This window comes from Zophobas morio, unplaced genomic scaffold (genome assembly GCF_036711695.1).
Source record: "Zophobas morio isolate AGI-343-1 ecotype UQ-CSIRO unplaced genomic scaffold, CSIRO_AGI_Zmor_V1 ptg000021l, whole genome shotgun sequence".
Taxonomy (NCBI): Eukaryota; Metazoa; Arthropoda; class Insecta; order Coleoptera; family Tenebrionidae; genus Zophobas; species Zophobas morio.
The window spans coordinates 27,347,807-27,485,285 of NW_026972126.1; the positions used below are offsets into that span (position 1 = coordinate 27,347,807).

The 137,479-nt window shown below is 33.8% G+C and overlaps 16 protein-coding genes and 2 long non-coding RNA genes across 41 annotated transcripts; 6 read left to right on the top strand and 12 right to left on the bottom strand.

The window, feature by feature from the left end:
• The first annotated feature begins 9,693 nt into the window (after positions 1-9,693).
• LOC135131999 (uncharacterized) lies at positions 9,694-33,843 on the top strand. 10 transcript variants are annotated; one of them, XM_064059900.1, is made up of 8 exons: positions 28,727-28,793; positions 30,002-30,074; positions 30,686-30,762; positions 30,871-32,672; positions 32,723-33,297; positions 33,345-33,389; positions 33,446-33,538; positions 33,594-33,843. In XM_064059900.1, the coding sequence occupies exons 2-8, from the start codon at positions 30,003-30,005 to the stop codon at positions 33,642-33,644; spliced, it is 2,715 nt and encodes a 904-aa protein (XP_063915970.1). In that variant the 5' UTR covers positions 28,727-28,793; position 30,002; the 3' UTR covers positions 33,645-33,843. The 10 variants fall into 10 exon arrangements, with proteins under 10 accessions (XP_063915974.1, XP_063915975.1, XP_063915977.1 ...); XM_064059903.1 differs by lacking the exon at positions 28,727-28,793 and adding an exon at positions 30,330-30,458 and having other exon boundaries at positions 29,169-30,294; XM_064059904.1 differs by lacking the exons at positions 28,727-28,793; positions 30,002-30,074 and adding an exon at positions 9,694-9,774.
• A 3,746-nt stretch (positions 33,844-37,589) lies between these two features.
• On the bottom strand, positions 37,590-39,801 carry LOC135133126 (uncharacterized). Of its 2 annotated transcripts, none has more exons than XM_064061396.1 (7): positions 39,594-39,801; positions 39,233-39,548; positions 38,972-39,180; positions 38,646-38,899; positions 38,210-38,598; positions 37,752-38,162; positions 37,590-37,703 (listed from the first exon to the last, which is right to left on the bottom strand). In XM_064061396.1, the coding sequence occupies exons 1-7, from the start codon at positions 39,715-39,717 to the stop codon at positions 37,655-37,657; spliced, it is 1,752 nt and encodes a 583-aa protein (XP_063917466.1). In that variant the 5' UTR covers positions 39,718-39,801; the 3' UTR covers positions 37,590-37,654. The 2 variants fall into 2 exon arrangements, with proteins under 2 accessions (XP_063917466.1, XP_063917467.1); XM_064061397.1 differs by having other exon boundaries at positions 39,233-39,537; positions 39,594-39,682.
• An 8-nt stretch (positions 39,802-39,809) lies between these two features.
• Positions 39,810-46,077, bottom strand: LOC135133128 (uncharacterized). Its single transcript, XM_064061399.1, has 7 exons — positions 45,959-46,077; positions 45,750-45,908; positions 45,553-45,706; positions 41,062-41,270; positions 40,767-41,020; positions 40,330-40,718; positions 39,810-40,281 (listed from the first exon to the last, which is right to left on the bottom strand). The coding sequence occupies exons 1-7, from the start codon at positions 46,071-46,073 to the stop codon at positions 39,864-39,866; spliced, it is 1,698 nt and encodes a 565-aa protein (XP_063917469.1). The 5' UTR covers positions 46,074-46,077; the 3' UTR covers positions 39,810-39,863.
• A 72-nt stretch (positions 46,078-46,149) lies between these two features.
• On the bottom strand, positions 46,150-56,779 carry LOC135133127 (uncharacterized). The gene is made up of 6 exons (XM_064061398.1): positions 56,470-56,779; positions 47,677-47,830; positions 47,418-47,626; positions 47,126-47,376; positions 46,690-47,078; positions 46,150-46,638 (listed from the first exon to the last, which is right to left on the bottom strand). The coding sequence occupies exons 1-6, from the start codon at positions 56,732-56,734 to the stop codon at positions 46,176-46,178; spliced, it is 1,731 nt and encodes a 576-aa protein (XP_063917468.1). The 5' UTR covers positions 56,735-56,779; the 3' UTR covers positions 46,150-46,175.
• Positions 56,780-56,822: 43 nt separating this feature from the next.
• LOC135133129 (uncharacterized) lies at positions 56,823-60,621 on the bottom strand. Of its 8 annotated transcripts, XM_064061406.1 has the most exons (5): positions 60,549-60,621; positions 60,399-60,419; positions 57,217-58,337; positions 57,072-57,171; positions 56,823-57,023 (listed from the first exon to the last, which is right to left on the bottom strand). In XM_064061406.1, the coding sequence occupies exons 1-5, from the start codon at positions 60,599-60,601 to the stop codon at positions 56,915-56,917; spliced, it is 1,404 nt and encodes a 467-aa protein (XP_063917476.1). In that variant the 5' UTR covers positions 60,602-60,621; the 3' UTR covers positions 56,823-56,914. The 8 variants fall into 8 exon arrangements, with proteins under 8 accessions (XP_063917476.1, XP_063917470.1, XP_063917472.1 ...); XM_064061400.1 differs by having other exon boundaries at positions 57,072-58,337; XM_064061402.1 differs by lacking the exon at positions 60,549-60,621 and adding an exon at positions 60,233-60,327 and having other exon boundaries at positions 57,072-58,337; positions 60,399-60,542.
• An 8-nt stretch (positions 60,622-60,629) lies between these two features.
• LOC135133131 (lipid droplet-associated hydrolase) lies at positions 60,630-62,164 on the top strand. Of its 3 annotated transcripts, XM_064061410.1 has the most exons (4): positions 60,630-60,714; positions 60,803-61,065; positions 61,123-61,440; positions 61,495-62,164. In XM_064061410.1, exons 3-4 carry the CDS (start codon positions 61,141-61,143, stop codon positions 62,098-62,100), a joined length of 906 nt encoding a protein of 301 aa, XP_063917480.1. In that variant the 5' UTR covers positions 60,630-60,714; positions 60,803-61,065; positions 61,123-61,140; the 3' UTR covers positions 62,101-62,164. The 3 variants fall into 3 exon arrangements, with proteins under 3 accessions (XP_063917480.1, XP_063917481.1, XP_063917482.1); XM_064061411.1 differs by lacking the exon at positions 60,630-60,714 and having other exon boundaries at positions 60,864-61,065; positions 61,116-61,440; XM_064061412.1 differs by lacking the exon at positions 60,630-60,714 and having other exon boundaries at positions 60,864-61,065; positions 61,129-61,440.
• Positions 62,165-62,198: 34 nt separating this feature from the next.
• Positions 62,199-62,846, top strand: LOC135133133 (large ribosomal subunit protein eL38). The gene is made up of 5 exons (XM_064061415.1): positions 62,199-62,260; positions 62,424-62,449; positions 62,503-62,563; positions 62,610-62,732; positions 62,780-62,846. The coding sequence occupies exons 2-5, from the start codon at positions 62,447-62,449 to the stop codon at positions 62,803-62,805; spliced, it is 213 nt and encodes a 70-aa protein (XP_063917485.1). The 5' UTR covers positions 62,199-62,260; positions 62,424-62,446; the 3' UTR covers positions 62,806-62,846.
• LOC135133132 (uncharacterized) lies at positions 62,832-63,701 on the bottom strand. Of its 2 annotated transcripts, none has more exons than XM_064061414.1 (4): positions 63,521-63,701; positions 63,245-63,473; positions 63,019-63,204; positions 62,832-62,964 (listed from the first exon to the last, which is right to left on the bottom strand). In XM_064061414.1, exons 1-4 carry the CDS (start codon positions 63,696-63,698, stop codon positions 62,901-62,903), a joined length of 657 nt encoding a protein of 218 aa, XP_063917484.1. In that variant the 5' UTR covers positions 63,699-63,701; the 3' UTR covers positions 62,832-62,900. The 2 variants fall into 2 exon arrangements, with proteins under 2 accessions (XP_063917484.1, XP_063917483.1); XM_064061413.1 differs by having other exon boundaries at positions 62,832-62,972.
• A 9,764-nt stretch (positions 63,702-73,465) lies between these two features.
• On the bottom strand, positions 73,466-74,464 carry LOC135132095 (L-xylulose reductase-like). Its single transcript, XM_064060026.1, has 4 exons — positions 74,342-74,464; positions 74,206-74,286; positions 73,988-74,159; positions 73,466-73,934 (listed from the first exon to the last, which is right to left on the bottom strand). The coding sequence occupies exons 1-4, from the start codon at positions 74,391-74,393 to the stop codon at positions 73,505-73,507; spliced, it is 735 nt and encodes a 244-aa protein (XP_063916096.1). The 5' UTR covers positions 74,394-74,464; the 3' UTR covers positions 73,466-73,504.
• A 46-nt stretch (positions 74,465-74,510) lies between these two features.
• On the bottom strand, positions 74,511-75,430 carry LOC135132094 (L-xylulose reductase-like). The gene is made up of 3 exons (XM_064060025.1): positions 75,320-75,430; positions 75,189-75,269; positions 74,511-75,134 (listed from the first exon to the last, which is right to left on the bottom strand). The coding sequence occupies exons 1-3, from the start codon at positions 75,369-75,371 to the stop codon at positions 74,533-74,535; spliced, it is 735 nt and encodes a 244-aa protein (XP_063916095.1). The 5' UTR covers positions 75,372-75,430; the 3' UTR covers positions 74,511-74,532.
• Positions 75,419-76,479, bottom strand: LOC135132097 (L-xylulose reductase-like). 2 transcript variants are annotated; one of them, XM_064060028.1, is made up of 4 exons: positions 76,421-76,479; positions 76,208-76,367; positions 75,990-76,161; positions 75,419-75,943 (listed from the first exon to the last, which is right to left on the bottom strand). In XM_064060028.1, exons 2-4 carry the CDS (start codon positions 76,338-76,340, stop codon positions 75,514-75,516), a joined length of 735 nt encoding a protein of 244 aa, XP_063916098.1. In that variant the 5' UTR covers positions 76,341-76,367; positions 76,421-76,479; the 3' UTR covers positions 75,419-75,513. The 2 variants fall into 2 exon arrangements, with proteins under 2 accessions (XP_063916098.1, XP_063916099.1); XM_064060029.1 differs by lacking the exon at positions 76,421-76,479 and having other exon boundaries at positions 76,208-76,387.
• LOC135132096 (L-xylulose reductase-like) lies at positions 76,421-77,302 on the bottom strand. The gene is made up of 2 exons (XM_064060027.1): positions 77,167-77,302; positions 76,421-77,120 (listed from the first exon to the last, which is right to left on the bottom strand). The coding sequence occupies exons 1-2, from the start codon at positions 77,216-77,218 to the stop codon at positions 76,438-76,440; spliced, it is 735 nt and encodes a 244-aa protein (XP_063916097.1). The 5' UTR covers positions 77,219-77,302; the 3' UTR covers positions 76,421-76,437.
• LOC135132093 (L-xylulose reductase-like) lies at positions 77,303-78,235 on the bottom strand. Its single transcript, XM_064060024.1, has 3 exons — positions 78,119-78,235; positions 77,992-78,072; positions 77,303-77,945 (listed from the first exon to the last, which is right to left on the bottom strand). The coding sequence occupies exons 1-3, from the start codon at positions 78,168-78,170 to the stop codon at positions 77,344-77,346; spliced, it is 735 nt and encodes a 244-aa protein (XP_063916094.1). The 5' UTR covers positions 78,171-78,235; the 3' UTR covers positions 77,303-77,343.
• Positions 78,236-80,315: 2,080 nt separating this feature from the next.
• On the bottom strand, positions 80,316-81,541 carry LOC135132685 (uncharacterized). 2 transcript variants are annotated; one of them, XR_010281077.1, is made up of 4 exons: positions 81,352-81,541; positions 81,104-81,294; positions 81,019-81,039; positions 80,316-80,955 (listed from the first exon to the last, which is right to left on the bottom strand). It is a non-coding gene; the product is annotated as an uncharacterized LOC135132685 (long non-coding RNA). The 2 variants fall into 2 exon arrangements; XR_010281076.1 differs by having other exon boundaries at positions 81,019-81,294.
• Positions 81,542-82,973: 1,432 nt separating this feature from the next.
• Positions 82,974-85,686, bottom strand: LOC135132686 (uncharacterized). Its single transcript, XR_010281078.1, has 6 exons — positions 84,664-85,686; positions 84,413-84,550; positions 84,224-84,340; positions 83,919-84,074; positions 83,116-83,862; positions 82,974-83,052 (listed from the first exon to the last, which is right to left on the bottom strand). It is a non-coding gene; the product is annotated as an uncharacterized LOC135132686 (long non-coding RNA).
• A 1,641-nt stretch (positions 85,687-87,327) lies between these two features.
• On the top strand, positions 87,328-97,701 carry LOC135132356 (UPF0764 protein C16orf89 homolog). Its single transcript, XM_064060429.1, has 4 exons — positions 87,328-87,571; positions 87,618-87,746; positions 96,909-97,185; positions 97,238-97,701. Exons 1-4 carry the CDS (start codon positions 87,394-87,396, stop codon positions 97,647-97,649), a joined length of 996 nt encoding a protein of 331 aa, XP_063916499.1. The 5' UTR covers positions 87,328-87,393; the 3' UTR covers positions 97,650-97,701.
• Positions 97,692-105,383, top strand: LOC135132357 (UPF0764 protein C16orf89 homolog). Of its 2 annotated transcripts, XR_010281011.1 has the most exons (6): positions 97,692-97,892; positions 103,154-103,288; positions 103,336-103,585; positions 103,643-103,797; positions 103,848-105,073; positions 105,123-105,383. XR_010281011.1 is itself a non-coding variant. In XM_064060430.1 (5 exons), exons 1-5 carry the CDS (start codon positions 97,733-97,735, stop codon positions 104,075-104,077), a joined length of 930 nt encoding a protein of 309 aa, XP_063916500.1. In that variant the 5' UTR covers positions 97,692-97,732; the 3' UTR covers positions 104,078-105,383. The 2 variants fall into 2 exon arrangements, 1 of the variants encoding a protein (XP_063916500.1); XM_064060430.1 differs by having other exon boundaries at positions 103,848-105,383.
• On the top strand, positions 104,838-136,923 carry LOC135132358 (phospholipase A1-like). The gene is made up of 5 exons (XM_064060431.1): positions 104,838-104,988; positions 135,615-135,701; positions 135,749-136,126; positions 136,176-136,553; positions 136,602-136,923. Exons 2-5 carry the CDS (start codon positions 135,650-135,652, stop codon positions 136,844-136,846), a joined length of 1,053 nt encoding a protein of 350 aa, XP_063916501.1. The 5' UTR covers positions 104,838-104,988; positions 135,615-135,649; the 3' UTR covers positions 136,847-136,923.
• Positions 136,924-137,479: the final 556 nt, after the last annotated feature.

Here is a 137,479-nt window from a genome sequence, read left to right on the forward strand (position 1 = left end):
TAAAAAGAAAATGCCTAAAATAATAGAATTTTAAGCATTTTCATTTTTTTTGTAACTCTTCATGGACCTGGAGAAGGCGTATAGTAACATTCTTATTAATAAGCGTTTGGAAGTACTTAGTAAAAGCAAATAAAGAGCACTTACGTAAGCATTAGTAGTAGCTATATAGATAAATCATTCAATTTAAGCCCGAAAAATGTTTCAGAAGAGCTAAACCCATCAAAGCACTAGAGTAAGGTTGTTGTCTTTTACCAACCCTTTTAGTAATCTTAGAAAAGTGGAAAAAGAAGTTGGAAGATATGGAAATAGGCTGTTCACAAAGGTCGAAATTTCCATATCTAAGAAGAGTGGGCGAGCAGAACGAACTGATGATTGAGAATTAAAGATGAGATGCTAAATGTGGCATGCGACAATAGTCGTATGCTGAACCCCCATCCATATAAAAACAATGTTTAAGTTAAATTTTAGCGTTTATTCCTTACATATGAAATAACACTTACAAAAACCCGAACAACTGTTTTAAATAGCGTAAAGTTTTATATCTACCATTAACTTGGTCATTGCTACTGAAAACTGAAAGTATCGGCAACAATGTTTATATTTCTCGTAAATTTTTTAACCTTTAATTTAATAAAACATAACCTAACGAAAAAAGTTCAGGGAATTTTTATTCTTCCAACAAACTCACTAGATTTTCATGGCCAACCCTACTATATAAAAATCGTGAACGGATAATACCCACCCGCCACATTTCCAATTCACTTGAATGAATAATTCTTGACCCCGTCTTATTAAATTTCCAAACGTGGCAAATAATTACTATCGGAAACAGTAACATTTTTCATGGAATTTTTTTGATAGATAAAATCTGAAGGTGCTCGCTGTGCTCGCATTAAATTTTTTTTAAGTTTAGTGTCAAACGATAAATACATTTTTTTGTTAATAATTTGGCTTCTCACGGACAGGACTGACTTTACAAAAAAAGTCGTCTTTGCATATTCTTTATTTGTCGCATTCTCTTCAGAAGAACTGATTTATTTTCTCCGAATTTTGCATTTTTTCAGATTGTTTTGGTTCATTTTTAGATTCGGTGTTTTTATGTTTTTGGGTTGTTTGAATTTTTTGTATTTATAAGTTTTTACAAATTTAATAGGGGCAAAATTAGTCGTATCCGTGCAAATACTAGCCCCGCCCACCCGCCCTCTATTTTTTCAAAAGGTATGACGTTTGCCGAAATCAGTCTTATCTGAGCAAGTATTAAGCCCCGCCCGCCCACCCCTATTTCCTCAGAGGGTATGTGATTTACCAAATTGAGACTTATGTGAGCAAGTACCAGCAAGTACTACTCTCTGAGAAAAAGAGGGGTGGGCGGGGTTAGTACTTGCTCAGACAAGACTGATTTTGGCAGTTGACATATCATTTGAGAAAATAGGGGGCGGGTGGGCGGGCCTAGTACTTGTTACGATAAAACGGATTTTGCCCGTATTAATCTTGTAAAAACTTGTGAAATTTAAAGGTGTTAAATTGCAAATTTCCGTAGTAACGAGTTACCAAGAAATTCAAAAAAATGCAAAAAGAAAATTTAAAAAACAAATGCAAATTTTCAAAAAAAATCGAATTTTTTATAAATCCAAAAAAATCCAAACGAAAAACGAAAACATCTAAAAAAATCCAAACAATCCAAATTATCATAAAAAAGGAAGAAATCTAAATAACGTAAGAAACTCAAGAAATCCAATAAAATAATTCCATAAATCCAAAAAATCGAATATATCCAAAAAATTCAAAAAATGAAAAAAATCTAATCACGGGTATTATTTGAAGTTTATTTTTTTAAAGTACCGCCCTATTTATTATTACATACAACAAAACCTAAACAGCTTCGTTGAAATTTTAGCGTTTATTCCTTACATATGAAATAAACACTTACAAAAAGCCGAATAACTGTTTTAATTAGCGTAAAGTTGTATGCTTTCTAAGAAATGGATACCGTTAACTTGGTCATTGCTACTGAAAACTGAAAGTATCGGCAACAATGTTTATATTTCTGGCATATTTTTTAACCTTTAATTTAATCAAACATAACCCAACGAAAAAAGTTCAGGGAATTTTTATTCTTCCAACAAACTCACTAGATTTTCATGGCCAACCCTACTATATAAAAATCGTGAACGGATAATACCCACCCCCCATTTCCAATTCACTTGAATGAATAATTCTTGACTCCGTCTTATTAAATTTGCAAACGCGGCAAATAATTACTATCGGAAACCGTAACATTTTTCACGGAATTTTTTTGATAGATAAAATCTGAAGGCGCTCGCTGTGCTCGCATTAAATTTTTTTTTAAGTTTAGTGTCAGACGATAAATACATTTTTTTGTTAATAATTTGGCTTCTCAGGGACAGGACTGAATTTACAAAAAAAGTCGTCTTTGCATATTCTTTATTGGTTGCATTCTCTTCAGAAGAACTGATTTATTTTCTCCGAATTTTGCATTTTTTCAGATTTTTTTGGTTCATTTTTAGATTCGGTGTTTTTATGTTTTTGGGTTGTTTGAATTTTTTGTATTTATAAGTTTTTACAAATTTAATAGGGGCAAAATTAGTCTTATCCGTGCAAATACTAGCCCCGCCCACCCGCCCTCTATTTTTTCAAAAGGTATGACGTTTACCAAAATCAGTCTTATCTGAGCAAGTATTAAGCCCCGCCCGCCCACCCCTATTTCCTCAGAGGATATGTGATTTGCCAAATTGAAACTTATCTGAGCAAGTACCAGCAAGTACTACTCTCTGAGAAAAAGAGGGGTGGGCGGGGTTAGTACTTGCTCAGACAAGACTGATTTTGGCAGTTGACATATCATTTGAGAAAATAGGGGGCGGGTGGGCGGGCCTAGTACTTGTTACGATAAAACGGATTTTGCCCGTATTAATCTTGTAAAAATTTGTGAAATTTAAAGGTGTTAAATTGCAAATTTCCGTAGTAACGAGTTACCAAGAAATTCAAAAAAATGCAAAAAGAAAATTTAAAAAACAAATGCAAATTTTCAAAAAAATCGAATTTTTTATAAATCCAAAAAAATCTAAACGAAAAACGAAAACATCTAAAAAATCCAAACAATCCAAATTATCATAAAAAAGGAAAAAATCTAAACAACGTAAGAAACTCAAGAAATCCAATAAAATAATTCCATAAATCCAAAAAATCGAATATATCCAAAAAATTCAAAAAATGAAAAAAATCTAATCACGGATATTATTTGAAGTTTATTTTTTTAAAGTACCGCCCTAGAGATTTATTATTACATACAACAAAACCTAAACAGCTTCGTTGAAATTTTAGCGTTTATTACTTACATATGAAATAAACACTTACAAAAAGCCGAATAACTGTTTTAAATAGCCTAAAGTTTTATATGGATACCGTTAACTTGGTCATTGCTACTGAAAACTGAAAGTATCGGCAACAATGTTTATATTTCTGGCATATTTTTTAACCTTTAATTTAATCAAACATAACCTAACGAAAAAAGTTCAGGGAATTTTTATTCTTCCAACAAACTCACTAGATTTTCACGGCCAACCCTACTATATAAAAATCGTGAACGGATAATACCCACCCCCCACATTTCCAATTCACTTGAATGAATAATTCTTGACTCCGTCTTATTAAATTTCCAAACACGGCAAATAATTACTATCGGAAACAGTAATATTTTTCATGGAATTTTTTTGATAGATAAAATCTGAAGGCGCTCGCTGTGCTCGCATTAAAATTTTTTTTAAGTTTAGTGTCAGACGATAAATACATTTTTTTGTTAATAATTTGGCTTCTCAGGGACAGGACTGAATTTACAAAAAAAGTCGTCTTTGCATATTCTTTATTGGTTGCATTCTCTTCAGAAGAACTGATTTATTTTCTCCGAATTTTGCATTTTTTCAGATTTTTTTGGTTCATTTTTAGATTCGGTGTTTTTATGTTTTTGGGTTGTTTGGATTTTTTGTATTTATAAGTTTTTACTAATTTAATAGGGGCAAAATTAGTCTTATCCGTGCAAATACTAACCCCGCCCACCCGCCCTCTATTTTTTCAGAAGGTATGACGTTTGCCGAAATCAGTCTTATCTGAACAAGTATTAAACCCCGCCCGCCCACCCCTATTTCCTCAGAGGATATGTGATTTGCCAAATTGAGACTTATCTGAGCAAGTACCAGCAAGTACTACTCTCTGAGAAAAAGAGGGGTGGGCGGGGTTAGTACTTGCTCAGACAAGACTGATTTTGGCAGTTGACATATCATTTGAGAAAATAGAGGGCGGGTGGGCGGGGCTAGTACTTGGTAAGATAAGACTTATTTCGGCAGATGACATATCCTCTGAGAAAATAAGGGGCGGGTGGGCGGGCCTAGTACTTGTTACGATAAAACGGATTTTGCCCGTATTAATCTTGCAAAAACTTGTGAAATTTAAAGGTGTTAAATTGCAAATTTTCGTAGTAACGAGTTACCAAGAAATTAAAAAAAAATGCAAATTTTCAAAAAAAATCGAATTTTTTATAAATCCAAAAAAATCCAAACAAAAAACGAAAACATCTAAAAAAATCCAAACAATCCAAATTATCATAAAAAAAGGAAGAAATCTAAACAACGTAAGAAACTCAAGAAATCCAATAAAATAATTCCATAAATCCAAAAAATCGAATATATCCAAAAAATTAAAAAAATGAAAAAAATCTAATCACGGGTATTATTTGAAGTTTATTTTTTTAAAGTACCGCCCTATAGATTTATTATTACATACAACAAAACCTAAACAGCTTCGTTGAAATTTTAGTGTTTATTCCTTGCATATGAAATAAACACTTACAAAAAGCCGAATAATAGAATTTTGCATTTTTTCAGAATTTTTTGGTTCCTTTTTAGATTCGGTGTTTTTATGTTTTTGGGTTGTTTGAATTTTTTGTATTTATAAGTTTTTACAAATTTAATAGGGGCAAAATTAGTCTTATCCGTGCAAATACTAGCCCCGCCCACCCGCCCTCTATTTTTTCAGATTTTTTTGTTTCATTTTTAGATTCGATGTTTTTATGTTTTTGGGTTGTTTGAATTTTTTGTATTTATAAGTTTTTACAAATTTAATAGGGGCAAAATTAGTCTTATCCGTGCAAATACTAGCCCCGCCCACCCGCCCTCTATTTTTTCGGAAGGTATGACGTTTGCCAAAATCAGTCTTATCTGAGCAAGTATTAAGCCCCGCCCGCCCACCCCTATTTCCTCAGAGGATATGTGATTTGCCAAATTAAGACTTATCTGAGCAAGTGCCAGCAAGTACTACTCTCTGAGAAAAAGAGGGGTGGGCGGGGCTAGTACTTGCCCAGACAAGACTAATTTTGGCAGTTGATATATCATTTGAGAAAACAGAGGGCGGGTGGGCGGGGCTAGTATTTGTTCAGATAAGACTTATTTCGGCAGATGACATATCCTCTGGGAAAATAGGGGGCGGGTGGGCGGGCCTAGTACTTGTTACGATAAAACGGATTTTGCCCGTATTAATCTTGTAAAAACTTGTGAAATTTAAAGGTGTTAAATTGAAAATTTCCGTAGTAACGAGTTACGAAGAAATTCAAAAAAATGCAAAAAGAAAATTTAAAAAACAGATGCAAATTTTCAAAAAAAATCCAATTTTTTATAAATCCAAAAAAATCCAAACAAAAAACGAAAACATCTAAAAAAATCCAAACAATCCAAATTATCATAAAAAAGGAAGAAATCTAAACAACGTAAGAAACTCAAGAAATCCAATAAAATAATTCCATAAATCCAAAAAATCGAATATATCCAAAAAATTCAAAAAATGAAAAACTCTAATCACGGGTATTATTTATTTGAAGTTTATTTTTTTAAAGTACCGCCCTAGAGCTTTATTATTACATACAACAAAACCTAAACAGCTTCGTTGAAATTTTAGCGTCTATTCCTTACATATGAAATAGACACTTACAAAAAGCCGAATAACTGTTTTAAATAGCGTAAAGTTTCATATCTACCGTTAACTTGGTCATTGCTACTGAAAACTGAAAGTATCGGCAACAATGTTTATATTTCTGGCATATTTTTTAACCTTTAATTTAATCAAACATAACCTAACGAAAAAAGTTCAGGGAATTTTTATTCTTCCAACAAACTCACTAGATTTTCATGGCCAACCCTACTATATAAAAATCGTGAACGGATAATACCCACCCCCCATTTCCAATTCACTTGAATGAATAATTCTTGACTCCGTCTTATTAAATTTCCAAACACGGCAAATAATTACTATCGGAAACAGTAACATTTTTCGTGGAATTTTTTTGATAGATCAAATCTGAAGGCGCTCGCTGTGCTCGCATTAAAAATTTTTTTAAGTTTAGTGTCAGACGATAAATACATTTTTTTGTTAATAATTTGGCTTCTCAGGGACAGGTCTGAATTTACAAAAAAAGTCGTCTTTGCATATTCTTTATTTGTTGCATTCTCTTCAGAAGAACTGATTTATTTTCTCCGAATTTTGCATTTTTTCAGATTTTTTTGGTTCATTTTTAGATTCGGTGTTTTTATGTTTTTGGGTTGTTTGGATTTTTTGTATTTATAAGTTTTTACTAATTTAATAGGGGCAAAATTAGTCTTATCCGTGCAAATACTAGCCCCGCCCACCCGCCCTCTATTTTTTCAGAAGGTATGACGTTTGCCGAAATCAGTCTTATCTGAGCAAGTATTAAGCCCCGCCCGCCCACCCCTATTTCCTCAGAGGATATGTGACTTGCCAAATTGAGACTTATCTGAGCAAGTACCAGCAAGTACTACTCTCTGAGAAAAAGAGGAGTGGGCGGGGTTAGTACTTGCTCAGACAAGACTGATTTTGGCAGTTGACATATCATTTGAGAAAATAGAGGGCGGGTGGGCGGGGCTAGTACTTGGTAAGATAAGACTTATTTCGGCAGATGACATATCCTCTGAGAAAACAGGGGGCGGGTGGGCGGGCCTAGTACTTGTTACGATAAAACGGATTTTGCCCGTATTAATCTTGTAAAAACGAGTTACCAAGAAATTCAAAAAATGCAAAAAGAAAATTTAAAAAACAAATGCAAATTTTCAAAAAAAATCGAATTTTTATAAATCCAAAAAAATCCAAACGAAAAACGTAATTATCTAAAAAAATCCAAACAATCCGAATTATCATAAAAAAGGAAGAAATCTAAACAACGTAAGAAACTCAAGAAATCCAATAAAATAATTCCATAAATCCAAAAAATCGAATATATCCAAAAAATGAAAAAAATCTAATCACGGGTATTATTTGAAGTTTATTTTTTTAAAGTACCGCCCTACAGATTTATTATTACATACAACAAAACCTAAACAGCTTCCTTGAAATTTTAGCGTTTATTCCTTACATATGAAAGAAACACTTACAAAAAGCCGAATAACTGTTTTAAATAGCGTCAAGTTTTTTATATACCGTTAACTTGGTCATTGCTACTGAAAACTGAAAGTATCGGCAACAATATTTATATTTCTGGCATATTTTTTAACCTTTAATTTAATCAAACATAACCTAACGAAAAAAGTTCAGGGAATTTTTATTCTTCCAACAAACTCACTAGATTTTCACGGCCAACCCTACTATACAAAAATCGTGAACGGATAATACCCACCCCCCATTTCCAATTCACTTGAATGAATAATTCTTGAATCCGTCTTATTAAATTTCCAAACACGGCAAATAATTACAGTAACATTTTTCATGGAATAAAAACCGCACGCATCGTATCCTCCACGTCCGACTTCTTCATTCGATATTCAACCACAGTTGGATTACCTTCACTAAGTGAATTATTAAATCGCCCCGACAAGCAATGCATAAATCGTTTATGACGCCGGCGTCCACAAACGGAGCGCTGCAACCCGCAATACAGATCCGGTCTGACTGAGGATTTAGGAAGGGACGGAACAGCCCCGGGTCTCGGAACTGTAAAATAGGCCCTCGAACTCCATTGTTGTCGGTCCTTTTGACCCGAAACCCGCATTCCGAGAAAGCCAGGTAGATTTTCCAAACAGCTTTGCAGTGCATGAGTGCAACATTCTTTTTTTGAGAACCTTCCCCAGAGACGGTCCACTCAAAAATCACGTCGTGCCGAGACTCGTCGCCATAGTTACCATGTCAATAAAAATCAGTCATTTTGTTTCAATTTGAAAAAAAAGTTTTGTGTGAAGTGGTGAAATAAACCTGTTTTCACAGGTAAGTAATTTTTGTACCACCAACAAAATGTCGCGACGATGCCAACAGTGTATATAACCGTCACTCTGCTATCACGTGAAACTTTGATTCTTAAAGCAAACACCGAAAACTATTTATTGTTATCACGACAAACATATTTAAACTATTGAACAAATAGTAAGTGTGATAACACTTCCGGGTCTCTGTTCGTTTCGACTAAAGATGAACTAGTGTATCGAACGAACGTCTCACTATAGTGCTAACCACAATTTTTAACCCTCATGGTACGTACTAATTTAAACCGACAAATTTCCTGTGATAACAGTTATTTTTAAATTAAAATATCGACCTCGGGACGATTTGTTTTTATAGGAAACCGCAACGTCGCACTAACTAGCACACACGTGACCACCTAACCTCAAACCCGCAGCGCCCTCTCGCACTCAACTAGGCGCCAAATTTGAAATTGCGGCACGAAAGCGGGTTTTGTCGGCCTCGTAGTGTGCACACGACTGGAATAAATCGCGCGCAGAGTTTAAATAGTCCAGCGAGACGTGTTATCACGTAATGACGAGGTTATCGACATCTTAATTTCTTTAAATAATATAATTGCTGCTTATCACGTCGTTTCCTTGAAACCAAGATGATAGTGGCGGTTTTCTTTCTTCTCGTTGCACATATGCATATGAAAGTGATACGTATTGAATTTTTCTTTCCTTTGAACTTTGCTCTAGTTATCGGAGGATTTGTTAACGTCATGAGAATAAATGCTGCTTTCGGATTTTTGTGTTATCGTGATCTAATGTTATTGTTAGTTAGTAGTGTAAGTTGCGCCACAATAAATCGTTTAATTTATGTGTTTGTTGAAGTTATTTTTTAAGTGTTGGGGTCAGATTTGAGACGAGGATTCGTCATGATGATGCTCCACCGCACAGTGATTCTGTAGGACTTCATTTGATATTTACGTGACGCTGAAATTCAATTCATACACGTGTTTAAGACAGTCCAGGCAAAGATCTCTATCTTTGTACCTGTCGCCTGTCTGAAAATGTGGCCTGGTCAGCCTCACTTAGCTCCACTTAAATCCCCTGCGGGGTGAATTATGGTCTGCCACTCAAAATAAGCCCCTCCGAGTGGAGTGTTCCAGGAAAAGGCCAACTGTGTTCACATTTATGTATTTTTTGTTTGTCGAGTTGGTGACTGTAAAACTTAAAAACGTTATAATTGGCGGTTGACTCCAGTCGAGGCGATACGGTCGAAAATTTACGACTCTAAATTTAAAGCTGTTAAATTTTAATCGTCCACGGAAATAAGGTCGTTACAATGCAGTACAACAATAACAAAAACATAAAACATGAATTCGGCTGTGAGTGAATTTTAGACTTTAAAGTTTAAAAATAATCCGGGTAATATTGACAATTTATACATTTTTTGCTTCAGGTCTAGAGAAGAATGAAGAAACCGCAATGGCTCTATGAAACACTGAAAGCAGGAGGGCGCCACGTGCGGCTCGCCAGGGTAATACATTTTTTTTTTATACACTAAGTATATTATATAGGGCGTGTCAGATTTATGTGAGAGAAACACGGATTTTGTGCTGGTTACCTTACGTAAATATATTTGTACACCCTGTACTGATCGTTGGTTGCTGAGTGGTTAGAAGTAGGTCTCCCGTTTCTGGGAGATTTTTGGAAAAAAATCAAAATTGATGACGTCATCTCAAAATGTTGCCTAATTAATCCTATGTAAAATAACATTTAATAATAAGATAATCTGTTTTACTGTTCAAATCAAGAACGGCTCGCCCCATTTTCCTGAAAATTTTATAACTTTGGTAATTTTTTTTGATGGATAAAACCTGAACGCGCTCGCTGTGCTCGCATTCTAAATGTTTTTTTTAAGATTAGTGTCAAAAGATAAATACATAAGAACTTATTTATTTTCTCCGAATTTTGTATTTTTTCAGATTTTTTTTTGGTTCATTTTTTGGATTTTTTGGATTTATGGAATTGAATTTCTTGGGTTTCTTGAGTTTTTAGATTTCTTCGGTTTTTTGTTTTTGGGTTGTTTGGATTTTTAGTTTTTTTTTTGGTTTTTTGTTTGTTTGAATTTTTTGTATTTATAAGTTTATACAAATTTAATAGGGACAAAATTAGTCTTATCTTAGCAAATGCTAGCCCCACCCACCCGCCCGCTATTTTCTCAGAGGATAAGACGTTTGCCAAAATTAGTCTTATCTGAGCAAGTATTAGCCCCGCCCACCCACCCCTATTTCCTCAGAGGATATGTGATTTGCCAAATTAAGACTTATGTTAGCAAGTACTAGCAAGTACTACCCTCTGAGAAGAAAGGGCGGGTGGGCGGGTTTAGTACTTGCTCAGATAAGACTGATTTTGGCAGATGACATATCATTTGAGAAAATAGGGGGCGGGTGGGCGGGGCTAGTGCTTGGTAAGATAAAACGGATTTTGGCAAATGACATACCCTCTAAGAAAGTGAAGGGTGGGTGGGCGGGGTAAGTACTTGGTAAGATAAGACTGATTTTGGCAAATGACTATTCTCTGAGAAAAGAGGGGGCGGGTGGGCGGGCCTAGTACTTGTAAAATAAAACTGATTTTACCCCTATTAACTTTGTGAAAACTTGTGAAATTTAAAGGTGTTAAATTGCAAATTTTCATAATAACGAGTTACCAAGAAATTAATAAAATGCAAAAAGAAAATTTAAAAAACAAATTCAAATTATCAAAAAAAATCGATTTTTTTTGTAAATCCCAATAAATTCAAACAAAAAACAAAATCAATTATGAGACCCTCGAATTTTTCGATATTTCGATTTTTCAATTTTTTGAGTTTGCAATTTTCCCACTTTTCGATCTTTTGATGTTTCGATTTCACCGTTTTTCAATTTTTCGATTTCGATTTCTCGATTTCTTGGTTTTTCGATTATTCGAATTTCCAGTTTTTTGACGTTTCAGTTTTGGGATTTATGTATTTAGATTTTTTGATTTTTCAATTTTTCGCCTCTCTAAATTTCTCGATTAATCAGATTTTTTAATTATCTGATTTTTCGATTTGTCAAATTTTCGACTCCTCTAAAGTTGTAGAATTTTTCAATTTTGGGTTTTTTCAAGATTTCGATTTTTAAATTTTTAGATTTTTCGACGTTCTGATTGAAAATTTACAAAATCGAGAAATCAACGAAGCGAAAAGTCAAAAATTTGAAAAATCGAAAAATGTAAGATTTAAAAAATCGCAAAATTCAAAAAATAGAAAGTCGGACAATCTAAAGATTTAAAAATCTAAACACAATTGAAAAATCCCAATACTGAAAATTCTCTATACTTAAACATTGAATAATTGGAAAACCGAAAAGATGAATTATCGAAAAATCGAAACATCAAAAGATCGGGAAGTCGAAAAATAGAAAAATGTGAAAATTCAAAATAGAAAAATTTTAACTTAAAAAACCAATAAACCAAAAAGTGAAAAATCCAAACATCGAAAAACTGAAAAATTAATTCCGAATAATTGAAAAACCGGAAAATCTAAAAACGAGAAGGCAAAAAATCGAAAGATTGAGAAATCGAAAAAACAAAAAAGTGAAAAATCTAAAATTTAAAAATTCAAAAAATTGAAAATTTAAAAAATCGAGCAAACAAAACATCAACAAATCGAAAAATCAAAAAACTGAAAAATCGAAAAATGCAAGAACTAAAAATTCATAAATACAGAAAGTCGAAAAATCTAAAAATTTAAAAATCGAAATACATATTGAAAAATCCCAAAACTTAAACATTGAAAATATGAAAGTCGAAAAATTCAGAAATCGAGAAATCGGAAGGACGACAATTCGAAAAGTCGAAAAACTAAATAACCCATTAATCGAAAAATTGAGAAATCAAAAAATCTAAAAATTTAGAAACGCAAAAATTGAGAAATTGAAAAATCGAAAAATTTAAACACATAAATCCCAAAACTGAAACGTTGAAAAATTGGAAAATCGAAAAGTCGAAAAGATGAATTATCGAAAAACTGAGAAATCGAAATCGAAAAATTGAAAAACGCGAACTCGAAACATCCAAAAAGTGAAAAATCTAAAATTTAAAAATTCAAAAAATTGAAAATTTAAAAATCCGAGCAAACAAAACATCAACAAATCGAAAAATCAAAAAACTGAAAAATCGAAAAATGTAAGACTTAAGAAGTCGCAATATATTGAAAAATCGAATAAGTGAAAAATCAAAAACACGAAAAGCCGAAAAATCGAAAAATTGAGATATCGGAAAATTAAAAAATCGATTAACCGTGAAATTGAGAAATCAAAAAATCAAAAAAGTGAAAAATCGAAAAATGTAAGATTTAAAAAGTCACAATATTTTGAAAAATCGAATAAGTGAAAAATCAAAAACACGAAAAGTCGAAAAATCGAAAAATTGAGATATCGAAAAATCGGAAAATTAAAAAATCGATTAATCGAGAAATTGAGAAATCGAAAAATCCAAAAATTTAGTAACGCCAAAAATTGAGAAATTGAAAAATCCAAAAATTTAGAAACGCTAAAACTTGAGAAATTGAAAAATCGAAAAATTGAGAAATTGAAAAATCGAAAAATTGGAACACAAATCCCAAAACTGAAACGTTGAAAAATTGGAAAATCGAAAAATAGAAAAGATGAATTATCGAAAAACTGAGAAATCGAGAAATCAAAATCGAAAAATTGAAAAAACGAGAAATCGAAACATCAAAAGATCGAAAAGTCGAAAATCGAAAAATTGAGAAATGAAGTGGTTAAAAATCGAAAAACGTGTCAAATTTTCGACTCCTGTTTAAGTTTTAGGATTTTTCAATTTCGGGATTTTTCAAGATTTCGATTTTTAAATCTTTAGATCTCTCGACGTTCTGATTGAAAATTTACAAAATCGAGAAATCAACACATCAACGAAGCGAAAATTAAAAAAATTGAAAAATCGAAAAATGTAAGACTTAAAAAATCACAAAATTCAAAAAAAGAAAGTCGAACAATCTAAAAATTTAAAAATCCAAATACAATTGTAAAATTCCAAAACTGAAAAATCTCTAAACTTAAACAGTGAAAAATTGGAAAACCGAAAAGATGAATTATCGAAAACTGAGAAATCGAAAAATCGAAACATCATAAGATCGAAAAGTCGAAAAATCGAAAAATTTAAAAAAGGAAGTGGCTAAAAATGGAAAAATGTGAAAATTCAAAATTGAAAAATTTCAACTTAAAAAACTAATAAACCAAAAAGTGAAAAATCGAAACATCGAAAAAATAATTCCGAAGAATTGAAAAACCGGAAAGTCTAAAAAATCGGAAGATTGAGAAATCGAAAAAACAAAAAAGTGAAAAGTCTAAAATTTAAAAATTCAAAAATCGAAAATTTAAAGAATCGAACAATCAAAACATCAACAAATCGAAAAATCAAAAAACTGAAAAATCGAAAAATGTAACACTTAAAAAGAAGTCGCAATATTTTGAAAAATCGAATAAGTAAAAAATCAAAAACACGAAAAGTCGAAAAATCTAGAAATTGAGATATCGAAAAATCGGAAAATTAAAAAATCGATTAACCGTGAAATTGAGAAATCAAAAAATCAAAAAAGTGAAAAATCGAAAAATGTAAGATTTAAAAAGTCACAATATTTTGAAAAATCGAATAAGTGAAAAATCAAAAACACGAAAAGTCGAAAAATCGAAAAATTGATATATCGAAATAGCTAAAGATCGAAAAATGGGAAAATTCAAAATTGAAAAATGTAAACTTAAAAAATTGCAAAATTGAAATATGTATCGAAAAACTGGAAAATTATTCCGAAAAACTGAAAAATCGAAAAATCTAAAAATGAGACGGTAAAAAATCCAAAGATGAGAAATCGAAACAAAAAAATGAAAAATCTAAAATTTATAAATTCGAAAAATTTGAAAATTTACAAAATCGACAAATCAACATATCAACAAAGCGAAAAGTACAAACATTGGAAAATCGAAAAACGTAAGATTTAAAAAATCGCAAAATTTTGAAAACTCGAATAACTAAAAATTCAAAAATACAGAAAGTCGAAAAATCTAAAAAGTTAAAAATCGAAATACATATTGAAAAATCTCAAAACTTAAAACATTGAAAATATGAAAAATTCAGAAATCGAGAAATCAATTTACATTAAAAATTTAGTAACGCAAAAATTGAGAAATTGAAAAATCGAAAAATTTAAACACATAACTCCCAAAACTGAAACGTTGAAAAACTGAAAAATCGAAAAGTCGAAAAGATGAATTATCGAAAAACTGATAAATCGAAATCGAAAAATTGAAAAACGCGAACTCGAAACATCGAAAAACTGAAAAATTAATTCAAAAAATTGAAAAAACCGGAAAATCTAAAAACAAGAAGGCGAAAAATCGAAAGAACCGTTAAATCGAAAATTGAAAAATCGAAATATCGAAAAACTGAAACATGGAAAAACGAGAAGGCAAAAAATCGAAAGACGGAAATGGAAACAACAAAAAAGTGAAAAATCCAGAATTTAAAAATTCGTAAAGTTGAAAATTTAAAAAATCAAAACATGACAAAATCAAAAAAGTGAAAAATCGAAAAATGTAAGATTTAAAAGGTCCCAATATTTTGAAAAATCGAATAAGTGAAAAATCAAAAACACGAAAAGTCGAAAAATCGAAAAATTGAGATATCGAAAAATCGGAAAATTATTAAAAAATCCATTAATCGAGAAATTGAGAAATCGAAAAATCGAAAAATGCAAGTTTTAGAAAATCGCAATATTTTGAAAAATCGAATTAAGTGAAAAATCAAAAACACGAAAAGTCGAAAAATCGAAAAATTGAGGTATCGAAAAATCGGAAAATTAAAAAATCGATTAATCGAGAAATTGAGAAATCGAAAAATCCAAAAATTTGGAGACGCCAAAAATCGAAAAATCAAAAAATTTAAATACATAAATCCCAAAACTGAAAGTCAAAAAATTGGAAACTCGAAAAATTGAAAATAAGCGAAATCGAAACATCAAAAGATCAATAAGTCGAGAAGTCGAAAAATCGAAAAATTGATATATCGAAATAGCTAAAGATCGAAAAATGGGAAACTTCAAAACTGAAAAATGTAAACTTAAAAAATTGCAAAATTGAAATATGTATCGAAAAACTGAAAAATTATTCCGAAAAACTGAAAAATCGAAAAATGAGACGGTAAAAAATCTAAAGATTGAGAAATCGAAACAAAAAAATTAAAAATCTAAAATTTACAAATTCGAAAAATTTGAAAATTTACAAAATCGACAAATCAACATATCAACAAAGCGAAAAGTACAACAATTGGAAAATCGAAAAACGTAAGATTTAAAAAATCGCAAAATTTTGAAAACTCGAATAACTAAAAATTCAAAAATACAGAAAGTCGAAAAATCTAAAAATTTAAAAATCGAAATACATATTGAAAAATCCCAAAACTTAAAACATTGAAAATATGAAACTCGAAAAATTCAGAAATCGAAAAATCGGAAGTACGACAATTCGAAAAGTCGAAAAATTAAATAACCCATTAATCGAAAAATTGAGAAATCGAAAAATCTAAAAATTTAGAAACGCAAAAATTGAGAAATTGAAAAATCGAAAAATTTAAACACAAATCCCAAAACTGAAACGTTGAAAAACTGGAAAATCGAAAAGTCGAAAAGATGAATTATCGAAAAACTGATAAATCGAAATCGAAAAATTGAAAAACGCGAACTCGAAACATCGAAAAAGTGAAAAATCTAAAATTTAAAAATTCAAAAAATTGAAAATTTAAAAAACCGAGCAAACAAACATCAACAAATCGAAAAATCAAAAAACTGAAAAATCGAAAAATGTAAGACTTAAGAAGTCGCAATATATTGAAAAATCGAATAAGTGAAAAATCAAAAACACGAAAAATCGGAAAATTAAAAAATCCGTTAATCGAGCAATTGAGAATTCGAAAAATCAAAATACTGAAAAATCGAAAAATGCAAGATTTAAAAAATCGCAATATTTTGAAAAATCGAATAAGTGAAAAATCAAAAACACGAAAAGTCGAAAAAGCGAAAAATTGAGGTATCGAAAAATTGGAAAATTAAAAAATCGATTAATCGAGAAATTGAGAAATCGAAAAATCCAAAAATTTAGAAACGCCAAAAATTGAGAAATTAAAAAATCCAAAAATTTAGAAACGCTAAAAATTGAGAAATTGAAAAATCGAAAAACTGAGAAATTGAAAAATCGAAAAATTGGAACACAAATCCCAAAACTGAAACGTTGAAAAATTGGAAAATCGAAAAATCGAAAAGATGAATTTTCGAAAAACTGAGAAATCGGGAAATAAAAATCGAAAAATTGAAAAAACGAGAAATCGAAACATCAAAAGGTCGAAAATCGAAAAATTGAGAAATGGAAGTCGTTAAAAATCGAAAAACGTGTCAAATTTTCGACTCCTCTGTTTAAGTTTTAGGATTTTTCAATTTCGGGATTTTTCAAGATTTCGATTTTTAAATCTTTAGATCTTTCGACGTTCTGATTGAAAATTTACAAAATCGAGAAATCAACACATCAACGAAGCGAAAAGTAAAAAAATTCAAAAAAACAGATAGTCGAACAATCTAAAAATTTTAAAATCTAAATACAATTGTGAAATCCCAAAACTGAAAAATCTCTAAACTTCAACATTGAAAAATTGGAAAATCGACAAGATAAATTATCGAAAAACGGAGAAATCGAAAAATCGAAACATCATAAGATCGAAAAGTCGAAAAATCGAAAAATTGAAAAATGGAAGTGATTAAAAATAGAAAAATGTGAAAATTCAAAATTGAAAAATTTCAACTTAAAAAACTCATAAACCAAAAAGTGAAAAATCGAAATATCGAAAAAGTGAAAAAATAATTCCGAAGAATTGAAAAACCGGAAAATCTAAAAAATCGAAAGATTGAGAAATCGAAAAATCAAAAAAATGAAAAATCGAAAAAAGTAAGATCTAAAAAGTCGCAATATTTTGAAAAATCGATTAAGTGAAAAATCAAAAACTCGAAAAATCGAAAAATTGGGATATCGAAAAATCGGAAAATCGATTAATCGAGAATTTGGGAAATCAAAAATTCAAAAAACTGAAAAATCCAAAAATGCAAGATTTAAAAAATCGCAATATTTTGAAGAATCGAATAAGTGAAAAATAAAAAACACGAAAAGTCGAAAAATCGAAAAATTGAGGTATCGAAAAATCGGAAAATTAAAAAATCGATTAATCGAGGAATTGAGAAACCGAAAAATCGAAAAATTTAGAAACGTAAAAAATTGAGAAATTGAAAAATCGAAAAATTGGAACACAAATCCCAAAACTGAAACGTTGAAAAATTGAAAAAACGCGAAATCGAGAAGTCGAAAATCGAAAAATTGAGACTTGGAAGTGGTTAAAAATCGAAAAATAGCAAAATTCAAAATTGACAAATTTCAAGTAACTTAAAAAGTGAAAAATCGAAACATCGAAAAACTGAAAAATTTATTCCAAAAAATCGAAAAACCGGTCAATTTATAAACAAGGCGAAAAATCGAAAAAAAACCGTTAAATCGAAAATCGAGAAATCGAAAAATCTAAAAACGAGGAAGCAAAAAATCGAAAGATTGAGAAATCCAGACAACAAAAAAGTGAAAAACCCAAAATTTAAAAATTCGAAAAGTTGAAAATTTAAAAAATCAAAACAAATCCAAAAATCAAAAAAATTAAAAATCGAAAAATGTAAGATTTAAAAAGTTGCAATATTTTGAAAAATCGAATAAGTAAAAAAACAAAAACACGAAATTTAGCTTCCAAATTAAATTACACCTAAACATGCTCATTGCGCTCGCATTTTTAATAGTCGTTTAATTTTTCTCTCACCGTTCTGAGTGTGAGGGAGGTACGGTGTAGATTATTTATGTCGATTTTTTTGTTGGTGTGGCGACATTGACATATGTTGTATCCTTTTCAAAGCGTGAAATGACAACTGACCGACAAAAGAGGGAGAATTCGACTCGATATATGCGTGTCATTCTTGGGACCCGAAAATCTTAGAACAACACATAGCCATTAAAATAATCATTTAAATTGTTTAAAATAATATACACCTGTACTTGTAGTTTATGAATCCACCCCGACTTTGATAATGTAATTCAAACTGGCGCCAAATTTGAGCAACTTGAAAGCATTTTTTCGGTAAAAAACTGGTAATTATAGAACTGGAAGACAGGACGTGATCAGGACAATCGCCATCGTTTCAAATTGCAAATGTTGTCCTTGTCAATCTTGTAACTAAATTTATGTCTTCCCACCACGATATTAAAAATTATGACTTTCCAGTTTAATTATCGCGCTTGATGTCTAACAACGTTTCATTTTTACACTTCAACAGTGTAATTCGAACAACTGCAACAAAAGCACATTTTACCAATAAAAACGTCAAAACTTAAATGCGAAATAAACAATTTTACAACCTGAATTGGCACAATTTACGAGGCTCAAAACTTAGGTTAGGTTTCGAATCGTATTGCAAAACCCTTACGTCACCTATGAATATCAAACAATATCACTAATACCAACCCGAACCACTTCCAGCCTCAACAATTGCCGAATCGTACAACACAAATTTTTCAACCTGGAGGGTGGCACCCCTTCCGTTTGACACCTTGCCGCTTTAAACCCATTATCACCTTCTTTGCCGCCCCTTTCTTTCCGCCTAATCCGCTCTCCCATTCTCCGCCGCCAAAGCGTGCCGACCTTGAAGCCGCCAACACCACGTGCGTTTGTTTTTGCCACCTCGGCAAATCTCGGCTACCGGTCGTGTGAAAGCTCAGCGCCCGATTGGACCACGTGTCGTCTCTCTTCTTCTAATTCTCGCAACGATGTGTAGTCTGAGTCTGGCGCGTCGTGCGGAGGAGGAAGAACTCGTAAAAGAAAGCGAGGGAAGGTGGAAGAAAAATGAAAACCGACGAGGCGCAGACGATCCTAATTGAGGTAATTTGGGTGCGATTTTGGCACCACTGTGTGCTAAGTCCGGAGCGAAGTTAGCGCTCCGACTGGACGAGGGACGATTCGGGCGTGAGCGTGCTTGATAAGAGTGATAAAGGGTGTCCGGTGCGGAAGTGTGTTTTATTTTATAAGTGAATAAACGATTGCGAATGTTGATCGAGAAGTTTCCGGCGTCAGTGTTGGCCGTGGAAAGGGTTACCATAACAGCGGCATGGTCTTGATGGGTGTTCGCGTGGAGAGTAAGTGCGGCTTTAGCAAAGTTTGATTATGAAAAAGGGTGACATCTGCAGTGAAGATGTGACAATTTTTCGGTAAATGACATACGTCACTTGTCATTCGTTTTCGTTGCGTATTTTTGGCGGTAATTTTTCCGAATTCAAAAAAATTGCACAAAATTGAATTTATTTACTCATTTAATGCAGATTTAGATACTCGTGAGTGGCAAATTGGTGCTTGTTTTTCGATAAGGTGACGTTCGATTTACAGATTTTGCTATTTTAAGATAAGATAACTAAACAAACCACTTGAGAAGCCATGAAGATGTTCAGGAACGTTAAAATCGGCGCCAGGCGGCACCTTGACACTCTTTTCTCGTTTATCTGTCTGTTGCATTCGGATATTGTCGCCAAAGCTTCAAATAAAGCTAGTACATCGCACAAGTTACTAAACTCCTCAGGTTGTTAAATCAAAATTAACCAAAAGTTTCGATGTCTCTGCCGCGTAGTAAATTCGTTTTTCGTACAAAAACCGATAAGATATGTTGACGATAAAAACATGTTTTTGTACACGTGTCAATTTTTTTAATTTGAAGGAAAATAAATTGTAAAATATCAGTATTAAATTATGTATATATATATTTCTAATTGTAATTTAAGCTTACGTTATCTCGTTATCTTGAGTAGTAAGCTCATCCTAAGTTATTATTGTACTACAAAACAAAATTTTGAGGTGACATCTTCACGATATGCAAAAACTTTTCGGTATTTATGACCTCAGTCTGACACAAATTCTGTGTAATCCTGGGTTAGTTTTATCTCATTCACCCTTGTAAAATCCTTTTAACTATTTCGTCATTTCAAATTTGTATAGCGTCAGCTTTCAACAAATAAATTTTAGCCCATCCCAACTTATCTCGATAGGAGTTATTAATGTAAAGAAAATAGGGTGTGTTCGATTACCGTGTTGTTCAAATTTGTTTATAGTTTTGAATAAACAAAAAAGCGTATTTTGAGTAATCTTGCGAAAGGTGACATCACTTTTTTATTTTTAAGAAAAAATGTATAAGGAAAATATTCATTTGGATGGGGGAAAGACTTAAAAACGCAATTCTATGAATCGCATTTTATTTCGATAAGAAAATTCTAAATCAGTTTATCTGAAACCTCAAATATTGTAACAGGTGCGAAAACCCATGGGCGAAGGTTATGGAAGTACTGTCTAAACTCTTTAGACCAATTTTTTAAAACCATGTGGAGGCACTGAACCGTTAAGTAATGCATTTGTCGACTTCAAAGCCGGTGTCAAATTCTCATGGTGCCAGCGATCGTAAATTTCGCCCTTCGGGTCAGGCTTATCACGGTCTCCCCAATTCGACTGACGCTAAAATTCCAAACAGATGTTTCGAGCTTTTTACTTGGAAGTGAAACTCGTGTTTGTTTTGAGTTTCCATTTTTGGCCTAAAAATAAACTGACTTGTTGCAATAAACAATAAATGTTGCGATGTTATGTTTCTTTAGATTTATGAATGGGGAAAAAAAGCCTAATTTGTTTTTACGAACGGTTTCAAGTCTAAACTTTGAAAAAGCTGGTCGGTAAAAATCTTGACATGAAACTTTTTTTTCGTTTATCTGTAGTAGTAGTAGTATTGGGTTTTTTTGTTCTAGAGTTTTTAATTTACGCAAGTATGATAATATTGATAATCGCTTAGATAATCTAGATTAAATTCAATTACATTGAAATTCTTTCAGAGAAATTTTAACAAAAGCCGGATTTAATAACATGTTAATGTTTTTTTTTTTAATATATAGAATTCTCTTTCAACAACAGGTTAGTTAAACATGTTTTCAGTTTCTTGTTAGGAAAAGTAGACTTCATATGTTAAGAAAATATGGATAAAATATAAGCCCCGCCCACCCACCCCTTCTCAATTGTAATGAATATTTCATGCATCGTGAGTTGAAGTGAAGGGCGGAGTTTAGTTGCAAAATTCCCATTTTTTTACAAGAAATTACCATATTATGAAATATGTTTTTACAAGGGTAGAATTTTTTAGGGAAATATTGATGTTACAATTAAAATCGCCCTTCGGTCTTATTAGGAATGAAAAACTCATCACAATTGAGATCGGGGCGGCTGGGTAGGGCTGAATTTTTATTTTTATTATTATTTTTTAATATATAGTTTTCTTTTAACAGGATAGTTGAACATATTGTCAGTTTCTTGTTGGGAAAAGAAGACTTCGTATATTAAGAAATAATGGGCAAAATATAAGCCCCGCCCACCCACCCCTTTCTCAATTGTAATGAATATTTCATTCATCGCGAGCTGAAGGGCGGAGTTTAGTTGCAAAATCCTCATTTTTGGACAAGAAATTATATGAAATATATTTTTAAAAGGATAGAATTTTCTAGGGAAATAATATGTCACAATTAAACTGACCCCCCCCCCCCCCGTCTATTTAGGAATGAAAACTCATCACAATTGAGATCGGGGCGGGTGGGTGGGGCTTAATTTTCTTTTTTTATTTAATATACAGAGTTTTCTTTCAACAACAGGAAAGTTAAACATATTGTCAATTTCTTGTTGAGAAAAGAAGACTTCGTATATTAAGAAATAATGGACAAAATATAAGCCCCGCCCACCCACCCCCTCTCAATTGTAATGAATATTTCATTCATCGTGAGCTGAAGGGCGGAGTTTAGCTGCAAAATCCTCATTTCTCTACAAGAAATTCCCATATGAAATATGTTTTTAAAAGGGTAGAGTTTTTCAAAGAAATATTGATGTTACGATTAAACTCCGCCCTTCGTCTGATATGGAATGAAAAACTCAGTACAATTGAGATTCAGGCGGGTGGGTGGGGCTGAATTTTTACTTTTTTTTATTATTTTTTAATATACTATATAGTTTTCTTTTAACAGGATAGTTAAACCTATTGTCAGTTTTTTGTTGGAAAAAGAAGACTTCGTATATTAAGAAAAAATGGACCAAGTATAAGACCCGCCCACCCACCCCTTCTCAATTGTAATGAATATTTCATTCATCGTGGGCTGAAGGGCGGAGTTTAGTTGCTTAATTTTTGTTTTTTTTTTAATATATATAATTTTCTTTCAACAACAGGGATAGTTAAACATATTGTCAGTTTCTTGTTGGGAAAAGAAGAATTCGTATATTAAGAAATAATGGGCAAAATATAAGCCCCGCCCACACACCCGTTCTCAATTGTGATGAATGTTTTATTCATCGTCAGCTGAAGGAGGCGGAGTTTAGTTGGAAAATCGTCATTTCTGGACAAGAAATTATCATGAAATATATTTTTAAAAGAATAGAATTTTCTAGGGAAATAATATGTCACAATTAAACTGGAACCCCCCCCCGTCTATTTAGGAATGAAAAGCTCATCACAATTGAGATCGGGGCGGGTGGGCGGGGCTTAATTTTCTTTTTTTTTTAATATACAGAGTTTTCTTTCAACAACAGGATAGTTAAACATTGTTGGTTTCTTGTTGGGAAAGGAAGACTTCGTATATTAAGAAATAATGGACAAAATATAAGCCCCGCCCACCCACCCCTTCTCAATTGTGATGAATGTTTTATTCATCGTGAGCTGAAGGGGCGGAGTTTATTTGCAAAATCCTCATTTCTGGACAAGAAATTAATATGAAATATATTTTTAAAAGAATAGAATTTTCTAAGGAAATAATGTCACAATTAAATTAACCACCACCCACCCGCCCTGGAGATCGGGGCGGGTGGGTGTGGCTTAGTCTTTGTTTTTTTTTTTTTCTTTATATACATTGGTTTTTTTTTCAACAATTTTCAATAATTTTGGACTGTACTCCTAATGTAAATCACGTAGAATAACTTGTACTTTTTCGTTTTTCTCGAGAAAATGAAAAACTGAAAAATCTAAAATTGAAAAATTAAAAATTGAAAACTCGTGAAATTTCAAGTCGAAAAACCGCAAAATCTAAACATGGAAACTGCCAAAAGTTTGAAAATCGGAAAACTGAAAAATTGGAAAATTAAAACTCGAAGAGATATCGTAGAGTTAAAGAAAAAAAAATTGATAAATTGCAAATTGAAAAACTGACGAAACGGAAAATTGAAAAAAAACAAAAAATTATAAAATGGGAACATTAAAAAATTATAAAAATAAAGAAAATAAGAAACTGAAGCGAAAAATTGCAAATGAAAAATGCAAGATCCTCATTTCTCTACAAGAAATTACCACATGAAATATGTTTTTAAAAGGGTAGAGTTTTTTAGAGAAATATTTATGTTACGATTAAACTCCGCCCTTCGTCTGATGTAAGCCCCGCCCACCCACCTGTTCTCAATTGTGATGAATGTTTTATTCATCGTCAGCTGAAGGAGGCGGAGTTTAGTTGCAAAATCCTCATTTCTGGACAAGAAATTATCATGAAATATATTTTTAAAAGGATAGAATTTTCTAGGGAAATAATATGTCACAATTAAACTGGACCCCCCCCCCCCCCCCCGTCTATTTAGGAATGAAAAAATCATCACAATTGAGATCGGGGCGGGTGGGTGGGGCTTAATTTTGTTTTTTTTAATATACAGAGTTTCCTTTCAACAACAGGATAGTTAAACATTGTCGGTTTCTTGTTGGGAAAAGAAGACTTCATATATTAAGAAAATATGGACAAAATATAAGCCCCGCCCACCCACCCGTTCTCAATTGTGATGAATGTTTTATTCATCGTCAGCTGAAGGAGGCGGAGTTTAGCTGCAAAATCCTCATTTCTGGACAAGAAATTATCATATGAAATATATTTTTAAAAGGACAGAATTTTCTAGGGAAATAATATGTCACAATTAAACTGGACCCCCCCCCCCTCTATTTAGGAATGAAACACTCCTCACAATCTAGATCGGGGCGGGTGGGTGGGGCTTAATTTTCTTTTTTTTTTATAATATACAGAGTTTTCTTTCAACAACAGGATAGTTAAACATTGTCGGTTTCTTGTTGGGAAAAGAAGACTTCGTATATTAAGAAATAGTGGACAAAATATAAGCCCCGCCCACCCACCCCTTCTCAATTGTGATGAATGTTTTATTCATCGTGAGCTGAAGGAGGCGGAGTTTAGTTGGAAAATCCTCATTTCTGGCCAAGAAATTATCATGAAATATATTTTTAAAAGAATAGAATTTTCTAGGGAAATAATATGTCACAATTAAACTGGAACCCCCCCCGTCTATTTAGGAATGAAAAACTCATCACAATTGAGATCGGGGCGGGTGGGTGGGGCTTAATTTTTTAGTTTTTTTTTAATATATAGAGTTTTCTTTTAACAACAGGATAGTTAAACATATTGTCAGTTTTTTGTTGGGAAAAGACTTCGTATATTAAGAAATAATGGACCAAATATAAGCCCCGCCCACCCACCCGTTCTCAATTGTGATGAATGTTTTATTCATCGTGAGCTGAAGGGGGCGGAGTTTAGTTGCAAAATCCTCATTTCTGGACAAGAAATTAATATGAAATATATTTTTAAAAGAATAGAATTTTCTAGGGAAATAATATGTCACAATTAAACTGGACCCCCCCCCTCCGTCTATTTAGGAATGAAAAACTCATCACAATTGAGATCGGGGCGGGTGGGTGGGGCTTAATTTTAGTTTTTTTTTTAATATATAAAGTTTTCTTTTAACAACAGGATAGTTAAACATATTGTCAGTTTTTTGTTGGGAAAAGACTTCGTATATTAAGAAATAATGGACAAAATATAAGCCCCGCCCACCCACCCGTTTTCAATTGTGATGAATGTTTTATTCATCGTCAGCTGAAGGAGGCGGAGTTTAGTTGCTAAATCCTCATTTCTGGACAAGAAATTAATATGAAATATATTTTTAAAAGAATAGAATTTTCTAGGGAAATAATATGTCACAATTAAACTGGACCCCCCCCCCTCCGTCTATTTAGGAATGAAAAACTCATCACAATTGAGATCGGGGCGGGTGGGTGGGGCTTAATTTTAGTTTTTTTTTTAATATATAAAGTTTTCTTTTAACAACAGGATAGTTAAACATATTGTCAGTTTTTTGTTGGGAAAAGACTTCGTATATTAAGAAATAATGGACAAAATATAAGCCCCGCCCACCCACCCGTTTTCAATTGTGATGAATGTTTTATTCATCGTCAGCTGAAGGAGGCGGAGTTTAGTTGCTAAATCCTCATTTCTGGACAAGAAATTATCATGAAATATATTTTTAAAAGGATAGAATTTTCTAGGGAAATAATGTCACAATTAAACTGGACCCCCCCCCCCCCCCCTCCGTCTATTTAGGAATGAAAAACTCATCACAATTGAAATCGGGGCGGGTGGGTGGGGCTTAATTTTGTTTTTTTTTTTTAATGTACAGAATTTTCTTTCAACAACAGGATAGTTTAAACATATTGTCAGTTTCTTGTTGGGAAAAGAAGACTTCGTATATTAAGAAATAATGGGCAAAATATAAGCCCCGCCCACCCACCCGTTCTCAATTGCGATGAATGTTTTATTCATCGTGAGCTGAAGGGGGCGGAGTTTAGTTGCAAAATCCTCATTTCTCGACAAGAAATTAATATGAAATATATTTTTAAAAGGATAGAATTTTCTAGGGAAATAATATGTCACAATTAAACTGCCCCCTCCCCCTCTGGTTAGGAATGAAAAACTCATCACAAGGGAGATCGGGGCGAGTGGGTGGGGCTTAATCTTTGTTTTTTTTGGTTTATATACATGTTTTTTTTCCAACAATTTTCAGTAATTTTGGACTGAAAAATGAAAAACCGAAAAATCTAAAATTGAAAAATAAATGGAAACGGCCAAAAGTTTAAAAATCGGAAAACTGAAAAATTGAAAAATTAAAACTCGAAGAGATCGTAGAGTTAAAAAAAAATTGATAAATTGCAAATTGAAAACCTGACGAAACGAAGAATTGAAATTGAAATTAAAGAAACAAACAATTACAAAATCGGAGCATTGAAAAATTGAAAAATAAAGAATATAAAAAACTGAAACTAAAAAATAAAAAATTGAAAACTCGAGAAACTCAAATCGAAAAATTGCAAAATCTAGGAATTGAATTGAAAAGTTGAAAAATTGAAAAATTAAATTTAAATTTCAAAACTCGAAAAAATGAAGCAAACAAAAAAAGAAAAATTGAAGAAAAAATGTAAGTCAAGTTTGAATTGACTGCACTTCGGGGGCGAGGGAAGTTCTGTTGAAATAACCATCGACCAATTTTTTTTATTAAACAAAGAAACCTTCGTAGAATTCCGAAATTTTGATTATGTTACCATAAATGATAGAAAGTTCTTTAAAATTTTCAAAATAAATAAACAAGCAAGCTATGAACCTTTATTAGTTTATGCATTTGTTTCAAGGGTAAAGAGTACTGAAGAGGGTTTAGTTCTACATCTGCAAATTGAAAGCCTAAGAAAAAATCTTGTTAAATCGTAAATTAAAAAAAACACAAATGTTTTTGATATTTTAGGCAAAGTTCTGGATTTTTAAAAACAGTAGTTACCACAAATAAATTGGCGCTGCAATTTACACGAGTGGGAAACGGACATTCTATGCGACTTGCACGTAATTTTTTCTACGATTGCATTTAATAATCAAATGTGTCTCTAATTAGCCGTAATTAAGTGGAGTTAACTAATAATTCGTAATTATGCGAAAAACCAATTCTATGCGAGTTACACAAATTTTTTTCTACGATTTCCGTTTCATTTAGTTATTTTGAACCAACTCCCTGAATAAATCAATTAAATGTGTCTCTAATTAACCGTAATTAAGTGCAATTAACTGTAAATAAGAGTGATAATAATACCAATAAATATTAAAAACAGAACGGAGCCGTCCAAACATCCACAAAATTCCGCCGTCCTAAAATTAAGTTGGAACAACACTATTTTTAAATCCATGTTTAGAATGCCTTCGTTCCACTTCGTTTCCTTTTTCGTGGTCCGTTTAGCGCTAATTGGTTCGGACCCTAATGGGTATTTAATTTTTATTTTTTAGTGTAATTTAATGTATATCGATTGATAAACTAATTTTAGTGTTAATAACAGCCAGTGGCGCACCCAGCAAAAATTGATTGGGGGCATAGTACATAATTAGGTATGATAATTACAACATTAAACTAATACATATTTAATAGATATAATTTATTAGTATGTAGTTAGTTAATAATTATTTTGTTTTTAATTCATCTTGAAATTTAGAGAGCGGCGTCGCAGTAGACGTAAAAGTGTCCGGATTAGTTCATTTTTGAAGGGGAAGAAACTACTGGTCGTACCTTCAGCGGCGTTCGTCATTCCTTTGCAATTTTTTGTAATTTAATCCAACAAAACACACAATCTTCAAGTTTGTGGTTTTTAAGCCACATCCGGTGCTGTTACACCATGAAAAAATATAAATATGATAAGTTTTTCGAATAATTCGAACTTAAAAAAGTGAAACTAGAATACCAGATGTCGAAGTTGTTTGAATTTTGAATATTACTTCATAATGTGGCCTCAGAAATGAATGAGCGATAATACCTCTTATTTCCACTTTTCCTTTTATTATTCATGTTACCACAACAATGCTACTATTATCGTTTTTGTTATTTATTATTCTCAAAGGCATTCAACACACCACGGTCACCCGAACCAGAATGAACCAACGTCTCGTCAAAACCCTTCTTATACCCAAGGAAAATCACCAGCTTTCACAAAAATCCATTAAAAACCAACTAAAAACCATCAAAACCCAATCAACAACCAACTAGTTCCAAATCGTTTCCCAAAGCACCCATCAACATTCGAATAATGCAAACTATTTTCCGACGAGTCGACACATTTTCCATTTGTTTCGTAACCAGAAGCGACAAAACCATCGACGCCTGCTCATTCCTGCAGGTTTTTCAACTCGTCGGTGCCCCAAGGACATCCGCTCCTTCCGAAACAATACCGATCAACGGATAAATAATAACACTAATAACGATAATGCGCTGGAAGCACTCTAATTAATCCGTTCCCACGATTTTCGCGTCGTAAAAAACCAGTTTCAGTAACTGAAGCGCATCAAAGTCTGAAACATGCGTCGACCTCTATATGAGCTTAAAATAACGTCGGCCATAAATCGTGATTCTTTTCCGCCGCCCCCCCTTCGAAGCGAGGTTATAAAGCCGGCCGGAGAGCGGCGGCGGAGGCACTTTGTGGTGGTTCTTCGACTTTGGTGGCTGTGCTTTGTGGTCAGCGGACGCCGATTGGTGAATATTGATGTTTTTTTTGCTTGTGGAGTGTGGGATTGTGCGTTGCGCCGGTTTCAGCTGAGAGAGAAGGGGGCGCGCAGTTGTGACTTAAGTCGGCAGTGGCTTTGTTGCGAAAGCTCGAGACTAAACAATGGAATAAAATTTATTGCCTTTTGGGATTGTATTTTTTTATTGTTTGGAATTTTATTTTGTCGTGGCCTTGTGAGCTGTGTTGTAAGAGGAAGTTTTAACACGTGTTCGAGCATAAATAAAGTTTTATTTATTGAACAGTTTTCGAAACGGTCGTAAATTGTAATTTGTCATGTAACTTGTAATTTATTTTTGAGTTTGAATTTTATTTTTTTATGTGGATATAAACGCTTTTTTTGATTCAAGGTAATATTTGAAAACCAAGTTCACATCTTAAAAAATAACCCCCAAGCGAGTTTTATTTGTATAATATTACAATAATTAAAAAAAAATGTCTCAAGTGTTTAAAGATGAACAATTACTTCGGTTTTTCCTAGTGACAGTTTTAAAATTAAAAAAAAATCCGTAAAAATTACAAAAATTTAAAAAATGGACACACTCGAAAAAAATGGAGAATATCTAATTTTTTTTCAATGGCAGGACACTAAAATCCAAGTCGGGCTTTTTTTCTGATACAGGGCCGTCACAAATAACAAGGAAAATTTTTGGTTAATTTTTTCAAATGATTTTCTTCAGTTATCAATTTTCGAAAGCGTTTAGTTGTTAAAAGTGAACATTTTTTGCAAATTTTCTGAATAACTGAATTTAAAAAAAATAATTAAACAACTTAAAAAATATACCAGTGACAGTGGCGCAATTAAAATAATATTTGATAATAATAATAAAATAATAATTATAAGTTAAGCATGTACTGATAATTTTTCCCATTAAATTAATTACGTAAATGAAACACGCTGAAGCTGAAGACATAATAAATCCGTTTTTGTTTATATATGCGAAGAAACAAAACTTCCATCTTAACCTAGTTGTTTTTCTAAATAAATCAACAAATAAAAAAATCTCGATAACCTTAGCCATTCCGTCACTTCATGTCGTATTTGCATACCAGATAAGCGAATTATATTTGTTCAAAGCGGCTGAAGATCCTTATTTTAGAGTAAACTTCCGCTCGCTATCTCTCTCACGCTCGTTACATTACCGGTATGTTTGGTTTTAACTGGATGCAGAAATTATAGAATGCCTATGACTCGAGTGGACATCGACGAAACCATAATTCGCCGCTGGAAAGGCACTAATTTATCAAACCCGGTAAGGACGGAGAAGAACCAATAAAGAACCGTAGAGATTTACAAAAATAACTTGTCTTAATCGAAGAGGAGAACATAGACGATCTTCTCGCTTAAGTATGTTTAGTTAAGTTTACGGAAAGCTAAGACTAGGAGAGGATAAGGATAGGACTACGCTACCTTTAACTTGTAATATTGTCACAATCCAGCCCGAGGAAGGACTTTTGTGATTAATTTCTGTAGTGAGTCCAAATTCTCGCTCGACTACACTTTCGAGAAAACGAAAGCTTGATTTTTCTATTTGATTTGATAGATCGAGTGTCCTTTTTTTGTTATCAAAATGTCTTCTTGGACTCATTCCTTCATACAGTTTCAATTTAGAACAGCAGCAGCACGTAAGGCTAAGGTAAGAACATCAGGGTGAAAAGGTTTCGTGGCACTGTGTTTAATAAATTTTTGGCCGTGTTCGAAATTTCGTACGTTTGCACACTTTCGGAATTTTGTACCTAGACTGGCGCCGGATTACCCTTCTTTGATTCGTTTACTTGGAAATTTTCTTTGGTCGTTTTTATTTGTTTTCGATCCAAATTCAAAATTACTTTTTTTTCTAAATTTATTTTTAATTATTTTCAGTGGCAAACTGAGCCGTTTACCGAAAAAGTGCTCCGACAGTTACACGAGATACCACAGGTGGTCATTAACAGGGAAAGGTAACTAACTACAACACTCGAAAATTTCGTTCAGACTCCATCGATTTTCTTTACTCATCGCACCCTGTACCGCCCCCAATGACAACCAAGGTTTTTCTTTTGTTTTAGCGTGATCCGCCACACCCGCGCTGACCACAACGTCCCCGACATCTCGAACATCGCGAGCTACGTCGAGTGCACCAGCGAATCGACCCGGGAGTTGCACGCCAGCGCCTACGAGGATGACAATATCGAGAATGAATTGACTAGAATGTTCAGCAATGAACACGACAAACCAATAGACACCAAAGAACCCCAAGTGACCGCCCCTATTTCGAAAAAACACAAAAGACGGGCAGCTCTTAAGAAACTCGTCGAGCTCTTCGGTTCGGCACTCGATGACTTGGAGGAGCCCACGCCTCGAAAGAGGATTCGAAAGCGACGGCGGCACACTCTACCGGTGTCCCTGCCCATAAACCCCGAGATTCTCACCCCTTTGAGGGTTAAAGAGAAGAGGAGGAGCGAACCCGACCCGGGTACTTGTAAGAAAGTGGTTAGGACGAACGTAGCTCGGACGGTCGAAGTGACTTACAGTCGTGTGACGCACCTGGTGCTCCCGCCGGTGTACCACGAGACGGCGCGAGTGACTTACAGTGACCACGAGATGGAGACGGCGTTCGTGGTGGGTCAACCCCAGACGGGACACAGCGAAACCGCGAAAGCCACTCAGAAGATGACGACGTTCATCGATTTGACGACGGAAGAGGAGAACACGGTGATGGAGTTCAGCGGGATCAAGGTGGCGGTGAAGGGCGAGTACTTCAAAGGCGAGAACAAAGCGCCGTCGATGCCGTCGCTGTCTCCGAACAAACCGCCGGATGCCACGAAAGGGGAGCAGGTGATCCTCACGCAGAGGCCGCCGCCTCCTGGGAAGCAGCCGGAGCTGGAGATATTTCCCGTCGAGACCGGCGGGAGTGCGCCTATTGTGTTCACTCAGAACATTGTCGTGGCTAGAGCGACGAACGCGGGTGCGGGGCACCAGCAACCAACCGTCGGGAACAAAGCGGTTGCCCAGGTGGTTCCGTTGAAAGAGAAAATCCACGGACAAAAGCGACCCAGCGTCGAGTCGTCTAAGACCATGGAAGCCCCTTTGGTTCCGTCGCGTCGGAAATGCAGTACGGACAAAACGGGGCTTCCAGACCACTTCAACGTACCTTTGAGCGGAATCCAGCAACAGCCGACTCTTAACCAAGCTCCGGATCTTCGGCAGGTGAACGCGTCGGTCCTGGACGAGTTAGTTCAGTGGGAAGCCGCCAAAAAACGCGCCTTAATCCAATCTCAAGCACCGACGGGGTACCCCGTCTGTCGACCTAACTTCCAAGTTCCTCCGCAGTGGCAGTGGTCCACCGTGAACAACCCACAAATCGTGCAAAGACCTAACGCGGAACCCACGTACAGTCAGCTGCCGCCGCGTCTAGTGCGTCTGCTGAGTGTCCCTACCGACTTCACCCTCATATCTAACTCCATGTGTGCGGAACGACTTTACCCTCACGTTAATAAATTCGTGCAGTGGCGATGCAACGCCAGCCAGTTTCACGAAAAAAGCAGACTTTACGTAACCCCAGCCGATTTCAAAGAACACAGCAACAAATTCATGGCGTACTTTAACAGTCTCCGGGTTGTCTTCAGCCGTAACATGGTGAAGGAGTTATCCGGAGTAGAAGTCCGCGACTTCAACATCCACCAAATCCTCACCTACCTCTCGGTCAAAATCGTCGAAGGCAATCGCACCGTCACCGTCTTTCGCATCTGCAGCACCCTCTACTCGATGCTCGGACCAGTGGAAGCCGAACTGAACACCCCTTTTTTACGCAAACTCTTCACCACCATCAAGACTTCCGTCCAAAAGATGGAAGAAAAATCCAAGAAAGGTAAGTCAAGTCGGAAACGAGAACCCCGAGGATAATAGTGAGTTTCTTAGCGCTCTTCACGGCAGCGCAGCTGCAAGTTTTACAAACGCAAATCCGTCAGTACAACCATATACAGAATTGGCTTAGCGCGAATATCGGGTCCGTGCCGCTGCGCGTTCGGATCCCGCCGCAGAAGAAGCAGCAGCCTCCTCAGCAGAACGCGCAGAGGTGGCAGAGGAGCGCTGTCACCGAGACCACGAGGAATGTACCACTAGACACCAACGCCAGTACTGGTGAAAGTACGACAGCGCAGGCGCCGGAAAGCGTCACCGACAAGAATGCGCCTGCGCAGAATCGCGAAAGTGTGGCCGAACCTAACACGCAGACTCCTGTAGTACCTGAAAATCCGCAAACCAAGAAAAACGTGCAAGAATCTCAAGAGTGCAATAAAGAGCAAACGGCAGTTCCGACGAACGAAGTTAATAGTGTTAAGAATGAATCGAAGGACGGGAAAGATGAGGAGGTTATAGATTTAACGTGGATAGAAGATGGAGACCAGGAGGAAATCCTCGAGGAGATAATAGAGTGCAAATACTTTCCGTTCAAGGCCGAAAACTACGAAGAGAGCGAAGTCGTTGCGCGAGAGGTAAATAGGTGTTTTGGGTGTCATGGGTGTTAATAGTTGGGTTTTAGGTGGTTTCGCCCACGGATAGCGGTCTCGGGAGTCCGGTGGCTCAGGTTAGTGTCCCGTCTGCGATTTTTCGTTTCAAATTGGTGTGTTTGTCTTTTTACAGAGTGATAGCGATGGATTTAAGTGTCTCTGTGGCAACAAAGCAATATACGTGTGTGCTTGTAATTCGTCGATGTATTGCAGCAGCGACTGTCAAGTAAGTCTGGACTAGGGTGGAAATTTTTGATTTTTGGGGTGTTCGTGCTTTTTAGGGCCGGGATTGGGTCTATCACCAGAAGTTGTGCCATAAGATGAAGTCTTGACAAGGAATGAGGCAACGAAACGTCATTCCAACTAAAGACTGAAATACACACAGTATTACTAAGGTTATGTTTGCGTTAATCGAAGTTACTTTTTGTTATTATTTTGCAAGATTTTAGGTCTTGTTGAGTATTTTTCTATTTTTGTATATTCTACCAAAGCTTCAAATTTAAATTATAATAAAGATTACTTTTTTTTTTAGTTTCGTTATTTATGAACGACTGACGAGTGTTTGTGTTTGTGTTGACCTTTTCTTCATATGGACGCTCGTAAAAATTTAATGACATCGTAAAAACAAGTTAGTCGATTCGATTAAAACTAAATAAGTTTAAATAGCGTGTCGATCTGAGGCTAGAACCACTCGAAATGTTGTGGAATGAAACTGGCTTCCTATGTCAAAAAGTGGGGTTAGAATAATTGCATGAGAAGCCACATTCACACACACACATTAGGGGGCTTCAGTCGCTACTTTTACGTTTTCTCGACCTTTGATGACCCCTTGAATACGAAAAAATAGGTCTCCCGTTTCCGTCTGTCTGTCCGTCTGCCGTCCCGAATTTTTATTAGACGGATAATCTTCGAAAGTACTGGGTCGATTTTTGTCAAATTTTGTATTTATATTAGGAATATCATGTAGATGTCAAAATGTGATGACGTCAATTCAGAATTGTACACAGTAAATGGGTTTTAAATTTCTATGACTCCGTGTTGAGTTTTTACCCGAAACGTCCAGATTTTTGGAAAAAAATCAAAATTATAAAACATTTTGCAACTTAATTTTGAATTTGACAAGTTGAATACTTTGAAATTTTGCGGATGTTTTAAATTTATAGTGAACATATTTTTTAATCAAAATATATTCGCTTATCCCCTCCAAAAAATTGATAAATACTATCAAAAATATGCAAAATATGATAAGTCTATATTTGTGATTTATGACTGCATCCATATTTTTTAGGTTTTGCTTATAGAGGCTGACTCAAAAAAATTAACCACTGAGTTAAAAAATAAACATCCAATCAGATTTAGGAATTTAACTCGTTACTATGGAAATTTGCAATTTAACACCTTTAAATTTAACAAGTTTTTACAAATTTAATAGGGGCAAAATTAATATTATGTTAGCAAGTGCTAGCCCCGCCCACCCGCCCCCTAGTTTCTCAGAGGATATGACGTTTGCCAAAATCAGTCTTATCTGCGCAAGTATTAGCCCCCCCCCCGCCCACCCCTATTTCCTCAGAGGATATATTGTCTGCCAAAATCAATCTTATCTGAGCAAGTACTAGCCCCGCCCACCCACCCTCTATTTTCTCAGAGGATATGTCATCTGCCAAAATTAGTCTTATCTGAGCAAGTTCTAGCCCCGCCCACCCGCCCTCTATTTTCTCAGAGGATATCACGTTTACCAAAATCAGTCTTATCTGCGCAAGTATTAGCCCCACCCACCCACCCCTATTTCCTCAGAGAATATGTTGTCTGCCAAAATCAATCTTATCTGAGCAAGTACTAGCCCCGCCCACCCACCCTCTATTTTCTCAGAGGATATGTCATCTGCCAAAATCAGTCTTATCTGAGCAAGTACTAGCCCCGCCCACCCGCCCTCTATTTTCTCACAGGATATGTCATCTGCCAAAATCAGTCTTATCTGCGCAAGTATTAGCCCCACCCGCCCACCCCTATTTCCTCAGAGGATATGTCATCTGCCAAAATCAGTCTTACCTGAGCAAGTACTAGCCCCGCCCACCCACCCTCTATTTTCTCAGAGGGTATGACGTTTGACAAAATCAGTCTTATTTGAGCAAGTACTAGCCCCGCCCACCCGCCCTCTATTTTCTCAGAGGATATCACGTTTACCAAAATCAGTCTTATCTGCGCAAGTATTAGTCCCGCCCACCCGCCCTCTATTTTCTCAGAGGATATGTCATCTGCTAAAATCAGTCTTATCTGCGCAAGTATTAGCCCCACCCGCCCACCCCTGTTTCCTCAGAGGATATGTTGTCTGCCAAAATCAATCTTATCTGAACAAGTACTAGCCCCGCCCACCCGCCCTCTATTTTCTCAGAGGATGTGTCATCTGCCAAAATCAGTCTTATCTGAGCAAGTACTAGCCCCGCCCACCCACCCTCTATTTTCTCAGAGGGTATGACGTTTGACAAAATCAGTCTTATCTTACCAAGTACTAGCCCCGCCCGCCCACCCCTCAGAGGATGTCATTTGCCAAAATAAGACTTATCCTAGCAAGTACTACCCTCTGAGAAAATAAAGGGCGAGTCGGCGGGGTTAGTACTTGGTAAGATAAGACTCATTTTGGCAGATGACATATCCTCTAAGAAAGTAAAGGGTGGGTGGGGAGGGCTAGTACTTGCTCAGATAAGACTGATTTTGGCAGATGACATATCTTCTGAGAAAATAGGGGGCGGGTGGGCAGGGCTAGTACTTGGCAAGATAAGACTGATTTTGGCAAATGACATATCCTCTAAGTAAAGGGGGTGAGTGGGGGGGGGGGGGTAGTACTTGGTAAGATAAGACTCATTTTGGCAGATGACATATCCTCTAAGAAAGTAAAGGGTGGGTGGGCGGGGCGAGTACTTGCTCTGATAAGACTGACTTTCTCAGATGACATATCTTCTGAAAAAATAGGGGGCGGGTGGGCGGGGCTAGTTACTTGGTAAGATACGACTGATTTTGGCAATGACATATCCTCTAAGTAAAGGGTGGGTGGGCGGGCGAGTACTTGCTCTGATAAGACTGACTTTGGCAGATGACATATCTTCTGAAAAAATAGGGGGCGGGTGGGCGGGGCTAGTTACTTGGTAAGATATGACTGATTTTGGCAAATGACATATCCTCTAACTAAGTAAAGGGTGGGTGGGGGGGCTAGTACTTGGTCAGATAAGACTGACTTTGGCAGATGACATATCTTCTGAAAAAACAGGGGGCGGTTGGGCGGGGCTAGTTACTTGGTAAGATACGACTGATTTTGGCAAATGAAACATACCCTGTAAGAAAATAAAGGGTGGGTGGGCGGGTCGAGTACTTGCTAAGATAAGACTTATTTGGGCAATGTTGATGACGTCATCACAAAATTCTGTAAAGTAAAAACTCAACTCAAAAATGCTGGATATGTTTCACCGTGCTGTATATTGAAACAGCTTTCGACCAATTTTTCAAATTTAATTAAGATTTTTCGGTATTAAATTCCATAATTTTACACCAAGTCAGTAGCACTAAAAATTATTTTGGTCGACCCACACAAAAATAAGCCGCTGCGAGCACAAAAACGATGCCGCCGCATGACAAAGAAGCCATAATTCAGTCCGACTCGGACGTTAAGCACCTTTTCCACAAAATTTACGATGAGTGCTATGGGAACGACCGCACAAATTCACCTCATTAACTCCAACCAACAGTTGAATCATTTGAGAATGCAGAATTATAAACAAATTTGATTTATCAACATTGCGCTTCCGTCGTCATATAAATAAATTAAACTGATACGAGAAAGTCTCAATTTCGATATCTTTGACACAGTATTTTTATCCGAGTGTGTACGTGACTGCATGTTCGTTAACCCCTCAGGAACATAAATATGTCAAGACTAGACATGTTTATGCGTTCTCAGCTGGTTCAAATATTTGGACGAGACGGCGAAGACAAAGAGACCTAGCCTGAGCGAGAAGGTAAGTGGCAGCAGGATGCAGACGGTCGTAAAAACGACAATGAAGTCGTGTGGGAAAACAGACGAAGGTAAGGGCAGGAGGTCGCGGGACGAAAATAACTCCAGCTCCCCTCCGGGTATAAATCTGTCTGTGGGAATGCGATGAGATCATTCGGAAGTGCATACTGCGCAGAGAACGTTCGTCGGGAAATAATGTTGGTACAAAGGCTGCTTCACACTACTAAATTAATTTTGGTAATACTATTGAATATGGAAAAATCACACTACCAACAATCTAAACCTTTATTACCACACGTGAGCTAGTACACAACAATACAGTCGCCACTTCTACACTTACTTCTCTATTCCAGAGGTACTTGGGGCCGGTAGATTTGTCGGTGCTCTACAAAAAAAAAAGTAACTTTTTGTTGACACCCCAAACTTAACTTACGTTTGCACCACCACGATATTCTCCTGATTCTTGAAACACCGCCATAAACCATACCTCGTCTCCCAGTCCTCAAAGAACAACTCAGGCTTATTCCAAAGCACGTGGTGTTGGGCGTACTTATACTTGAGCATCAAGGGCGGGTTTAAATGAGGGGCGAAGTTCGCCCGTCTGTCAACAATAGTCTCTACGTAGTCGTAGAAAACTTCAGCTCTGTGGATGTAGCAGATCAATGACATTAAAGAGACCACGGTGGCGTGAAGGCGGTGAGCATGAGTCATCTGTATGTTTTTACTATCGAGGGCTGCGTCTTGGAGGGCCATGGAAAGACACACCCCGGCAGCCGCAGTGTATGCGCACGGGATCTCCACCATGAAAAGCGCGATGCTGATGTAGGTATTCTCCAAATACAGTCTAGAAAAAGCGACAAAGTGGTCGTAAGGCACTCTCTATCGAAATACTTGTGAACTCCGTGGGTCAGCATCGAGTCGACCGTCGTCTTATGCAAAGCCTCCCTGTACCTCTGGAACAACGCCTTATCCGCTTTCGAGAACTGGTTCAAAACCAAGTTGTAGCGCGAGTTCCTCAAGAAAATCCTCGGCGAGTCGAAAATCAGCTTGTTCTTGCACCTATCCACCAAGCTGTGTAGTATCCGGTGACCCAGCAGACTATACAGCAAGTTATTCGACGAAATCGTCTTCAAAACTGACGGTAGAACTCGCTCGGAGAGCGGCCGCTTCGGCGCTCTCTCGGTGTACAAGTTGGCGATGTGTTCCAAAAGACTGCCGAAAGTGAGGAGGTTGTCGTCTGAGATTCGCTCGGTTGCCACCACGTTCAACATCCAGCAGATCTGGTAAGAGCGACTGTGACGTGACGGTTACCAATTGGGAACATTACCATGAAGAGCAGCTGGTTGTCGTCGAAATTCGGGCCCATGGCTCGCAGACAGGTCTCTAGACCTTTCTCCAACGACTCGTAGTTGTAGTGGTGGTTGTCTTCGGGGGTCAAGCTGCTGTAGTACATTTCCAGGAACTTGTTCAGCAAACCCTCGTCGATCCATTTCCAGTGCTGCGCGTCGGCGATGTCGAAAAGGACTTGCAGGATTTGTCGGGACGTTAAAGGGTTGGTTAGAGTGGTGTTCTCGATCAGAGCTAGGCGGAACGTTAAAGTGGCAGACCAATTTAGTAACGAAGCGTCACTAAGTTTGTCCGCGCCTTACTTACAGATGATCTCGTTGATGGATTCGTAGCGGTGCTTGTCGTCGGTGCTCCCCAACACCCTTTCGATAAGATTCGAACAAAAGTACTCAACTTCCCAGATGTTGGCTTCCTCGAAGAACGTCATCACCGCGTTAAAAACGATCGAGTAGTACACCGGGACTAGGAACATCAGCAACCTATCGAACGTCTTAATCGACTTCCGCGCCTGCCTCCTACAACACACTGAGTCACTTTGAGTCCTCCAATCCAGAGCGCGCCCCTTGCCTTCTAAACCACTGCAACAACCCGTTCTCCGTGCGCAGCCTCAACAAGAAATGGTGGATGCAACTAAGCGCCGCCCACACCATGTGTATGGCGAACTCCGCCCCGATTTTGCTGATCGTGGTCATGGCGATCAAGGCGTCCAAGATGCGCACCCCTTGCAGTCGGTTCAAGTGCACCCGGTACGAATCCTGCATGTGCGTCAGACAACACTCCGTCAGCTCCTGCTTGAGGACCTCGACCTGCGCGTTCTTCAACTTCTTCACGCCCAGATTAGTGTGCGCGGACGACATCCGCCGAGTGTCCAACTGCAGCGGCGCTGGGGAAAAATTAACCTCGGGCTCGGTCTAAACCACGTCCTTACCCAGCGATCCGATCGACGGGGTGGCGAAAACTTTGCGCAAACCCTCCGTCGATTTCAGATTCGACATCCTCGCCGTGGCGAGGGTCACGTGAGATGATAGCGCTGTCTGAGGTTGATTCCGCATCTTGGTAGATTGTTAAGGTATCATGAGGAATTTTTTGCGAACATTGGCCGAACGTCAACGCGACTTTGACAAGGCGACAATAACAACAACGATAATAATAATGCTGATTTTATTATTCCACACGTAATACGATTAAAGTAGGTGGTTTATTCCACCATCATCACCACGACGTCTTTGGTGGTCCTGAAGCACCGCCACAGTCCGTAGCGGGTTTCCCACGGTTCGAAGAACATGTGGGGTTCGTTCCAGAGCAAGTGGTGGCGCGCGTACCGGTATTGGATCTGCAGGGGCGGGTTCAAGTGAGGCGCGAAGTCTGACCTCTTGTCGAGGATTTTCTCCACGTAGTCGTAGAAGACGCAAGCTTTGTGGATGTAACAAATGAGGGACATGAGGGAGATGACTGTCGCGTGGATGCGGTTAGAGTGCTCCATGCTCATGCTACCGTTCATGAGGGCGGCGTCCTGGAGGGCCATGGAGAGGCAAGCGCCGGCTGCAGCCGTGTAAGCGCATGGGATCTCCACAAGGAAAAGAGCAATCGAAAGGTAGATGTGTTCGATGTAGACCCTATAAAGGTGGTGGTAAGTAACAACGTGACGTTAGAATACAGCGTACATGCTAATTCCATGAGTGAGTACCGACGCGATCGTCGTCTGGTGAATGGTCTCTCTATACCGCTGAAACAACAACTTATCGGAGTGTCTGTACTGATTTACGACCAAGTTGTAGTGCGAACTCCTCAGGAACACCCGCGGTGTGTTGAACTTAACCTTGTTGTTGGATCTGTCGATCAAATTCTGTAAGATGCGATGACCCAAAAGACTGAACAGCAAGTTCTTGGACGATATGACTTTGAGGACCGCCGGTAGCACGTGTTCGGACAGCGGTCGCCTGGCCAGTTTTCTCGTGTATAAGGCGGCGACGTGCTCCAACACGTTCCCGAATTTCATGATGTTATCATGTGGAATGCTTTCTTCCATCACGGCGTCCAACATCCAACTCATCTACCGAAGTCCGATTACCTCGACGACTAATAACACAATCAATTTTACCACGAACACTTGCTGCTTTTCCGAAAGGTGGAAACTCATAGCGCTCAAACACTCCTCTAGGATCTTCTCCAGAGACTCATAGTTGTAGTCGTGCGATTCCTCAGGAGTGATACTGGCGTAGTACATATCCAGGATCCTGTCCAGAAGCCTGTTGTTGAGCCAGGACCACTTATCGATTTCTCCGATGTCCAACAAGACTTTGAGGATCTGGCGCGAAGTGATCGTGTTTGTGATCGTATTAGTTTCGGCTAAACCTGCAACGACGTCAAAACGCCAATACTCTTGTTCTACTCACTAATGATCTCCATGATGGATTCCGGCCTGTCCCGGTCTTCCCCATGGACGAGGACCCGTTGTAAAAGGTTCGAACAGAAGTATTCGATGTCCCAGAGACTGGCCTCTTCCAGGAAAGTCACCACGGATGTAAAAATAAGCGAGTATTGTTTCGGCGCCAGGAATTTCAGCAGCTTGTCGTAGATCTTGATGGACTTTCTCGCCTGGCGTCTACAAGCCGCAAGTTCAACTCAACTCAATTCAACACAAAGGTGACACTTGTTAATGAGTTGTTGATGGAAATGAAATTTTATTAAGAGTGTTAATTTTATATTGGAACAGTTGTTATGTAAAAAAAAAAAAAATAATTATTATAAATAAATGATTAACAAAAGTTAATTTTCCAATTTTCTAATAAAAAGAAGTAAAAGTAAAAACCAGAAATCACAACAGGTTATGGGCCCAGGGTACTCGCAAGTACTGAGGCAGTAAAGCTAGAAGAAGAAATTTTAGAACCTTAACGAGAGAAATAAAACTCGAAAAGGAAGAAAACGTATTTGACAGTGACATAAGAAGAAAAAAAAATAAAATAATGGCGTTGACAGAAGAGGTGAATTTAATAGAAAAGCTCAAAGATGAAACCACGTATCAGTTGTGGAAATTTCAAATAGTAGTAACATTTAAGGCGTATGATCTGTTTGGAATAGTAAATGGAGACAAGCTTCTATCTAGTGTGGAAAAGGAGGAAGATAAAACTAAATGGGTGAGAAATGATGCAAAAGCGCAAAAACTAATTGTGACGTCAATAGACAAAAAGTACATGATGCACATTATGGACTGCACCACCTCCAAAGAAATGTTCGAAAAAATCAAAAATATTTTTGAAAGAAGCACTTCAGAACAAATATGTAATTTGCTGCAAGAGTTCTACAGCTATACATTTGGAAAAGGTACTGATATGGCTACTCACATTAGCAAAATAGAGAGTATTGCACACAAATTAAAAAGTCTAAATCAAACAGTTGATGACAACATATGTTAATGTCAAAAATACTGTCATCTCTACCTCAAAGTTATGGTTTCTTCAGGACTGCCTGGGAATCTACTCAAGATAATGAGAAAACCTTACCAAAATTGATAGCAAGACTACTATCCGAAGAAAACCGTAGCAAGGAAAGTGAGAGAGATATTGCATTTAAAAGTTCAGAGAGATTTTGTAAATATTGTAAAAGTAGTTCGCATGATACAAGATTTTGCCGAAAATGGAAAGAAAAGGGTGCTGGCGAAGTAAAATGTTTTAAGTGTGGATGCTTTGGACATATTGCAAATAACTGTCCCAAAAAGACAAATAACCAATGCAAGATTTGCAAGAAAACAAACCATAAAGAGCAAGACTGTTTTTTTAGAGATAAGACAAAATCATTAGAAAAAAAGAAGATAGCCTTTCTTACAGAAGACAGAAGATTGACAACGCAAGATTTTATAGTTGATTCAGGATGTTCATCCCACATGGTCAACTCGAAAGTGATGTTTACAGCATTAGAAAATATCGAAAGTAGCATACAAGTTGCAAGGAAAGTAAGGAAGAGAGTTATCTTGCAGAAAATACTTCAGTAAAAGATTGGCATAGAAAGCTAGGACATTTGGGAACAAAGAATATAAAAAGATTAATAGATCTATCGACAGGCATGAAACTGAATAAAAAGAAGTGTCAAATGGGTTTCTGTGAAGTCTGCATGGAAGCAAAGCAAACAAGACTCCCTTTTAATACAACGAGACAGAGGGCAAGAAGACCACTAGAAATTCTACATACAGATGTATGCGGCCCAATCGATCCTGAAACTTGGGATGGAAAACGATACATTTTAACAGTGTTAGATGATTATACTCATTATTGTAGAATTTTTCTATTGAAGTATAAGAGTGAAGTATCAGAACATTTAAAAGATTTTATTAGTAAAGCAGAAGCTTATCATAATCAAAAGGTGGTAAAAATACGTTGTGACAATGGTGGTGAATATACGTCATCGAATTTTAAACTCTGGACAAAAAATAAAGGCATTGTTCTGGATTATTCTATACCCCATAGTCCACAACTAAATGGAAAAGCAGAAAGATTAAATAGAACCTTATTGGAAAAGGCAAGAGCGATGATATTTGACAGCAAGCTAAGTAAAGATTTTTGGGGCGAAGCTGCATATGTAGCAGCGTATCTGTTAAATCGAAGTCCTACAGAAGCAATAGACAAAACACCAATAGAATACTGGACCAAAATGAAACCTGATCTGTCCAGATTACAAATATTTGGTTCTGTAGCATATGCAAAGACACTGGGAAATTTACACAAACTTGACCCTAGAAGTAAAAGGTATCTTTTTGTAGGATATGCACCAAATGGTTACCGCTTATGGGATGAAAAATCTAAGGAAATAAAAATACACCGAGATGTTATCTTCAATGAACCAGGTAGTCAATCTTTGGCTGATTACAGAAGAACAAGCAAAATAAATGTTATAGAAAGCGACGAAGAAAATCAGGAACAGAATGCAGAACTAGAAGAAAACAATACAGGTGAAAATTCAGAAACCGAAACTGAATATGAACAAGACATTAGACAAAAACCAAATCAAATAGAAGTACAAAATATAATTTTGGGAGAAGGAGAAGGCATCACAGAATCAAGAAGAGGAGAAGGCATCACAGAATCAAGAAGAGGAGAAGGCATCGCAGAAACAAGAAGTGGAAGAAAATTAAAACAATCTGTAAAACTTAAAGATTATATTGTAAACTTTGTTGAAGAAGAAGCGTTATTGACTTATGAAGAAGCAGTCAAGGGACCAGAAAAGGACAAATGGCTTGAGGCTATACGTGAAGAAAAAGAATCCCTGAATAAAAATCTTACATGGAGCTACGTGAATATAAATGAAGTAGACAAACATCGCATTCTGACAAGCAAGTGGGTATTCAAAGTTAAAGATAATGGAAAATATAGAGCAAGGTTGGTAGTAAGAGGGTGCCAACAACATAAGGGAATAGATTACAACGAAACATTCAGTCCAGTTGTGAACATAAGCTCAGTAAGAATAATGTTAGCACTGGCTGCCAAGTATAATATGTCAGTTACCAAATTTGACGTAAAAACAGCATTTTTGTATGGAAGTATTTCAGAAGAAATTTTTATGCATGTACCAGAGGGGTTCAAATGTGAACAAACTGAAAACAAAGTGTGTAAATTGTCGAAATCGCTATATGGCCTAAAACAAGCTCCTATGAAATGGAATGAACGTTTTACTACATCTTTAAAACTGAATGGTTTAAAACCACTGATTAGTGATCAATGTTTATTTACGAATATAGAAAAGACCATGTTATTAGCAATCTTTGTAGATGACGGATTATTGATCAGCAAATGTGAAGAAGAAATGAAATCGTTATTGAAAAATCTTTAAACCGAATTTGAAATGACAAGTGAAAAAATTCCTAATAGGTTTTTAGGAATTAGTATTCAAAAACATGATGGAAAAGTTATACTTTCACAACAAGATTATGTACAAGCAACTTTAGAAAAATTTAATATGCAAAACTCCAAACCTGTACCTACGCCCATGGTCAAACAAGATATAAGTTCAGAAGATAAAATGGTAAAAATTAATTATCCATTCAGAGAAGCTGTTGGAAGTTTATTATATTTAAACAACAAGACCAGACCAGACATATCATATGCAGTGAATTACTGTAGTAGAAAAATGGAAAATTTTTCAAATCAAGACATTGTAACAGTAAAAAGAGTGTTTCGCTATTTAATATCTACAAAAAATGAGGGACTGTGCTACGATGGCCAAAACAGTGAGAAATTTATTGCCTATTGTGATTCAGATTTTGCAGGGGACACTGAAACACGCAGAAGTACAACAGGGTACATAATATTTTTTTGTGGTGGACCCATATCGTGGTGTTCCAGGAAACAGCCAATAGTTTCACTTTCAAGCACAGAAGCTGAGTATATATCTGCTGCAGAATGTGTTAAACAACTTCTTTACCTCAAATCTCTAATTGATGAACTTACCAATGGTGAAGTGAAGATAGATTTGTACGTTGATAATCAGAGTGCAATCTCAATAGTGAAAACCGGACAGTTCAATCGACGGAGCAAGCACATAGATGTAAGATTTCATTTTATAAATGAAAAGGTGCGAGAAGGTATTATAAACATAAAGTATTGTTCAACTGAAAAACAAATCGCCGACATATTTACCAAACCTCTTGGAAACATTAAATTTGAAAACCTGAAGGAACAATTTATGTCAAGCATCAATTAATAAAATTTGGAGAAGGTGTTAATGAGTTGTTGATGGAAATGAAATTTTATTAAGAGTGTTAATTTTATATTGGAACAGTTGCTATGTAAAAAAAAAAAATAATTATTATAAATAAATGATTAACAAAAGTTAATTTTCCAATTTTCTAATAAAAAGAAGTAAAAGTAAAAACCAGAAATCACAACAACACTTGCCTTCTGACCCACTGCATGAGCCCGCCTTTCGACTTGAGTCTCAACAAAAAGTGGTGGATGCAGCTGAGAGCCGCCCACACCATATGCATAGCCAACTCCGTCTCGATCTGATCAACAGTGGCCAGCACCACCATCGTGTGCAGGATTCGCAACCCTGGAAAAACTCAGACTCTCTAAGTACTCTCGGATCTTCGTACCTTTCACCCGACTCAAGTGAATCCTGTATGAGTCCTGCATGTGCGTGAGACAGCACTCGACCAGTTGCTTCCCCAAGAAGTCGATTTCGCTCTCCTGCAGAGCGCTCCGGTTGTTGCCGATTTTCATACAAGCGACTTTCGTCCTAGCGGCTTGGAGAGCTGCATTTACGAGTTAATAGTGACTTTTGGAAAAAAGAACACTTGTTTACTCTTCTTCAACCGTGTCATGGAAGACGTGGCGAAGATCTGCTGCACGTTCACTTCGGCGGACGAGGGTTTCCCCCGCAGCTGGGGGTTGGACGTGAACACCTGCTGCTCGTTCATGTTGGATTTGGTCAGACACTGAGAATTTTGGACCGAACAACAACATTGTCACTCTGACAAGGGACGCGGGACAACAGTTGCCGGGTTACAGACGCGATTTTATTAGATGTCGAAGTCGTCGTAGTTTTCCAGGGGGAGGTTTATGAAGTTTCGTTTTTTGACGACCATGCTCTTTTTTCGGGCCTTGAAACACCTCCACAGACCGTAGCGGATTTTCCAGTCTTCGAAGAATAGCTGCGGGTCGTCCCATAGAATGTGGTGTTGGGCGTAGCTGTAGGTGCTCTTCAAAGGTGGGTTTAGATGTGGTGCTAAAGTCGCCCTTTTCTCGACAATGCTGCCGACGTAGTCGTAGAGAACGACGGCGTCGTGGACGTAGCAGATTAGAGATATTACGGAGATTACTATAGCGTGAATGCGATGAGAGTAGTGAGGCGGGAGGGTTTTATCAGTGCGGGCTAGTTCTTGAAGGGTTAGTACTAGGCAAATTCCGGATGCGGCGGTGTAACCGCAAGGAATTTCTACCATGAATAAACTGATACAAATGTAAAGCAGCTCCAGATAAAGCCTGGAAAATAGTAGAGGAGTGACTAGGAGTTAGAAGAGTCGCGAGGTATACTTATGGACTCCGTGCATCATTACGCATTTGATTGCCACCTCGTGTAATTTGTGTCTGTAACGTTGAAACATCAACTTGTCTGCAGTCGAGTATTTATTAATGATGATGTCGTACTTCGTGTGTCTGAGAAATATTTTAGGCACTTCAAACTGCCATTTGTTACCACATCGATCCACGAAGCTTTGCAAAAGTCGGAGACCCAATTGGCTATAGATCACCTTTTTCGAACACATGGTTTTAACAATGGGTGGTAGCGTCAGGTCGGACAAGGGATGATGTGCCCCTCTTTTAGTGTACATCAAGTGTATACTTTCCAACAATTCCCCGTAGCGTAGTAGGTTTTCGCCCCCTATTCTCTCATTCAAAACCGGTTTGAACATCACGTTCACCTACCAACCGACAATAATCAAGTGTACAAGTCCACGAGTCGTGTTACCATGCACCGAAGATGTTTCTCTCCGACGTACTGCGACATCGCTTGCAAGCACGCCGCCAAACTACTCTCCAATCCTTCATAAAGCCCGTGATTCTCCTCCGGCAGCAAACTAAGAACATAAATCTCGATAATCCTCGTCAGGATCCTCCCATCCATCCACTCCCACTTCACAGAGTTGCCTAGAGTCACCAAAACTTGGACTATCTCTCGACACGTCATCAAACTCGTGAGCGTCGAATCCTCAACCAAAGCTACAACAACACACTAAACAAACACTCCGACCCCTACTCACAAACAATCTCGAGCAGAGAGGTATAAACACTCTCCTCGTCCGCGTACTCCAACACTCTTCGGAACAAATGCGAGCAAAAGTACTCGATCTCCCACAAATCCGCTTCCTCCAAGAAGATCATGATCGCGCTGAACACAGTATCGTAGTGCGTCGGAGTGAGAAACTGCAGCAATTTATCGTACGTCCTGACAGCTTTTCGAGCCTGCCTCCTAAAACACGAGTCCGTCATGGTCAACCACCACTCAAAACTACCATCTGCCTTTTGAACCACTCCATACACCCTTTCTCAGTTCGTAATCTCACGAAGAAGTGGTGCATACAACTGAGGATAGCCCAAGTCAAATGGGTGGCGTGATCCGCGTCGATTTTATTGATGGGACAACTCTGGACAATAGTGTCGATGATGGTCAACCCTGGAAGGAATCGTCACCCGAGAAATTTGATTCAATTCAAGGTTGTACCATTGTTTAAGTATATTATAGTTGGACAACCTATACGGACAATCACTTTCCCATGTAGAAAAGAATGAATATATATTTTACATCTCACTCGCTTCACTATGAATGAAGTGGCGGTACCTTACGAAAGGGGGTAAAAATAGTCCGTAAGCACGTGATGTCGATAAGGTAGTAAACGGACGTATTAATCACTACATTGTACGGGGAGCAGTCACAAAATAAGCAAACGTACGTGTTGAAGACTTTACTGTAATATATGTATATGTAGTGCATACCTGTTTCAAGGTTAAGGTAACAAAAATTTAACATTATCGCGGTATACCTATTATCCATGAACTGCATGGCTAACAAATATGCGTCCCTTAGTCCACTTTAAAGGTACGAAATTAAACGACCACTACTTTAATTAATAAGTAACAAGTCATCTAAATTGCCTCCAGAATAACTATGAGTTATCATCAAACTATGAACACCAAATTAATTCAATATGAACATCTTCTTACGTATTTTTTTCATTAGCAGTAGTCAAATCATTAAATACATAGGTATTATCTTTGAAACTAAAATGCATTTTATCCTAAGATTGTATCACAAAATATTCATCACCATTTAAATATATACGATTTAGACATCAAGAAATAAATTTAAAATTGCAAAAATTATACTAAAACAGTCTTAAATGTGTCTTGTATGTACGTGCTTATCAGTATGTAGGCATTTTAACGCACAGCAATAATCGTTCTTTATGAGTAATGACTGATGACTACTGTGACACAGTAAATCCTCGAAATCGAAAATTTAAAACACTAAAAAATATGGGAAAATTGTAAAATCGAGAAATCGAAACATAAAAGAATCAAAAAAATAAAAATTGGAAAATCTAAAATTTAAAAATCGAGAAATTGAAAATCGAAAAATAAAAAAAAATTGGACAATCGAAAATTTAAAAATTCCGAAAATTGAAAAATCGAAATATAGAAGAACTGAAAACTCAAAAAATCGAAAAAAATTAATAATTTAAAAATTCAAAAGTTAAAATTGAGAAATCGAAAAACTGAAAAATCACAAAATTGAACGAAATATCAAAAAATTAGGAAATTAACAAATTGAGAAACAGAAAAGTCAAAAAAGCAGAGTCTAAAAATCGCAAACTTAAAAAATCCAAAAATTGGAAAACAAAAACCTAAATAATAGAAAAATTGAAGAACTGAAGAACTGAAAAATCGAAACTTTAGGAAGTGTAGAAATGGGAATATAAAAAAATAGATTAATTGAGAAATCCGAAGACTAAAAAATCAGAAACGTCAAAATTTGAAAAATAAAAAAATATTGAAGAACTGAAAAATCGAAAAATCGAAAATTTAAAACATTGAAAAGTTAAAATATCCTAAAACTGAAAAATGGAGAAATCCAAACATCAAAAAATCAAAAAAAAAAAATTAAATTTAAAAATCGAAAGACTGAAAAATCAACGAATCGAGAAGTCGAATTGGACAATTGAAAAATCGGATAAACCAAAAATCGAAACATCGAAAAATCGAGAAACCGAAAAGCAAAAAATCGAAAAACCGACAAATCGAAAAATCGAAACTTTGTAAAATTCAAAAATTGAGACATCGAGAAATCGAAAAATCAAAAGACAAAAAAATCGAGGAGTCGAAAAATGGAGAAGTCGAAAAATCAAAAAATTGAGAAACCGAAATAGGCCAAAATCGAAAAATCGAAAACTTAAATATGGAAAAATTGATAAAGCGAGAGATTGAATAATCAAAACATCGAAACATCCGAATCTCAATAAATTGAGATCTCAAAAAACTTAAAAATTCGGAAATTTAAAAAATTAAAATATAGAACTGGAAACTCGAGAAACCGAAAAATCTAGAAATTTAAAAATTCAAATATGGAAAAGTTGAAAAATTGAGAAATTGAAATAAAAAACAAAAAACTGAAAATCCAAAAATTAAAAATAGAAAAATCTTGAAGTCGAAAAATGAAAGAATCGAAGTATTGAAAAATATCAAAACTGAAAGAAATATCCAAAAATTGAGAAATCGACAAACCAATAAAGCGAAGTCGAAGAATTGAAGAACTGAAAAATCGAAACTTTGAGAAGTGGGAAAATCAGAAATAGATTAATTGAGAAATCAGAAAACTGAAAATTTAACGCAAAAATTTGAAAAATTGAAAAATCGGGACATTGAAAAATTGGAAAATCCAGAAATTGAAAAGCTCAAAAGAAAAAAATCGAAAAACCGAAAAACCCAAAAATCGAAACATCGAACTTCGAGAAATCGAAAAATCGGAGGATCGAGAAATTGAGGAGTCGGAAGCCGAAAAGGAAAGTTAAAAATTGAAAAATTGAGAAATTGAACAATCAAAACAACGAAACATCTGAATTCGATAAATTGAGAAAACAAAAAATTGAATAGTCGAAAAATTTTAGAAAAGAAAAACTGGAAAATCGAAAATTAAAATTAAAAAAATCGAAAAATTGAAAAATTGAAATATAGAAGAACTGAAAACTCGAGATATCGAAAAACCTAGAATTTAAAAAAATGAAATATTAAAACATCGAAAAGTTTAAAAATTGAGAAATCGAAGCATTAAACAGTCGCAGAATTGAAAAATCTAAAGTTTACAATAAATTGAAAATCCAAAAAGTAAAAAATCGAGAAATCAAAAAAAATCCATCAATTTAAAAATCGAAAAGTCGAAAAATTGAAATATTGAAAAATCTCATAACTGAAAGAAATATTCAAAAAATTGAGAAATTAAAAAATTGGAAAACTGAGAAATCGAAAATCTAAAAAAGCAAAATTGAAAAATCGTAATCTTAAAAAATCGAAAAATTGAAGAATTGAAGATGTGAAAAATCTAAACTTTAGGAAGTCCAGAAATGGACAAATAAAAAAAAATACTTTAGAAATCGGCAAACTGAAAATTTAGAAACGTGAAAATTTGAAAAATTGAAAAATCGAAATATTTAAAAACCGTAAAATTGAAAAGGCAAAAATTGAGAAATCGTATCATTGAAACATCGAAAGATTGAGAAATCGAAAAATAAAAAAATCAAGAAATAGAAAATTTAAAGAATGGAGGAATCAGAAAAGCCCAAAATTGAAATATTGAAAAATTAAGACATTTAAAGTCGAAAAATCGAGAAATCGACAAGCCGAAAAATCCCAATAGCGTATTTAGGTATAAATCACAAGATCAGGACTATTCTACTTTTTAAAATTTAAATAACATTATAAATTGGAAAATGTTGATTTTTTTTTCCAAAAATCTTGACGTCTAAGCTGAAAACTCGACACGGATGCATAAACCGTAAACGGGGCGAAACTACAATTTTACAATTGTAAAATTTGACAAATTTTGGAGAGTGTAATTTGATAATACAATTTGAAATGTAAATTTTGTCATTCGGGAACATTATGTATTAAATCGTTAAGATGTTCAAGAACTTTGTTCACTTATTCGTTGTAGAGTCCAATGGTCGAAATGGGTTAGTTCTTCGTAGTGGATGTGTATCAGATCAACTCTAACGAATATCGGTTTATAGATAAATCACTTAAAGCCGATATTGGCCTGAGTGTGCTTTGGTCTGTAGATCAAACAAGTTCTCAGGTGACGAAAAATTGCATGTGGAGGGAGACTTCGGATTACAAATCGTGCCAAGAAAGACATATTTGGGATAATATATATAAAATCGAACAGACAAAATAAAGCTTCAAACATGATTATTTTTTTAATAAAATTCTGAAGTTTATAAACTGCACATTTTATTTATTTATTTATTTATTTTATCTTGTTTTCGAACTATAATAAACATTTTTGTAACACCACGATTCTAAATTTTACTTAAAATCTTGTTTTACTTTAATCTTGTAAAACTAAACAATTATACCAGTTTAAAAACCCTTGCAAAGTTTCTGTCAGTCTTCAGATATAGTCAAATAAAAATAGGAGTCAAATGCATTTAAATTCAATTCTTTCGTATCACGTTACAACGCGTTGCTTCATATTTTTTATGTCAAGCATATTTTCAGATTTTGTACGTATATGTTTATACACATTACTGTTTACGGAACAATGTTAATTATGGATTTATGGATAACTCCTCGTATAAGAGCAGAGTGAAGGGTGTTTGCCTTTGCTAATGTTTGATGGCGCCATCTGATGTAGAGTAAAATAAACCTAATACGTTGGCTCACTGTAGTGAAAATGTGCGTTGACGAAAAATTTGTCCACGCCCCCTGGATTCCTTGTCCTAAAGCTCACTATTTCGGCCAGAGAACATAGAGAAGCGTCATAGTTTAAATTAAATGACGGTTGAGGACTCCTCGACTTATGTTGGCAACAGTGTTTGTTATGTTGACACTAGATTTACCAGAATATTACGAATTACAGTTCGTCGTCTGAGAACTTGTTTGATCTACAGACCAGAGCGCACTCAGGCCAATGTCGACTCTAAGCGTTCGGAAACGATTTGATTCATAAGCCATGATCCGTGATCTGTTACACATTCTAACCGAAACTCAGTTTGTCGAAATTTTAGTTTGGAGACTTTTCACTTTACTCCTATTTACTATTCAATTTTTGGATTTTACAATTTCTCAATTTTTAAATTTCTTGGTTTTCAGTTTTTTTCTTCAATTTTACGATTTTTAAATATTTCGATTTTTCAATTTTTGACTTTTATAAACTTTTTATTTGTCGATTTTTCAATGAATTGATTTTTCAAGTTTTTTGGTTTTTCAATTTTTCTATTTTTTCAGGTTTAGATTTTTCAACTTCATTTTTTTGATTTTTCCATTTCTCAATTTTTTAATTTTGGGATTTTTCAGTTTTTCGTTTCGTCAGTTTTTCTTTCATTTTTCAGTTTTTCGATATTTCAGTTTTGGGATTTTTCAATGTTTCTGTTCTTCGACTTTTTCATTTTTGACTTCTGGATTTTTCGATTTGTCGACTTTTTACTATTTCGATTTTTAAATTTTAGATTTCTTAGTTTTTAGGTATTTTAATTTTTCGATTTCTCGATTTTTCATTTCAGCTCTTCCATATTTCAATTGTTCAAATGTTTCGATTTCTTAATCTTTCGATTTTTCGATTTTTAAATTTTAAATTGTTCAGTTTTTGATATTTTAATTTTTCAATACTTAAAATTTTAGATTTTTCGAATTCTCGATTTTTCATTTCAGTTCTTCGATATTTCAGTTTTTCAAGTTTTCGAATTTTTTAAATGTTTTGATTTCTTAATTTATCGATTTTTCGACTTCCCTGTTTTAGATTTTCTGTTTTTCAACTGCCGTTTTTTAAAATTTTCGATTTTTCAAATTTGACATTTATAAACTGTCAATTTTTCGATTTTTCAATTAATCGATGTTTTGATTTTCCCATTTCTTACTTTCGAGGGTTTTGATGGTCCTGTTCTTCAATTCTTTAATTTTTCGATTTTTCAGGTTTTTGATTTTTCATTTTTCAGTTTTTTTAAGGTTTAGATTTTTCGACTTCCCTTTTTGCATTTTTCGATTGCTTAATTTTTCGACCTTTAAGGTCTCAGTTTTTGGATATTTCAGTTTTCAGATTTTTCTTTCATTTTTCAGTTTTTCGATATTTTCAGTTTTGGGATTTTTCAATATTTCGAAATTTCGATTCTTCGACTTTTCGAATTTTTGGCTTCTGGAGTTTTCGATGTGTCGATTTTTTTACTTTTTCGATTTTTCAATTTTTCGGATGCTTAATCTTTCGATTTTTCGACTTCCCTGTTTTAGATTTTCTGTTTTTCAATTGCCGTTTTTTCAAATTTTGGATTTTTCATTTTTTCAAATTTGACATTTTGACTGTCAATTTTTCGAATTTTCAATTAATCGATGTTTTAATGTTCCCATTTCTTGACTTTCGAGGGTTTCGATTTTCCTGTTCTTCAATTCTTTAATTTTTCGATTTTTCAAGTTTTTGATTTTTCATTTTTAGTTTTTTTAAGGTTTCGATTTTTCGACTTCACTTTTTGGATTTTTCAACTTTTTGGGTTCTCAGTTTTTGTATATATCAGTTTTACTCTTTCGATTTTTAAATTTTATCGACAAATTGAGAAATCGAAAAGTCGAGAACTGGAAGTCGGATAATCGAAAATTTGGAAAATTGAAAAATGGAAAAACGATAACACGAAAATTCAAAACATTTAATTGAAAAACTGAAAAATCGAACCACCGAAAAGTAAAAAATTGAAAAATGGAATAATAAAAAAATCGATTAATTGAGAAATTAGGAAATCGTAAAAATGAACATTTAGAAACGTTATAAACCGAAAAATTGAAAAATCGAGAAATGCAAAAGTTGTCAAAATTAAAATATGTATTAAAAAATTGAGAAATCGAAAACTCGAAAAATCGAGAAATCTAAAAATCCAAAATTTTGAAAAATTTTAAAAGTAGAAAAACCGGATCGTCAAGAAATCAAAACATTAAAAAATTGTAAAAACGAAAAATTGAAACACCAAAAAACTGAAAAATCAAAAATTTAAAAATCCGCTACATTGAAAAATATATCGGAGAACTGAAAAATCGACAAATCGATAAATCCAAATGTCTAAAATTAAAAATTGAAACATCAAAAAAATGGAAAATCGAATAACCGAATAGCCGAAAAGTAGAAAAATCGAAAATTTGAGAAATCGGAATAGGTCAAAACTGAAAAAATAGAAAAATTGAAGAATCGAAAAATCGAGAAATTGATCCCATTGAAACACCGAAAAATTTGTTTTAAAAATCGAAAAATTGAAAAATCTAGAACCAAGAAGTTGAAATTTCGAAAGATCAAGAAATTGAAACAAAATCTAAAATTTAATGTTCGAAAAATTGAAAAACAGAAATCAAAGAACTGAAAAATCGAAAAATAGAGAAACCGAAAAATGCAATGTCTTCATAATTGAAAAATTAAAATTTGGAAAAACTGAAAGTTGAAAAATTTAAAATTTTAAAATCCAAAAACTAAAAAAACGAAAAAATAAAAACCGAGAAATCGAAAAACTGAAGAATCGAAATATTGAAAAATGCCGAAACTAAAAGACCGAAAAATTGAGAAATCGAAACGTCTTAAAGTGGAAGCCGAATAATAATAATGGAAAATTTGAAAAATCGAAAATTGAAAAACGAAAACCCGGAACTTGAATTCAAACACTGAAAAGTCAAAAAATTTAGAAATGGGAAATTCAAAAAATCGATTCGATTTTTGACTCCTGGAATTTTTCGATGTGTCGATTTTTTTACTTTTTCGATTTTTAAATTTTAGATTTTCTAATTCTTAAAATTTTAGATTTTTCGATTTCTCCATTTTTCATTTCAGAATTTTTCAAACTTTTATAAACTCTTAATTTTTCGATTTTTCAATTAATCGATGTTTCGATTTTCACATTTCTTGACCTTCGAGTGTTTCGATTTTCCGATTCTTCAATTCCTTAATTTTTTGATTTTTCAGGTTTTTGATTTTTCAATTTTTCGATTTTTTAAGGTTTCTATTTTTCAACTTCACTTTTTTTATTTATTTTTCGATTTTTCTTTATATATCTTTTTACTTTTTCGATTTTTCAATTTTTGGATTTTTAAATTTTAGATTTTTCGATTTATGTTTAATTTTTCAATATTTCTTAACCTTTCGATTTTTCGACTTGTTAATTTTCCATTCCAGATTTATCGAGATCTGATTATTCATGTTTTCGATTTATCATTTTTTCAATTTTTTGTGTTGGCCTATTTCGGTTTCTCAGTTTTTCCAGTTTTCCATTTTTCGTTTTTTGATTTTTCCGCTTTTCCAATTTTTCAACTTTTAACTTTTTGTTTGTCGATTTATCTCTTCTCAATTTTTCGAATTTTTAATTTTTTTGATTTCTCTATTTATCGAGATTTGGATTTTTCGATATTTTGATTGTCAATTTCTCAATTTATAATTTGTTCAATTTTTAACTTTTCGATTTTTCGATTTTGGCCTACTTCGGTTTCCAAATTGTTCGACTTTTCGACTCCACGATTTCTTGATCTTTTGATTTTTCGATTTTTCAGTTATCCGATTTTTTAAATTTGGCAGTTTCGATTTCTCGATTTTTCGTTATTCGGTTTTTAAATTTTAGATTTTTGAATTTTACATTTTTTCGATTTTCAGTTCTTCGATATTTCGATTTTTCAATGTTTCGGTTTTACGATTTTTTAAGGTTTCGATTTTTCGATTATTAGATTTCTCGATTTTTCGTATTTTCGATTATTTTGATTTTTTTTTTCTCACTGTGAATATCATTTCCCGCAGAAATTATAGTCCTAACCAACCAAATCGCTTCTGAACGCTTAGAGTCGACATTGGCCTGAGCGCGCTCTGGTCTGTAGATCAAACAAGTTCTCAGGCAACGAGTCGTAGTGAAACAAGTTTTACACTAACTATTTAAATTTGGCGCTTGCCTTTGACGGTTGAGGACTCCAATGTCAATAAGGGTGGTTTTGCAAAATCAGCCTGTATGTCGCATCTATATTAATCTATGATTTCGACGAAGTAAAATTTGTATTAGGTTGTCCAACTATAATATACTTAAACAATGGTTGTACCTTTGACGCGGCTCAAATGCATCCGGTACGTGTCTTGCATATGCGTCAAACAACAAATTATCAATTCGGTCATCAAGTACTTGATCTGCGTGGTCTTCAAGCGCGTTTCGGTTGTGGTCGTCAGTTTTCTGAAGCGCTTGAAGAATTTCGAGTGTTTCCGGAGGACTTGGAAACCCGATGAACCGGCGAAAATGCCCAGGAACTTTTCTTCTGCAATGGTTTGTCGGGAGCGATTCCCGTTTAGTGAAGGCATTGCTGGATCCATCGTGGATTGTGCAACAACTGGAAATTTTGATGGTTTACCGGGACGCTGTCACTGCGAGCGCGTTGCCGGGGTATTTGAAATGACAGACAAATAGAAATACCTTTTATTAAAACGTGAAAAATAAATATATCAATATCAAACAAAAATATCTTCTGTAATCGTCTCTTCGGAATCGAAGACTCAATCGTCGATGCAAATGACATCTAAATCCACCTTGATGTTCGCCACGGTTGGTGGTTGTTGAGCATTTAAAATCTCCATCTTGACTTCTCGATCCATGCCTGGAAAACTGTTACGGGATGTAAGCAAACCCTCTTCAGATTTAGTAAATACGAACCCGTTATACGCCGCCATTAGTTGTTCCTGGCGGACGGCAAGTGCGTTGTACTGTTCGATCTGGTACCGCAGCTGCTCTAGTTGTTCTTCAGTAAAAACCACTATAAAACCCACTTTAGACAGAGCAATCGAGTCACAATCCTCACCTTCGGTACTACCCACGGTTTCTTGCTTCATCTGAAGCAACTCCACGTAACTATCGATGTTTCGCAAAAGTTCCCTCGCGACTCGACTCGTGCAAGCCTCCCTCTGAGGGTGCAACATCGAATATAAATAAAGCGCTACGTATTTGGCTTTAACCGAAACCATGTAGTGTACGTCTAGTTTGGAAGCGACGATTTCCAAAAACCGTGGCAGGTTCAAGTTCTTGACGAAGATGTGTGAGATGTTGGTTAAGAGGGCGCGACCAAGCGAAGCCGCGTGTTTCGAGATGAGATTGTAAGCCAGAAAATTATCGACCGTGGTCTCTTCCGGCGTCAGACACTCTTCGATCGAATGTATCACATTCGCCATCTTATTAATTTCGTAGATCTTATAACAGTCAAACACTATCGGTAAAATTCGATTCGCCAACTCCTTCTCGCTCGCCACGACTTCTTCCTCCACAGTCAAGTCGATGCACGTCTCCTCCACATGAAACAGTATCTCCGGTACGAAAACCGTGACTTCATGCAACAATTCAATCACCACGCTCGCTTTGGCCGTCTTCACTTCGAACTCCTCCGCCGTCTCGAAGTAGCACTCCTTCGCGAACTTCAAGACCGTGAAAAACACGTCTTCTTCGCTGGTCAGATCGATCACCTCCTTCTTGACCACCACGTTCCACGCCGCTCGCGCGTCGCACCGACTCTTCACCACCACCACTTTGGGTTTGCGCTTGTCGCAGTGGAAGATCACGCGGTCGATGACGCGTTTCCGCTGATGCATAAGTCTCTTACAAGTGAAGAATTTGGGCTCGACGTAGTCCAGCTGCTGGGCTTTGTTGAGCTTGCGGGCGGCGCTGCGACCGCGCTTGCACTCTTCCCGTTTCTTCGCCGGTTTCTTCGGCTCTTCGAACTTGCGCTTCTTGGGCGGCATCGAGTGCTGGCTTTTGCGACTGTCGTTGTCGGAGTCGAGGATTTTCAGAAGGTCGGTGTCGCTGTCGTAGATCTTTCCTTTGTTTACGACCAGCGGGCACATGTTCGGTAGAATCTCATATTCTTTGATGAACGTTTCGATTTCGTTGATGACGTCGATGCTGTCGTCCAAGATTGAGTTTCCGCACGTCCTGAAAGCAGAATTGACGCTCCGAGTGGAGGGTTTACTGTGTGAAGGAGGCTTAGAATTGTGCAATTTTCTAATAGCGACATGCGTTTTAATTGAGTATTTTTTAAGGCGGCTGATAAGACAGATAAAGGAAATTTTTGATGCTTCTAAACAAACAAAAACGAGATAGTTGAGTGATGTATCGAAGTATTAACAGCCGGCTGTCATCAATCCCAGATTTGATAACTCAAACATTTCACAATGTTTACTATATATTACGATATAGCACACCCAAATCTATTTGCTTTTTATATCAAAGATAATTTCAAGGAAAGTCTCAGTTTGTTGTCGCAGGGCTCAACCACATGCTTACAAAATAAAATATAACAAAACATCTAAACAAATATCATACATAGAACTACGACATTACAAATATAAAATTTAAAACGACAACCTATCAGTACATTCTTAATTGCAATGTAATGACGCACGATCAAAACACTTGTTTTATGTTCGCTTTCACTTGGATGATTATGTTATGCTAAAACTGAGCTTACCGCGCCATCGTCCCTGAAATTGCTACTCATCACACTACTAAAACATGTGAAAACTGAAAATATGTAATTTAGTTGTGGGGGAGATTATGCTCCGACTGTTGGGACTGGTTGCAGAAGTTAGCCTTGACGGCGTGCTTCCTATCAGTTAAGCCACACTTGACTCATTCGTTTGTTGTTATTTTAAGAAACTTATCACCGTGAGCACGCGACATTCAAAAACAAAAAATATTTGGATTGAATCTGACCTAATTCCATTTCCAGAAAGCTTCACGACAGTCCACTTTTCGGCGACGACGCTAAAAATGTGTTTAATTTTGCTTAATATAGCATTACGTATCACACTACGAGCCATTTGGTACCAAAACCGCCCAATTTCCTGTACTGGCGCGTCTCCGTTTCAAATTTCGCGCCTAGTTTTGGAACTAAAACGTCACAACTACATTGCACGTCACCAACATGGCCGTTCAAGGCCACTCAACGCACGGACCTAAAACTAACGAACCAACCTCGTCTCGTCTACACCACCGCCCTCTAAATCATGCGCAGCCAAAGCAAACCACGAAATCGCGTCATGCACAACACTCTCCCCCAATAAAAATACAAAACTAAGACCCTTACGTCCAATTAAAGCCCATATTACCAGACATCGCAACAAGTTTTTCCACAACCACAACAATAAATAAATAACGATACGTTAGATTGTTGGAGCTTTGGCACACCTTTTTGACATTTTTAGGTTAAGTCAGCGCAACATACTACTTGGTACTTACGCGAGGAGGCGCTAAAAGCCACAATGCTACGATTAGCTGAATAAATTCAAATTTACATACATTTTAGGGCGTCTACGTACCCGATGTTAGGACTTTTCTACTAAATAAATCGAATCACCACCAAACACATCATGGATTAAAAAATTGTCAGTTTTGTGGGGAACTTCACACCCGAAGCAGTGGCGTATCGGGGAAAGGAGATTTTTGAAAATGTGATTGAGTCGGTTTGTGGGGGTACAAGAGTTGTTACACTTTCCATCAGGGTTTAGGTTTGTTGAAGTCGGAACCGACTGGGTGAAAACTGCATGTTTACGTTTTTTGAGGGTGCATCAAACGACATGAGTGTAGGCACTTTTTGCAAAATGTCAAAAAGTTCAGGGGCGGGTAACGCGAAAATCAACCAGGGTTTTTTTAATTTATCAAGTCGGTACTCGTCTCTAAAACCTACATATAGGTACCAAAGACTTTAATAAGTTTTAATCACTTATTAATTACAACTAGATTGTTGCGATTTTGACACTTCTTCAATCATAATTCATACTCGGTCCGTGTGACAAACATGTTATCTGTCAAATCAGGCACCAAATTACCTCTGCATTGTAGTCCACGCTCTGAATCCCCACTGACCTTCACCCACTAAAACTGACTTCTGACACCCCATGCGCAGGTGGCGTGTTTCCAACCCCTATAGGCGTCCAAACTTTAGTCCAAGAAAAAATGTTCAAACCGTTTCCAAGTAATAATAAAAGAACTTACCAGAATTTGTAACCGGCTGAGCTAAACAATATACGGACGGTGATTAATTGATTGCAACATAATCATGTTGTTTGTAAAATGCTGAATCGAGATTCGTTTCATATCTCTTTCGACGTTTTATGTTTCGATAACCTGATAAGATTTACTTACCGAACTGAACTGTCGTCGGTTTTAATTTTTTCTTTAATCAGCGTAGAGTTCATGTTGTTATCGACGCCACACTTACAAGATGACTAGTTATAATTAGAATACTTTATCGCGTTTAAGTACACTATAGAAGAGTCCGATAAGCGTATTTGTCAATTATGCAATTTATGTAAGTTATTGACATGATTTGACAACTTGCAAAATTAGAAAGCATCAATCACCGTTATTGTTGTTATTATTATTATTACTTGTCACAGCGTCGCTAGTGACAGTATTTTCTGAACAGTAACCGGAATCAAAAACGCCGCTCCAACACTGACAATTGACACTGTTGACAGTGCCGGCAATGCAGCTCGCTGTAATGTGACTTCCACCTGTCAAAACACCGATCTCTCCAAAACAGTTATTCAAACTACATTTTTCTCAATAATGTGGAACGCCCCGCTAATTCCATTCATCCACGTTTCATCAAACGGCTGAGGCGTAAAATTCCGCTAGGAACACTCCTGTACACCGTGAGGTTAGATAACTTATCTGACAAAAAAAAAGTTACTTTGAACCCTAATTAAGTAACCAGTTTTAGTGAAAACGAAAAATGCAGAGAGCATTCCTTGACGTCAACGGCGTGAGAACTAACGTCCTAACGTACGGGAAATGGGTGGAAGAGGCGGCTTCAGAGCAGCCACAGGACATAATTCTGGTGATTCCTGGAAACCCGGGGGTTACTGGGTTCTACAAGATGTTTATGCACACCCTGCACGAGAAAACCGGTTTTCCGGTGTGGATCGTGGGTCATGCGGGGCATGACGTCCCTAAGAAGAGCGCGGTTTGTGGGGTACAAGGTCTAAAAGGGAATGAGGAGTTGTTTGGGATGAAAGGACAAATTGAACACAAGGTTTACGACAATGATTTATTTTTGTATCCTAATAGTGACAATTCATTGTTGTAGAAAGAGTTTATCAAGAAATATGTGCCTGCTAATGCACGCCTACACCTAGTTGGACACTCCATAGGCACCTACATCATCCTAAACCTACTAAAAAATGAAGAATTTAACGCTAGAGTGGTCGACGTTAATTTACTTTTCCCCACAATCGAACACATGGCGGTTACCCCCAATGGGAAATTTCTAACCACTTTTGTTAAACCCATTGTTTGGTTGATAGTGTTCTTGTCCTGGATTTACACAGTTTTACCCTCAATTCTTCAGAATTTTCTGATGTACATGTACATGAAAATCGCCTGCGTGCCTAGAATGCACTTTAGGACTTTAGTGAGTTTCATTGATCCTTCCATCATGGAAAAAATTTTCTTCATGGCGTTTGAAGAACTGGATCAAGTGGAAGAAAGGGATGACGCCACCATAAAAAACAACAAAGACAAAATCAGACTTTTGTATGGGAGAAGTGACGGCTGGGCCCCTCCAAACTACTGTGAGACACTCAAAAATGACCTGGTTGGAATCAATGCGGAAATTAGCGAATTCGACCACGCTTTTGTTTTACGGCAAAGTCGGCAAGTTGGTAGCATTGTAGGAGAATGGATACGAGCCTAAGAACAAAATTCGACTTATATTATTAGTTTAGTTGGTTTTGTGATAATAAAGTTGGTGTGGAAAAGCGCTATTTGAATTTCCCCCGTTTAGTTCCTAGTGATTATGGTGATAATCGTGACGCGGTTGGCAACACTTCTCTTTCACCAATTATTGACAGACGGTAAGTCCGTTGTGTTTATTTTCGTTAATATTTCGATCATCAGGTGCGTTTTTTCGCAAATTTTGTTAAATTTGCGTTACTTGCACCGTCCCGAGTTTACTCGTGCACGTATTTATGGGTGTTTTTGTCAAATTTGTCCACTAATCGTTTTTCTGTTTTGCAGGTTAGGTCATCACCACTTCGAACATGGTAAGTTTTCTCGCACAATTTCGATCTAATTAAGTTAACATAAAACGTTGCAGCCGCGCGAACTTCACGAAATTAAGCAGTTCCTTCTCACGGCGCGCAGGAAAGACGCCAAATGTGAGTCCCCCTCGTTTCCATTCCAGTCCTAAAATTTTGTTTGTAGCCGTCAAAATCAAGAAAAACCCCGAAAACACCAAGTTCAAGGTGCGCTGCTCGCGATTTTTGTACACTCTGGTGATCACGGACAAGGAAAAGGCGGAAAAACTCAAACAGTCCCTTCCACCAGGTGAGTCAATTACGTGCCTCTATTGTCACTAATCCCCGATTTTCCAGGCTTGCAAGTGAAGGAAGTGAAGTAAATGTTAATAATTTTACTTTTGTAACTTAATATAAACGTTAATGTAAACGCAGTTGGTGTTTTTGACCCTACATTGTTGTTTCGTGTTGGCGAATGTCAAACTTGTCTTCGGACTCTGAGTTCGAAGCGTCTTCGACCATCTCGTAGTACTCTGACTTTCCTAAAACACTGAAGACTGATTTTTAAGTCGGATTGTAGCCCCCAAGTAAGTTACCGTTTTTTTGGCTTTTTCAACCGGCGGCAACAACTAACGCACGTCACGTAGATGCAAACGCTGATTGTTAGGACGACGAGGCCCCCAAGAACCGCTAGACAAATCGTGTCGAACGGTAGCCACTCTCTGGGGTCTTCGTACTCAATTGTAGGCGATAACGTAGGCACTGAAATGTTTCGAGGGGTTCTACAAAATTTATAAGTGTGAGTTTGGTTTGGGTGCGTACGTTGAGGTTTCGTTTGCGAGCTCCCCCAATCCGGCGTGCAAGCTTTTCTGCAAGTCTTCGCCTAATTGGTGGAATACTGTTCTTCCGAGCCAATCGGCGAGCTCGTATTTACCCATTTGGCGCAACCGGTGCTCAAGAACCTCGTGGGTTTCGCCCCGGCCTTCACCGTCGGCGGAGTTCCAGTGGAGGAGGAGCTGGATGCACGGGACGTCCTTCGGGATGGCTTGTGCTTTAAGTTTTTGTAATAAAGGGTGTAATATAGGGGATGAGGGGTACCTGCTTGCCCTACGGCGTTGGGCATCATGTAAGCTTTAAAGTGGGCGGCCGCCACCAGGCGGCGACACTCTTCGGGGAGCAGATGGCTCGCCAGGTATTCCAATTCGGCGAAATTTAAATCAATTGTGGCTAGAATATGGGGCACGAAAAATAAGACCAATTTCATTTTTATTGTCATTTTGACACTGATATTTGTGTCAAAAAAAAAAATCAAGCTAAAAATCCGCCATCTACTGACAAGTCCCAGTTATCATCCTGGCGAAAACGCAGCAGCATTGGCCACATTTTTGATCTCAGCGAATCGCTTCAGCGGGATTTTGCATAGGCTCGGTCAGTTTCCCGTCGCTCCAGATTTTCTTCCCTAATTCCGTCATGACTACCGTGGAGTTGTTACAGTTACAGCGAAGCTTTCGAAGAAATATTGACTATAGCTCCGGGGTACTTCCGGGCTACCATGCTCTCGATGGTGGTTTTCTTTGACGTTGATGGCGAATATTCTGGGATGAGTATTTATATACTAGTTATGCCTTTAAAACGAAAGGTACTACAATGGCGGGTACTAACTCACTTTGGGCTGCTCCTGTGACTAATGCCCTTTTACCCTTGAAAGTTATCTCCATCGTGGTACGTTAAAGCGTAAATGAGGTCATTTTCACTGCACGAAGAGATAGTACTGTGATAAGGTACCACCATATCAGTGTTGCTTAGTGACCTTTATTTGATCTTAAGATGGAACGCTGACAGGCTGCTGTAGATCTTCAACGCAGAATAATCATTTTCTGTACCCTTTTGAAATACTAGAATTCAAATTAAACTTAGGTTAATATTCCGTCTGCCTGTCTGTCCATCTGTCCGTCTGTCTGCCGTCCCGGATTTTTCATAACTACAAACATTGACCCTTTTAGACATGTTTTAAGTTTCTTGTTGTCGGAATAAGTCTACACATATTTAGAAAAAGAAGGCAAAATGTAGGCCCGCCCACCCGCCCTCTCTCAATTGTGATGATTTTTTTCTATTCGTCGTGAGCCAAGAGGACGAAATTTAATTGCAAAATCCATATTTCCTTACAAAAATTTACCATTTTAAACGTGTTTTACGTTTCTAAGAATAAAAATAATCATCACAATTGAGATGGGGTGGGTGGGCGGGGTTTATATTTTGGTTTCTTTTTCTTAATATGCACAGTATTTTTTGAACAACACGATACTCAAAAACGCCCCATAATGGCTATGTACATTAAGAAACAAAAAAGGAAAAATACAAGCCCCGCCCACCCGCCATATCTCAATTCTGATGTTTTTTACTTCCCGAGCGTAAGCAAAGGAAGTATTGTAATCGAGTCCGTCGGCCGACTCTCTACTTTTACGTTTTCTCGATCTTTCATGACCCCTAGAAGACGAAGAAATAGGTCTCCCATTTCCGTCTGTCTGTCCGTCTGTCCGTCCGTCTGTCCGTCTGTCCGTCCGTCTGTCCGTCTGTCCGTCTGTCCGTCTGTTGTCCCGGATTTTTATTAGACAGATAATCTCCGAAAGTACTCGACCGATTGTTGTGAAATTTTGTACTTATATTAAGAATATCATGTAGATGGTAAAACGCTAACCAAAATTTGTCTAATCATCCCCACCACTAATGCGATGACGTCACTTCAAAATTGTACATAGTAAATGGGTTTTCAATTGTATAAAATAACATAGTCCTACACATGTAGTTTACAACTCTGAATCGACTTTTCACCCGAAACGTCCAGATTTTTGAAAAAAAAATCAAAATTATAAAACAACATTTTGAAATTTAATTTTTAATCTGCTAACCAGAATGCTTTGAAATATTGCAGATGTTTTAAGGCTATAAAGAGCATCATAAATTTTTAGTCAAAAAATATTTGCTTATCCCCTCCAAAAACTTGATGACGTCAGCTCAAAAGTTTGTGGAATAAATCATATCTAAAATGTACAAAATATGATGAGTCTGTACTTGTGATCTATCACTCCATTCATATTTTTTGGATTTGCATATACAGGGTGACTCAAAAAAATTAATGAATGCGTAAATATATTTTATTGATTTAATCAGGAACTACAAAACCGAATGCTCTGAAATCTTGCAGATGTTTTAAGGTCATAAAGAGCATAATAAATGTTTAGTCAAAATATATTTGTTTATCCCCTCCAAAAACTTGATGACGTCAGCTCGAAAGTTTGCCGAATAAATCATATCTAAAATGTACAAAATATGATGAGGCTGTACTTGTCATTTATCACTCCATTCATATTTTTTGGATTTGCATATACAGAGTGACTCAAAAAAATTAATGAATGCGTAAATATATTTTATTGATTTAATCAGGAACTACAAAACGGAATGCTCTGACATCTTGCAGATGTTTTAAGGTTATAAAGAGCATAATAAATGTTTAGTCAAAATATATTTGCTTATCCCCTCCAAAAACTTGATGACGTCAGCTCGAAAATTTGCCGAATAAATCATATCTAAAATGTACAAAATATGATCAGTCTGTACTTGTGATCTATCACTCCATTCATATTTTTTGGATTTGCATATACAGGGTGATTCAAGAAAATAAATGAAAGCGTAAATTTATTTTACTCACACACACAATAGGCATGCAGTCGTCAAGTTTCCGACAGCGAGGGAAGTACTGTCTAAACTCTTTAGACCAATTTTTTTTTATTGTCGTAAGTCGAGGGGCGAAACTTAATTGCAAAATGCTTATATATGTTTCTACGAGAAATTACTATGTGAAATATGTTCTTAAGTAATCGCGTTATATAAAAAAAATGGAATGTACTAATTAAAAAAAGAAAGCGAAAAGAGAAGCCCCACCCACCCGTGATGAATCTTTCATTTGTTGTCAGACCGAGGGGCGGAGCATAATTGAGAAATCGATATTTCCCTATACAGATTTACCATTTTAAACATATTTTAAGTTTTTTGTTGTGAAAAGATGACTACACATATTAAGAAAACAAGGCAAAATATAAACCCCGCCCACCCACCCCATCTCGATTGTGATGATTTTTTTTTATTCGTCGTAAGCCGAGGGGCAGAACCTAATTGCAAAATCCATATTTTCTTACAAAAATTGACCATTTTAAACGTGTTTTAAGTTTCTAAAAAAAAAAATTATCACACCTGAGATGGGGTGGGTGGGCGGGGAATAATATTTTTCCTTATTTTCTTAATATACACAGTATTATTTGACTAACATGATACTCAAAAATTTCTTGTAAAGAAATAGGTATTTTGCAGTTAAGCTCCGCCCTCTTGGTTCACAGCGAATAAAAAAAATTATCACAATAGAGATAGGGTGGGTGGGCGGGCTTAGATTTTGCCTTGTTTTTTTAATATGTGTAGTCTTCTTTTCACAACATGAAACTTACAACATGTTTAAAATATTAGAAAAATGTACCATTTTAACCATGTTTTAAGTTTCTTGTTGTATAAAGATGGCCATGTATATTAAAAAAAAAAGGCAAAATATAAGCCCCGCCCACCCACCCTATCTCAATTCGGATGATTTTTTTAATTTGTCGTAAGTCGAGGGGCAAAACTTTATTGTAAAATCCGTATTTTTCAACGAGAAATTATCATATAAAATATGTTCTTAAGTAATCGTGTTATACAAAAAAATTAGTGTATTAATTAAAAAAAGAAAGCCAACAGGGAAGCCCCACCCATCCGTCTAGATCTCAATCGTGATGAATCTTTCATTTGCTGTCAGACCGAGGGGCGGAGAGTAATTGCGAAATCGATACTTCCCTATACAAATTTACCATTTTAAACATATTTTAAGTTTTTTGTTCTGAAAAGATGACTACACATATTAAGAAAAAAAGGCAAAATATAAACCCCGCCCACCCACCCCATCCCGATTGTGATGATTTTTTTTATTCGTCGTGGGTCAAGAGGGGGGAGCCTAATTGCAAAATCCCTATTTCCTTACAAAAATGTACCATTTGAAGCGTGTTTTAACTTTCTAATAAAAAAGTAAATAATTTTTTTCTTAGTGTACCTACATAGTATTTTCTTTGAACAACACGATACTCAACCATATATTTTTAATTTCTTGTAAATAAGTCATTATTTGCAATTAATCTGCGCCCCCTTGGTTTACTGCGAATAAAAAAATCATCACAATAGAGATGGGGTGGGTGGGCGGGCTTAAATTTTGCCTTATTGTTTTAATATATGTAGTCTTCTTTTCACAACATGAAACTTACAACATGTTTAAAATATAAGAAAAATGTACCATTTTAACCATGTTCTAAGTTTCTTGTTGTGAAAAGATGGCTATGTATATTAAAAAAAAGGCAAAATATAAGCCCCACCCACCCACCCTGTCTCAATTTGGATGATTTTTTTTTATTCGTCGTAAGCCGAGGGGCAGAACCTAATTGCAAAATCCATATTTTTTTACAAAAATTGAGCATTTTAAACGTGTTTTAAGTTTCCAAGAAAAAAAAATTATCACACCTGGGTTGGGGTGGGTGGGCGTAGAATAATATTTTTCCTTATTTTCTTAATATGTTTACATTGTATTATTTGAACAACACGATACTCAAAAATTTCTTGTAAAAAATAAGTATTTTACAGCTAAACTCCCCCCTCTTGCTTCACGGCGAAAAAAAAGATCATCACAATAGAGACAGGGTGGGTGGGCGGGCTTAGATTTTGTCTTGTTGTTTTAATATGTGTATTCTTCTTTTGACAACATGAAACTTACAACATGTTTAAAATACAAAATTTGTATAAGGAAATATCGATTTTGCAATTAGGCTCCGTCCGATAATTGCAAAACCCATATTTCTTTGCAAAAATATACCATTTTAACCATGTTTTAACTTTCTTGTTGTGAAAACATGGCTATGTATATTAAAAAAAAATAAAAATATACGCCCCGCCCACCCACCCTATCTTAATTCTGATGATTTTTTTTATTCGTCGTAAGCCGCGAAACGGAGTTTAATTAATTGTAAAATCCATATTTTTCAACGAGAAATTACCATATGAAATATGTTCTTAGGTAATCGTGTTAGACAAAAAAAAAATCGAATGTATTAATTAAAAAAAGAAAGCCAACAAGGAAGCCCCACCCATCCGTCTAGATCTCAATCGTGATGAATCTTTCATTTGTTGTCAGACCAAGGGGCGGAGCATAATTGCGAAATCGATATTTCCCTATACAAATTTACCACTTTAAACATATTTTAAGTTTTTTGTTGTGAAAAGATGACTACATGTATTAAGAAAAAAAGGCAAAATATAAACCCCGCCCACCCACCCCATCTCGATTGTGATGATTTTTTTATTCGTCGTGGTTCAAGAGGGGGGAGCCTAATTGCAAAATCCCTATTTCCTTAGAAAAATTTACCATTTGAAACGTGTTTTAAGCTTGTAATAAAAAAATAAATAATATTTTTCTTAGTGTACCTACATAGTATTTTCTTTGAACAACACGATACTCAACCATATATTTTAAATTTCTTGTAAATAAGTCATTACTTTGCAATTAATCTCCGCCCCCTGGGTTTACTGCGAATAAAGAAATCTTCACAATAGAGATAGGGTGGGTGGGCGGGCTCAGATTTTGCCTTGTTGTTTTAATATATGTAGTCTTCTTTTCACAACGTGAAACTCACAACATGTTTAAAATATAAGAAAAATGTACCATTTTCATCTTGTTCTAAGTTTCTTGTTGTGAAAAGATGGCTATGTATATTAAAAAAAAGGCAACATATAAACCCCACCCACCCACCCTATCTCAATTCGAATAATTTTTTTTTTCGTCGTAAGCCGAGGGGCAGAACCTAATTGCAAAATCCATATTTTCTTGAAAAAATTGACCATTTTAAACGTGTTTTAAGTTTCTAATAAAAAAAATATTTTTTTTTCTTAGTGTACATAGTATTTTCTTTGAACAACACGATACTCAAAAATATATTTTTAATTTCTTGTAAATAAGTCATTATTTTGCAATTAATCTCCGCCCCCTTGGTTTACTGCGAATAAAAAAAATCCTCACAATAGAGATGGGGTGGGTGGGTGGGTGGGCTTAGATTTTGCGTTGTTGTTTTGATATGTGTAGATTTCTTTTCGCAACATGAAACTTACAACATGTTTAAAATATAAGAAAAATGTACTATTTTAACCATGTTCTAAGTTTCTTGTTGTGAAAAGATGGCCATGTATATTAAAAAAAAAGGCAAAATATAAGCCCCACCCACCTACCCTATCTCAATTCAGATGATTTTTTTTTATTCGTCGTAAGCCGAGGGGCAGAACCTAATTGCAAAATCCATATTTTCTTACTAAAATTGACCATTTTAAACCTGTTTTAAGTTTCTAAGAAAAAAATTATCACACCTGAGATGGGTTAGGTGGGCAGGGAATAATATTTTTCCTTATTTCTCTAATATACATAGTATTATTTGAACAACACAATACTCAAAAATTTCTTGTAAAGAAATAAGGATTTTGCAGTTAAACTCCGCCCCCTTGGTTCACGGCGAATAAAAAAAATCATCACAATTGAGACAGGGTGGGTGGGCGGGCTTACATTTTGTCTTTTTGTTTTAATATCTGCAGACTTCTTTTCATAACATAAAACTTACAACATGTTTAAAATGAAGAATTTGCATAAAGAAATATCCATTATTGCAATTAGGTTCCGCCCCATAATGGCTATGTATATTAAGGTACAAAAAAGGAAAAATATAAGCCCCGCCCACCCACCCAATCTCAATTCTGACGATTTTTTTTATTTGTCGTAAGTCGAGGGGCGGAACTTAATTGTAAAATCCGTATTTTTCAACGAGAAATTATCAAATGAAATATGTTCTTAAGTAATCGTGTTATACAAAAAAAAAAATGAATGTATTAATTAAAAAAAAGGTGTATCTTTTGATAGCAAATTGTCATTTGTACATCACATCGCTAAAATTATAAACTCAGCTTACAAATGCTTAGGTTTCATTGTACGTAACACCAAAGATTTCACTAAAGTATCTTCAATTAATATAATTTACTTTGCGTTTGTTCGTAGTAAACTAGAATACGCATCTGTCATATGGTCGCCCTTTTATAACATCCACAGTTCCAATCTGGAAAGAATTCAGAGAAGATTTCTGAAGTTTGTTACATTCATGCTGGACGGCTCTTATCCCGTTCGTAATTTTCCACAAGACTTATTATTAAATAGATTTGGTATTCAGAGCCTTGCAAAAAGAAGATCCTTGCATTTAACGGTATTTTTGTACAAACTCATACACAATTTTATTGACTGTAAGTACATAGTAGAACAGATATCCTATAGAATACCGCGTGTTAATAGTCGTTACACCACTGTACTTTACTTACCTAGGGCTAAAACTAACATGCTTGCTTCATCACCTTTGTACCAGATGCTTCGTAACTATTGCGATATTGAAGCTGATTTGGATATATTTTGCTGTAGTTTGCAAGAAATCAAATTTAGATTTGGTTAAAAATCTCATTTTCATATCTATGTTCTTTTTGTTTTTTTTTCCTTATTTGTTTTAATTTAAACTTGCTAATTTCACTTCTCTCTTTTTGTTTTATGTTATAATCTTTATGCTCCTTGCCTAATAATTGGAGTTTTCACTCTGTTGAGGCATTGTATTAGTAATAATAATAATAATAATAATATTAATAATAATAATAAAAAAAGAAAGCCAACAGGGAAGCCCCACCCATCCGTCTAGATCTCAATCGTGATGAATCATTCATTTGCTGTCAGACCGAGGGGCAGAGCGTAATTGCGAAATCGATATTTCCCTACACAAATTTACCATTTTAAACATGTGTTAAGTTTTTTATTGTGAAAAGATGACTACACATATTAAGAAAAAAAGGAAAATATAAATCCCGCCCACCCACCCCATCTTGATTGTGATGATTTTTTTATTCGTCGTGGATCAAGAGGGCAGAGCCTAATGGCAAAATCCATATTTCCTTACAAAAATTTACCATTTGAAACGTGTTTTGAGTTTCTAAAAATAAAAAAAATTTTTTTTTTCTTAGTGTACACAGTATTTTCTTTGAACAACACGATACTCAAAATATATTTTTAATTTCTTGTAAATAAGTCATTATTTTGCAGTTAATTTGCGCCCCCTTGCTTTACTGCGAATAAAAAAAATCATCACAATAGAAATGGGGTGGGTGGGCGGGCTCAGATTTTGCCTTGTTGTTTTAATATCTGTATTCTTCCTTTGACAACATGAAACTTACAACATGTTTAAAATGGAAAATTTGTTTAAGGAAATATCGATTTTGCAATTAGGCTCCGCCCCTTAATAGCAAAAGCCATATTTCCTTACAAAAATGTACCATTTTAACCATATTTTAAGTTTCTTGTTATGAAAATATGTCTATGTATATTAAGAAAAAGAAGGAAAATATAAACCCCGCCCGCCCGCCCTATCTCAATTCTGATGACTTTTTTTATTCGTCGTAAGCCGAGAGGCGGAGCTTAATTGTAAAATCCGTAGTTTTCTACGAGAAATTACCATTATGAAATATGTTCTTAAATAATAATTGTGTTATACAAAGAAAACGAAATGTATTATTTAAAAAAGAAAAGAAAAAGAGAAGCCCCACCCATCCGCCTCGATCTCAATCGTGATGAATTTTTCATTGGTTGTTAGACCGAGGGGTGGGGCGTAATTGCAAAATCGATATTTCCCTATACAAATTTACTATTTTAAACATATTTTAGTTTTTTGTTGTGAAAAGATGACTACACATATTAAGAAAAGAGGCAAAATATAAACCCCGCCCACCCACCCCATCTCGATTGTAATGATTTTTTTTATTCGTCGCGGGTCAAGAGGGCGAAGCCTAATTGCAAAATCCTTATTTCCTTACAAAAATTTACCATTTGAAACGTGTTTTAAATTTCTAAGAATAAAAAAATACATTTTTTTCTTAGTGTACATAGTATTTTTTTTGTACAACACGATACTCAAAAATATATTTTTAATTTCTTATAAATAAGTCATTATTTTGCAGTTAATCTCTGCCCCCTTGATTTACTGCGAATAAAAAAAATCATCACAATAGAGATGGGGTGGGTGGGTGGGCTCAGATTTTGCCTTGTTGTTTTAATATTTGTAGTCTTCTTTTCACAACATGAAACTTACATGTTTAAAATATAAGAAAAATGTACCATTTTAACCATGTTCTAAGTTTCTTATTGTGAAAAGATGGCTATGTATATTAAAAAAAAGGCAAAATATAAGCCCCACCCACCCACCCTATCTCAATTCGGATGATTTTTTTTTATTCGTCGTAAGCCGAGGGGCAGAACCTAATTGCCAAATCCATATTTTCTTACAAAAATTGACCATTTTAAACGTGTTTTAAGTTTCTAAGAAAAAAAATTATCACACCTGGGATGGGGTTGGTGGGCGGGGAATAATATTTTTCCTTATTTTCTTAATATACGTAGCATTATTTGAACAACACGATATTCAAAAATCTCTTGTAAAGAAATAAGTATTTTGCAGTTAAACTTCGCCCCCTTGGCTCACGGCGAATAAAAAAAATCATCACAATAGAGACAGGGTGGGTGGGCGGGCTTAGATTTTGCCTTGTTGTTTTAATATCTGTATTCTTCTTTTGACAACATGAAACTTACAACATGTTTAAAATGGTAAATTTTTGTAAGGAAATATAAGAGTGTAAAACCTTCTCGGGGGTCTCAAGTGTCTTTTTTTTAAGAAAGGGAAACCTTTTTTTTTTCTATTACACTGTGACTAGTACCCTCTATATTGTTTTGAGTCCATAGAGGAGAAGCAGTATTTGTTGGACTGTACTTCAGAAGTGAGAGAAGTTCTGTAGAAATAACTTTCTTATACTTCGTTTTAAATATTGTTTTCTTATTTATAATTCAGTACTACCATACACATAATAAAGCATTATTTTTATTTTATTCAAACTTAATCAACAAGCTAAAAACCCCCCGTCCACCGGGAGACAGCTCCCCGTTATCATTGCCGCCTTATCACTAAGCAAAAACACAACAGCATCGACCACATTTTCGATCTCTGCGAACCGCTTCAGCGGGATTTTGGCCAGCATGGGCTCCCCCATTTTGGGGTCACTCCAAATCTTCCTCCCTAATTCGGTCATCACGACCGTTGGATTAACACAATTAATCCTTATGTTATGGGGGCCGTACTCTAGCGCTGTCGCCCTCGTAAAAGCATCGATGGCCCCCTTGGTTGCGCAGTACAGAGTATGGTTCAAAAGAGCGGCCTGTGAAGCTTGCGACGATATATTGACTATAGCTCCAGAGGATTTGCGGGCTACCATGTCTCCAATAGCGGTTTTGGTGACGTTAATCAGAGCTTTGACGTTGACGGTGAACATTCTGGAATAGTACTACTACGTATAGTGGTTTGTCAAGATAAAGAAAGGTGGTACCGATCGAACTGGTCTTCGGTGATGGAAGTAAGAGGGTCGATTGTGGCTATGCCGGCGTTGTTCACTACTAGGTCGATGGGGAAAACGGACTTAATAGCGTCAGCTGTGGCTGACCAGTTGGAGAGGTCAACCACGAGAAGTTCGACGGAAGGGCATTGGGTTTTTAGTTGGTCTGAAACAAGCAGCGGTGACTGGTGTTTAGTGGAAGGGAGTGGTACCTAGTGCCGGTTTAGAAACGTCCAAAGCGATGACGGTGGCTCCACATTGTAGTAGCTTTTCGGCGATGCCGCGCCCGATACCTTTGAAACGAAAACTACTATAAGTGCCAAAACGGTACTAGTAGTACTAACTCACCTTGAGCAGCCCCTGTTACTAGAGCCCTTTTACCTTTGAAGTTTATCTCCATCGTACTACGTGGAAGTCACAAATGCGACAAGTTCCACTCCAAGAAGCGATAGTACCGTGATAAGATACCACAGGTACGCCGGAAAGGTAAACATCGTGATTGACAAGTAAATAAAACTATAGTTACACAGTCGGTTTATTTAACAAGCCAAAAACCCACCATCCACTGGTAGACACGTCCCAGTGACCATACTCGACCTATCGCTCAACAAATACAAAACCGCGTCTACCACCTCGCGCACCTCCCCGAATCTCCTCAAAGGAATCTTCTGGATCATGGGCTCGGCTACCTTGGGATCGGACCAACCCAACTTCCCCATGTCTGTCAAAATCACGGTGGGGTTGACGCAGTTGACCCTTATGTTGTAAGGACCCAATTCCAAAGCCGCAGCCCTTGTAAACGCGTCAACTGCGCCCTTGGAAGCACAGTATACAGTGTGATGCATTAAGCCAGCCAGGGATGCTTGAGACGAAAGATTTACAATGGAACCTGGAGCGTTACGGGACAGGAGGTTTTGTACCACGATCCGGGTCACATTAATTAGAGCTTTGGTGTTGATACCCAAAACACTGTCGACGTCTTCTTCAGTGATTTCCGACATGGGTTTGAGCCAGCCGAGACCGGCGTTGTTAACAAGGAGATCAATGGGACCTAGGTTAGTTAGAGCGGTGGAAGTGGCATTCCAGTCACTTAAATCCAAAGGGATGATCTGGATTGATGGTACCTCGTGTTTTAGGGTTGCTACAAGAAGCCATTAGTGAAATAGTGACACAAAGTGGAAACCAATTTACTTACCTAGGTCGGTTTGGTTGCGTCCCACGGCCACCACTTGGGCGCCACATTTGGCCAACTGGATGGCTATATCGCGCCCGATTCCTGCAACGGGTTAATACATAGTCGACACAGTCGAATTAGGTGGAACGTACCTTTAGTGGCCCCAGTGACAAGGGCGCGCTTCCCGGTGAATATTATTTCCATGGTGGTTACGTAAAGAGTAACGAAGGTCGATTTATTTATGGGTACGTGATAACACTAGAGATAGAAAGGTCACTGCAATTACGACAATTATATTGTTTACATTTTAGTTTAATCTATCTCAAACACAAGTTTGACAGGGATTTTAAGAAGACACGAAACCTCCATCGATGGGTAAGCAAGTCCCCGTGATCATGCTGGACTTGTCACTAAGGAGATACAAAACCGCGTCGACGACTTCGTTCACTTCCCCAAATCTTCCAAGCGGGATTTTGTGGAGCATGGTCCCAGCCCTCGTGGGTTCGCTCCACCATTTTCGCCCCATTTCCGTCATAATGACGGTTGGGTTGACACAATTGACCCGTATGTTGTGAGGACCTAGTTCCAAAGCACTCGCTCTGGTGAAGGCATCGACTGCTCCTTTACTCGCAGCGTACACAGTGTGGTTGAGGAGACCCGCCAGGGACGCTTGGGACGAAATATTGACAATGGAACCTGGTGATTTTTTGGCCAAAAGTTCCTTGACGACGAGTCGAGTGACATTAATTAAACCCTTCACGTTTAAAGCGAAAATCCTGAAAATATGTCTCAGTACTACAAAAACAAATCTGGAAGGAGTACCGATCCACGTCTGTTTCGTCCAAGTCGGGTAGAGCCTTGATCATTCCTTCGCCGGCATTATTAACCAGAAGGTCAATCGGACCTAGGTTACAAAGGGCCTGCTCAGTACTACTCCAGTCGGATAGGTCTACATCTACGATTTCGATCGACGGGAATTCCGACTTTAACAACTCTGAAATGTAGCGTCAAGGATAACAAAATCGGGTGTAAGTACCGACCTAGATCTGGGCGTGAACGCCCAGTTGCTACGACACTAGCACCACATTGGGTTAATTCCACGGCTATGGCTCTACCAATCCCTCGGGACGCCCCCGTAACCAAAGCCCTTTTACCAGAGAAGGATATTTCCATGGTTGCGACTGTTAAAACCGTGTGAAACTAAAGTAATCCAGTCAGATTACACAGGTTCGAGGTTATCAAAAACAACTCACTTTTGATAAAATATTTATTAAACTTGAACGTATCCCCCGTCAACCAAAAGCGACTCCCCAGTTATCATAGTGGATTTATCACTCAACAAAAACAACACCGCATCGGTGACCTCGCGAACCTCCCCGAATCTCCTTAGCGGGATTTTCAGCTTCAACGGCTCGGCTAAGTTCGGGTCGGAGTACCCTTGTTTCCCCATTTCGGTCATAATCACCGTGGGGTTGACACAGTTAACTCGGATGTTGTGGGGTCCTAGTTCTAGAGCCACGGCACGACTGTAGGCATCCACAGCCCCCTTGGTACCACAATACACAGCGTGCCTTTCTAACCCGACTTTTGCGGTTTGCGACGATACGTTAACTACAGCCCCTGGGACCTTTCTGGAGAGGAGGTCACTCGTGACCAGTTGCGTGACGTTAATTAGGGCTTTGACGTTGATGTCGAACAAGCGGTCGACGTCGTCTTCGTCGAACGTGGGTACTGGTTTCAGGATGACGATCCCGGCGTTGTTGACGAGGAGGTCGATGGGGAGGATTTTAGACACGGCTTGCTTGGTGGCGGCCCAGTCGGTGAGGTCCACGGAAAGGGTTTGGATGGAAGGGTCTTCGTCGCGAAGGGTGGATAGAAGGTGGGGGTTACGGGCCACGGCGAAGACTTGGGCGCCACATTTGGATAGTTGAAGGGCGATATCGCGGCCAATTCCTGAGGGATGAAAGATGAAACTCAAATTGTGTGAGGGTGAAATTACCTTGACTCGCTCCTGTAACCAGAGCGCGCTTTCCACTGAAGGTTATGTCCATGGCGATGTTAGTACTCAAATGACGATTATCACTTGGGTTTCGGTGATATAGCGACACAGAGGTCACTTAATTTAAACAGTGAAGTAGTACTTTGATAGTGTTTATTTCCTTACAACCTTACTTTATTAAATAGCAAGAAAGCCGCCATCCACCGGAAGACAAGTACCAGTGATCATGGTGGACTTGTCACTCAATAAGTACAACACGGCATCCACCACTTCCTGTACTTCCCCGAATCTCCGAAGCGGGATTTTCTGGATCATGGGTTCAGCGACTTTAGGGTCCGACCATCCCAGTTTTCCCATAGCTGTCAAAATAACCGTCGGGTTGACAGCGTTAACCCTGATGTTGTTCGGTCCTAGTTCTAAAGCAGCCGCACGAGTGAAAGCATCCACCGCCCCTTTACTACCACAATACACAGTGTGGTTTAAAAGTCCAGCCTGTGACGCTTGAGACGATATATTCACAATAGAACCCGGAGCTTTCCTTTGGAGGAGATTCTTCGCCACGATTTGACTAACATGGATTAACGCTTTAACATTGATGTTAAAGATTTGGTCCACGTCGGATTCTTTCACTTCAGTGAGAGGTCCCAGGATGGCCAAACCCGCATTGTTGACCAAAAGGTCTACATCCCCTATAGTAGCAAGCGCTTGATCGGTGGCCTTCCAGTCCGACAAGTCACACGGGACGATTTTAATCGACGGTACTTCCTTCTGGAGACTCTCTGTAACAGTACTTAGAGTACGATGGAACACGATGTGTTGGTTTACCTAGAAGCTCCTTGTTTCGGGCTACGGCCACCACTTTCGCCCCGCCTTTGGCCAGCTGCTTGACGATGTCTCGACCGATTCCTAAACGGTACTGTTATTGATGACCTTGACACAGTGAAGTACTAACCTTGGCTTGCCCCAGTTACCAGAGCGGTTTTCCCGTGGAAATTTATTTCCATGGTGGCACGACGCGCAAATACCGGCGAAATGAAGCTATTATCTTTACAGCCAGCTTATAGGCAGCAAGGTCGCCGATAATGGAAAGCGCAATCAAAAGAGTTATCGGCTGAGTGGGGAATTGGTTTGAAGGTCGAGTTATTTTTATAACAAGAAGGTGGTCGGTTTCATGAGGTGATGCGTTGGGAGTGGTCCGAAAATAAATCGTGAATCGTATTTTGAAAGAAGTGTGAAATTTTTCTTCTTGGTTTGTGCATTTTATGGAATTTAATAAGACTTTCAAAAGAGAAATAAATACTGAATACTCAAAGTAGTTGTGATAAAAAATAAGAAATATGTAAATAAAACAGGGAAAATGTCAGGTCACAAAAAAAGAGAACAAAGAAAAAACACAACACAACAAACGACAAAAAAATAAACAAAAGGAGATAAAAAAACAACGAAATGGAAGAGAGACCTAACATTTGACAAAAAAAAATGCAACTAAAAGAAGGGAGCAAAAAGAAAACGACAAACTAACGACTACGAAGCACTACAAAAAAAGACAGCAAAATTCTCAGAAAAAGCTGCAAAAGGAAGACAAAAACATAAATAAATAAATAAATAATAAATAAATAAAGTTTATTGCCCAACAGAACTACACATTCCAGTTACAGGACAATTATAAAGAATATAAAAACAATGACAACAATTCAGAATCAAAGAAAATAACAAATTAATAAATTAAATGCATAAATAATCAAAGATCTCAATATAATGAAACATAAGAACAGTAACTTAACTTAAATAAAATTAAAATAGAAATAAATGAATGAATGAATAAATTAAAGCCGAAATAAATACCTACATTTATCTGCAATATCAAAAATCAAACACACAATCTGTAAATCTAGGCATATACATCAAGAAATAAATAACTTAAATTAAAATACAACAGTATGAAAACCATATCTGAAAGTAAAGTGTAAACTACTTAAGCTTAATTCTAACAGTGTCTTTTATAGACTTAAGGCTAGTGTTAAAAATGTCAAAATCAGAATTCATTTCTATTTCTTTTAAAAAATAGCTTATTAGATATATCGGTGCTTTTCTCCCAAAATTAGTTCTAGCAATGCTAGTGTATAATGTTACAGAATGCCTGCTGCTAGTTCTAGGTACCAGAAAGGACAAAGAATTAGTTAAGGCCCTGCAATCAATTTGATTATTTAATAATTTATATAAAAAAACGATAACGCCAGTAACACGTCTACAAAATAATGAACTCATATCAAATTTTTCTAGTAGAGCTGTTTGCGGATAATTTCTCGTTGGCCATGTTTTCTGTTCCTTAAAATAGAGGTACTTTAAAAATCTGCGCTGTATGTTCTCAAGGCATACTACTTGATAGTTGTAATAAGGAAACCAAGCTAACGCACAGTATTCTAATTTAGAGCGCACCAAAGCATAGAACAAAGTTTTCAAAGCTTGAATGCTAGTGAAATCTTTGCAGTTTCTAATAAGGAACCCTAGTGATCTTTTAGCTTGTGAAGTAATGCTCTCCACATGTTCTGCAAAACTGAACTTATTATCATACAAAACACCTAAATCCAAAATGGAAGAGCATTTCTGTAAGCTGTGATGATTGATTTTGTAATCAAACTCGCATACATTAAGCTTGTGTGTGAACGAAATAATAAAGGATTTATTCTCATTTAAAGGTAAAAAGTTGAGCAATGACCAAGAAACCAAATTATTTATGTCTTTTTGAAGAAGCAAGGAGTCACTATTACCACTAATTTCACGGTATATTTTAATATCATCTGCGAAAATGAGAACTTTTGAGTAAAACATAAGACAAAAGATAACAAAAAAATCTGCAAAAGTGCCAAAAAAATCAATGCTACCACAGAAAGACGATGAAAAAAGGAGCTCAAAAATTACCAAAAGGGATAAACATAAACACAAAATACAATAAAATTTCGCAACATAATGCAACCAAAAAGGACAGAAAGTACATAAAAATGCAAAACTAATGGACCAAAATTTCATTAAATGTAACAAAAAAGTTACTACACAAATTAACGGAAAAGTACATACGTCAATAAAAAAACGTCCCGAAGAAAGGATAAAAAAACAAAGGCCAAAAGGCAATAAAATATATACTCAAATATTCCGAACACCATAACATTCAAATCATCAGCAAACCATAATCCTCAAATCCTCAAAACACCATAATACTCAAACACTCAGAACACCATTATCCTCAAATCCCCAGAACAGCATAATCCGCAACCTCGTCCTTTCGTCCTTTTCCCCCTTTCCGTTCTTTTTCGTCCTTTTCGTCCTTTTTCGGCCTTATTCGTCCTTATTCGTTCTTTTCGTGTTTTCCGTCCTTTTCGTCCTTTTTCTCCTTAATATCCTGTTTCGTCCTTTTTCGTACTTTTCGTCCTTTTTCGTCTTTTTCGTCCTTTTTCGTCCTTTTCATCCTTTCCGTCCTTTTTTGTCCTTAATATCCATTTTCGTCCTTTTCAATCAATCAATACTTTATTGGTGTTAAAAACTTACAAATTTTCGTCTTTTTTCGTCCTTTTACGTCTTTAATATCCATTTTCGTCCTTTCCGTCCTTTTTCGTCCTTTTCGTCCTTTTCAATCAATCAATCAATCAATACTTTATTGGTGTTAAAAACTTATAAATTTTCGTCTTTTTCGTCCTTTTCTGTCCTTTTTCGTCCCTAATATCCGTTTTCGTCCTTTTCGTCCCTTTTCGTCATTTTCGTCTTTTTCGTCCTTTTTCGTCCTTTTTCGTCCTTTTCAATCAATCAATCAATCAGTGCTTTATCAATCAATACTTTATTGGTGTTAAAACTTACAAATTTTCGTCTTTTTTCATCCTTAATATCCATTTTCGTCCTTTTCAATCAATCAATCAATACTTTATTGGTGTTAAAAACTTACAAATTTTCGTCTTGTTCGTCCTTTTCCGTCCGTTTCGTCCTTTTTCATTCTTTTCGTCCTTTTTCATCCTTCTCGTCCTTTTTCGTCCTTTTCGTCCTTTTTCGTTCTTTTTCGTCCTTTTCGTCCTTTTTCGTTATTTTCGTCCTTTTCGCTCTTTTTCGTCCTTAGTAACCAATTTCATCCTTTTCGTCCTTTTCAATCAATCAATTAATCAATCAATCAATACTTTATTGGTGTTAAAAACTTACAAACTTTCGTCTTATTTCGTCTTTTTTCGTCCTTTCCGTCCTTTTTCGTCCTATTCGTCCTTCTTCGCCCTTTTCGTCTTTTTCGTCTTTTTCGTCCTTTTCGTCCTTTTCAATCAATCAATCGATCAATCAGTATTTTATCAATCAATACTTTATTGGTGTTAAAACTTACAAATTTTCGTCTTTTTTAAAAAATTCAAACATTGTAAATTGACAACAAAAAATTGCAAATCCAAAAGTTTTAAAATCGCAAAGTTAAAAATCGAGAAACCGAAAACTTGAAAAACTGAAAAATCGTAAAATTTTTAAACAAGAAATAAAATCTAGAAACTGAAAAATTGTAAATGGAAGAACTGAAAAAACTTGTGTGCAATACCGAAAAATTAAAAATCGAGAACCTGAAAAATCAAGAAAGAGAAAAATCGAAAAATTTATAAACGAAAAATAAAATCTAGAGGCTGAAAGATGGAAAATTGTAAAACCGAAAAACTGCAAATCAAAAAATGGAAAAACGAAAAACTGAAAAATCGAGAATAAAAAATTGAAAATAGAAAAACTGAGAAACTGAAAAATCAAAAATTTGACATCTTGAAATTTCAAACTGAAGAATTGAAAAGTCGAAAAATTAAAAATCAAAAAACTTGAAAATTTTATATCTGAAAAATTTTAAAAATGGAAAACGAAAAATGAAAAAAATTTAAATTGACAACAAGAAAAAGTGCAAATGAAAAACTTCCGAAATCGTAAAAACTTAAAAATTGAGAAACTGAAAAATTGACAGCTCGAAAAATTAAAAATCGAAAAATTGAAAAATCGAAAATAAAATGCCGAACAAAAAGACAAAAATTCAAAATATGGAAAATCGAATAATTCAAAAATTTTAAATTGACAATACAAAAAATTGATCAAAAATTTGTAATATCGAAAAGTTAAAAATCGAGAAACTGAAAACTCAAAAAACTGAAAAATCGAAAAATTTATAAACGAAAATTTAAATCTACAAACTGAAAGTTCGAAAATTGGAAAATCGAAAAATTGCAAATCGAAAAATTTGAAAAACGAAAAATTAAAAATCAAAAACTTGAAAATTTAAAAATATGAAATCTCAAAAATTTAAAAACCAGAAATATAATCAAGACATTGAACACTGGAAAACGAAAAATAAATCAAACAAGAAAAATTTCAAAAATTCAAGTTGATAAATCAAAAAATTCAAAAATTTTAAACTGACAACAGGAAAAATTGCAAATCGAAAACTTGAGAAACCGTAAAATTAAAAATCGAGAATCTGAAAACTCGAAAAACTGAAAAATCGAAAAATTTATAGACAAGAAAAATCTAGAACTTGAGAGAGCGAAGAATTCTAAAATATAAAAATTGCAAATGGAGAATTGAAAATTCGTGAAAGAATTTAAATTAATTAAAAAATAAAAAAACTGAAAAAACGAAAATTAGGAATATCTAAGAATTGACTAAAGAAATTTGCAAATCGAATAATTGAAGAATTTTCGTCCTTTTCGCCCTATTTCGTCCTTAATATCCATTTTCATCCTTTTCGTCCTTTTCAATCAATTAATCAATCAATCAATACTTTATTGGTGTTAAAAACTTACAAACTCTCGTCTTTTTTCGTCCTTTTTCGTCCTTTTCGTCCTTTTTCGTCCTATTCGTCCTTTTTCGCCTTTTTCGTCCTATTTCGTCCTTTTCAATCAATCAATCAATCAGTACTTTATCAATCAATACTTTATTGGTGTTAAAACTTACAAATTTTCGTCTTTTTTCGTCCTTTTTCGGCTTTAATATCCTTTTTCGTCCTTTTCGTCCTTTTTCGGCCATTTTCGTCCGTTACGTCATTTTTCCTCCTCTTTCGGCCTTTTTCGTCTTTTTGTCTTTTTCGTTCTATTTCGTTCTTCTTCGTCCTTTTCGTCCTTTTTCGTCCTTTTACGTCCTTAATATCCATTTTCGTCATTTTCGTCCTTTTTCGTTTTTTTCGTCCTTAATATCCTTTTTCGTCCTTTTTGATCCTTTTCGTCCTTTTTCGTCTTTTTCATCCTCTTTGGTCCTTTTTCGTTGTTTTCGTCCTTTTTCGTCTTTAATATCCATTTTCGTCCTTTTCCGTCTTTTTCGTCCTTTTTGGTCCTTTTCGTCCTCTTTGGTTCTTTTTCGTTGTTTTCGTCCTCTTTGGTCCTTTTTCGTTGTTTTCGTCCTTTTTCTTCCTTAATATCATTTTTCGTCCTTTTCGTCCTTTTTCATCCTTTCTGTCGTTTTTCATCCTTTTCGTTCTTTTTCATCCTATTCGTCCTTTTTCGTTCTTTTTGGTCCTTTTCGTCCTTTTTCGTTGTTTTCGTTCTTTTTCGTCCTTAATATCCATTTTCGTCCTTTTCGTCCTTTTTCCTCCCTTTCGTCCTTTTTCATCCCTTTCGTTCTTTTTCATCCTTTTCGTTCTTTCTCATCCTTTTCGTTGTTTTTTGTCCTTTTCGTCCTTTTTCCTCCTTATTCCTCCTTTTCGTCCTTTTCAATCAATCAATACTTTATAAATCAATAATTTATTGGTGTTAAAAACTTACAAATTTTCGTCTTTTTTCGTCCTTTTTCGTCCTTTTTGATCCTTTTCGTCCTTTTTCGTCTTTTTCATCCTCTTTGGTCCTTTTTCGTTGTTTTGGTCCTCTTTGGTCCTTTCTCGTTGTTTTCGTCCTTTTTCGTCCTTAATATCCATTTTCGTCCTTTTCAATCAATCAATCAATCAATCAATCAATCAATCAATCAATCAGTCAATCAATCAATCAATCAATCAATCAATCAATCAATCAATCAATCAATCAATCAATCAATCAATCAATCAATCAATACTTAATTGGTGTTAAAAACTTACAAATTTCCGTCTTTTTTCGTCTTTTTCGTCCTGTTTCGTCCTTTTCGTCCTGTTTCGTCCTTTTCGTCCTGTTTCGTTCTTTCTCGTCCTTTTCATCCTTTTTCGTCCTAATTCGTCCTTTTCAATCAATCAATCAATCAATCAATCAATACTTTATCACTCAATACTTTATTGGTGTTAAAAACTTACAAATTTTTTCGTCCTTTTTGATCCTTTTCGTCCTTTTTCGTCTTTTTCATCCTCTTTGGTCCTTTTTCGTTGTTTTGGTCCTCTTTGGTCCTTTCTCGTTGTTTTCGTCCTTTTTCGTCCTTAATATCCATTTTCGTCCTTTTCAATCAATCAATCAATCAATCAATCAATCAATCAATCAATCAATCAGTCAATCAATCAATCAATCAATCAATCAATCAATCAATACTTGATTGGTGTTAAAAACTTACAAATTTCCGTCTTTTTTCGTCCTTTTTCGTCCTTAATATCCATTTTCGTCCTTTTCGTCCTTTATCGTCTTTTTCGTCCTGTTTCGTCCTTTTCGTCCTGTTTCGTTCTTTCTCGTCCTTTTCATCCTTTTTCATCCTAATTCGTCCTTTTCGTCCTTATTCGTTCTCTTCCGTCCTTTGTGTTCTTTTCGTCCTTTGTCGTCCTTTTTTGTCCTTTTCGTCCTTTTCGTCCCATTTCGTCCTTCTTCGTCCTTTTCATCCTTTTTCGTCCTTTTCGTCCTTTTTCGTCTTTTTCGTCCTTTTTCGTCCTTTTTGTCCTCTTTGGTCCTTTTTCGTTGTTTTCATCATTTTCGTCCTTTTTTGTCCTTTTTGTTCTTTTTATCTTTTCTATCCTGTCTATCCTTTCCAACCTTTCTCTCCTTCCTGTGCTTTCTGTGCTTTCGTCCTCTCATCCTCTCGTCCTCTTATCCTTTCATCCTTTCATCCTTCCATCATCTTATCCTCTCATTCTGTCATCAACACCATTATCCTTAAATACTCAGAACACCAGAATCCTCAAATCCCCAGAACACCATTATCCTTAAATCCTCAAAACAGCATAATCCTCAAATCCTCAAAACCCCATTATCCTCAAATCCTCAGAACACTATAATCGTCAAATCCTCAGAATACCAGAATTCTCAAATCTTCAGAGCACCATAATCCTCAAATCCTCAGAACACCATAATTCTCAAATCCTCAAAACACCATAATCCTCAAATCCTCAGAACACGAAAATCCTCACATCCTCAGAACGCCATAATCTTCAAATTCTCAGAACACCGGAATCCTCAAACACTCAAAACACCATAATCCTCAAATCCTTAGAAGAGCCAAATTCTCAAGTTCTCAGAACACCATAACACTCAAATCCTCAGAACACCAACATCCTCAGATCCTCAGAACACCATGGTCTTCAAATTCTAAGAAGATCAGAATCCTCAAATCCTCAGAACAGCATAATTTTCAAATCCTCAAAACACCATAATCCTCAAATCCTCAGAACACCAAAATCCTCAAATCCTCAGAACACCAGAATCCTGAAATCCTTAGAACACCAGAATACTGAAAACCACAACACCTTAATTCCCATAAATAATAAGAACCAAATTAAACAGAAAAATTGTAAGATATAGTCAGGTCAAATTAAAATCTTAAAATCGACTTTTTGTCTGATAAATGAGTAATCAGGAAGAAAACCGGGAGGTTGGGGGGTGCACTTTGATATTTTAAGCATATACTGAACCACTTGACAAACTAAAATAAAATTTAAAGGAAATAAAATAAGCCAATGAAATTAAAATACGAAAGTGGGTGGAGCTATTTTTACCCTTTTTGTCCAGATCCTACTATAGAATAGAAAATACACTTTTTGTCCAATAAAATGAGCGATCAGAAAAAAACCTGGGTGGGTGGGTGGGGCCACTTTGGATCCTTATAAACATAGATTCGTCCCCTCGACACACTTTGAAGTTTTTTTAATTGGATGCGATCACTTGCCACACTAGAATTTAGTGTTCATCTCCCAATAAATAAGATAAGCCAATGAAATGCAGACGCATGTGGGTGGGATTAATTTTACCTTTTGGTCTATTTTACTATTGTTTGTCAATATAAAATCAACTTTTGTCGCACACCAATAAAATGCGCGACTAATTTAATTGGTTTTTAATTAAAGATGAATGTCATCTCGTAATGACATTGTAAATCAGATAGTCGTAGCCGTGCAATATATCTTTTTAATTTGTGCATTTTATCAGTGGCGACTCGTGACCTTTTGAAACGGGGGACATAATTTATAGACGAAATTGTGTGACGGAAATAAATACAAAAATGCATTCAATAAAAGTAAAAAGGATTTGTTACTGTTATTGAGTTACTCCTGCTGAGCGCGGTCAGAACGGGACCGCAGTCCCTTTGAATGATAAAATAAAAATTCAAATAAAACAGACGAAATGTGAAACGGCGCATGCGCAGTGCGCCAAATTTGATTTATCACCGCAAACTTGATTTAAGAGCATTTTAAAGAAAGTAATTAATCTTAAAGGAGCGGCGAATTGAATAATAGATTTAATCATCCCTCCCTCTTATCGCATTAACCCTTCGCAAGCCCCAAGACGTTCGCATTTCCCCATCCGGCCCTCTCATTGCCTTAATTAACCCGTCGTCAGGATCAGAATTGTTTTCATCAGGTTTCATCCCATCTTAATAAAGACTTATGGCTTCATCAACACCGCAAATGTTATGAATACTAAGCAGCTCCTCGGGCGCGCCTCCATAGCCGTCCCCGTTTTTCCCCTACACAGCCACTCAAGAAGCCAATAAAACGGACCGTCCCACATAGATTGAAACATTTAAACTCGCCAAATAATCACCAATTTAGTTTTTCCGGTATTAATTTTAATCGTCGGTGGGTTAAAATCGAGGTTTCTCAGGGGTTTGTACTGAAGCAGTTGTTCTTCTTGTTGTTCGTCAACGACCTAACACTTATGCAATTTTAGTGTTTTGTTACACAAAAAAATTATAATGTGTTGAAAGTATTAGTGGCAAAAGCGAAACCCGCCGCTGGTCCACCAGCACACTCCTCTAATTCAATCAAGCCGCCGCCCACGCGTCACGAGCCGCCACTGCCGCCGATTTTTCCCGGCAAAAGCTATAAGAGGTGCTGGTACCTGCGGATTGTTTGCAGTGATGTGGAAACGGTTTTATTTTGTGACACTTGTGCTGTGGGTCCCGGCCCTGTCAAAATTCTCACCGGAAAGTGTCATCAATAAGATTCTTGACAGGTTGGGGAAGAGTCTGGAGTACGTCTCGGAGCACCATGATAAGATCAACGTGGACTGTTTGTTCGGGGTGGTTTTGGCTGGAGGTAAACGCCGGAATTGACTGGGAGAAATACATTGCTTTTTTTATAGCGATTCTGGATGACACGGTGGGGTATCCAGGGCCGTACCAGGAGCGGGCGAGGGCAATGAAGGCAAAGACGAGGGAGATCTACGCCAAGACGGTGCCTCTGATGCAGAAGCAGACGTACTGGAATTATTGTAAGTCGAGGGTGTCTTCGTAGGGACAAATTAGAAGCTTTATTTTGTGCTAATTAACTGAATATGTAATTTAAGTAGTGCGATCTATGAATTTTTCATTTTTGATTTTTTTTTTTCAATTTTTCGACTCTCCATATATCAACTTATCAGTTTTTCGATTTTTATTTTCCAATTTTTCGATTGTAATTTAAATTTTTCAAGTTTCCGATTTTTGAATTTTGGTTTTGTCAAGGTTTTAAATTTTCGATTTTTCGAAAACGTCAAAAATACCGGAAAAATTTTAATTCGAATAGACTTTTTATTTTTGTTGAAAAATTAAAAAACTAAAAATTCGAGAAAATTAAAAATTAAAAACACGAAAATTTGCAAATTGAAACAATTAAAAAAAACTGTTTGTTCTATTTGTTCTATTTTCAATTTTTTATTCTCGATTTTTCAGTGTTTCGTTTTTCCATTTTTTCGGTTTTACAATTTTCGATTTTTCTCTTTTTTGATTTTTCAGGTTCTCGATTTTTAGTTTTTCGGTATTGCATACAGTTTTTTCAGTTCATTTTCCAATTTTTTGTGTTTTCAATTATTAGATTTTGTTTTTCTTTTTTTACTTTTCAAGTTTTTTTATTTTTTATTTTTCGATTTTTCAATTTTTTAACTTAAGTTTTTCGGTGTTTTATTTTCGATTTTTCAATTGGCAGTTTTTCGATTTCTAATTTGTGGAATTTTCAGTTCTTCCATTTATAATTTTTCGGTTTTACAATTTTTCACTTTCTCAGTTTCTAGATTTTATTTCTCGTTTAAAAATTTTACGATTTTTCAGTTTTTCGAGTTTTCGGTTTCTCCATTTTTAACTTTGCGATTTTAAAATTTTTTGATTTGTAATTTTTTGTGTTGTCAATTTAAAATGTTTGAATTTTTGAAATTTTTCGTTTTCCCGGTTTCAATTTCTAGATTTTATTTCTCGCTTTTAAATTTTTCAGATTTCAAATTTTTAAATTTGCAAGTTTTTTGATTTTTGATACGCGTTTTGAAATTTTAAGATGTCAATTTTTCGATTTTTCAGTTTCCCAATTTTTTATTTAAAATTTTTTATTCTCGGGTTTTTAATTTTTTGGTTTTTCAGTTATTCGATTTTTAATTTTTCGACATTACGAATTTTTGGTCTAATTAAATTTTTTGTATTTTACGACTTTTGAATTTTTCTGTTTTTTTAGTTCATTTTTCAATTTTTTGATTTTTCAATTTCTAGATTTTATTTTTCATTTATAACTTATTTAGATTTAAAATGTTAAGATTTCATTTTTTTATTTTTAATTTTCCATTTTTCATTTCTTCGATTTGCAAATTTTTCGAATGGTCAATTTTTCGGTTTTTTATTTTCGGTTTTTCAATTTTTAGTTTTTCAATTATTCAATTTGTAATTTTTCAATTCTTAAATGTTTGTAATTTTCGTTTTCTAAGTTTTTTACTAATTTTTATTTTCTGTTTATAAATTCTTCCTTTTTTCACAAATTAGTTTTTCGATTTTTTATTTTCGATTTTTCATTTCTTCGAAATACAATTCTTCGAGAAAATTAAAAATCAAAAACTCGAAAATTTGCAAATTGATACAATTAAAAAAAACTGTTTTTTTTTCATTTTCCGAATGTTCAAAAAATTAAAATTCGAAAAATTTAATCTAGAAATTGAAAAATCGAGGTACTGTAAAATCGAAAAATTGTAAAACGCAGAGATACGAAAAATTGAGAAACTGAAAAATCGAAACATTAAAAATCGAAAAATTGCGATATCAAAATTTTGAAAAATCGAAAAATTAAAAATCAAAAAACTAGAGATTTGAAACATTTTAAAATGAAAAATAAAAAATCTTCAGAAATCGGAAAATCAAGAATTTGCAAACAATAACTGAGGAAACAAAAATTGTAAAAACCGAAAATAAAAATCGCGCAACTGAGAAATCTAAATTTCTAAAATTGAAGAATTAAAAAACTAGAAATTGAAAAATCGGATTAAAAAATCGAGTCTCTAAATAATTAAAGAATCGAAAAATTTAAGAACTAAAAATTAAATCTAGAAATAGAAAAATTGGAAAAATCGAAAACTGAGAAACTGAAAACTCGAAAAATTGAAAATCGAGAACCTAAAATTCCAAAAAATTGGTAAATGAAAAAATGAAAGCCCGAAATATTGAAAAATGGAAAAATTGGAGAATCGAAAATTTAAATATAAAAGCTGAACAACTCAAAAACTGAAACTGACAATTCGAAAAAATACAAATCGAAAAATTGAAAAACCAACAGTTAAAGTTCGAGAAACTCAAAAACTGCAGCTCGAAACCGTAGATCAAAACATTGAAAAATCGAAAAATTGGGAAATCGAAATTTTGAAAAGTTGATTGAGAACGAAAAATTGAAAAAATGGAAAATCGAATAACTGCAGAAATGAAAAATTGAAGAATTAAAGAATCGAAAAATTAAATGTAGAAATAGAAAAATCGAAAAGTAACAAACTGAAAATTCGAAAATTTGGAAAACGAAAAAATTAAAACCCAAAAAGTTGAAAAATCGAAAATTTAAAAATATAAAACTGACAATTCGAAAAATTGCAGATCGATAAATTTAAAAACCGAAAGTTGAAATTAGCGAAACTGAAAAATTGGAAAATGAACAGCTCGAAAAACTGTAAATCGAAAAATTGAAAAATAGAATATTTAAAAAAATAAAGGTTGAAAAATTGAAAAACTGGAACTGACAATTCGAAAAATTCTAAATCGAAAAATTGAAAAATTAACAGCTCGAAAAACTGTAAATCGAGAAATTGAAAAATGGCAAGTAAAACACCGAAAAACTGAACTCAAAAAATTGAAAAATCTAAAAAATAAAAATCTAAAAATTAAAAAATTGAAAATTAAAAAAGGAAAAAATCGAAAAATCAAAATTCAAAATCGCGAAAGTAAAAAATAAAAAAATTGGGAACTTGAAAAATTGCTCATCGAAAAATTGAAAACTCAAAAATTAAAAATCGAAATTGACAACTCGGAAAATTTAAGAACGAAAAATTAAACTTAGAAATTGAAAAATCAAAAAATTGAAAACTGAGGAACCGAAAACTCGAAAAATTAAAAAATTAAAAAATTGGAAATTGGGAAACTGAAAACTCGAAAATTGAAAATCGGGAACCTGAACAATCAAATAATTGAAAAATAAAAAAATTGGAAATTGGGAAACTGAAAACTCGAAAACTGAAAAATCGAAAAATTAAAAAACCGAAAATAAAAAACCGAAAGATTGACCATTCGAAAAATTTGTAAATCGAAGAAATGAAAAATGGAACAATAAAAAATAAAAATAAAAACATTGAAATCTTAAAATTTTAAATCTAAATAATTTAAAAATGAAAAATAAAATCTAGAAACTGAAAAAACAGAAAAATTCAAAAGCCGTAAAATACATAGAAATTTAATTAGAGAAAAATAAAAAAACTCAAAAACCGAGAATAAAAAATTTGTAATAAAAAATTGGGAAACTGAAAAATCGAAAATTGACATCTTAAAATTTCAAATCGCATATCAAAAATCAAAAAATTTGAAAATTTAAAAATTTGAAATCTGAAAAATTTAAAAGCGAGAAATAAAATCTAGAAATTGAAACCTGAAAAACGAAAAATTTCAAAAATTCAAGTTGAAAAATTCAAAAATTTTAAATTGACAACACGAAAAATTGCAAATTTCCAAAAAATTTTAATTTGAATAGACTTTTTATTTTTGTTGAAAAATTAAAAAACTAAAAATTCGAGAAAATTAAAAATTAAAAACTCGAAAATTTGCAAATTGAAATAATTAAAAATTGTAAATCGAAAAATTGTAACATGAAAATTAAAAACTGATTTTTTTTAATTTTCCGAATGTTCAGAAAATTGAAAAATCGAAAAATTTAATCTAAAAACTGAAAAATCGAGGTACTGTAAATCAAAAAATTGAAAAATCGGAAAATGAGGAAATCGAAATTTTTAAAAGTTGAAAAATTAAAAATCAAATAACTGAAAACTTGAAAAATTTTAAAATGAAAGATCGAATAATTGAAGAAACGAAATATTGAAAAATTGAAAATAAAAATATCTTTAAAAATTGGAAAATCGAATAACTGCAGAAATGACAACTTGAAGAATTAAAGAATCGAAAAATTAAATCTAGAAATAGAAAAATCGAAAACTAACAAACTGAAAATTCGAAAAATTGGCAAATGAAAAACTGAAATCCCAAAAAATGGAAAAATCGAAAATTTAAAAATATAAAAGTTGAAAAACTGTAAAACTGAAACTGACAGTTCGAAAAATTGAGGATTGAAAAATTGAAAAACCGAAAGTTAAAATTTAAGAAACTGAAAAATTGGAAAATTAACAGCTCGAAAAACTGTAAATCTAGAAATTGAAAAATGGAAAATAAAACACCGAAAAACTGAACTCAAAAAATTGAAAAATCTAGAACATAAAAATTTAAAAATTGAAAAATCGAAGATTAAAAAAAGGAAAAATCGAAAAATCAAAATTAAAAATCGAGAAACTAAAAAATAAAAAATTGGGAACTTGAAAAATTGCTCAACGAAAAATTAAACGTGGTAATTGAAAAATCAAAAAATTGAAAACTGAGAAACCGAAAACTCGAAAAATTGAAAAATAAAAAAATTGGAAATTGGAAACTGAAAACTCGAAAACTGAAAAATTGAAAAGTTGAAAAATGGAAAATAAAACACCGAATAAATGAAGTCAAAAAAGCGAAAAATCTAAAAAATAAAAATCTGAAAATTGAAAAATTGAAAATTAAAAAATCGAGTCTCTAAAGAATTAAAGAATCGAAAAATTTAAGAACTAAAAATTAAATCTAGAACTAGAAAAATTGGAAAAATCGAAAACAGAAACTGAAAACTCGAAAAATTGAAAATCGAGAACCTGGAAAATCCAAAAAATTGGAAAATGAAAAAATGAAAGCCGGAAATATTGAAAAATCGAAACATTGGAAAATGAGAATCTGATAAATCGAAAAATTGGAGAATCGAAAATTTAAAAATATCAAAGCTGAAGAACTCAAAAACTGAAACTGACAATTCGAAAAAATGAAAATCCAAAAATTGAAAAACCAACAGTCAAAAGAAACTCAAAAATTGGAAAATTGGCATCTCGAAACCGTAGATCAAAAAATTGAAAAATCAAAAAATTGGGAAATCGAAATTTTGAAGAGTTGATTGAAGAAACGAAAAATTGAAAAAATGGACATAAAAGTATCTCTAAACATTGGAAAATCGAATAAATGAAAAATTGAAGAATTAAAGAATCGAAAAATTAAATCTAGAAATAGAAAAATCGAAAACTAACAAACTGAAAATTCGAAAATTTGGAAAACGAAAAATTTAAGCCCCAAAAATTGAAAAATCGAAAATTTAAAAATATAAAAGTTGAAAAATTGAAAAACTGGAACTGACAATTTGAAAAATTCTAGATCGAAAAATTGAAAAACCGAAAGTTTAAATTAAAGAAATTGAAAAATTGGAAAATTAACAGCTCAAAAAAGTGTAAATCGAGAAATTGAAAAATGGAAAGTAAAAAACCGAAAAACTGAACTCAAAAAATTGAAAAACCTAACAAGTAAAAATCTAAAAATTGAAAAGTTGAAAATTATAAAAAGAAAAAATTGAAAAATCAAAATTAAAAATCGAGAAACTAAAAAATAAAAAAATTGAGAACTTGAAAAATTGCTCATCGAAGAATTGAAAAGTCAAAAATTAAAAATCGAAATTGACAACTCGGAAAATTTAAGAACGAAAAATTAAACTTGGAAATTAAAAAATCAAAAAATTGAAAACTGAGAAACCGAAAACTCGATAATTGAAAATCGGGAACCTGAAAAATAGAATAATTGAAAGATAAAAAAATTGAAAATTGAGAAATTGAAAACTCGAAAAATTTAAAAATGGAAATAAAACACGGAAAAACTGATGTCAAAAAATCGAAAAATCGAAAAATATAGAAATTAAAAAATTCGAAAAACTTAAAAAACGAAACAAAAATATCCAGGTAATGAAAAATCGAAAAATTGAAAAACCGAAATAAAAAAAAATTGAAGTGAAAAATTGCATTTCGAATAAATGAAAAATCGAAAATAAAAAATTGTAAACTAATTTGTGAAAAAAGAAGAATTTATAAACAGAAAATAAAAATTAGTAAAAAACTTAAAAAACCAAAATCAAAAACATCCAAGAACTGAAAAATTACAAATGAAAAACGAAAAATGAAAAACGCGAAAATAAAAAGCCGAAAAATTTTCAAATCGAAGAAATGAAAAATCCAAATATAAAAAAAATCGAAAACTTTTAATTAATTGAAATTTTAAAGGTAAATAATATAAAAATTAAAAACAAAATCTAGGAATTGAAAAGTCAAAAAATTGAAAAATGAACTAAAAAAAAACATGAAATACAAAAAAATTAAATTTGACCAAAAAATGCAAACCAAAGACTTGTAAAATCGAAAAATTTCAAATCGAAAAAATGGAAAAACGAAAAACTGAAAAATTGAAAATAAACAATTGAAAATAAAAATTTGGGAAACTGAAAAATCGGAAAATTGACATCTTAGAATTTAAAATCGAACCATTAGAAATCAAAAAAACTTAAAAATTTAAAAATTTAACATTGGAAATATTTAAAAACGGGAAACAAAAACCTAGAAATTGAAACTTGGAAAACGAAAAATGAATAAAAAAGGAAAATTTTCCATAATTGAAAAATTTTAAAATTTCAAATTGACAATTGCAAATCAAAAACTTCTAAAATCGTAAAGTTAAAAATCGAGAAACCGAAAACTGGAAACACTGAAAAATCGCAAAATTTTTAAACGAGAAATAAAATCTAGAAACTGAAAGATAGGAAATTGTAAAATCGAAAAATTGCAAATCGAAAAACTGAAAAATCTAGAATAAACTATTGAAAATAGAAAAACTGAGAAACTGAAAATTCAAAAATCTGAAATTGCAAACTGAAAAATTGAAAAGACGAAAAATTAAAAATCAAAATACTTCAAAATTTTAAATCTGAAAAACTTTAAAGATGGAAACGAAAAATGAATAAAAAAGGAAAAATTCAAAAATTCAAGTTGAAAAATCGAAAAAATTCAAAAAATTTAAATTGATAACACGAAAAACTGGAAATCGAAAAATTGGAAAACTGAAAATAAAATATCGAAAAACTGAACTAAAAAAATCGAAAAACTTAAAAAACGAAAATTTTCAAGGAATTCAAAGATCGAAAAATTAAAAATTTGAAAACAAAAAAAAAACGAAAAATTGAAAAATCGAAATTAAAAATCGAGAAACTGAAAAACAAAAAATTGACAACTTGAAAAATTGCATATCGAAGAAATGAAAAATCGAAAATAAAAAATCGAAAAACTGATTTGTGAAAAAAGGAAGAATTTATAAACAAAATAAAAATTATCAATGAACTTAGAAAAAAACAAAATAAAAAAAATAAGAATTGAAACATCGAAAAATTGGAAAATAAACTGAATAAACAAAAAAATACAAAAATTCGAAAGTTGAAAAACCGAAAAATTCTAAAATTTTAAATTAACAATATGAAAAATTGATCTAAAACTTGCAATATCGAAAATTTAAAAATTGAGAAACTGAAAACTCAAAAAACTGAAAAATCGAAAAATTTATAAACGAAAATTAAAATCTAGAAACTGAAAGATCGAAAATTGGAAAAACGAAAAACTAAAAATCGACCTTAAAAAATTGAACATAAAAAAATCAGAAACTGAATAATCGAAAAATTGACATCTTAAAATTTCAAATCGAAAATTTAAAAATCAAAAAACTTGAAAAATAAAAATTTGAAATCTGAAAAATTTAAAAACGAGAAATAAATCTAGAAATTGAAAACTGGAAAACGAAAAATGCATCAAAAAACGAAAATTTCAAAAATTCAAGTTGGAAAACAGAAAAAACAACAAGAAAAACTGCAAATCAAAAACTTGTGAAATCGCAAAGTTAAAAATCGAGAAACTCAACACTCGAAAAACTGAAAAATCGAAAAATTGCAAATGGAAAAATTAAAAATTCGTCAAAGAATTTAAATTAAATAAAAAATAAAAAAAATATATAAAAAACGAAAATTAGGAATATCTAAGAATTGATAAATAGAAAAATGCAAATCGAATAATTGAAGGAATAAAAAATTGACTACGCGAAAAATTGTTAAATCGAAAAATTGGGACAACGAAAAAGCGAAAAATCAAAAGTAAAATACCGAAAAATTTGTAAATCGAAGAATCGAAAAATCGAAAAATTAAAATACTTTGAAAATTTGAAATTGGAAAAATTTAGAAACGAAAAATAAAATCTAGAAATTATAAAATCAAAAAATTGGAAAAATGAAAAACTGAAATACCGAGAATAAAAAATTAAAAATTTAAAAAATTGAGAAACTGGAAAATCGAAAAATTGACAATTTAAAATTTCAAATCTGAAAAATTTAAAAACGAGAAATAAAATCTAGGATTTGAAAAGTCGAAAAATTGGAAACCTAAAAATGAATAAAAAAAGGAAAAATTTAAAATTAAAGTTCAAAAATCCAAAAATTCAAAAATTTTAAATAGTAAAATCTACAAATTGAAATGGAAAAACTGTTAGCGCCTAAAATTGCAAATTGAGAAATTGAAAAATCAAAAATAAAAATTCCAAAAAGTGATTTGAAAAATGGAAAAATTTAAATATACAATAAATAATATAAAAAAACTTAAAAAATGAAAATTAGGAAAATCCAAGAATTTATAAATGTAAAATTGCAAATCGAACAGGTAATTGAAGGAATGAAAAATTGGCAACTCGGAAAATTGGAAAAATGGAAAAGTAAAAAATCAAAGTAAAAAACGAGAAATTGACAACTCGAAAAATTTGCAAATCGAAGAATTGAAAAATCGAAAAATTAGAAATCAAAAAATTTGAAAACCCAAGAATTTGGGAAAACAGAAAATTGAAAAATCGAAAATAAAAAAATTGAATACTGGAAAAATTAAAAACCGAAAAACTGAAAATTCAAAAAATGGAAAATTCAAAATCGAACCTACTCCACTTTGTGTCAACCAACATTCATCCCCTTTTATTTCCAACAGTCGCCAAGCACGTCGTCGTCCCCCAGCTCTGGTCCAAACTCCTCAAATACAAATTCTCCGAATTCCGCATGGCCTACGCCATGAAGAGCCGCGTCGAAGCCCTCTTCTCCATGAAAACCTACGAGAACTACAGCGAAGGCTTCTCCGACCAGTGCCTCTCCTCCGTCATCAACAGCACCCTCAACCTCAAACCCAAAACCATCTGCCGCTTGAGCCCCAAATGCGAGCAGTTCGTAGAAAGCCTGGAAAAAGGCTCCGGCTACATCCTCACCCACAAGTACCATATCGCACTGATTTCCCGAAACCGCCTCACGTATTCCACGTTTCAGACTCCTCCTCCTCCAGGTGGCCCGCGTCCGCAAGTGCACCATGCACCCGAAGATCCTCTCCACCGCCATCAAGAAAGTCTGCTCCACCATCTACACCGAAACCATCAGCGTGGAGTACTTCATGAGCCTGGACGACATCTTCGACTTGTTCTTGGAGCAAACGCTGCTGTGTGGGTACGAGGGGTTCGCCGATTTTTTGAAAATTCCGTGGCTGGAGAAGATTTTCGAGGTGCAGCATGACACGGGGTGTTTTCCTGTTGGTGTGGAGAGGAGGGGGAAGAGGGAGACCAACGAGTGGGCGGATGGGTGTGCGGATCACACCACTGGGTTGGGGACGGCGGTGTTGAGTTTGTATCTCAACTATATTATTAAAAATACCGAAACGATAGTACTCACGTCTGAGTGGTTTTAGTATAGCAGATGTTTTTGTTTGTGCTGATACTTGAATAAAGTTTATTAGGTGGGTTATTGTTTTTTTGATAAGCGTCGGTAGCGATGGGTTTTGGGACAGGGCTGGTGGTTTTGCTGGTGGTGCCGTGGGGGCTGGGGCAGGTTTGGGAGATTGTGGATGGGTTGAATAAGGTCACGGATTTCGGGGTGGAGTTTTATGGGGATTTGAATTTCGACGGGGTGTTGGGGTTCGTGATAGCGGAAGGTGAGTTTGTGGGGAACTTTTTATTTTATATAAAAGAAATTGTGAAATTTAAGTCTGCGAATTTTACTTTTTTTTTTCTTTTTTTTGTCAGTGCCTATTTTTACTTTTCTGTATTGTCGAGCTGTTTTGGTCATTTTTTACGTCTTTTTGGTCGCCTGTGTGTCCGTCTCCTTTTTTCCTCATTTTTTTTGTATTTTTGTCGCTTTCTTGGCATTTTTTTTGTTCTTTATCGGTTTTTAATGATTTTTTTCGCTTCATTGATTCGATTCGTTGTTTTTAATGTGTGTAAAATTGGATTTGTAAATTTTTAACACCATTTTTGTTTGCCTTTTTCTTTTCATTGGCGTCTTTTATTTATTTTTTGTTGCCATTTTTTGTGATTTATTTGCGTATTTTTTCTGTCGCTTTTTGTCTTCGCGTTTTTTAAATTCTGTTTCTTACTGTTTTTGCTCATTTCTTACGTCTTTTTCTGACGCTTTTTTTAGGCTTTCTGGTCTTCCTTTTTATTGCCTTTTTTCCCATCTTATCAGAGCCTGTTTCGGGCTTTTTTTTAATTATTTTTGTCATTTTTTTATCACCTTTTCTTGGTAGTCTATTTCTTTCCGTCCCTTTTTTCGTCGCCTTTTTGTTGACTTTTTCTAACATTTTTTTTAATTGTCCGGAGTCTTTTATCTGTCCTTTTGTTTAGTTTTTTTGACTTTTTTTTTAATACTTTCCGCCTTTTTTTCTGTAGATTTTTTGTCCTCTTTTTGTTATCCTTTTGTTTGTCCCATCTCATGGTCTGTTTTTCTAGCACTTTTTTTGTACCTCTTTTTGTGGTGCAATTTTTTTTTTCTGGCGTTTTTCTTTTTTTGCTTTTTTTTGTAACATTTTTTGCTTTTTTTCCCTTTTATTATTGCTTTTTTTGCCATTTTTGTTCACGTGTTTTTTTGGAAATTTTATTTTTTCCTGTCGTTTTTACCGTTTTTTCGTGCTACCTTTTATTCTCGGTTCTTCTTGTCTCCTTCTTTATTGTCTCATTCCACCTTTTTTGTAGCACTTTTTTTCCTTTGTTCGCCTTTTTTGACCGTTTTTACTGATTTCTTGTCGCTTTTCTTGCCATTTTTACAATATTTTGGATCTTTTTCCAGGCGCTTTTTTAGTTTTTTTACTTTTTTTGAGTTTTTGTATATTCTTTTTTTTTGTCGCTTTTTCATCTTTTATTCGTTTTTTGTCGTTTCTTTTTTTCAGTTCTTTTAATATTTTACGCCTTTTTTCCAATCTTATTTTTGCCACGTTTTCTGGTCTCCTTTTTTAATTGCCTTTTTTCACCCAACCATTTTTTGCCGTTTCCTGCACTTTTTATCTCTTTTACTATTGCATTTTACTTTCTTCTAACCATTTTTGTAATTTTCTGGGGTCTTTTGTCCATTTCTTTGTTTATTGGTGTCTTTTTTTTTACTTTTTTCATGCTTTGTGCCTTTTTTTCTGAAGTTTTTTGTTCTCTTTTTTGTCCCGTTTTATGGTCTGCTTTTATCACTTCTCTTCTACCTTTTTTCTTATATTAATATGTTTTGTTTTAAATTGTTACTTTTGGGGCTTTATTGGCGTTGTTTTGCTCCTTTGGCGTTTTTTACTTTTATGTAATCTTTTTTACTTTTTTTTGTAGTATCTTACGCCTTTTTACCAGTCCTACTTTTGTCCTTTTACTCTTCTTTTTTGCCTCATTTTTAGCATTTTTTTTACGTTTTTCTTGAGTTTTGTTTCATTTTTTTTTACGACTTTTTTTCTGTCGCTTATTGTACTCTTTTTTTGCCACCCTTTTTTGTCCCGTTTTATGGTCTGCTTTTTTTAATACTTTTTTTGTAGCCTATTTTTTGGCGTTTTTTTTTACTTTTTTGTAATCTTTTAACGCCTTTTTTTCTATCGATTTTTTTCTTTTTGGTATTTTTTGTTGTTTGGTTTACTTTTTTTTTTAATATTTTACTCCTGTTTATTGCATCATTTTTTTGGCGCGTTTCTAACCTCATTTTTATGCCTTTTTCACTTTTTTGGCTTTTTTGTCACTCTTTTTTTTGACTCTTTTACTCCTGCTATTTTTGCATTTTTTGAAAATTCGAAAAACTGAAATATTCCATATTTAAAAGTCAAAAATCCAAAAAGTGAAAAAATTTTAACTGACAACCCGAAAATTTGCAAACTGAAACCTCGAAATTACAATTTAAGAACGAAAAATAAAATCTAGAAACTGAAAAAACGCAACACTGAAATATTGAAAAATTAAAAAATTCAATACGTGAAAAACCCACAAATTGAAAAATTTGACAACTCAAAAGATGACAAATCGAAAAATTGAAAAAACGAAAAATCAAAAATAAAAAAGATAATACAATTTAAAAAGGAAAACAATCTAGAAATTGAAAAGCCGAAAAATTGTAAAATTTTTCTAGTTTCATTTTTTTCTTTGCTTCTTAGTTCTTATATTTTGGGTCTTTTTCCTGTCGCTTTTTTTAATTTTTTGCTTTTTCTTGACTTTTTTGTATTTTTTAACGCATTATGTTCATCATTTTTCTACTGTTTTTTGCCGCTTTTTGTTGTTTCTTTTTTTGAAATTTTGCGCCTTTTTTTTCATCTCGAAAAATTGCAATGCAAAAAAATTAAAAATAATTAAAAATTGGGTAAACGAACAATTGAAAAATCGAAATAAAAAAAAAGGAGAAACTGAAAACTCCAATCATTTCAAAATGGAATAATCACTTTTAAGAACGAGGAATAAAATCGAGAAATTGGAAAACGAAACACCGAATTAATGAAAAATTAATAAGTTCAAAAGGTGAAAAACCGACAAATTTGACAACTCAAAAGATGACAAATCGAAAAATTGAAAATTGGGTAAACGAAAAATTGAAAAATTGAAATAAAAGCAAAGAAACTGAAAACTTAAAAAATTTTAAAATGAAATAATTAATTTAAGAACGAGAAATAAAATCGAGAAAGTGAAAACTGGAAAACCAAAAATGAATAAAAAAAACTCAAAATCAAGAACGAAAAATCAAAAATTCAAAAATTTTAAATTGACAACAAAAAAAATTGCAAATCAAAAACTTGTAAGATCGTAAAGTTAAAAATCGAAAAACTGTAAAATTGAAATATGGACAAATGATAAAATTTAAAAAGGAAAATAATCTAGAAACTGTAAAATCGAAAAAAATGGAAAAATATATGAAAACTGGAGTTAATGAGAAATTGAAATATAAAAAAATTTTAAAAAGTCAAAAATCAAAAAAGGTAAAAACGAAAAAAATATATCCAAACTATGAAAAATTGAAAAATTGAAAATCGAATTTTTTATTCTCGTATTTCTAGTCTCCCTTTTATTGTCTCTTCCACCTTTTGTAGCGCATTTTTTTTGTCCTTTTGCGTCTTTTTTCTGTCGTTTTTTATAAACCTTCTATTCTTCGGCTTTTCGATTTCTCGAATTTTTGATCTGTGATGTTCCAATTTCTCGATGATTCGCTTTTTTAATTTTTCGATTTTTCAATTTTTCGGGTCTTTTTTCTCCAATTTTTCAATGTTTCCATTTTTCAGTTTGTCGATTTACCAATCTTTCACCATTGCAGCTTTGAAATTTTTCAATTTCTCGATTCTTCTTCAACTTTAGCGATTTTTTAAATTTTGGATTGACGATTTCTCAATTTCTCGGTTTTTCGATTTTTCGACTTTTCGAATCTTCAATTTTTCCATATTTTAATTTTTAATTTGTTAAATAAATACATATCTTGAGTTTTCATTCGTTCGATATTTCTATTTTTCTTTCTTCGAATTTTTAAATTGTTGGTTATTCGGATTTTTGATTTATCAATTTTTGATTTATCAATTTTTTTCGGTCCTTCAATTTTTCATTTTCCGAATTTTAGAATATTGGATTTTCAGATTTTTAATTTTCCAATTTTGCTTTTTTAAATTTTACATTTTTCGATTTTCAATTTTTTTCCAATTTTCGTCATTTCAATTTTGGAAACTTTTCAATTTCTGGGTTTTTCAGTTTTTAGATTTAAATTTTTTTGATTTTTTGATGTTTCTGTTTTTCGACTTTTCGAATCTTCAATTTTTCCATATTTTAATTTTTAATTTTTTAAATAAATACATATCTTGAGTTTTCATTCGTTCGATATTTCTATTTTTCTTTCTTCGAATTTTTAAATTGTTGATTATTCGGATTTTTGATTTATCAATTTTTGGATATTTTAATTGTAACATTTTTCGATTTCTCAATTTTTCGACATTTCAAATTTGGGAACTTTTTGAATTTTTGTATTTTTCAATTTTTTTATGTTCTCGGTTTTTCGATTTTTCATGTTTCAATTTTTCGATTTCCCAAATCTTCATCATTTCAGTTTTGGAATTTTTCAATTTTAGCCATTCTTTTAAATTGTAGATTTTCGAGTTTACGATATTTATACTTTCCGATTTTTTAATTTTTTGCTTTTTTAAATTTTACATTTTTCGATTTTCAATTTTTTTCCAATTTTCGTCATTTCAATTTTGGAAACGTTTCAATTTCTGGGTTTTTCAGTTTTTAGATATTTAATTTTTTTGATTTTTTGATGTTCTGTTTTTCCACTTTTCGATTTCTCGATTTTTCGATCTCTTGATGTTTCAATTTCTGAATGTTTGGGTTTTTTTAGTTCTCCGATTTTTTCGATTTCTCGGTTTTTCGATTTTTGGATTTTCCAATTTTTCAATGGTTCCATTTTTGAGTTTTCCGATTTCCCAATTTTTCATCATGGAATTTTTCACTTTCTCGATTACTTTTTCTTGACTATTTTGTATTTCTTAACGCATTTTGTTTGGCACGTTTTTCACCTTTCTTGTCGGTTTTTTGTTTATTTTTTAACTTTTTTTATAGTATTTTGTTGCTTTTTTGTCTTGTTTGTTCTCATTTTTGTAATTTTTTTGGCAGTTTTTTCTTTTTTAATTGACGTTTTTCATTTTTTTCTAGCTTTTTTTTGTAATTTTTATCAAACCCCTTTTTTTTCTCACGTTTTTTGTCTCCCTTTTTTCTCACCTTTTCTTTGTCGATTTTTCCGCCTTTTTTTTCGTTACTTTTTTGTCGCTCTATTTTTCGTTTGTTTTTGTCGTTTTTCTTGTACTTGCCCAAAAATTTAAGATGTACAAAAAATAAAACTCCTAAAACCAATTTTTATAACTTATCTAAGAAACCAAAAACTAAGACACAAGCAAATTTTACCCAAATAACTCTAGACCAATTTTAACCCCAGCCCAGCTTCTACAATCCGTACCAAGGACTCGAGGCCCCCTTAGACACCACCTAACCCACCTCATAAACAAATGCCAAGAAATCCGAAAACGAACCGGACCTCTACTACCCACAACGCCGCCAAAAATGCCCATTTGTAAGCCCATTTCGACAAAAACTCCCAAAATTCAATTACCACCGTAGTGCAAGAACACCTTCTGGACCCCACCAACTGGATACTCCCCACCACCTTCACCGCCACCTTACCAGACCTAGGAATTTACCAAAACTGGACCGCACTTGACATAGTCGACAACAAAAGCGCGTCGTACAGGGGCGTACCCAGCGACCACTGCCTCCTAGAAATTTTGGCCCAGAATTGCCACATGAGCCGGTTCTGTGCAGACATGATGGTGGCACCAAGAATCGACACCGGATACCTGCTTTCACACAGGTACAACGCATACAATTTAAATTTAATAAACACTTATTATTATTAATGTTATTGGAGACTTTTGTACCTGCAAATCGTGCGTCTAAAGCAATGCAGTTACGACGACGATGTTTTCCGAGCTTTGACGAAGAGGTTTTGTTCTTTGATGTTGAAGGAGGTTCGAACTAGCGAGGTCTTGGGGTTCCCGGCTCATGATATAGTGCTGGAACAGAGTGAGTGAAATTGAGGTTATGTTGATTTATTTTGTAATTGGGGGTTTTAGTGGTTCTTTGTGGATTGGAGGGTTATTCGGACTTTTTGATTGAGAAGTGGAGGCGGGAAGTACTGGAGTGGCAGAGTCCATTTGGGTGTTATCACAGCGAGGGGGGAAATTTGAAGCGGTCGAGCAACGTGATTGGTTACGGGTGTACGGACCACAGTACGGGGTTGGGGGCGGCGGCGATGGCGGTAAATTTGAGATTTCTGCTACAGGAGTATCCATCTATACCGTAATAACCTGATTCTGGAAAATTATAATATATATATTGAATGAAATCTGAAAAATACATAGTATGCAACCAACACTACGTTGTTAAAATTGTTGCCTATAGTCCGACCGTCTAATCAATATTGTTGTGTATTGTTGGTTGCCTACCTCTCCATTTCTCCAATAACGTTAGTAATTTGTATCGCATTCATTCTAAACGTGATTATTTCCTATTTCTCGTCCTCGTGATACAAAAACGCTGACATAAATTCCAAATTTAAACCCCTAATAAAAAATTCAAAAACTTGATTTATAATAAGAAACAAACACGTGTCCAGCACACCTTTATTTTTAGCTCTCGCTGAGCCAGGTAGGAATTTGCCGTCGAATCTCCTCACGTCACATGAAGTCATCAAACAATATAGCCTGTTAATCTCCGGCAAAAAATTCAAAACAGTCCATTCAAAACATGCATCGCTGCGAGGTCAAGGCGAACTCTCGTTTGCCAGCCAAGATCCGAAATTAATTTTTCCAACCGCCAAAGAAATCCGTTAGCGCTTTCTGTTTACGGCGATGAGTCGAGGATAATCTTATCGGGCCAACGTCAGCTCTTGTGACATCACTGCGATGTTATTTTTATTCACAATAAATCTCTGGAATAATACCGGAAAAAATATACCTGCACGTGCGAAGACTGTGTACAGCAAAATGCGAGTGTTTCTCGCTAATTTGGGTAAAATGTAAGAGCCGAGTGAAAGAAACTGAAACAATTCGCAAGTGGGTAAGCAGGTGGTACACATTCTCAGTTCTCTCACTTCCATCCATAAATTATTTCCCACACCTCAATGCAAATTCGATGGGTCGGATTTTTTTGATGGGACGGTGCTCGAAATCTGGCTAAAAATAGCGGCGAGTTGGGAAGATCGCCGTGATTTGGGTAATTTAGTCCTTTATGACACCTAATTTAAACTTGAATAAATCAGGTGATGGATTTTATAAAAAGTAAAAGTTCGTAAAGCGAGGTTTTCGGTTATTTTCGTTGTAATACATTTACACATTCCTGGGTTCTAGGTTTAATGGCTGTATCGTGTAGATATGAGTGTTTACACAGGAATCGTGGAGTCATTATGAACTAAAATTAAAATTCCGAAAATTATACAGTAATTCTGACTGCATGAGTACAACATGACACATAACATCGACGAATTACAGTTCAAAGATTGATCTTCTTGCTTTGTGGCAGAAACTTTCTTGTTATCTCGAAAAATCAAAATATATTTGTAATAATAAGAATGATGTATACTTGGACCAAAAATAAAATCCTTTATTGTTTTTGACTCATCTCCTTATTTAATAATAAACGATGTTTAGTAAACCAATCAGAAATCCTTTTTCGTTTCACTTAGTATAGTATTTGTAAGCAACCTTAAGTACAATTTCTCCATCATTGTCATTGACATATACTACAAAAATAATGGGGCCAAACACAAATCCTTGTAGTACCCCGTAAGTACCTAGGAGACATTAATCTTGCGATTTGAGGCCTCGGAAATAAGTTGGATCTTATTAAGTGCTTGGAAATACCACAAAAAAGAGCTCCAAAGTTGCCATTTTTCAATAGTTTTAATAATTTCTAATAGCTAGAGATTTATTCTTTCAAATTGATCTTGGAGCCCTCAGTGTTTTATATTTGAAAAATTTTAATGAATCTGGTGTTATATCTGAAAGTGTTTTAAAGGATCTTGGGGGTCTTTTGTATTTTATATTCGAACAAAATTTAAAGGACCCTGGAACCCTCAGGTGTTTTATATTAATTTATAAAATTTTCATAACTCTTAGGGACCTCTAGTTTTCTATATCGGAAAGTGTTTTAAAAAATCGTATGGGCCCTCGTGCTTTATGGAAGTCTCTCGTGTTTTATATCTGAAAAAAATTAAAGGGCCTTGGGACCCCCAGGTGTTTTCTATTTGACAAACTGTAATGAATCTCAGGGGCCCCTGGTGTTTTATATCTAAAGTGTTTTAAAGAATCAAATTTAAAGGATCCTGGAACCCTCAGCTGTTTTATATTTGAAAAGTTTTATTGAATCTCAGAGGCCCCTGGTGTTTTATATCTGAAAGTGTTTTAAAAAACCTTGGGGTCCCTTTGTGTTTTATATTTGAAAAAAATTTAAAGGCTTCTGCAACCCGCGAGTGTTTTATACTTATAAAATTTTAACATTTCACTGGGATCTCTGGTGTTTTATATCGGAAAGTGTTTTAAAGAATATTGGGAGCCCTTTGTATTTGATATTTAAAAAAAATTTAAAGGCTTCTGCAACCCTTGAGTGTTTTATATTTATAAAATTTTAACATTTCGCTGGTGTTTTATATCGAAAAGTGTTTTAAAGACTTTTAGGAGAGGTCGTTATATTTTATACATGAAAACAATTTAAAGGATCCTGGATCTGTCACGTATTTTATTTTTGAAAAATTTTAATGTATCTCAGGACCCCCTGGTGTTTTATATCGGACAGTGTTTTAAAAAATATTGTAGGTCGGCGTGTTTTATGGAAGCCTTTCGTGTTTTACATCTGAACAAAATTTAAAGGATGTTGAGACCCTCAAGTGTTTTATATTTGAAAAATTATAATGAATCTCGGAGGCCTCAGGTGTTTTATACCTAAAAGTGTTTTAAAGAATCATGTGGGGGCCTCATGGTTTCTGGAGTCCCCTCTGTTTTATTTTTGAAAGAATTTTAAAGAACCCTTAGCTATTTTATATTTGAAAAATTTTAATGAATCTCAGAAGTCCCTGATGTCTTATATCTGAAAATGTTTTAAAAAATCTTGGAGGGTACTCGTGTTTTATGGGGGCCCCCTCCTCCTTGAAAAATGTTTATATTTGAAATATCGACATAACTTCTAAAGTATCTTGGAGCTCTCAGGTGTTTTATATTTGAAAAAAAAATCAATCTGGTGTTTTATTTCTGAAAATGTTTTAAGGAATCTTGACGGCTCTTATATTTTAATAAATTTTAAAATATGCTGAAACTCTCAGGTGTTTTATATTTGAGAAATTTTAATGAATCTCAGGGATCTCTGATGTCTCATATCTTAAAGTCTTTTAAAGAATCTTGGGAGGCGGCTGGTGCTTTAAACATGATCTTGGAGCCCTCAGTGTTCTATATTTGAAAAATTTTAATGAATCTCAGAGGCCCCTGGTGTTATATCTGAAAGTGTTTTAAAGGATCTTGGGGGCCTTTTGTGTTTTATATTCGAAAAAAATTTAAAGGACCCTGGAACCCTCAGGTGTTTTATATTTATAAAATTTTCGTAACTCCTAGGGACCTCAAGTTTTCTAGATCGAAAAGTGTTTTAAAAAATCTTATGGGCCCTCGTGTTTTATGGAGGTCTCTCGTGTTTTATATCTGAAAAAATTTAAAGGAACTAGGGACCCCCAGGTGTTTTATATTTGAGAAATTGTAATGAATCTCAGGGGCCCCTGGTGTTTTATATCTGAAGTGTTTTAAAGAATCTTGGGGGGAGGTTATGTTTTATATTTAAAAACAATTTAAAGCATCCTGGAATCGTCAGGTGTTTTATTTCTGAAAGTGTTCTCAAGGATCTTAGGGGCTTTTTGTGTTTTATATTTGAAACAAATTTAAAGGATCCTAGAACCCTCAGGTGTTTTATATTGATACAATTTTAATAATTCTTAGGGACCTCTGATTTTTTATATCGGAAAGTGTTTTAAAAAATCTTGACGGTCCTCGTGTTTTATGGAGACCTCTCGTGTTTTATATCTGAAAAAATTTAAAAGATCTTGGGAGCTCAGGTGTTTTATATTTGAAAAATTGTAATGAATCTCGAAGTCCTCTGGTGGTTTATATCCGAAAGTGTTTTAAAGAACTTTGTTCGTGTTTTATATTTGAAAAAATTTTAAAGGACCTTAGAACTCTCAGATGTTTTATATTTGAAAAGTTTTATTAAATCTCAGAGGCCCCTGGTGTTTTATATTTGAAAGTGTTTTAAAAAACATTGGGATCCCTTTGTGTTTTATATTTGAAAAATTTTAACATTTCGCTGGGATCTCTGGTGTTTTATATCGGAAAATGAAGTGTTTTAAAGAATATTGGGAGCCCTTTGTGTTTGATATTTAAAAAAAAATGAAAGGATTCTGGAACCTTCAGGTGTTTTATGTTTATAAAATTTTAATAATTCTCAGGGATCTCTGGTGTTTTATATCGAAAAGTGTTTTAAAGAATTTTGGGAGAGACCATTATATTTTATATTTGAAAACAATTTAAAGGATCCTGGAACTGTCCTGTATTTTATATTTGAAAAATTTTAATGTATCTCAGAGCCCCCTGGTGTTTTATAACGGACAGTGTTTTAAAAAATCTTGTGGGCCCTGGTGTTTATGGAGGCCTTTGGTGTTTTACACCTAAACAAAATTTAAAGGATCTTGGGACTCTCAAGTGTTTTATATTTGAAAAATTATAATGAATCTCGGAGGCCTCAGGTGTTTTATATCGGACAATATTTTAAAAAATCTTGGAGGGTATTCATGTTTTATGGGACCCCTCCTCTCTGAAAGATGTTTACATTTGAAATATCGAAATAACTTTTAAAGTATCTTGGAGTTCTCAGGTGTTTTATATTTGAAAAAAAAAAATCAATCTTAGGGGCTTCTGGTGTTTTATTTCTGAAAATGTTTTAAGGAATCTTGGGAGGCTCTGCATTTTATATTTGAATAAATTTTAAAAAATCCTGGAATCCTCAGGTGTTTTATATATGAGAAATTTTAATGAATCTTAGGGATCTCTAATGTTTTATATCTGATAGTGTTTTAAAGGATCTTATTCGTGTTTTATGGGGTGCCTCGTGTTTTATATTTGAAAAAATTTTAAAGGACCTTAAGTCTCAGGTGTTTTATATCTGAAAAAAATTTAAAGGCTTCTGCAACCCTCGAGTGTTTTATATTTATAAAATTTTAAGCTTTCGATGGAATCTCTGGTGTTTTATATCGGAAAGTGTTTTAAAGAATATTGGGAGCCCTTTGTGTTTGATATTTAAAGAAAATTGAAAGGATCCTGGAACCCCCAGGTGTTTTATGTTTATAAAATTTTAATAATTTTCAGGGGTCTCTGGTGTTTTATGTCGAAAAGTGTTTTAAAGAATTTTGGGAGAGGCCGTTATATTTTATATCTGAAAACAATTTAAAGGATCCTGGAACTGTCCTGTGTTTTATATTTGAAAAATTTTAATGTATCTCAGGACCCCCTGGTGTTTTATATCGGACAGTGTTTTAAAAAATCTTGTGGGCTCTCGTGTTTTATATCTGAACAAAATTTAGAGGATCTTGGCATCCCCAAGTGTTTTATATTTGAAAAATTATAATGAATCTCGAAGGCCTCAGGTGTTTTATACCTAAAAGTGTTTTAAAGAATCACGTGGCGGACTCATGGTTTATGGGGTCTCCTCTGTTTTATTTTTTGAAAAAATTTTAAAGAACCCTCAGTTATTTTATATTTGAAAAATTTTAATGAATCTCAGAGGCCCCTGGTGATTTATATCGGACAGTGTTTTAAAAAATCTTGGAGGGTACTCGTGTTTTATGGGGGGCCCCTCCTCTCTGAAAAATGTTTATATTTGAAAATTTAGTGAATCTCAGGGATCTCTAGTGTTTTATATCTGATAGTGTTTTAAAGAATCTTGGGGGGCTCGTGCTTTTTATAGGATCTTGGAACCCTGAAGTGTTTTATATCTGAATAAATTTTAAAGAATCCTGAAGCCCTTTGGTGTTTTATATTTGAAAAATTTTAATGAATGTCAGGGGCCTCTGGTGTTTTATTTCTGAAAGTGTTTTAAAGAATCTTCGAAGCCCCCTAGTGTTCAATATGTGGAAAAATTTTAAAGGATCTTAGAGTCTTCAGATATTTTATATTTCGAAAATTATAATGAATCTCTGAGGCGTTTGGTGTGTTATATCTCAAAGAGTTTTAAGGAATCTTGGAGGGCCTTCGTGTTCTATGGGGACACCCGTGTTCTATAACTGAAAAAAATTTAAACCATCTTGATACATTCAGGTGTTTCATATTTGATAAATTTTAATGAATTTCAGGGGCTTCTGGTGTTTTATATCTGAAAATGTTTTAAAAAATCTTGGAGAATTCTCTTGTTTTATGGGTGTCTCTCGTGTCTGCAAAAATTTTATATTTGAAATATCAGAACACATTTTAAAGGATCTTGGAGCCCTCAGGAGTTTTATATTTGAGAAAAAAAAAAATCTTAGTGTTTTATTTCTGAAATTGTTTTAAGGAATCTTGAGGGAACCCTAGCGTTTTATATTTGAATGAATTTCAAAATATCATGGAACTCTCAGGTGTTTCATATATAAGATTTTTTAATGAATCTCTGAGTCTCTGATGTTTTATATCTGAAAATGTTTTAAAGAAACTTTGGGGGGGCTCGTGTTTTATATAAGCATCTTGGAACCTTGAGGTGTTGTATATTTGCTAAATTTTAATGAATCTCAGGTGCCTCTGGTGTTTTTTATATAAGGATCTTGAAACCCCCTGGTGTCTTATATTTATAAAATTTTAATGAATCTCAAGAACCTCTGGTGTTTTATATCAAAAAGTGTTTTAAAAAATCCTGTAAGCCCTCGTGTTTTATATCTGAAAAAATTTTTAAAAATCTGGAGGGGGGGGCTCTCGCGTTTTATATTTGAATAAATTTGAATGGATCCTGGAATCCTCAGATGTTTTATATTTGAGAAACTTTAATTAATTTCAGGGGTTCTGAAGTCTTATATCAGAAAGTGTTTTAAAAAATCTCGTGGACCCTCGTGTTTTATATCTGAAAAAATTTTAAAGGATCTTGGGACCCTCAGACGCTTTATATTTGAAAAATTGTAATGAATCTCGAAGGCCTTTGGTGTTTTATATCTGAGTATGTTTTAAAAAATCTTGAGGAGGGGCTCGTGTTTCATGGGGATCCTTGTATTTTGTATCTGAACAGCGTTAAATCTTTGGAGCCTCTGGTGTATTATATTTGTAAAAATTTAATGAATGTTTTATGTTTGAAAACATTTATAAAAGTCTCAAGGGCATCTAACGTCCAGAATTAAATTTAAAGGATCTTGAGGTTTCCTGGTGTTTTATCTACGAAAGTGTTTTAAAAAATCTTCGGGTGCTTCATATTTTATTATTATTTTTTTAATATCAGGGGCATTGGACATTTTGGGCGAAAATGAAAGAATCTTGGGGATCCCTGGTGTTTTTATACTAAATGAGAAAGTTGAGAGCTTTATTGGGAGGATTATTGTCATTTATAATGTTTAAAACACGCCTGGGATTTATTATTATACGGTATTTGTTATATATTTGTTGTTTAGCTTATTTATCTCTTTTCTATAATCTTTACTTAATTACACACTTAATTTGGGATCATTTATCGTTTTTTGAAGATTTAGTAGAAAATTAAGTTGTCTCATGTATTTTAGATTATCGTTAAACCAGTTAACAGCACATTTGTTTAACTGCGTGACATTAATTGATCCAGTTTAAAAATTTCGTTCTGAACCAGCTGTAAATAAGTGCACACAAAACTTTCTTAATTTATCAATAATAATAATAAAAGACCAATAAATGTGTTTTACACCTTGATATAAATAAAACAGATCTAATTTAGTCCTGGCCTCGCAGATTCCCCGCTATCCCTAGCGTCATTTTTCGTAGCTCCCAAACCGTAAAACCCTGAACAACCCTCCCAGAAATAAATCTCCCTCTAAACAAAATCCACGACACCCTGTACATTCACGCCGGCGGAGAAATCCGCCGCGCTGTCTTTCCTCAAAGGCCAAGGTTTCGAAAGCACAGGGTCCTCGACCTTGCCATCATTAATTATGCACCTTAAATAAATAAGTACGGCAGTGTGAAATTATTCCGTTTTTGGAAACGGTGCGTGTAATCAGAAGAGCATTTGGAATCTCACCTCTCGGCTCTCTTAGCAACAGATGACTCCTTCAATTCTGAATATATTATCTATCTCCAGAGGCGGGCGTCTTATTACTCATTTCAACGTCTATTTGCGTTTGCGATACATGGGAAGGATAATAATAAATCGCCTGGTATTTTTCTGCTTGCTTAGCAAACATATCAGTTTTAATTGACAGGCTTATTGTTTGGCGGGTTCAATGCACAGGGGGTTAACGAGTTCAGGTAGCGGCGCATCGGACTGGAAGATTGGCGAATTTGTGAAAAAATAAATATAGATTTTGTAATAAATTAACTTGATTTAAAACCTTATCACGACTAAGAACAGGAAAAAAAGACGGAAAAACATGTGGAAGTTTTTTTTTTGTAACATCGTTTCATTTGCAGTGTCAACAAAATACACTGAAAGTAAACTAATTCATTTTTGATAAGGGGATTATTTAAACATTGATACGTGTGCTAAACAAGTACATTGCAGATTTGTACATAATTGGTTCCAACGGATTTTGTTCTCGGTGTTGTGAACTGGGAATGTTGACATCTGGTACCAATTCTTCAAACATGTTTGAAATATAGGCAAGTTCGTTTTATACATGGGAATGCTCAAACCAACAAAAAGATTACATAAATCACTTGAAAAAGTTTTTTTTCTCTCCGTATGAATTGTAGTAATTAATTATTGTTATAGGAACATGTATAATTTTAACGAATCTTAGGAATTCCTGATGTTTTATATTTGAATTAATTTTAAAGAATCTTGACGGTTCTGGTGTTTTATATTTGATAAATTTTTGGATCAATATCAGAGCCTTGAGAGTCCCTAATGTTTTATATAGAATTTTAAAGAATCTCACGGGCACCCGACGTTTTGTTTTCAATAAGATTTTTAAAGAATTCTGGGATTTCTGATGCTTTATATTTGAAAGAATTTTAAAGAATCTCAAGGGCATCCGACGTTTTATTTTCAATAAGATTTTTAAAGAACTCTGGGGGTTGCTGGTGTTTTATATTTGAAAGAATTTTAAAGAATCTCAAGGGACCCGACGTTTCGTTTTTAAATTATTTTTTTTAAGAATCTTACGAGTTCCTGATGTTTTATATTTGAATTAATTTTGAATAATCTTGAGGGTCTCTAGTGTTTTATATTTGATGAATTTTTGGACCAATATCAAGGATACCCGACGTTTTGCTTTAAAAACAAAATTGAAAGAGCCTTGAGAGTCCCTAGTGTTTTATATTTGGAAGAATTTTAAAGAATCTCAAGGGCATCCGACGTTTTGTTTTCAATAATATTTTTAAAGAATTCTGGGGTTTCTGATGCTTTATATTTGAAAGAATTTTAAAGAATCTCAAGGGCATCTGACGTTTTATATTCAATAAGATTTTTAAAGAACTCTGGGGGTTGCTGGTGTTTTATATTTGAAAGAATTTTAAAGAATCTCAAGGGGCCCAACGTTTCGTTTTTAAAATTTTTTTAAAGAATCTTAGGAGTTCCTGATGTTTTATATTTGAAGTAATTTTGAATAATCTTGAAGGTCTCTAGTGTTTTATATTTGATGAATTTTTGGACCAATATCAAGGATACCCGACGTTTTGCTTTAAAAACAAAATTGAAAGAGCCTTGAGAGTCCCTAGTGTTTTATATTTGGAAGAATTTTAAAGAATCTCAAGGGCACCCGACGTTTTGCTTTCAATAAGATTTTTAAAGAATTCTGGGGTTTCTGATGCTTTATATTTGAAAGAATTTTAAAGAATCTCAAGGGCATCTGACGTTTTATTTTCAATAAGATTTTTAAAGAAGTCTGGGGGTTGCTGGTGTTTTATATTTGAAAGAATTTTAAAGAATCTCAAGGGAACCGACGTTTCGTTTTTAAATTTTTTTTAAAGAATCTTAGGAGTTCCTGATGTTTTATATTTGAATTAATTTTGAATAATCTTGAGGGTCTCTAGTGTTTTATATTTGATGAATTTTTGGACCAATATCAAGGACACCCGACGTTTTGGTTTAAAAACAAAATTGAAAGAGCCTTGAGAGTCCCTAGTGTTTTATATTTGGAAGAATTTTAAAGAACCTCAAGGGCATCCGACGTTTTGTTTTCAATAAGGTTTTAAAGAATTCTGGGGGTTTCTGATGCTTTATATTTGACAGAATTTTAAAGAATCTCAGGGAATTCGGATTTTTATTAAAAAAAAATAATAAAAAATCTTAGGAAATCCTGATGTTTTATATTTGAATTAATTTTAAAGAATCTTGAGGATTTCTGATGTTTTATATTTTTTGAATTTTTGGATCAATATCAGGATCAAAACAAAATTGAAAGAGCCTTGAGAGTTCCTAGTGTTTTATATTTGAAAGAATTTTAAAGAACCTCAAGGGCATCCGACGTTTTGTTTTCAATAAGGTTTTTAAAGAATTCTGGGGGTTTCTGTTGCTCTATATTTGACAGAATTTTAAAGAATCTCAGGGAATTCGGATTTTTATTACAAAAAAATTATAAAAAAATCTTGCGAATTCCTGATGTTATATATTTGAATTAATTTTAAAGAATCTTGAGGATTTCTGATGTCTTATACTTGATGAATTTTTGGATCAATATCAGGATCAATACAAAATTGAAAGACCCTTGAGAGTTCCTAGTGTTTTATATTTGAAAGAATTTTAAAGAACCTTAAGGGCATCCGACGTTTTGTTTTCAATAAGGTTTTTAAAGAATTCTGGGGGTTTCTGATGCTTTATATTTGACAGAATTTTAAAGAATCTCAGGGAATTTAGATTTTTATTAAAACAAAAAATTATAAAAAACTCTTAGGAATTCCTGATGTTTTATATTTGAATTAATTTTAAAGAATCTTGAAGGTTTCTGGTGTTTTATACTTGATGAATTTTTGGATCAATATCAGGATCAAAACTAAATTGAAAGAGCCTTGAGAGTTCCTAGTGTTTTATATTTGAAAGAATTTTAAAGAACCTCAAGGGCATCCGACGTTTTGTTTTCAATAAGGTTTTTAAAGAATTCTGGGGGTTTCTGATGCTTTATATTTGACAGAATTTTAAAGAATCTCAGGGAATTCGGATTTTTATTAAAAAAAAATATATATAAAAAAATCTTAGGAATTCCTGATGTTTTATATTTGAATTAATTTTAAAGAATCTTGAGGATTTCTGATGTTTTATACTTGATGAATTTTTGGATCAATATCAGGATCAAAACAAAACTGAAAGAGCCTTGAGAGTTCCTAGTGTTTTATATTCGAAAGAATTTTAAAGAACCTCAAGGGCATCCGACGTTTTGTTTTCAATAAGGTTTTAAAGAATTCTGGGGGTTTCTGATGCTTTATATTTGACAGAATTTTAAAGAATCTCAGGGAATTCGGATTTTTATTAAAAAAAAATTATAAAAAAATCTTACGAATTCCTGATGTTATATATTTGAATTAATTTTAAAGAATCTTGAGGATTTCTGATGTCTTATACTTGATGAATTTTTGGATCAATATCAGGATCAATACAAAATTGAAAGACCCTTGAGAGTTCCTAGTGTTTTATATTTGAAAGAATTTTAAAGAACCTTAAGGGCATCCGACGTTTTGTTTTCAATAAGGTTTTTAAAGAATTCTGGGGGTTTCTGATGCTTTATATTTGACAGAATTTTAAAGAATCTCAGGGAATTCGGCCTTTTATTAAAAAAAAATAAAGAATTTTAGGAATTCCTCATGTTTTATATTTGAATTAATTTTAAAGGATCTTGAAGGTTTCTGGTGTTTTATACTTGTTGAATTTTTGGATCAATATGAGGGGCACCCGACGTTTCAGCTAAAAACCAAACTGAAAATACCTTGAGAGTTCCTGGTGTTTTATATTTGAAAGAATTTTAAAGAATTTCGGAGGCACCTGATGTTTTATATTTGAAATTTTTTTAAAGATCTCAGGGTACTCGATATTTTTTTGAAAGAATTTTTAAGAATTTTTGGAGGTTCTGTCGCTTTAGATTTGAATTAATTTTAAAGAATGTCAGAGGCACGTAAAGTCTGGTTTTTAAAAGAACTTTAAATAATCTTGAGGGTTTAAAGCACTAGGTTTTATATTTAAAAAATGTTTGAACCAATGTCAGGGTCACCCGATGTTTTACTTTGAGAACGAAATTGAAAGAGCCTTGGGAGTTCCTGGTGTTTTATATTTCAAAGAATTTTAAAGAATCTCAGGGGCCCTCGACGTTTCGTTTTTAAAAATGTTTTAAAGACTCTTTGGGGTTTTATATTTCCATTAATTTTAAACAAGCTTAGGAGCACCCGTTGTTTTGATTTAAAACAAAAATGAAAAAGTTTTGGCGGTATCTGGTGTTTTATATTTGAAAAAATTTTTGAAGACTCTCGAGGACATTCGCATATTTTGATTTTTAAGAAATTTTAAGAATCTTAATAATTTTAAAACATTTTGAGGGTCTCTTTTGATTTACCTATAATTCAAATTTTTTTAAGTCAAAACGAAATCGAAAGAATCTTGTCTTGGACGTTTCTAGTGTTTTATATCTGAAAAAATTTTAACGAATCTCAGGGCACCGAACGTTTTGGTTTAGAATGAAACTGAAAGAATCTTGACGGTTTCTGATGTTTTATTTCAGAAAGATATAAAAAAAAAATGTCAGGGGTAACTGACGTTTTGTTTCTTCTTTTAATTTTAGAGAATCTTGGGGGTCCCTGGTTTGAGACACATCTGAAAAAATTTGAAGAATATTGGATGGGTCTTGCTAATTAGTATTTGAAAGAATTTTTAAAAATCTTGGTGTTTTGCTTGAGAACTAAATTGGGAGATTTTTTTACTCCTGAATATTCTCCAATCATCAGACCGAAAGACCACCTCATCTTCCAGCCAATGTTACCATTCGTCCACCGCACTCATCACCACCCCCTTTCCAATCCCGCCGTCCCCAGCCCCCCTACCACCCACCGCCGCCCTCGCCACCATTATGACCCATTAGCACCATTCGTCTGCCACCATCCGACGACCAAAAGCGTCCACCTACCGGCTTCAAGGTCGCTTTTTGTGCAGGTATGGCTCGCGGCGCTGAATACTAACGACCCACCGGCCGGACTTTTGCCCTCAACGACTACTCTTGCTTTTAACGGATGGTCTCAACCTGAACCATGGAAGTCTGAACGTTGCCGGTGCTGCCATTCATGTCGGCAGGAATGCCGCTTTTTTCACCACTCCACCTGCTCCCAACGGTCCGAGCGGCAAAAACCCGCCGCGCTCAAAATCGCCTTTGCAATTATAATCATAAACAAATGGGTTTGTGTGTTTATGGTGGCACGGAGGAGGCAATTTGCGGCATGCGAGAAGTTCGTTTTCGCGGTGAAATTGATTTTCGCGCAAAAAATTCCGATGGGTGGAAAGCGCGAGGATGGGTTGTGGGACCGAGCGGTCGCTAATGCGATTTCATGGTTGCGGGTTTTCGGCTGGGGAATGGGGAAAGGGAGGGCGATAATGGAGTGAAACTCGGTTTCTTTTTGGGGGAGGGATGCTGGGAGGGGCAGGGAGAGGAGGTGGCTGGTGCTGAAGCATAATGGTGTCTTGTGCGGAAACGAGATTTTTGCAAATAAATTAAAACTGTAGAAAAATGTATTATTTTTTAAAAAAACGTACTATTTTTACTGAGTGTGAGCAATATACTCTTCCATTTGTAGTTTATGAATCCGTGTTGAATTTTTATCCTAAATATCGAAATTTCTGGAGAAAAAAAGTAAAAATTTTAGATATGGGTACTTAACAATTTTTCGATTTCTGAATTTTTCAAATGTTCGATTTTTCTGTTTTCGATTTCACAGTTTTTCAATTTTCGATTCTTCAGATTTTCGATATTTCACTTTTGGAACGTTAAAGTTTTTGTTCTTCAACTTTTCGTTTTTTAAATTTTCTGACTTCAATTTTTCAATTCCAGTTAACGATTTTTCATTTTTCGACATATGAATTTTTTTTATTGATTTTTTGATTTTTTTCTTTCTCGATTTCTCGATTTTTCCATTTTGGAAAATTGAAAAATCCAGAAATCGAAAAGTCGATGCCGAAAAATAAAACATTTTAAAAATTAAAAATCGATTAATCGAAAAATTGAGAAATCGGAAATTTAAAAGAAACAAAAATTGGGGAGTCAAAAAAAATCGAGAAACCGAAATTTCCAAGAATCGAAAAATAGAAAAGTCTCGACACTGAAATATGGAAAAAATGAGCAATCGATAAACCGAAAAATCGAAATCCGAAAAGTTGAAAAATTCCCAAAACTGGTATGTTGAAAAATGAGAAATCGAAAACTTGAAAAATCGAAATGTAGAAAGATTTTAAAAAACGAAAAATCATGATGTCAAGAAATCTCAACATCACTAAATCGTAAAATCTGAAAATTGAAATATCGAAATATGTAAAATTTAAAAAAATCGAAGAACTGAAAAATCGAAGAACAAGAAATCAAAAATCAAAAACTGGAAAATTGAAAACATTGAGAAATTAAACTATTAAGCAATTGAAAAATCGCGAAATCAAAACAACAAAAATCGAAAAACTGAAAAATTGAAAATTCTAAAAATTTTAAAATCGAAAAACTGAAAAATGGAAAACTTGAAGAATCGAAATTTTGAAAAATCTCAAAACTTAAATATCGAAAAATTTAAAAATGTTAAAAGTGAAACAACGAAAAATTGAGAAATCGAAAATCGAAAAATCAAAAATTTTTTAAACCGAAGTTGATGAAATGAAATATTGCAAATCTCCAAATTGAGACATCGAATAATTGAGAAATTGGAAAACTGAAAAATGGGGAAATCGAAAAATATAAAATTTTAAAAATCTAAAAATCGAAGAGTTGAAAATTTGAAAATTGGAGAAACCGAGAAAGGGAAAATCAAAAAATCAATTAATCGAGAAATTGAGAAATCGAAAAATCAACAAATCGAAAAATTGATGAACTAAAAAATCGTTAAACTGAAGGATGAGAAAACTGAGAAATCGAAAAATGAAAAAATCGAGAAATTGAAAAATTGAAAAATCAGAAAATTAAAAAATCGAAAAATCGAAAAACTGAAAAATCGAGAAATTGAAAAATTCTAAAACTGAAATGACGAAAAATTAAGTAACTGAAACAACGAGAAATCGAAACATCAAAAAATTAAGAAATCGAGACAGGTCAAAACCGAAAAGCCAAAAACTGAAAAATTTTAAATTAAAAAAAATCATTAAATCGAAGAATTGATAAATTGAAAAATCCAGCAATCGAAAAATCAAAACATTGAAAACTCCATAAATCGAGAAATAGAAAAATTGAAAATTCTAAAAATTTGAAAACCGAAAAATTTTAAAATCGAAAAACTGAAAAATGGAAAACTTGAAGAATCGAAATTTTGAAAAATCTCAAAACTTAAATATCGAAAAATTTTAAAATGTTAAATGTGAAACAACGAAAAATTGAGAAATCGAAAATCGAAAAATCAAAAATTTTTTAAACCGAAGTTGAGGAAATGAAATATTGCAAATCTCCAAATTGAAACATCGAATAATTGAGAATTTGGAAAACTGAAAAATGGGGAAATCGAAAAATATAAAATTTTAAAAATCTAAAAATCGAAGAGTTGAAAATTTGAAAATTCGAGAAACCGAGAAAGAGAAAATCAAAAAATCAATTAATCGAAAAATTGATGAACTAAATAATCATTAAATTGAAGGATGAGAAAACTGAGAAATCGAAAAATGAAAAAATCGAGAAATTAAAAAATTGAAAAATCAGAAAATTAAAAAATCGAAAATTCGAAAAACTAAAAAATTGAAGTGTCGAAATTTTGAAAAATCCTTAAACTGAAATATCGAAAAATTGATAAATCGATAAATCGAAAAATTAAAAATTTTTTAAATCGAAAAATTAAAAAACCCAGAAATCTGAAACCCAGAAGCCAAAATATCGAAAGACCGAGAAATCGTAACATCAAAAAAATTAAAAATCTAAAATTTAAAAATTCAAGTACACAACTGAAAAATAAAAATATCGAAAAATCTGGAAACTTTTCGATTTCCAGATTTTTCAATTTTTTGATATTGTAAATTTGAAATTTTAGATTTTTCGATTTCTCGATTTTTCAGTTCGTCAATATTTCCACTTTTCAATTTTTCGTATTTTTAAATTTTTAAGTTTTTCGACTTCTGGGCTTGGATTTCGGGATTTTTCAATTTTTCGATTTTTCAAATTTTTGACTCTTCGATTTTTCAATTTTTCGTTGTTTCAGTTTTGAAGTTTTTGAATTGTTATCAATTTTTTTATATTTCAGTTTTGAGATTTTTCAAAATTTCGATTCCCCAGTTTTTCAATTTTTCGAGTTTTAAACTTTTTTATTTTTCGATTTTTCCGTTTTTGGGTTTTTAAATTTTTCGGTTTTCAAATTTTTCGATTTTATCAATTTTTCGGTTTCTCGATTTTTTTTTTTTTCGTTTTCGGCCTTTCAGTTTTTCGATTTTCCAATTTGTCGTCATTTCAGTTTTGGAATCTTTCAATTTCCCATTTTTTCTATTTTTCCATTTTTTGATAGTTCGATTTCTCGATATTTTAATTTCTCAAGTTTGAAATTTTAGAGATCTGGATTTTTGGATTGCTCGTTTTTCGATTTTAAAATTTTTCATTTTTCAGTTATTAGATTGTTCAGTTTTTTTTTTAATTTTAGATTTTTCGATATTTCGATTTTTAGATTTTCGAGTTTATTGATATTTTGATTTCTTGACACCTCAGTTTTCAGTTGGTGTTTCGGTCGCTCGATCTTTCGATTTTTCGGTTTTTGATTTTTAAAATATTTTGATTTCTCAACTTTTCCATTAATTTTTCAATAAGCATTTTCTCCTGTTGACTATCTGCTTTAGAATAATTTGTTGGGCTGTACTTCAGGGACGAGTGAGTGATGTTTTGTCGAAAAAACCTTCGACCAATTTTCTGATAAAACAATCATTCCTACAAAAATCAATTTCAAAAATTCACAACCAATAAAGATTAAACACAACTATGTAATTATGACGCTGTGAGATTAAAACAAATACTTTATAGTAATTGTGTTTTTATCATTCCACGAATTGATCTAATTTGCTCTTATATTGTATTATTGCTTTCTATAGAAATCCGTAAGTGGAAAATCGAATGTTCATCAACCGATGAAATCATCCTCTCATCACTAAAAGCATTAAGAACATCGATAATTTTTTTCCAAGTAACGAGTTAAAAAATATTACAATCAACGTTTCTAAACAACAAAAATCTAGTAGGCTCGGCGTGGGTTTGTCTTTGCACGACTTGTTTTCCCAAACACCATCGACTTTCAATCAGCTTCCTATACCGCGGAATTCCACGGTAAATCTGCATCTACTAAACCCATTTCGCTGACCCTGCGCCAAGGTGGTCCCATGTAAGGAATTGTAGTCCGACTATCCCTGAAACGCTTATTACAATTCGCCGACCTCTATTGTCAGAACCAGCGCCTAATCTGGGTCAGGTTATCATACAAGGCGATTTGTAGCGACTGCAAATAAGGGCAAAACCTCGCTAAAATCAACACCGATGAAATAATAAACCGCGTATCTTTAAAAGGCTAACTTAGCCCTTATATGGAAACGGATTTTGTTCGCCGGACGCGATTTGGAGTGAGTCAAGTGTGCGCTGTTGGAGGCTTATTCATGGAACGGGCCTTTGTTGGGGCTAATTAACAAAGGAAATGTACCTCGTTGTTTATTAGAAATTTATTGCATGATTTATAACCGGCTGAAAAAATAATTTACATAATTCCACTATACATGTGTGAAGTTTTTTATTTACTGAGTGTAGCCTACGCGAGTCATAAATCAGTCTATAAATTTTCCCGCTGGAAGAAAGATTTCGGGATTTGGGGTGACGTGGACAAGCGATGATTGTGAGGTTATGACGCCCGAAGTGTTGTGTTGTAAATCAGGTTTTGGACGTTATCGCGGTTTTGAGGTTATGTGGCTAAAGCCACACGTTTTAATAATAGAACAACGACGTTTATGGCATTAAGAGGTTATTGTCTAACTGCCATAATCCACATAATTCTCACATTATGAAATCGTGCATGATAAGAACGTGTAGTTTATAGTTTGATTAACGGCCATAATAGCGTTTAATGGTGGCTTATTGAATCCGGTCGCGATAATTCTTGTTACGTTTCTAACGTCATCAATTGAAAGCAATAAATATTTTAATACGACACTGTTACATTACAAAGTATGAATAATAGAGCAAGGAGAGCGATCTTGTTTGAATACTTGATTGTTCGGTTTTTTGAAGTTGGTAGCGTTCATTTAGGAGACAGTTAAAAACGTTATTCCCATTGCAAACTTCCGATGGCGTCATTTCGCAGCTGTTCCGGATACGATTACAACTTCCTCTTATCATAAACACAGGTGCCTACAGCAAATGTCTTCTTGAAACCCTCGGGTCGAAAATTTGTTTTTATTTAAAGTTGCTTCTAAATGGTTTTTTGGGTTGATTTTGTGTGTTCAAGAGGTGTGTTCCGGTTATCTCTTTTCCAAAATTAAATAAACAACTCTTGGTTTTTCCCTGTTAACGCAAAATTGTACGATTAAATAAATGCAAATATAGACACTTGTGAATTTACACCTAGTATTCTGTTTATTCTAGATCGCATCTAAGCGTCAACAATTTCGGAAAATACGTTCCAAAGTTAGTCAAACTTGAATGTTTTCAGAATCATTGAACTGTAACTATAATATAAAATTTTGGAAACTTTGGATATTGAACTTCGAAAAAAAATATATTTTTCAAATTACAGAAGTCAACTGTCTCAAAATCTTCAACGTCCGACAACTGGAAAATGAGGAAAAAAGTGTTTTCTCCGAATTCCAATAAACAGAAAAATCTTCGATGTATTTTCAAATGTGTGTAATGTGATCTCAGTTAACGTAAAAATAAACAAACAAAAAATATCAAACATTGGACCATTTTGAAAATTGATAAATCTAAAATTTTGGAAAGTTAAAGTATTTAAAATTTACACAATTTAATTTGCGAAAAAACTCATAAAATGTGTTTATTTTTGAATGAATGAAGTTAATCGTTTCAAAATCTTCAACGTTTGACAACTGAAAAATGAGAAATAAAATATTTCTTTTCTCTAAATTTTAAGAAAAAAAATTAATGTATTTTCAAACCTGAAATTTTGAAAAATCGGAAAATCATTAGAGTGAGATTTTTAAATTTTCAAAATATAACAAAAGCTTTTTAGATATAAAACTTAAATCTCCCACCTAACGTAAAAATAACAAACAAAATACCGAAGGCTGAACCATTTAAAAATCCACAAATTTAAAATTCTCGAATTTTAAAAATATCGAGAATTTAAACGTCGAAATTCAAAAAAATTATGTTTTCAAAATACCAAAGTTATGTTTCAAAATGCTACGTTTTACAACTGAAAAATACCATAAAAATTATTTCCTGTAGATATCACAAAAAAATAAAAAAATACGGATTTTCAAACTCGATTTTTTGAAAAATCGTGAATTCCTTAATATATGACATTTATTATTTTTTTATTTACTGAAAGGTCTTAGTTAACGTAAAAATAAAGAAAATGCAAAATGTCGAACATTGGACCATTTTGAAAATTCACAATTTAAAATTTTGGAATATTGAAAATATGGAGAATTTTAACTTCGAAATACAAAACAAATGCATATTTTCAAAATATGTACTGAAGTTAACAGTTTCAAAATCTTAGACTCGGACCTTTGACAACTGAAAATGAGGGAAAAAAGATTCTTTATTCTAGATTTCACGAAAAAAATAAAAAAATATGTACTTTCAAATCCGAAATTTGGAAAAATCGTGAAATAATCAGCATAAGATTTTTAAATTTTCAAAATATAACAAAAGCTATTTAGATATAAACTTAAATATCCCACCTAACGTAAAAATAACAAACACAAAATACCGAACGCTGAACAGTTAAAAATTCACAAATTTAAAATTTTGGAATTTTAAAAATATCGAGAATTTAAACGTCGAAATAAACAAAAAATTGTTTTTAAAATACCAAAGTTATGTTTCAAAATGCTACGTTTTACAACTGAAAAATAACATAAACATTATTTCCTGTAGATATCACAAAAAAAAATAAAAAAATTACGGATTTTCAAACCCGAATTTTTGAAAAATCATGAAATCCTTAATATATGACAATTATTTTTTTTATTTACTGAAAGATCTTAGTTAACGTAAAAATAAACAAAATGCAAAATATCGAACATTGGACCATTTTGAAAATTCACAATTTAAAATTTTGGAATATTGAAAATATTGAGAATTTTAACTTCGAAATACAAAACAAATGCATATTTTCAAAATATGTACTGAAGTTAACAGTATCAAAATTTTGGACTCGGTTCTTTGATAACTGAAAATGAGGGAAAAAAGATTTTTTATTCTAGATTTCAAGAAAAAAATAAACAAATATATGTACTTTCAAACCCGAAATTTGGAAAAATCGTGAAATAATCAGTATCAGATTTTTAAATTTTTAAAATATAACAAAAGCTATTTAGATATAAACTTAAATATCCCACCTAACGTAAAAATAACAAACACAAAATACCGAACGCTGAACCGTTTAAAAATTCACAAATTTAAAATTTTGGAATTTTAAAAATATCGAGAATGTAAACGTCGAAATTCAAAAAAATTTTGTTTTTAAAATACCAAAGTTATGTTTCAAAATGCTACGTTTTACAACTGAAAAATAGCATAAAAATTATTTCCTGTAGATAACACAAAAAATAAAAAAAATACGGATTTTCAAACTCGATTTTTTGAAAAATCGTGAAATCCTAATATATGACATTTATTTATTTTTTTATTTACTGAAAGATCTTAGTTAACGTAAAAATAAACAAAATGCAAAATATCGAACATTGGACTATTTTGAAAATTCACAATTTAAAATTTTGGAATATTGAAAATATGGAGAATTTTAACTTCGAAATACCAAACAAATGCATATTTTCAAAATATGTACTGAAGTTAACAGTTTCAAAATCTTGGACTCGGACCTTTGACAACTGAAAATGAGGGAAAAAAGATTCTTTATTCTAGATTTCAAGAAAAAAATAAAGGAAACAAGTACTTTCAAACCCGAAATTTGGAAAAATTGTGAAATAATCAACATGAGATTTTAAATTTTTTAAAATATAACAAAAGCTATTTAGATATAAACTTAAATATCCCACCTAACGTAAAAATAACAAACACAAAATACCGAACGCTGAACCGTTTAAAAATTCACAAATTTAAAATTTTGGAATTTTAAAAATATCGAGAATGTAAACGTCGAAATTCAAAAAAATTTTGTTTTTAAAATACCAAAGTTATGTTTCAAAATGCTACGTTTTACAACTGAAAAATAGCATAAAAATTATTTCCTGTAGATATCACAAAAAAATAAAAAAATACGGATTTTCAAACTCGTTTTTTGAAAAATCGTGAAATCCTTGATATATGACATTTATTTTTTTCTTATTTACTGAAAGATCTTAGTTAACGTAAAAATACACAAAATGCACAATATCGAACATTGGACCAATTTGAAAATTCACAATTTAAAATTTTGGAATATTGAAAATATGGAGAATTTTAACTTCGAAATACAAAACAAATGCATATTTTCAAAATATGTACTGAAGTTAAAAGTTTCAAAATCTTGGACTCGGACCTTTGATAACTGAAAATGAGGGCAAAAAGATTATTTATTCTAGATTTCGAGAAAAAAATAAAAAAATATGTACTTTCAAACCCGAAATTTGGAAAAATCGTGAAATAATCAGCATAAGATTTATAAATTTTCAAAATATGTATAACAAAAGCTATTTATATATAAACTTAAATCTCCCACCTAACGTAAAAATAACAAACACAAAATACCGAACGCTGAACCGTTTAAAAATTCACAAATTTAAAATTTTGGAATTTTAAAAATATCGAGAATTTAAACGTCGAAATTAAAAAAAAAATTGTTTTTAAAATATCAAAGTTATGTTTCAAAATGCTACGTTTTACGACTGAAAAATAACATAAAAATTATTTCGTGTAAATATCACAAAAAAATAAAAAAATACGGATTTTCAAACTCGAGTTTTTGAAAAATCGTGAAATCCTTAATATATGACATTTTTTTTTATTTACTGAAAGATCTTAGTTAACGTAAAAATAAACAAAATGCAAAATATCGAACGTTGGACCATTTTGAAAATTCACAAATTTAAAATTTTGGAATATTGAAAATATCAAGAATTTAAACTTCGAAGTTTAATACAAATGCATATTTTCAAAAAACGAAAGTCCAGTGTTTCAAAATATTAGACTTGGAACTTTAACAACTAAAAACGAAAGATAAAAAGAGAAAATTAATAAATTTTCAAACCCAAAATTTTGAAAAAGCGGAAAATCCTTACCATGAGATTTTTAAATTTTCAAAATATAGCAAAAGCTGTTTAGATTTAAACTTAAATATCCCACCTAACGTGAAAATAAACAAATACTAAATATGAAATGTTGAACCATTGTGAAAATTCAGAAATTAAAATTTTTCGAATATTGAAAATAAATCGAGAATTGAAACTTCGAAATTCAAAAAAATATATAACTATAACTAAACAGTGAGGAATGAAAAACATATTTTCAAACTAGATATCCAAAAAAAAAAATGTTTAAAGACCTATCTCATTTCAAATGCGAATTTTCCAAAAATCATGAAATCCTTAATACCAGATTTTTAAATTTTGAAAATATAACTAAAAATATTTAGATTTAAACTTAAGTTATCTTAGTTAACATAAAAATAAGCAATTTGTATTTGTTGCGAGCGTTGGATCATTTCGAAAATTTTCAGATTTAACATTTTGGAATATTTAAAATATCTAGAATTGAAATTTCGAAATTGAAAAAAGTGTATGTTTTCAAAAATACTGAAATTAATTGTTTTCAAATTTTTGACGTCTGATGACTGAAAAAAGAGGATTAATTTTGTTCTCTCTAGATATCCTGTAAAAAAAAAATCCATGTATATTTCAAACCTGAATTTTTCAAAAATCATGAAATCCTTAACACGAGATTTTTAAATTTTGAAAATATAACCAAAGATATTTATATTTAAACTTAAATATCTCAGTTACCGTAAAAATAAAAAAATTGTATTTGTTTCGAGCGTTGGATCATTTTGAAAATTTTCAGATTTAAATTTGAAATTTCGAAATTCAAAAAGTGTATGCTTTCAAAAATACTGAAATTATTTGTTTCAAACCCGAATTTTTGAAAAATATTTTGATTTATTTACAGATGCCGAACGAATACACAATATCGAACAGTGGACTGGAAATACTGAAGTTAACTGTTCCAAAATCTTAAACGTTTCACACCTGAATGCCTGAAAACAATAAAAAAATTCGAAGTATTAAACTTCGGACGACCTGAAAAAATAAAAATTCTGAAAACACTGAAAACAATTTTAATTACAAAATAAAAAAACCGTAAAAATATCAACGACAATGCACTTCATACTTTTTGAGATAACATCAATATTTTAATCTTGATATGTCGAAATCTAGTCACAATCTTAACTCCATTCTCAGAAATTTAGGAAAATTTGATGCGGGTGCCGATAAAATAAAATCATTAAAAATCTTGATTAAATATTTCGCAAAACACTTCTAACCAAATTAATTAATTGATTGTTGACGTCATCAACCTTGTGGAGAGGATCCATGAATAATTCACTCTTTTCTAATATTGTTCGTGTTCGAGGAGGGTTTCTATGAATTTGTGTCGTCTAAAAATACACCGTTTACACCGCCCCCCTCACACCTCTTATTCAAACATTCACACATCCTGCAGCTAATTAAGCCCCTCAACCACAAAACCCAATTCTTCCAATTAACGCTCCAATTCTACAATCGCTTGAAAATTAATGAATTAATGGTAAAATTTCAATTACAAACCACGCAACCACCAGACTATAAACCATAAATATTCGTCCACACGTACTAATAACAGTACCGTCTCCAGCCCGCCAATCACCCGAGATCCGCACAATCGATACTCGAACCTTATCAGAAAAGTATGCAAGGCCAGAGTTATCCGAGCGTCGAAAACAAAATGCCGCTATCGCATCACAAAGAGCGACTCCATATGGCAGAACTATTCCGATTATTTTCACCGAGGTGATTTATTTGTTGCTCTTGCTGCACATTCACGGTTATGTCAGTTCTTTAACCTGGACAACAAGCAGAGCACGGTTTGTTGGACTCGCGCGTTTCCTATGAGAATAACTCGGCTTAATTGCCGAGTGACACCTCAACCCTTTCACGCCGGATAACCGAAAGACATAACCTCATTTTTACATATATGGTCTGGTGCATTTTTATTGCGACTTGGTGCTAAATTCCGCAACTTTTTCAACTGTCGTGTTAATTATCAATTATCAAAATTTAATGAAGCTGTAGTCGAGTCATCCTTGGAAATAAATTCGCACCTATGACGCTTACATAACCTCAAATTGGCACCTGTCACGATGACAGTGATTCCAAGATGGCTATGGCGGCCATCCATTCCGTTGCGACATGTCCAGCCTACAAGTAGCGGTCTCGTTATCACCATATTAGCGTATTTTGAGCCCAATCAGTAAAATCGTAAATTTGAGCGGCTTTTATATGGTAAAGAAAGTGTGCAGAGGTTAGGAGGCTCGAAAAGGAAATCGACATCGATTCGTGTTTTATGGAAAACGAGCCTTGATCGACACGAGTTTGGCTCTTCCAATTATTTTCGAGTCGGCTGACGCTCGACGGATACCATATGTCGTTTCGCATCGAATTTACCTATTTACGGTGTTTGCGCTGTTAATAACCGGCTGTGTGTAATTGGTGATTAGCTAGGAGTGGAAATTGGGGTTAAACGCGATTTCGATTGTTTGGAGGAAATTTATGCGGGAAAAATGGGCTGTGGTATGCCGGTTCTTGAGTCGGTCCGTTGGTTTGCGGTTCTGCTATTTTTATTGAATTATTGTTATAATTATTACGTAAGGTATTATTGAATACCGTTGGAGATAATGTTATCGGTATCAGCGATGTGGTAAATAAGGAAAGGTATTCCAGTGAAGTTGCGTCGAATTACGTGTGATAAGGAACGGAGATCGCCTTATAAGGATCGCATTTTGCTAGCATTACAACGCATTTCGAAACGGTAGTCTATATTGTAACAAACTGTTGCAAATTATTGCAAAAATAAACATCGATGGGATTTGAAGCATTGTATTTAATGAGCTTGGAATGATAACCTCGATTTTAAGCAACTGTTTTATTTACAAATGCTTAAAAAAAAATGTAATTTTTTATCAAATTTACTAAGTCCTTGATTGTCGAGAGAGCGAAGCTCAGGACAAGTATCACCCTTGAATTTATGTCAAAATTTTCTTTCTTTGTTTTTGAGAATTTTTGAAAATTTAAGACCTCCAATTACTTTCAAATCTGAATTTATGCAAAAAAAATCAAAGCCATTCTGATTAATTCAGAGATTTCAAAATTTACGAAATTCTAGCTTTGGAAAAAAAAATCAAATTCTAAAAATTCTATAACAGTAGGACTATAAAGTCCACCCTGAGATTGGGTCAATGTTATACATATAGCAGTTTTTCTTTTTTCGTTTTTGAGAATTTCCGAAACTCTGGAGATGTAAGAAAAATGCAGATTTTGTTAACTTCAGCCCCCTTAAAACATTGGAAAATCTGAAAATTTTGAAACACATTTTTCGGAAAAACGAAAAAAATTCTATTTCCGCTAGATACCAAAAGAAACAATTTAAAACCTTCCATGTATCGTGGCGTAAAAATAAAGGCCGTTTTGATTTATTTGAAGATTTCAATTAACGTGAAAATTTTAGAAAATCAAAATTTTGAAAATTTACAAAATTCTGGTTTTGGAAAAAATGTTGCAAATTCTAAAAATTCTATAACAGGAAAACCGCAAGTCAACCTGTGATTGGCCCAAAATTAAGTAACTTTTTTTTTTCGGTTATTGAGAATTTCCGAAACTCTAAAGATGTAGGAAAAATTCAGATTTTATTAACTTCAGTCCGCTTAAAACATTGGAAAATCTGAAAATCTTGAAACATATTTTTCGGAAAAACGAAAATTCTCTTTCCGCTAGATATCAACACAAAAAATTTAAGACCTCCGATGTATTTACTTCCAAATCTGAATTTATGCAAAAAAAATCAAAGCCATTCTGATTTATTCAGAGATTTCAATTCACGTGAAAATTAAAAAAAAAATCTTGAAAATTTACAAAATTCTAGTTTTGGAAAAAAAAATTCAAATTCTAAAAATTCTATAACAGTAGGACTATAAAGTCCACCCTGAGATTGGGTCAAAGTTATATAACGTTTTTTCTTTTTTCGTTTTTGAGAATATCCGAAACTCTGGAGATGTAAAAAAATGCAGATTTTCTGAAAATTTTGAAACACATTTTTCGGAAAAACGAAAAAATTCTCTTTCCTCTAGATACCAAAAGAAACAATTTAAAACCTTCCATGTGCCCTGGTGTAAAAATAAAGGCCGTTTTGATTGATTTGAAGATTTTAATTAACGTGAAAATTTTAGAAAATCAAAATTTTGAAAATTTTCAAAATTCTGGTTTTGGAAAAAATGTTGCAAATTCTAAAAATTCTATAACAGCAAAATCGCAAAGTCAACCTGAGATTGGCCCAAAATTAAGTAACTTTTTTTTTCGGTCTTTGAGAATTTCCTAAACTCTGAAGATGTAGGAAAAATTCAGATTTTGTTAACTTCAGTCCGCTTAAACATTGGAAAATCTGACAATCTTGAAACGTATTTTTCGGAAAAAAGAAAATTCTCTTTCCGTTAGATATCAACACAAAAAATTTAAGACCTCCGATGGATTTACTTCCAAATCTGAATTTATGCAAAAAAAATCAAAGCCATTCTGATTTATTCAGAGATTTCAATTCACGTGAAAATTAAAAAAAATCAAAAACTTGAAAATTTACAAAATTCTAGTTTTGGAAAAAAAAATTCAAATTCTAACAATTCTATAACAGTAGGACTATAAAGTCCACCCTGAGATTGGGTCAAAGTTATATAACGTTTTATCTTTTTTCGTTTTTGAGAATATCCGAAACTCTGGAGATGTAAAAAAAATGCAGATTTTCTGAACATTTTGAAACACATTTTTCGGAAAAACGAAAAAAATTCTCTTTTCGCTAGATACCAAAAGAAACAATTTAAAACCTTCCATGTGCCCTGGTGTAAAAATAAAGGCCGTTTTGATTTATTTGAAGATTTCAATTAACGTGAAAATTTTAGAAAATCAAAATTTTGAAAATTTACAAAATTCTGGTTTTGGAAAAAATGTTGCAAATTCTAAAAATTCTATAACAGCAAAACCGCAAGTCAGCCTGAGATTGGCCCAAAATTAAGTAACTTTTTTTTTCGGTCTTTGAGAATTTCCTAAACTCTAAAGATGTAGGAAAAATTCAGATTTTGTTAACTTCAGTCCGCTTAAAACATTGGAAAATCTCAAAATCTTGAAACATATTTTTCGGAAAAACGAAAATTCTCTTTCCGCTAGATATCAACCCAAAAAATTTAAGACCTCCGTTGTATTTACTTCCAAATGTGAATTTATGCAAAAAAATCAAAGCCATTCTGATTTATTCAGAGATTTCAATTAACGTGAAAATTAAAAAAAATCAAAAATTTGAAAATTTACAAAATACTAGTTTTGGAAAAAAAAAATCAAATTCTAAAAATTCTATAACAGTAAGGCTATAAAGTCCATCCTGAAATTGGGTCAAAGTTATATGACTTTTTTTTTTTCGTTTTTGAGAATATCCGAAACTCTGGAGATGTAAGAAAAATGCAGATTTTATTAACTTCAGTCCGCTTAAAACATTGGAAAATCTGAAAATTTTGAAACACATTTTTCGGAAAAACGAAAAAAATTCTCTTTCCCCTAGATGTCAAAAGAAACAATTTAAAACCTTCCATGTACCCTGGTATGAAAATAAAGGCCGTTTTGATATATTTAAAGATTTCAATTAACGTAAAAATTTTAGAAAATCAAAATTTTGAAAATTTACAAAATTCTGCTTTTGGAAAAAATGTTGCAGATTCTAAAAATTCTATAACAGCAAAACCGCAAGTCAGCCTGAGATTGGCCCAAAATCAAGTAACTTTTTTTTCGGTTTTTGAGAATTTGCTAAACACTAAAGATGTAGGAAAAATTCAGATTTTGTTAACTTCAGTCCGCTTAAAACACTGGAAAATCTGAAAATCTTGAAATATATTTTTCGGAAAAACGAAAATTCTCTTTCCGTTAGACATCAACACAAAAAATTTAAGACCTCCGGTGGATTTACTTCCAAATCTGAATTTATGCAAAAAAAATCAAAGCCATTCTGATTTATTCTGATTTCAATTCAAATCTGAAAATTTTGAAACACACTTTTCGGAAAAACGAAAAAAGTTCTCTTTCCGCTAGATACCAAAAGAAACAACTTAAAACCTTCCATGTACCCTGGTATAAAAATAAAGGCCGTTTTGATTTATTGAAGATTTCAATTAACGTGAAAATTTTAGAAAATCAAAATTTTGAAAATTTACAAAATTCTGGTTTTGAAAAAAAAGTTGCAAATTCTAAAAATTCTATAACAGCAAAACCGCAAGTCAGCCGGAGATTGGCCCAAAATCAAGTACCTTTTTTTTCGGTTTTTGAGAATTTCCTAAACTCTAAAGATGTAGGAAAAATTCAGATTTTGTTAACTTCAGCCCCCTTAAAACACTGGAAAATCTGAAAATTTTGAAACACATTTTTCGGAAAAACGGAAAAAATTATCCTTCCGCTACATACCAAAAGAAACAATTTAAAACCTTCCATGTACCCTGGTGTTAAAATAAAGGCCGTTTTGATTTATTTGAAGATTTCAATTAACGTGAAAATTTTAGAAAATCAAAATTTTGGAAATTTACAAAATTCTGGTTTTGGAAAAAATGTTGCAAATTCTAAAAATTCTATAACAGCAAAATCGCAAAGTCAGCCTGAGATTGGCCCAAAATTATGTAACTTTTTTTTTCAGGGTTTGAGAATTTCCGAAACTCTAAAGATGTAGGAAAAATTCAGATTTTGTTAACTTCAGTCCGCTTAAAACACTGGAAAATCTGAAAATCTTGAAACATATTTTTTGGAAAAACGAAAATTCTCTTTCTGCTAGATATCAACACAAAAAATTTAAGACCTCGGATGTATTTACTTCCAAATCTGAATTTATGCAAAAAAAATCAAAGCCATTCTGATTTATTCAAAGATTTCAATTAGTGTGAAAATAAAAAAAACAAAAACTTGAAAATTTACAAATTTCTAGTTTTGGAAAAAAAAATTCAAATTCTAAAAATTCTAGACTATAAAGTCCATCCTGAGATTGGGTCAAAGTTATATAACGTTTTTCTTTTTTCGTTTTTGAGAGTTTCCGAAACTCTGGAGATGTAAGAAAAATGCAGATTTTGTCAACTTCAGCCCCTTAAATCATTGGAAAATCTGAAAATTTTGAAACACATTTTTTGAAAAAACGAAAAAAGTTCTTTCCGCTAGATTCCAAAAGAAAAAATTTAAAACCTTCGATGTACCATGGTATGAAAATAAAGGCCGTTTTGATTTATTTGAAGATTTCAATTAACGTGAAAATTTTAGAAAATCAAAATTTTGAAAATTTACAAAATTTTGGTTTCGAAAAAATGTTGCAAATTCTAAAAATTCTATAACAGGAAAACCGCAAGTCAGCCTGAGATTGGCCCAAAATCAAGTCACTTTTTGTTCGGTTTTTGAGAATTCCCTAAACTCTAAAGATGTAGGAAAAATTCAGATTTTGTTAACTTCAGTCCGCTTAAAACATTGGAAAATCTGAAAATCTTGAAATATATTTTTCGGAAAAACGAAAATTCTTTTGCCGCTAGATATCATAACAAAAAATTTAAGACCTCCGATGTATTTACTTCCAAATCTGAATTTATGCAAAAAAATCAAAGCCATTTCTGGTTTATTCAAAGATTTCAGTTAGTGTGAAAATTAAAAAAAAACAAAAACTTGAAAAATTACAAAATTCTAGTTTTGGAAAAAAAAATTCAAATTCTAATAAAAATTCTATAACAGCAAGATTGCAAACTCCATCCTGAGATTGGGCCAAAGTTATATAACGTTTTTTCTTTTTTTGTTTTTGAGAATTTCTGAAACTCTGGACATGTAAAAAAAATACAGATTTTGTTAACTTCAGCGCCCTTAAAACTTTGGAAAATCTGAAAATTTTGAAACACATTTTTCGGAAAAACGAAAAAAATTCTCTTTCCGCTAGATACAAAAAGTAACAATTTAAAACCTTTCATGTACCCTGGTGTAAAAATAAAGGCCGTTTTGATTTATTTGAAGATTTCAATTAACGTGAAAATTTTAGAAAATCAAAATTTTGAAAATTTGCAAAATTCTGGTTTTGGAAAAAATGTTGCAAATTCTAAAAATTCTATACAGCAAAATCACAAAGTCAGCCTGAGATTGGCCCAAAATTAAGTAACTTTTTTTCGGTTTTTGAGAATTTCTTAAACTCCAAAGATGTAGGAAAAATTCAGATTTTGTTAACTTCAGTCCGCTTAAAACATTGGAAAATCTGAAAATCTTGAAACATATTTTGTGGAAAAACGAAAATTCTCTTTCCGTTCGATATCAACGCAAAAAATTTAGGACCTCGCATGTATTTACTTCCAAATCTGAATTTATGCAAAAAAAATCAAAGCCATTCTGATCTATTCAGAGATTTCAATTAACGTGAAAATTAAAAAAAAAATCAAAAATTTGAAAATTTACAAAATGCTAGTTTTGGAAAAAAAAATTCAAATTCTAAAAATTCTATAACAGTAGGACTATAAAGTCAAAGTCCACCCTGAGATTGGGTCAAACTTATATAACGTTTCTTCTTTTTTCGTTTTTGAGAATTTCCGAAACTCTGGAGATGTAAAAAAAGGCAGATTTTGTCAATTTCAGCCCCCTTAAAACATTGGAAAACCTGAAAATTTTGAAACACATTTTTTGTAAAAACGAAAAAGTTCTTTTTCTGCTAGATACCAAAAGAAAAAAATTTAAAACCTTCGACGTACCATTTATTTAAAGATTTCAATTAACGTGAAAATCTAAAAAAGTAAAAATTTTGAAAATTTACAAAAGACTAGAAATTCGCAAACCCAAATTAAACCCCGACCAGTCTTCCGTTAAAAAAACATTTATTTCTCTTTATCTGTCACAAACAAAATGCACTAAAAATTCCTCTGATGAATCAACTCTTTATTGCAACGTCAAAATAACAACAAAAACGCCGCTTTTTCCCATTACTGCAACCATTCAAATAAATGTACAACTTTATCACACCCATTACCATAATGTCACAGGGTTAATTTCATATTTTCGCAAAACCCCGGTATAAAAAGACCCACCTCGATGCATCCTAGTAGTACCTACGAAAATGCACCAAATAGTACAACTCCTCCTCATAGTCGGCCTCTTCCACTACGGAAGTAAGTACCTTTTTGACTCCCACCCACGTCACAGCCTCTTCTTCCAGGATCCGCAGACCTCCTCGGCGACGACGTCCGCGAAGACCTCTTCAACATCTACACCGGTGCCGCCCTAGTGGAACGCGGAGTGACCCGCGAACCCGTCAAACCAGAAAACATCAACCTCTACTTGTACACCAAAGACAACCAAGCCAAAGACAGCTACATCCCCATCGATCTCAACAACCCAGCCCCTTTGAACAACCCCAAGGCCAAAATCGTCTTCATCATCCACGGCTGGCTCGAACACAAAGACGTGTCGTGGTACGAGGACTTGAAGAACGCGTTCTTGAAGAGGGATAGCTCGTACTACGTGGTACAAGTGGACTGGAATCAGTACTCGCACTTGGGGTATTTGTTGTCGTCGTACACCACCGTAGATATCGGTCAGTACTAAAATAGTACCGCTCGAAATTAAAATTGTTTTGGTTGTAGGCAGGATCGTGGGTGAGCTCATCGTCCACCTGAACAAGAACTACAACATCCCGCTTAAGAACTTCTTGGTGGTTGGACACTCCCTCGGTGGGCAGATTTCGGGCTTCGTGGCCAAGAAGGTGCAAGAACTCACCGGCCAGAAGCTGCCAAGACTGGTGGCTTTGGACCCAGCGGGACCTTTCTTCACCAATCGACCGGAAGAAGAGCGCTTGAATAAGAACGACGCTGACGTGGTGCAAGTTATTCATACTAATGGTGGTACTTTCGGTTTCTTCGATTCGTGTGGTACTATTGATTTTTATCCTAATGGTGGGAGTTTCCAGCCGGGGTGTTTGAGGGCGGCGATCCCGGATCCGGACGGTTTCCACGATATTATAAGTTGGTACTTTTCGTAGTACGAGTTGAGGGTTATGATTTTTTTTGTAGTTGCTTGTGATCATCAAAGAAGCTGGAAGTACTATGTTGAAGCGGTGGCTAATCCGGACCGTTTTAAGGCCAGGAAGTGCGGTAGTTGGGCTAAATATGCTACGAAGTATATGTGTGACGATGAATATGCGAATATGGGGGATTTGGAGACGAAGCAGATCGGAGATTTCTACTTGGATACCAACAGCAGCCCTCCGTATGGTGTAGAAAAGGAAGGTTTTTCGAAGCTGATAAATAAGTTTTGAGTTTAACTGCTTATGTCACACATTACACATTGATGGAAATACCACGCTTTATAATAAATAAATAGGGTTATGGGTGATTTTGTGTTTTTTTTAAACATTAGTTAAATAATTGATCGAAAAAAATCAGGATGCCTGGGGTAAAAAATCAAAACGGATTCATAAACCACAATTACAACTATTTTATAAAATTGTGAAGTAACGTCATAAAACTGTTGGTAGGACAGACCAGACGAATTTTGGTTACCGTTTACCATCGGCATGGTATTTCTAAGACTTATAAAATTTGGCAACAATCAATCTAGTGGTTTCAGAGATTTTCTGCCTAATAAATACAGACAGTCGAGAAAACATGAAAGTAACCGTTCGTCGTTTGGACATACAACACAGCTTACACTTGAATCAGTGAAAAGAGTGTAAAAAACAAAAAATTTGCAAGAAAAAGTCCACTAAAATCACAATAAAACAAGCAATAAGAAAAAGTGAAAAAGGTAAAAAAATAGTGGAAAACAATGAGAAAAAGGCGACAAAAATAAAGAGAAAAAATCGCGATTCAAAAGACGATAAAAGGGCAGTAAAAACTGGAGACAAAAAACAATAAACAAGCGATAAAAATTAGAAAAAAACAACAGAAAA

Bases quoted from the DNA above. Each gene is read 5' to 3' on its own strand.
- LOC135132357 (XM_064060430.1), top strand. From the start codon at position 97,733: ATGGGTTTTGGGACAGGGCTGGTGGTTTTGCTGGTGGTGCCGTGGGGG. The intron at 97,893-103,153 runs GTGAGTTTGTGG...TTTTAACCCCAG, and splicing joins GGGGTTCGTGATAGCGGAAG to CCCAGCTTCTACAATCCGTA. The intron at 103,798-103,847 runs GTGAGTGAAATT...TGGGGGTTTTAG, and splicing joins TGATATAGTGCTGGAACAGA to TGGTTCTTTGTGGATTGGAG.
- LOC135132097 (XM_064060028.1), bottom strand. From the start codon at position 76,340: ATGGAAATATCCTTCTCTGGTAAAAGGGCTTTGGTTACGGGGGCGTCC. The intron at 76,162-76,207 runs GTCGGTACTTAC...GCTACATTTCAG, and splicing joins GCGTTCACGCCCAGATCTAG to AGTTGTTAAAGTCGGAATTC. The intron at 75,944-75,989 runs GTACTCCTTCCA...ACATATTTTCAG, and splicing joins GACGAAACAGACGTGGATCG to GATTTTCGCTTTAAACGTGA.
- LOC135132094 (XM_064060025.1), bottom strand. From the start codon at position 75,371: ATGGAAATAATATTCACCGGGAAGCGCGCCCTTGTCACTGGGGCCACT. The intron at 75,270-75,319 runs GTACGTTCCACC...AACCCGTTGCAG, and splicing joins TGTCACTGGGGCCACTAAAG to GAATCGGGCGCGATATAGCC. The intron at 75,135-75,188 runs GTAAGTAAATTG...GGCTTCTTGTAG, and splicing joins ACGCAACCAAACCGACCTAG to CAACCCTAAAACACGAGGTA.
- LOC135132356 (XM_064060429.1), top strand. From the start codon at position 87,394: ATGTGGAAACGGTTTTATTTTGTGACACTTGTGCTGTGGGTCCCGGCC. The intron at 87,747-96,908 runs GTAAGTCGAGGG...TATTTCCAACAG, and splicing joins GCAGACGTACTGGAATTATT to TCGCCAAGCACGTCGTCGTC. The intron at 97,186-97,237 runs GTACCATATCGC...TCCACGTTTCAG, and splicing joins GGCTACATCCTCACCCACAA to ACTCCTCCTCCTCCAGGTGG.
- LOC135133132 (XM_064061413.1), bottom strand. From the start codon at position 63,698: ATGACAATAAAAATGAAATTGGTCTTATTTTTCGTGCCCCATATTCTA. The intron at 63,205-63,244 runs GTACGCACCCAA...TAAATTTTGTAG, and splicing joins CTCGCAAACGAAACCTCAAC to AACCCCTCGAAACATTTCAG. The intron at 62,973-63,018 runs GTAACTTACTTG...ATCAGTCTTCAG, and splicing joins TTGAAAAAGCCAAAAAAACG to TGTTTTAGGAAAGTCAGAGT.
- LOC135132095 (XM_064060026.1), bottom strand. From the start codon at position 74,393: ATGGAGATAAACTTCAAAGGTAAAAGGGCTCTAGTAACAGGGGCTGCT. The intron at 74,287-74,341 runs GTGAGTTAGTAC...TTCGTTTCAAAG, and splicing joins AGTAACAGGGGCTGCTCAAG to GTATCGGGCGCGGCATCGCC. The intron at 73,935-73,987 runs GTACCACCTTTC...GTACTATTCCAG, and splicing joins ACCGAAGACCAGTTCGATCG to AATGTTCACCGTCAACGTCA.
- LOC135133129 (XM_064061400.1), bottom strand. From the start codon at position 60,601: ATGAACTCTACGCTGATTAAAGAAAAAATTAAAACCGACGACAGTTCA. The intron at 60,420-60,548 runs GTAAGTAAATCT...TATATTGTTTAG, and splicing joins ACCGACGACAGTTCAGTTCG to CTCAGCCGGTTACAAATTCT. The intron at 57,024-57,071 runs GTTCGTATTTAC...ATCCCGTAACAG, and splicing joins CTAATGGCGGCGTATAACGG to TTTTCCAGGCATGGATCGAG.
- LOC135132093 (XM_064060024.1), bottom strand. From the start codon at position 78,170: ATGGAAATAAATTTCCACGGGAAAACCGCTCTGGTAACTGGGGCAAGC. The intron at 78,073-78,118 runs GTTAGTACTTCA...AGTACCGTTTAG, and splicing joins GGTAACTGGGGCAAGCCAAG to GAATCGGTCGAGACATCGTC. The intron at 77,946-77,991 runs GTAAACCAACAC...GTACTGTTACAG, and splicing joins CCGAAACAAGGAGCTTCTAG to AGAGTCTCCAGAAGGAAGTA.
- LOC135132358 (XM_064060431.1), top strand. From the start codon at position 135,650: ATGCACCAAATAGTACAACTCCTCCTCATAGTCGGCCTCTTCCACTAC. The intron at 135,702-135,748 runs GTAAGTACCTTT...CTCTTCTTCCAG, and splicing joins CGGCCTCTTCCACTACGGAA to GATCCGCAGACCTCCTCGGC. The intron at 136,127-136,175 runs GTCAGTACTAAA...TTTTGGTTGTAG, and splicing joins GTACACCACCGTAGATATCG to GCAGGATCGTGGGTGAGCTC.
- LOC135132096 (XM_064060027.1), bottom strand. From the start codon at position 77,218: ATGGACATAACCTTCAGTGGAAAGCGCGCTCTGGTTACAGGAGCGAGT. The intron at 77,121-77,166 runs GTAATTTCACCC...TTCATCCCTCAG, and splicing joins GGTTACAGGAGCGAGTCAAG to GAATTGGCCGCGATATCGCC.
- LOC135131999 (XM_064059900.1), top strand. From the start codon at position 30,003: ATGCCTATGACTCGAGTGGACATCGACGAAACCATAATTCGCCGCTGG. The intron at 30,763-30,870 runs GTAACTAACTAC...CTTTTGTTTTAG, and splicing joins GTGGTCATTAACAGGGAAAG to CGTGATCCGCCACACCCGCG. The intron at 33,390-33,445 runs GTTAGTGTCCCG...GTCTTTTTACAG, and splicing joins TCGGGAGTCCGGTGGCTCAG to AGTGATAGCGATGGATTTAA.
- LOC135133128 (XM_064061399.1), bottom strand. From the start codon at position 46,073: ATGAACGAGCAGCAGGTGTTCACGTCCAACCCCCAGCTGCGGGGGAAA. The intron at 45,909-45,958 runs GTAAACAAGTGT...TCGTAAATGCAG, and splicing joins CATGACACGGTTGAAGAAGA to CTCTCCAAGCCGCTAGGACG. The intron at 41,271-45,552 runs GCAAGTGTTGTT...TGCGGCTTGTAG, and splicing joins CTCATGCAGTGGGTCAGAAG to ACGCCAGGCGAGAAAGTCCA.
- LOC135133126 (XM_064061396.1), bottom strand. From the start codon at position 39,717: ATGCGGAATCAACCTCAGACAGCGCTATCATCTCACGTGACCCTCGCC. The intron at 39,549-39,593 runs GTAAGGACGTGG...ATTTTTCCCCAG, and splicing joins CCCGTCGATCGGATCGCTGG to CGCCGCTGCAGTTGGACACT. The intron at 39,181-39,232 runs GCAAGGGGCGCG...AGTGTGTTGTAG, and splicing joins TTGTTGCAGTGGTTTAGAAG to GAGGCAGGCGCGGAAGTCGA.
- LOC135133133 (XM_064061415.1), top strand. The intron at 62,564-62,609 runs GTGAGTCCCCCT...TTTTGTTTGTAG, and splicing joins GCGCAGGAAAGACGCCAAAT to CCGTCAAAATCAAGAAAAAC. The intron at 62,733-62,779 runs GTGAGTCAATTA...CCGATTTTCCAG, and splicing joins CAAACAGTCCCTTCCACCAG to GCTTGCAAGTGAAGGAAGTG.
- LOC135133127 (XM_064061398.1), bottom strand. From the start codon at position 56,734: ATGGATCCAGCAATGCCTTCACTAAACGGGAATCGCTCCCGACAAACC. The intron at 47,627-47,676 runs GCAGATGGTAGT...CTCGTGTTTTAG, and splicing joins TGTATGGAGTGGTTCAAAAG to GAGGCAGGCTCGAAAAGCTG. The intron at 47,377-47,417 runs GTGAGTAGGGGT...GTGTTGTTGTAG, and splicing joins CTCTCTGCTCGAGATTGTTT to CTTTGGTTGAGGATTCGACG.
- LOC135133131 (XM_064061410.1), top strand. From the start codon at position 61,141: ATGCAGAGAGCATTCCTTGACGTCAACGGCGTGAGAACTAACGTCCTA. The intron at 61,441-61,494 runs GTTTACGACAAT...TCATTGTTGTAG, and splicing joins AAGGACAAATTGAACACAAG to AAAGAGTTTATCAAGAAATA.